The sequence below is a fragment of the Apium graveolens genome, chromosome 11 (genome assembly GCF_009905375.1).
Source record: "Apium graveolens cultivar Ventura chromosome 11, ASM990537v1, whole genome shotgun sequence".
NCBI lineage: Eukaryota > Viridiplantae > Streptophyta > Magnoliopsida > Apiales > Apiaceae > Apium > Apium graveolens.
The window spans coordinates 202,106,946-202,251,124 of NC_133657.1; the positions used below are offsets into that span (position 1 = coordinate 202,106,946).

Genomic DNA, 144,179 nt, shown 5'->3' on the forward strand with positions numbered 1-144,179 from the left:
CTGAAGTGAATCAGACTTTACTCTTTGCCTGATATTTAGCTTAATGCACACACTTACACTCTATATGAATGATAAAAATTACTGCGGTGATCAATGTTATTTTAGATGAACAGTCTTAGTGTCAGTTGCATAAATTCCGAGGACAAATTCTGATGGAAGTTATGATGATTAAGTTCTGAGGAAACCATATCAGTACTTGTGTGAAGAATTACAGGGATAAACATTCATTTTTCGAGTTAAGACGCCATATTCTGACTGATAATAATCAAGTTCTGATGCTTACGTGGCAGTATTTAATTATTTGATTTATTTTTGGTCTTACTTGAACGATTATATTTTATCAGAATATTGGATAATGTGAGAAAAAGGAGTAATAATCATTTGGTTAGTGGGAACAGCTTTTTTAAGAAAACTGAACGTGCAATGTAATCATGACTTATTTACCGTGCCCATTAACTTTTATATTAACTGCTGCATGTCTGACAGGTGTAACCGTCTGTTTCACTTCTCATTAACTGCTGTCACGTGGGGTGTCTAAGTAAAAGAGATAAAAGATTTTCAAATTTTTTACTTTCATTTTTATTCTAATCACCCTCTCTCTTTTCTTATTCTCTCTAACATTTTCTGACAGTTTCTTTACAGACATTTCATCAAACACCTTACAAGCAATTTTATTTCTCACTCATTTCTGATGGCACCCAAGGATTTAATTGTTAATGGAGCTAAGTTTGTACCAAATAACTATGCTGCAATCTTGAATAAGGCTGAAGCTCCATCAGATCTGCACTTTGTGCAAGATCTCTTAACACATAGTGAGATTGAGTATGCTCTGACCCAACCTCAAACTATTTCAAGCCAACAAGTGCTGACGTTCTGGCGCACTGGTCTTTTTGATAATGGTGGTGCTACGGGAACACCAAGTATTGTTTTCACGGCAAATGATATTGAGCATGTGGTTACTCCTGGAGCAGTACGTAAAGCTCTCCACTTACCTGAAGGTTGCACATTCTCAACAGTGGAGGATCCATTTTTACAACAGTTGATGGCAAGTTTGGGCTATGAGCAGAGTTTGGGAAAGCTGGGTCAATTAAAATGACCATACATCAGAAAGGAATGGAGTTTTTTCTTTGATTGTATCACAAAATCATTCGCCAATAAATGCTCCAACTTTGATGCTATTCCCATTATGAGTCAGCAAATCGGGTATGCCCTTATTCATCATACTCATTTTGATTTTGCAAGTGTTGTGCTAGGTTTTATAGGGGATAGGATGACAGAGGATAGGAATGTAGTATACTTTGCTAGATTCTGTCAGCTTCTATATTCTTTTTGTACTGTTGAACCCCAACCAACCAGTAATTTAATTCCACCCTTTAAGCTTGCAAAAAGGGTCTTCAATGATTTATTAAATGCTGACAATAAGAAACAAGTACTGCGACCCTTACAGATTCCTCAGTCTGGAAAACAAATCTTAGTAAATGCTGATCCATAAACATACATATCTGTTTACCCTGATGTCCAACCCACCAACACAACACAATAGCCACCAGAACATATTTCTCACAAACCTCAGTCATCTCAACCATAATCTTCAACACCTACAGTGAAGCCTTCCTCTTCTCGACCCAAGAGGTCACATGCTGTGTCTCAGACTCAACAGAAAAGAAGAAGGATCATTCTGAGAGATGAATCAGATGATGAGGTACATGTTCCAATATGAGAATATGTTGTTACAGAAGCTGAGAAGTTCTCTTCTCAGAAAGACACTGAAACTGGGAGTTCTAGGCTCCTCAAACGGTCTAGAAAGTTAAATTCTGATGATGCCACTCCCAAAGTCTCTACTTTAGCAAAGAGACTCAAAAAGCAAAGAGCCAGGAGGGCTATTAATGATTCACCTATCTCTGAGGAAGTTCTGGAAGCAGCAGCTAAGGAAGGGGATCAGGAATCTCTGATCTCAAGAGAACCTATCATAATTGAACTACTTCCAAGTTCTGAAATTGACATACATAACTTAGTTGTACCTGAGGTTTTGTACTTAAGAGCTCCACCAACTCAGATCACTCCACCAACAACACCAATTCCTGATGCTGATTTCAATCCAGAAATGCCTACTACACCTTCTCTGCATCTAGATACTGAAGATCAGATTTTAGGTGAGGATCAGAATATGAATGTTGATCAGAACTTTGCTGCAGATCAGAATTTAGAAGCTGATGTTGAAACTTCTATAGCCTCACATACTGTTATTCTATCAGAGGAGGCTGATACAGTAAGTTCTGATGCTGATAATGCTGCAACTACTCGTGAAGCTGCTGCTACTCTAGATGCTGATGCAGCTGGTCCATCTGGATATGCACCTCAACAAACACTTAATAAAGCTGATTTGATCAAGAAGTTTGTTAGAAAGGATGCCCCAGTGCCTTGGAGTGAAACTCCTAGAAGAATGGAGTGGACTAAGGAATGAAGCAAAGTTGATTTTGTTCCTACTTCAAACATACTTGCTGAGCACTTGAAAAAAGCTGATGAGATGCTAGTTAATGATGATTTCAAGGCACAGCTAAGAGTTACTGCACGAAGTACAAGGCACCTTCAAGGTCAACACTCTGTAACTCAGGCCAAGGTGGACAAAATTCAAGAATCCATAAATCAGCAAGATATGGTTGCCAAGCTGGACAAGAAAAGGTTTTTCAAACCTACCTTTGACAGAATTGAGTACATTGAGAAAACACTGGAGAAGCAACAAGATCAGATTTCCGAAATTCTGAAGAATCAAGCTTCTCAACAATCTCAACGCAATGAGATCCAATCCTCAGTGGAATTGCTTCTCTATCTTCTTTTACCTGCCGATGCCAAAAAGAGGGAGAAAGTGATTAAGTCCAAATGCAAAACTAGTCAAATACTGAAGGGTAAGGATGATGGCAATGATGACGAGGGAAACTGTGATAAGGGTGAAGGTCATGGTAAAGGCAAAGGTTCTTCATCAAGAATAGCTGGAACTTCTATACAGAGATCAAGCTCTGATGCAGATAGAAGAATAAGTTCTGGTAAACAAGTTCTGACAAAGCCTGATGTTCCTACACATGGTGAAAGTCAAAAGTTTATGCAGAAACTGAAGCTTAAGGGGAAGGAAACAACGGTTTATTATCAAGACCCTAAGTTACAGAAGCTGGATGAAGAAATTTCAAAGAGGTAATTTCTGAAAGAAAATCCAGGCATGGACTTTGAAAGTCTAAAGGAAGAAGAAGCCAGACTTAAAGCAGAAAATGTCAAGATCAAGTCTAAAGCTTCTACTGTTGAAAAGAAACTTCCAAAGCCTAAGGGTATTGTGATTAAGGAGAAAACAAATTTTGAGGCTATCAAAGCTAAATCACAAGTGGAGGTAGATCCAAGATCTAAGGGCAAAGAAAAAGTTGATGAACCTGTAAAGGTATACATACCAATCATGGATGAGGAAATAACTGATGAAGAAGATACTGATCTTACTCTGAAGAAAAAGAAAATTTATCAAACAACCTCTGACATGGCTCAAGTTGTTCAGAGTCAAGATATAGTAAGTTCTGATATTACAAAGAAGCAAGCAACCTCTGACATAACTCAAGTTGGCTTGATAACAGAAGATAAGAAGAAGGGTACATTAACCTCTGACAGTGCTCATGTTAAACCCATTGCAAGTCTACTACCAGGATTCACCAAAGCTAAACAGATTCAACCTTTGAAGACTACATCAAGTGGTTTTGAAGCAAGAGTTGTTCAAGGAAAGGAAGCAAGAGACAAATCAGGATTGGGTAGTTCTAAAGAGAAGATAATACACAACACTACTAATGATCCAACTTCCTTAAGTGAACCAGGTGTAAGAGCAAATCCTGAGAGATTGAATCGACTTGAATCTGTACAAATGGTTTACCATTCTGTTTTGAAAGAACATATCTTGTTATACTTTATGACAGATGGAAGGTTATATCATATCAGGCAGAATGCTATTCCACTGAAGTATTTTGAAGAACTGGAACATGTTCTATTCCTACTTCAAGTGAAAAACAGATTAACAAATGTTGCTGCAGGATATTTAAAGTCACAAATTCAAAGACAGAAAAGGCTTTACTCTGTAAAGTCTGACAGCCCATACTGTCCTAAGTACAGATCTCACAGTGGAGATATTGTTGAAATGAAGCCTAATACAGTCAAAATCATCACTATATTTTTTCTGGTATTAGGGGACTCGAATTCAATCTGGAGTCTGATAAACCATATATTATCAGATTGGATCAGGATATAAGGAAAGCTAAAATAAATGATCTCAGGGCTGCTATTTTTCAAACTGGTGAAGATACAGCTGAACTAAAAGATGCAAAAAGGAGGATGATAAATGAGCTTGAATATGCTGAGAGAAGTCTTTTAAGGAATTATCTTAGAACAACTCCTGATATCAAAGAGATCAGAAATTGAAGCCAAGTCAAAGATCTACAACTGCTTAAATTTTGAAGGATATACAGACTGAAGCTGGAATCAGACTTTAAGGATGGTAAAGTTACAAGGACTGTAAGTTGTAGTTATCTAGTCTAATTCTCATGCATTTGTACTTAATATTTTTGACATCATCAAATATCTGTTAAACTTGTATATTATGCTAATTTACAAGTTGGGGGAGATTGTTAGATATATTTGTGATTTCATGGCTAATATTATTTGTGTTTAGTTTTCAGATCTTACTTAAACAGAACAAATCAGTACTTAACTGGAAATTAGCACTTATACTGAAGTCATAACTTAAGTTATCAGAAGATATTTATCAGGAGATAATATCAAGACTTAAGGTGACTTTCAGATAAGGCAGGCGGCTGATTGAAAGGAAAGAAGATCGAGACAAAGACAGAAAGAAATATGCATGAAGAAGAATTCTATGAAGAATAGAATACTTGGAAGAGAAGATATCTGATTGATATATTTTAGGAAGCAGAATTATATTTAATATCAGTTAGAACTTATCTTGTAACTGTGTGTCTATGTAAACACAACATAGGGTTTACACTATATGTGTGTTATCTTAATCGAAGTTATTATTTTTTGTAACCCTAGCAGCTCTCATGATAATTTGTTCATCACTGAGAGAGAACAGTTCTTTGTAACAGAGTTTATTGTGTTGAATAAAATATGTGTTCTGTTACTTGAGTTCTTATATTCGATTTGATTGTAGTAAACACTGTATTCAACCCCTTTCTATAGTGTGTGAGACCTAACACTATATATTTAGTCTCCTCCATCATCTTATATTATTAGCAACCTTATTAAATCCATTCTATGTATATAATAGAAAATATATCTTAATTAATCATTTTAATCGAATGATAAATTTGAAACCATTTAATTGTGATTATCTCATAATGAAATTGGCGAGTTATTTGTTAAGTTGGTTCGATGAAGTAGCATTTGCTCTCTAAAATTTGAGATGTATGGGGTGTTCGCGGTGCGGTATGGTGCGATTTGGATCAAAACCACAAACCAAACTACGGGTGCAGTTTGTTCAAATTCTCAAACCGCAACCGTACCGCGTAAGTCTTAAACCGCGCAAACCACATCACGAAAATGCGGTGCGGTGCAATGCGGTTTAAGCAGTTTGAGCGGTTTAAACTATTTAAGAAAATAATAAATTTTAGTGCGAGAGATTTATAATTATTAATATATCAATAAATGAATTAATAAATAAGTTCAAAGTTGATAGTATTACTTCAAAATACAGTTTTAGTAAATCTGAATCATGAACTATAATTTGCATTTTTTTGGCATACATCAGATAAAATTTCAAATTATCTTAGTTATTGACAAAAAAACAATAAACAGTAGCATCCAACCATCAATTGTAAGATGCAACATTACTACATAATGCTTATTATATATATGTATTTATATTATAAAGGGATAATAATATTATAAATATTTATTTTATCATAAAGATACAATAATATTATACATATATATATTATAACAATAAGCGGTGCGGTGTGGTGCGGTTTGAACCACGAGAGAAAGTCCCAAACCGCAAAACGCACCGCACCGAGCGGTTTGACAAAAATACAAACCACGACCGCACCACGAAAAATTTAAAACACGCGGAGCGGTGCAGGGCGGGGCGGGCGGTTTGTGTGGTTTGTGCGGTTTGATGAACACCCCTGTGTATACCCGCGGGTGAATTGCTATTTGCTAGCAGCGTTATTGTGGAGTGTGGACACTTATTGTTTAGATTTACTTTTCACCGAAATATATTTGTTCTCGAGAAATAGTGCTCTTCAGGATATTTCCTGATCTTTTTAAACCTTAATTAAAAATTTATATATAATATCTATAATAAAAGAATATACTTTTATTATCTTTAAATTATATTATAATAAATAAAATTTAAATAAATAAATGGATTAATAATTAATAATTATAATATTAAGAGTATGGGAGAGGAAGACACCTCAACTTAAACCCGGACAAATATTATACGAGTAATGTTAGGTATCCCAAATCGGTTTATAAAACTTATTCCGAATGATGTATCGTGACATTTATCACATTTTAGATGCCGAGCACTTATAAATGCATGCGAGTTCATCTCATTATCAAGAATGTTATCAAATATTTTTTTTATATCATCAATTGGGAACGATTTTGAGGACCGTTTTGGAAAATATAGCATTTCTCATATTATATAGTCCCTCCGTTCTTAAAAAACTGACATTATATGAGATTTAAAAGTCAAGTATATTCAAATTTGATCACAAATAATACTTTACTGGTTTATAATCTTAGAAATATAAAAATTAAATATGATAGTAGATCAAATATACTTTCTAATAATATATTTTTTCAAAATTTTTATATTTAATAATATTTATTAATTGGTGGCGGAAGTTGATATGATTTAACTTTCAAATTTCAGAAAATGCTAGTTTTTAAGAAATATAGAGAATAGTATTTTATTCACTAACATCTTACTCCCGAGTTTTAAAAAGGGAAGAATGTAAATATAAGGTAAGTAAAGTACTTATATTTCCACTCGTAGCTGTGTTCCCGAGTTTTTAAAAGGAACGAAAATAAGTGGTAATGAATGAAAATTTGACACACTTTCACTCCAAAAATGAGATAAAATACTTTACTGCTTAATCACTTACTTCCTTCCCTTAAATCTACTCAGGAATAAGGTTTAAGAGCATCTCCAAGGGTAACATTTAAAACTGTTAGCTAAAATATGGTTAGCTAAAATTTTATTGAACATGTAAGCATATTTGCTCCGATGGCATTAGCTATAATTATTAGCTATATTCATAATATTACTCTTTTTATTAATTTTAAATATATAAATAATTTTTTTTATATATTTCTTTTTTTGAAAATGAGTTTAATTAATTATGTTTTTTATTAGTGGAAATAAAATAATATATTTAATAAAAAGATATTTATTATAATGTTATAACATTTTTATATTTATATCAAGATTTTAAAGTAAACATTATAAAATAGAAATAAGAAATTATCATGAACATTAATGACATATAAAATAAAATATATGACTAAAACATATATTAATATATTAGAATTTTTATAAATTTAGTTAACAATAAAATAACTTTATCACACTTAATATTACATAACATTTTTTTATAAATAAAAATACAAGCAGTACATCTTTACATATAATAATTATGAAGATATATCATATATACATCATTTTCATATTATAATATTATATATTTAAATATTAAACATGTTATAAAAAATGCAAATAATAAAATTTAGGCTAGATTAGGGTTAATATAGGGCAAAGATGACGTGGAGTATTATAGATGATGGGTGAACAATCAACAAATGTGGCGTGCTTATTTTTCGTTATCTAAATTTATACCTAACAGGTCTTCCCGTTGGAGTGTTTCATATTTTACATATTAGGTATAATAGGATGACACGTAGATATTATACCTAACAGGTGCAAAGCGTTGGAGATGCTTTAAGTCGGGCTTATTTACATAAACTTTTCTCCTCTTTAACGTAGGGGCAGAGTGTTCTGTTTCTCAGCTGGTCAATTTTGTCACGCTTACATTATTCTGTGACGCTTACATTTTATCATTCCAAGAAGAGGACTACATACATGTTAACCTTCCCGGGCCATTCTAAACGGATTATACTTTGATTTGGTTTTTGAGAGGGAGACACCCAACCTAAGAGCATCTTCAACCCATTACATTATTTTGGTGTAATTTTTACAGCAAAATGGTATAAAAACAACACTATTTTCAAATTCAACTTCAACCCACCAACACTAAATTTTACACAATTCATATACTATATAGATAATTTGTGACACCCTCATTCTCGGGGTTAGGAATGAGGACCCACAACACCAATAAACTAATATAATAACATCATAATATAATAAACCCCCAAAACTAACAAGATCCAAACATGATAAAGTATAAGACAAGATTACAACTACCAACCAGAATATTATCATTACAACCCATAATATAAATAAAACCAAATTATTCGATCCCGACTTGGAATCTACAGATAATCCAAAAGTATCTGATACAGCTAATACACTTCCCACCCTCGCTTGCTCGCACAACAGCTACCTGATATGGCATCTGAAATCCCACAACACGGTCTGAACCGCCAGGAACGCTCTTGCGAGCGGTGCGCCTAAGTCTGACCATCTTCTTGCTTAACTGTCATGGTTAGATCAAAGAAAATAAATGAGCAAAGACGCTCAACAAGTAACTATATAAGCAGTTCTAAATATCAACATAAATACATTATTTGAGGCATTCTATCTCAGAATAAAACTAAGTTAGGTGGCAGTATTCTATTAATGGCTAGGTAAAGGCATTGGAAAAGGTTCCCGGGCTTCCAAGATTCAAAGTTGAGAGAAAGCCGACAGTCATCACAATCAATAAGGGTTCTCAGGGAGTTTCTCATTTTAAAGGAAGCGATCATTCAAGTTTTGAGAATCAATAACAAGGTAAAGTGACAGGGTTCTCGATCACATTCCATAAAAAGAAGATACAATTCAATCTATTTTATTTTAAGTAAAAGAAGCAAACTGCTTTATCAAACATATACATTTCCTCTATTATAAAATATTAAGGAACCCTCGATTGGAATATCCTTCTTTTAAATCTAATATGGGTGATCAGCCCGTACTGACCTTCATCCGGTCATTAAGGTACCTATGGCATTATTTCAGCCTTATATTGGACTAGCCCCGCTAGCCTCTTATATGACTAGACTAGTCCCACTAGCCTCTTATGTCTCTATCCAATCTTTGAGAAATTCATTTGGAAAACCTTTGTGTTGGATTACAAGAAAGTTGATCTAAATTCAATTTTAACATTACCGATAAGTGAAATCTTTCGGACTCTTTCAAGTCAAAAATCATTCTTAAGTCCAATTTAAGAATTTGAAGGAAGTGAAAGATTTGAAAATAGCCTTGTGGTCACTCGATAGGCTCAGTAAGGTTCAAATCAAAGGACATGAGTTTTGAGGTCGAATCTAGGGTGATCTAGTGGATAGACGATAAAGCCTGAGAATTCGAGTCAGCTCAAAGTCAATCAGTAATAGTTGTAAAGCTCTGCAAGGCAAGTACCCCTGACCATACTCTTAAGGTTCAGTATATATGAATAGCTGTTGTTTTATGCTCATAATGGAACATAATGTTTTAAGTTAAATATCTTCTGTATTTAAAATATGTTTTGGGGAAAAGTAACTTCTAAAAGCACCTATCTCTAAACGTCATTAAAATGAAAAGAAGTTTTGGATAGTGTGCTGTGATAGAATGGTTTTAAAAAGAGATAGGTAATATTGATTTTGGAAAACTGGATAAAGAAAGTTTTGATAAACCTATGTCGTGGAAAGTTTTGATCCACCTATGTCGTGGAATGTCTTGATCCACCTATGTCGTGGAATTTGGAAAAAGGTGAAAAGTGAATTCAGTTAATCTATTAGAGATGAGTAGGCGTAAGAGGCTAATTCGGTTGGGCGCTCTGTTTAACCGATTAGTCCAGCGTGGGGGAAAGACCTAACTAGTTTTCCCAGTTCCGGAACACATTCTTTATTCTGGATGGCTGTTAGTCGCTGTCCGGTGAGGATAGACTGATCATCTATCTTCACCCGTTGAACGACCAATAGATTTGATTGATTCAATTTTAAAACTGTATAACAAATCAACTTGTTTGAAACAGATGATTTGGAAATGAAAATAACATGCTAAAACTGGACTCTGGTATTTATACACAGCACACGACTGATGTTATTGTTTATAGAGCATGCTAGTTTTGAATATCCAATTTATGAATGTTTACCCTGCTTTTGTAAACGAGCTATAATCTCTGTTCCTATCACTGTTTTATTATAAATTGCCTTACTTATTATTCATATAGTGGTACTGCTGAGCAATTGATTGCTCACCCTTGCAGAATGTTTTATATATATATTGCAGATGCCTAGGAGATTCTTCCGTGGTAGTCAGGACAGAGTTCCAGTTCCTTCCGTGTCAGGCTCCTCTGAGGTAGTTGTGTCAGACTAAAGATGGTCGGTTGAGTTACTGTTTTAAGATAATATTGTTCATATTGTTGGTAGTAAGTTGGTTTTGTAATCTTTGTAACCTAAGTCATACTTAAATCTGGAAAAAATCTTGGTAAAAGAGGTCGTGTTTATGTAATAATGTTGAGTTGGATTATATTGTGATGTTATTATTATTGATGACGTCAACTCCTGACCCTAGGGTTGAGGCCGTCACATTACTTGCCTCAAAAAGCTTTCTTGTTTAATGGAACCTGAGCTACTGCCACCTAAAATTTTCTTCCCTTTACTAGCCTGAATGCCCCTGCTATCGAAATTTACAATATAAAACAGAACCCTAATTAGATACTTGATCAATTTAACTTCTACCCCATTCGCAATAAACATTTATCTTATATACACATGTATAACACGTAGCACGTAATAAGATATACCCTTTTACTCTTTATATCACCGACTATCTCGATACTTTACACTTAGAAAATAACCACCGATTTATATAACTCAACCCCAAATCAAATCGGATCTATACCTTATACAAACCTATTTACTTACTTCTCGAGAACCGGGCATGACGTATTTGTAAATACGCTGTCCCTTTCTCAAAAATACCAATCAACAATCCAATCAATTTCCTATTACATAATATTTAACGTTGCTATTTTACACTATTACAAATCAATCAACCATTCATAATACGTATCATGCAAGTCAACTTTTACGATTTCCAAACTAACGACCTAACATATCGATTCAAATTATAACACTGGACTCGAATTTCAAGGACTCGAGTCTCATTTTCTTTAAAACCGAATATAAGTCTTAGTAATCAAATTCAAAAATCATATCTTATACATGCAAATCCATACTACAAATCACATAATCACGTATTTATACTCGATTATTTCAAAACTTGAATTCAACAACGATAATTCAACTATTTAAAATTCTGAAATTATTTGCTAAACAAAATACGGCTAATCACATATCAATTCTCCCAGCTATTCGAATTATAACATATCAACTCGAATTAAAACTTTGAATTTAAACACAAAATTCGAACCAAAACAAGAATTTGAAAATCATATAATTCGAACTCCATTTCAATAACATGCAACCATTCAAAATCTTTGATTTAAGGTTTTAGAGCTCAGACATAGCATCACGGCTCACCACCGACTTACCGGAGTTCATCGCCGGTGGCGGCAGTTGCTGGTGGTGCCCTCGAAATTGAGGGTTTCCCACAAAAAACCACCAATTTCTCAAGAACTAAACTCACATACTTTGTTTTCATAAAAATCAAAACCAAAAACTTCAAATTCGAAGTTAAATTTGAAGAGGTTTTTCGGGTTTTTGATTTTCATCAACACAGAACTGACATGCAAACCAAGAACATGACATTAAAAGCAAAACGAACTCAACCATGGTCTCGGATTTGAACTTGATCAAGAATTGAGAGAGAACGGAGAAGGAGAGATTACCGAGAGTTCGAGAGAGAGAAAAGAGAGAGTGAAGGCGAGGAGGAAGAGAGGGAAAAGGGAGGGGTGAGTGTACTTATATATACACTTAAGGGAAAAATGATAATTCCCAATTTCTATTTCTTTTCTTTTACGCAAATTTCTGAATTTACAAAGTAATAATATAAAAGTAGCTTTATAATTCATAAAAAATGATGCAACTCCAATTTTTAGAATAAATATCATGAAATTGTCTCTCTCTTCATATTTTTAAAATAATTTTTGAGCGAACAAATTAATTACTATGAATTTTACAAATAAATCCCAAAAACAGAAATAAACTTTGAGAAATCATTTTAAAATATGAAGACGTCAAATTAAATCCAACTTTCATTTTTGAAAAGTCTCCAAGTTTATTCTAAGGATCATAAAACAAATTTCACACATTGACCACATTTTAATAATTTTATAAAAATATATAAGGACCAATAAATCCTTATTTAAATCAAATAAATCCTTTTAAAAACTCGTAAATCACAGATTCACACTCGTCACCATCAAATAACATACATTCACATAATAATAGCCACCATAATTTGTATTTATACACCTTAACACATAATTCCTTTTTAATTACTTACTACGCGAGTAACAATTACACGATAAATCAAATAAAAAGATAACTTTTAAATTATACACTTAAATCACAGAAACACACAGAGTTCTTCACATTTATCATAACTTATTATAATTCTCAATTTCTATTATCTTAATCTTTCTCATTTGATCCATCCTTTGAATAACGGGTCCCGTTCTACTTAACGACTCGACAATCATAATTCAACCCTTTTAGTCGACTCATCAAACTGGAATGAGACTTTGCCTGTTCCTTATTACTATTTTACAGAAATTATACATAAACCAAAAATTCATTTATCCTTTTATATTATTCACATAAATCCACGTAACAGCACAAGAACTATACTCTATTCATATAAATATATCGCAAAAATCTCAGTCGTTACATTATTTTATTACTAAAGTACAAAAATAAAATTAAAAATAACAGAGTAGTGTGATATAAATAAAACAATTTTGTTTTATTAAAAGAGTATAAGGGCAACATGAGAATATATAAAAATTCTAAAAAAATTGTATGACAAATTTGATATACTCCCTTTGTTTTTTATTATATGACGTTTGACTTTTGTGCACACGCTTCTAAGTGTTTTGACTGCATAGTTAGAATAATAATTTTTAATTTTTTCTTTTTGGGAATAAAAATATATAACTAAAACTTTAATTTAAAAAAAGAAAATTTTAAAAATTTTTATTTTATCTATTTGGTCAGAGGACTGAGAATTGTGTGTGAAAAAGTCAAACGATATATAAAAGAAAACGAAGGGAGTAACTATTAGTGTGAATTTGTAGAGCTGAGTTGAAATGAAGTTTCCCACTGAAATGATATAAAAATGAATAGTAAGAGGATCTCCAACGGTAATATCTAAAATTGTTAGCTAAAACATGATTAGTTAAAATTTTATTGAACCTGTGAGCATTTTTACTCCAGTGGCATTAGCTATAACCATTAGATATATTCGTAATATTATTCTTTTTATTAATTTTAAATATATAAATAAAAAAGTTTAATTATTTCTTTTTTTGAAAAGGAGTTAATTAATTATATTTTATATTAGTGGAAGTAAATAATATATTTAATAAAAAGATATTTATTATATTATTATAACATTTTTATATTTATATCAATATTTTAAAGTAAACATTATAAAATAAAAATGAGTAATTATTATAAATATTACTTACATATAAAATAAAATATATGACTAGAACATATATTAATATAATAGAATTTTTATAAATTTAGTTAACAATAAATTATTTATCACACTTAATATTACATAACATTTTTTTTATAAATAAAAATATATCTATACATATAATAATTATGAAGATATATATATTATTTTTATATTATAATATTATATATTTAAATTTTAAACATATTATAAAAAATTATAAATAATAAAATTTAGAATAAAATTTAGGCTAAATGCAGAGCCTATGAGGTGGGTCGGAGATGGTCTAACCGGGCCCGATCCTCAATATTTCAATATATATTTCTCCCGGATTGATATTAAGTTATTATCCTAATAAAAAATTAGTCGAAAAATCTTGTAGACATGCCAAACAGGCTTGAAGTTTGAACCCCAGTAGCTAGGGTTTAATGAATTGAAGGAGATGGATGATTTGGCTGAAGATGTTATTAGTGAAATTCTTTCCAAGATTACAACTTAAAACTCTCCTCTGTATGAATAATCCTTATTCTAATGACTATCGCACACAATTTTCACAATTTCACGAATATAAGTGGAAAATTATCCACAATTTCGTTGCTATGGAATCTGTTGCACCGGCATGTGAACAGTTATTGTTGATGAAAGCTGTTGGATTGATATGCTCGATCACTATACAGAGTTATGCTCGTATTGTCGGATTAGTCATTTTATAGTTCAATGCTTTTATACATAAGCGTAATTTCAGTTATGCATAAATGTCATTGCAGGATAGGCATTACGATCATACGATGTATACGATTATACGAAACAGCATATCCATTAGAGTGTTATTGTTGTCGATAATTAGGTGTTAGTAGGAAAATCCTCAAGTTTGTTTAGACTTTCAGCCAGCTCGTTAGTCATTCGAATAAACTACAGAATATCCATTCCTGATAATGCAGTACAAGGGGACTTAACTAATATCCGATTTCTCAGTTTTAGCTTTAATGAAAGACCACACCTCTTCAATGAAAGACCATGCCTCTTCAATGAAAGACCATGTCTCACATATCCATCCACTTTTAAATATTAGTGTTTGACTTTAAATGATAGTTGATACAAACTGGTTTTGTTTATTCTATTCCCATATGTAGCAAGTGGATTCCAGATTAAGATTAGATAATGTGACTTTTTCGCCTATTCAAAGTGTTAGAAAGGTTGTTAGGTACCTGTAATTCATACAAATTGGTATTGTTTATCAGATATTCTTATGTCCTCCTCTTACATACCTGACCACAGGTAGCATGTGGATTTTAAATTAAGAAACAACTGTAGTAGACGGGTCTGGTTAAGTGCATCCCCGCTAGGCGCTCTGTTTGCTTAGACTTTCAGCGTTATTTATGATTTTACTCTACATCCAGCCTCTAGCCTCTTTATACAAAGATAATAAACATAAAAACAATAATAAAATCTTGATTTAAAAAAAAATGAAATTGAACACAGAGAAACATTGTTTTGTAGGAGTTATAATAAATTTGTGTCCTCATTTTGTTGTCTTATAACCCAACTGCATATCTCGTTATCTAAAATATAAATCAACATATGCATTGTTTTAGGGAATAGAGTAAAAGGTCCTAAAGATATGCTCCATACAACTATATATATATACAAAAACATTTTAAACAAAAAAGATCTGCAGTTGTTATGAGATGCTCGATCACTTTACAGAGTTCCAGGTATGCTCTCGTATTGTTGGACTAGTCATAAAATGAGAGTGAAATACATAGGCGTAATTTCAATTATGCATAAATGCCATAGCAGGATAGACATTATGATGTATCATACAATTATACCGAACTACATATCCATTAGATTGTTATTGATGTCGATAATTAGGTGTTAGTAGGAAAATCCTGAAGTTTGTTTAGACTTAACTATCTGTGTTTTCAGCCAGCTCCTTAGTCATTCGAAACAAAAAAACAAAAAACATGTGCAGACTGCTAAATTTGTGGAAGAAGTCTAAAATTATGAATTTAAATGATAGTTGTAGACTACTTAATTGAGGAGACTTTTGCAGTGTGTTAAATAATCAAGGAACTATATTATTAATCACTGTACAGTTGACTTCCTTTTAGCTTACATCATTGCTTATGACTTCCTACTGATCTAGAAGGTTTCCTAGCTAGCTTCGTTTTGGAAGTTAATGTTTTCTTTTGAAAAAATACGTCCACAGAACTCATTATAAGTTTAAAAATTTGTATATTTTTCAGTTTATAAATTATTGCAGACACCACATATTAGTTAAAGTCAATTTTATTTGTCAGAATTCCTAATTTACAGTTTCATCATGGTGATGTTATAATAGAAAGTAAGTTTATAGAGTTGGTTCGATTCATATACGGGTTAACAGATAGGCTGCTTTTGTTTATTCTGCAAGTTGATCAAAATGAATGCTACACATTTGACTTTTTAATCATTTTAAGGTGTTTAGATTTTTGATTTAAAATTTATATTAGCTAGCATATCAATTTAAATATAGCAACAGTTCCAATACAGCTTACAGTTTGTATGCTAGGTCATGATCCTCCACTAACGTACCGACCACATGTTCCATTTGGATTCTAGATTTGTAGTTCCGTCATATATGGGCTTGGTTAGTGTAATCCGAGCCAGGTGCTCTGTTTGTTTAGACTTTCAGGTTTCAGCAAGTGTTGTTTATGATTTTAATGTACATCAAGCCACTAATTAGTTGTTAGGAATTATAATAGCATGCGGATTTATATTAGAAATAGCAGGTCTAGTCAAGTGTGACCCATCTAGGCTCCATATTTGTTTAGAGTTCAGTGTTGTTTTTTCTCTGTAAAGAAAGAGAAGTCTCATTTTGCTAGCATCTGCAAATATTTTCTTCTATTATCCCCAGTGATTCAATCGGACATTAATAGATATACACACATATATAACTATGGATGAATTATATGCTTTATATGATGCTGCCATTTCCGGAGATGTTGATGCCATTGCTGATTTGGAGATGGCAGCTGATGAGCTGTACGAAGATGATAGAACTATCCTTCATATTGAATCCGAAAAAGGAAATGCAGAACGGGTGCGATTCATTTTGAGGGAGTTCGCAAACAAAAATCTTTTGGTCAAGCTGAATATGCTCGAACAAACTGCACTTCATTTGGCTGTACGTAAAGGACATACTGAAGTGGCCGAGGTCATCATTGGGGAAGCAAGACGACAACTGCCAGAAACTTCCTTGCAAGCTTTACTTAGGGAAGGTGATCTACATAATGACACCGCCTTACATTATGCTGTCATGGAAAAAAATGTAGCAATTGTTAAGCTATTAGTAGAGGCCGACCCTACTGATACTCATGCACAAAACGATGATGGTAAAACGCCAATGTACTTAGCTGTTGCATATGGGTTCGATGATATAGTAGAAATAATCTTTACAACTTGCACAGCTCCATCTTTGAACGGACCTAATGGTACTGCTCTGCGTATGAACAATCTCGACCAAGGTACGCATTAATTTTGACTTACTCTAAAAAAATATTTGTAAAACGTATATAGCATAACGTAGTTCTGTTTTTTATATGCTACATCCAATTTCGTTTTTGTTAAACTTTTCTTCGATTTAATTCGCTGATTGTTTCTCACAGTTCTCAGTTCACTGTTTATAAAATATAACATTATCCACAATTTAACACATTTTTATATATAGCTGAGAGCCCTGGTAGAGCACTCTATAAAATTATGGATAAAGATACTTTGTTTGCCGCTGCCATAGCTGGTGATGCTGATGTCATAGCTCACTTGGAAATGCAAGCTGATAGACTACTGACCCGAGATGATGAAACTATCCTTCATATCGAATCTCGAAATGGAAATACAAACTGGGTGCGATTCATTTTGAGGAATTTTTCAAACAAAAATCTTTTAACAAAGCTTACTCGACAAAAATATACTGCACTCCACTTTGCCATATATAGAGGACATACTGAAGTGGCTGAGGTCATCACTGAAGCAGCTAGACGACATTTGCCGGAAACTTCCTTTCAAGCTTTTCTTAGGCAAGCTGATGAAGATATGGACACCGCCTTACATGCAGCAGTCATGAAAGGGAGCATCGAAATTTTGAAGCTATTAGTTGAGTCTGACCCTACTCATAAACATGAACAAAACAGTAAAGGTAAAACACCAATCCATATAGCTGCGGAAAATGGGTATACAGATATAGTGAAGGTGCTCTGTACAACTTGTACAGCTCCATTAAATTTGGATGGTCCTGGTAGTAGTACTGCTTTGCATGCTGCTATTAAGAAGGACAACGACATCATTGAAGTAGTTGAGGCCCTTATTGATGCAGCTAGACGACATTTGCCGAAAGCTTCCTTTCAAGCTTTTCTTAGGCATGGTGATGAAGATATGGAAACCCCCTTACATTATGCAGTCACTGAAGGAAACGTAGCAATTGTTAAGCTGTTAGTAGAGGCGGACCCTACTGATCCACATATTCAAAATAATGATGGTAAAACACCAATGTACATAGCCGTGGAGAAAGGGTTGAAGGATATAGTAGAGATAATCTCTACAACTTGCACATCTCCATCTCTGGACGGACCTGATGGTAGCACTGCTCTGCATGCTGCCATTAAGGATGGCAACCATGACATTGATGTGGTTGAGATGCTTATTGATGCAGCTAGACGTTTGCCTTCAGATAATGATATTACTGAGTCCAATCCAGTGAGTTCTTTTCAAGCTTTCATTAGGCGAGTTGATGAAGATATGAACTCTGCCTTGCACATAGCAGCCATGCAAGGTAACTTGGATAAGGCTAAACTATTAGTAGAGGTCGATCGAACTTATCCAGGTATTCAAAACAACGAAGGTCAAACACCATTCTTCATAGCTGTGGAAAGAGGGCACGCCGATATAGTGAAGATGATGTGTATAACTTGCACTGCTCCATTTAGCTTGCGTGGTCCTGGTGGCTGGGTTACTGCTTTGCTTGCTGTTATTAAAAATCTTGACGAAGGTTAATATAGGGCATATATAGTTCTTTTTTATTCACTCTAATTCATTTTCTTTACTTAACTGTTCTTTACTAAGGTCAAAAAATGGTCCAAGATTTTAATTTGCTAAATATGTTGAATCCATGATTTAACATGTAAAATATTTTCTAGTAATATTTTAAAATATTAATATAATATTTTAAAATATTTTTTATACTAATATTTTATAGTAATAAATTTTTAATTTCTTAACAATAATATTGGAGTAATATTGTGATGTTTTATAAAAATTTAATATTAATACTTTTAATTCTCTTGCAGCCAAGAATGAAGTTAGAGATGTGATTAATTTGATCGTTGATCTCTTCAAGGGTTGGGTTATTTCAGAGAACGCGGACATAGAGTACCTAGAGAAAGCTCTTTTGGATGACTTATTTAGTGTAACTGACGAGTATAGACAAACTGTAGGCCACGCAGTGGAGAGAAATTACCTGGAACTGGTTGAATTGATATCAGACGTAACAAATCCCTACTATACTGATTTTGTTAGTCTGATACCTTTAATCTACAAAGCCAAGGATAAGGAGTACAAAAATATGCTCACGGTACTCACAGAATGGTATGAAGCTGCAGTTAAGAAGTGTGATCATGAGCGCTGGAGTACTTACTTCTATGCCTCTAATCATGAGTACATGAATCGAGTCAATCAAGACGATGTGATTTCTGCTATTAGAAGGCACCAAACAGGTACGAATCGTGTTTTTATTTTTAATTTAACTGGTTTACTAATTAAGACAATGTGATTTCTGCTATTATATTGGAATGGTATGAAAGATAACATATCTATCTATTATCTATACTATTATATAATAGACAAAACAATGAAAGTTTTGACACGGTACCTGTTTTTTGGTACACAGTAAATTTATCTAACTACCCTTGCATTCTTATAACCTACTTTACAAATTAAATAATTTTATCATTCAAATAAAAGATTTTTTGTAAACCTCAATTCATGAAACCTCAATCATCGTACATATAATCTTGGATACATACATCAATGGACGCAAGGAAGAAACACCTGTCGCAGCTCTTTATCGACCAAGAACGTGGTTAATTCGGGATTGTCTCCTTCAAAAGTTGATACCAATTTTTTAAGATAAAGTGATTTTATATCTAATTATCATCACTTACATGTAAATTTTTATACAACATATTTATAATAATTTGTTAAAGACAATTATAAGTGAAGGATGATTATAATTTGTAAAAATCTAAAAGTTAAGATGCGGTAAATTAACCAAGACAAATCTATTTGTCCATTCGACGCCATCGACATGGCGTTGATCATACTAAACTAATTTCTAGGTTGAAATTGATGGTATGAAGTTTATAAACATCTCAACCTTCTACTAGACTACTACCTTCCCTGGTTGGTTTTCGTGACATAAAGTTAATTCGAGAAATTACTGCAATAAAAGTTAGTTCCAGACTGTGCATATTGCATGATTTAATTTGAGTTAAATCAAACACTCAATTTTTTTAGAAGTAAATTTTCATTAAAATTAACTCAAACAATCACATCTTAACCTCACATGCATTAATTTGAATTAAACCAAACATTCAATTATTATTATAAGATTAATCTATATTATTTGCTTATACATGTATATATTTCGAAGTTTGGTCGCATGTAATTTAACCGCTTAATCTTAATCATTGGATTTTTAAAATCAAATTGATGATAAACGTTAGATTTAATGCTAACATTATTATATATATTAGTCCAAGGTTCGAATTTTACTAGCCTAAGTAATCTATCTATTTATACTACCCCCTGTCCAATTCAATTCTCAACATGTTTTTTTTCAACACTCGACACGCATTTTAAGGTGAATATAAAGTATATTTCCGTAATTTTTTCTTAATGTTTCTTTTTTTGTATTAAACTTTAAACATTGAATTTTTATTTAAAAGAAACAAATTAAATAAATATTTATGTAACTATACTTTATGGTAGTATTAAAGTGCGTGCCGAACTCTACGTTCCCCAACGTAGAGATCCTAATGGGACGAAGGGAGTATCTATCTATCTATACTATATACTATACTATATTATAACGAGGGAGGGGGAAGAAATACAAAGATCAAGAACAAAAATTCAAGAAGACTTAAATTCAAATAACAATTATTAAACAAAATTATAAGTGTACAAACTACTATATTCTGCAGTAGTTTAAACAACCACATACATTTATACAACAATACATATATCGCACTTAGTGATGGACAACATGGAACTCCGTTACTGACTCTATTGTTTCAGCTTAATGTCAAATATCTAAAAACTTGTTCAACACCAATGTCATCACGCCTTATATATACACAAACAAATATGTCTTCATCCACCGGGAAACAACATGAATAAAACTTCTCCAGAGTAAAACCGCATGGGAGAAAAACTCAGGGAGCAAAAAGAGTACCCTCGATATATTGTATACAAAACTAATCAATAGTTGTAAGAAATCTCTCGTATTACCAAAATTTGAGACTAAATTGTCTTGTATTTCGAGATCCCTCGCTAGATGTAAGTTCTAAAAAAAGGTACATTGAAAATTCTTCCAATCATCCTGAAAATAAGAACAAAAGAAATAAGGAGAATATATTAAAAATAATAAAGAAAATTATATTTGATAATAATTTATTTAAAAAAACGAATTACATATAATAAGACATTAAAACTAAAATAAAATCTAACCAAAAAAGGTCTTTAGTTAGACATAAAATTTCCTATAATAGGACACACTCAGTCATTAAAGACTCATAAATACCCAATAAATGGTCATAAGCCATCATATATGGCACTCCCGCATTGGCATAAATAAGTCACCTCACATCACACAACATCCTATGAACAAGAGCAATAACCATTATATAATCCAAGACATGTAAAAATAAGATAAAAAAAAACCTCGCCAATTAACAACTTATTAAACAAATTCAAAATCAAAATTCAAAAATTTATTATAATACCTAACCCAAATAGAGAAGATTGACTAAAATATGCTGATTAATACACTTAATTATTCTTTCCTAAAAAATAAAACTTCAACTAAAAGTGAATTGAAAGTACCGTGTTGTCGGTTTTACAACCTTAACGCAAGTACGTATCACAACAAGTAGTATAAAAATTCGTTCCCACGAAGACTATTAATAAGCTGCTAAATACCAGTTACTACTTTTCTTTTAATTCGAGTCTAATTAAAATCAAGCAAGTATTTACTAAATTATCACTAAATAATGAAATTAACACAAATATTGAATAATAAATTCCAAGAGAAAGAAAAGTTGAAAACTAGGCCTTTAACTTCATCTTATGTTCTTCTACAAGCTTCTTCTTTAACCTCTATCCCCGTGGTCTAATTTCCAGTCTAAGAAAATAATGTATTCACAAAGACCTTCTGAATCTCAAGTGACTCGAATTTATGCAGTAACCCCCATATTCCTATGTAGAATTTAAAAGCATAAACAACATTAAGTTTCGTCTTAATTGGATTCTTGGAGTGTTTAGGTATATTCCTATCCTAACCACAAATTAATATAAATATTAATCCTAAGATATATTTATTGGGTCTTAACTTAGGATTTCTCTTCCAAGTCCACCTAAATTACGAAATCAATCTCATGGGTGCTCAATCTTCGAGAAGCATTAAACACAAATCAACATAAAAAACTAATACAACCACAAAAACAGAGAGAAAAGAATAAAACTTATATATTAACAAAAGAATCCATTAAAGGCCTAGAGAGAAAATTAGTTCATCATCTCAAAGGAAACCAATACACAAGAGTATGTAAACATAATGAAAAAGTAAGAAAAAAAGATAATCTGTATTCGCAACAATCTCCTCTTCAACTTTTTCCCTCTTGAGCGTAGCCTCTCTTTTCTTCTCTGGGAACGTTATAACTAATAATAATATATGATCCCTATATGTATCTAATTAATGTTTTAAGAAAAATACGAATAAGTTTCCCAAACTGATTATGTTTCTTAAGTAAAATTCGTAGTTGACCTTTCTCCAGAAAGCCAGGGCCGCTCCAGATGGATATTGATCTTTGTACCACCTTCGAATGAAAGAGAATCTCGTTATATTCGCGTGGTCTATTGAATCATCCAATTTGGACTTATGGATCTCAAGATAGGCCCAAACAGTGTGCAGTCCAACAAATCCGAATTTTCTTCTAATGAATCTCCAAAATCATATATTTTATTCTCCGATCCTTCCAAGTTGGGGATTCCTTTCCTCATACAATAAAACATTAGAAGAAATCCAATTAAATGCAAAAAATAATAAATATGAGGAATAAAATTATATAAAATATATATAAATATATAATCTATCATACCGTTACAAAATAATCCATAAATGATGAAGTATAAGAATATTTTTTCAAAAAAATCATATACAAATAAGAAATTCTAATTACAAGCATAATATATTTGAAAACAACATTTTCAATTTTTTATTAAAAAACTTGGAACTTAACAACCTCTAATACATCTCATATAAGACATTTGATAAAATATTATATTTTGCAGGTGCTTCCGGGCTCGATTCTTATGCTCCAAAACTTGTAAAGTTTGCTGACAAGCTAGGGTGGACGTTACTCCACCATGCTGCATATAACGAATCCAATTCAATTATTACTACCATAATAGAAGATCAAAAACGAGTTGGACACCTATTTGAGTATCAGGATATGATATCTACGCCCTTTCATGTAGCAGCGGAAAAAGGATATACTTATACGGTGATACTTCTTATGCAATTATGGCCATCTTGGTCTTCTGCCTATACGGCAGTTGATAAAAAAGGACAAAATATATTACATTTAGCTGCATTGCAATATAAAAAAGAGATGATACAAGGCATTTTAAAATATTGTCCAGAAGAGCATAAGAAGAAGTTTGTGAACCAGCAGGATGAGAATGGCTTTACTCCTCTTCATCTCCTTATCAAGGGTGGTTGTTTCGTTGCAGAACTCATGAGGTATGAAGGACTTGATATAAAGGTTCAAAACAAAGAAAAATGGACTCCTCCTGAGCTGTTGTATATTGACCAGGAAATCATTGACGATCAGGTACGTTGAAAATTACATTAAACTATTTTTTCAAATTATATGAAGTTACTAAAGCTAGTTTCCTTCATCAGGCCTAGCTAATTTGACCAAAAAACTGACAAAAAAAAACTTATATGTTTAATTCTAGATTTATTTATCTACCGTATATTTCAGAGCGTCCATCAAAATAGGCTCTGTAGCATCATTCTACTCAAAATACCCCCCCTTAGAAAATCGAATTTAGAACCTTTAATTAATGTTGCTTATACAATGAGTAAGTGATAGGGTGATTACTTATCTTCAGTTTTCATTTCAGTTAACTTTGCCCTTGGCCTTTAGCATCTTGCACGTATTGTCAAAAATTTGATGATGGAATATAAAGGATTGAAAGTGTTATTCACAATTATATCATCTAGTAGATTAGACCAATGTATGCAAAAATAAAAATATTTATATTATACATGTCGAAATTAAGATAAGTAACATGTGCAACTCAATAAATTAAACATGGATTCGGCTTATATACATGAATAATATATATATTTTAAAATTAAGATAGTTGTTAAAATAACGTCCTTCCTTTATTTGTAGGTAAAAATCAAAATTGCCCTGAACCATATCCAACCTGATCATATGAGGGATGTTTTTTCATTTTCAGTGCTCTCGGTCACTAAACGAGAGAAAAAAAATGTGCTTTTTAATGAACAAGCTAAACAGATGATATATAAAAAGCACGCACGTATGAAAGAAAGTACTCATGCCACTGCTAATTGTTTTGAGGATGCCATTGCTGGAGATCCTATTTGCAAAGCTGCATTGTAGATGGAAGCAGATAGACTGGAGCAGGAAGAGGGAAAAACTATTCTCCACGTAGAATCAGTGAGAGGAGTTACAGAGCGTGTAGAATATTTTGTGAGGGAGTTCGCAAACAAAAACCTTTTGGTCAAGCTGGATACATTAAAACAAACTGCACTACACCTTGCAGCACATTATGGACACACTCAAGTTGTTGAGGTCCTCATTGATGCTGCACGACATTTGCCTTCTTCAGCTAATTCAGTTAGTTCTTTTCAGGATTTTATTAGGCAAGTTAATGGTCCAATGAGGAACACTGCCCTACACTTAGCAGTTCTTAACTGTAATGTGGCAATTGTTAAGCTCATAGTGGAGGCTGATCCTAGTGATAGCCATGTTAAAAACAATGAAGGTAAAACTCCAATCTATATAGCTGCGGAAAAAGGGTACAAAGATATAGTAAAGGAGATCTGTACGACTTGCACAGCACTGTCTCTGGATGGTCCTGGTGGTAGGACCACTGCTTTGCATGCTCTTATTCAGAATATCGGACCAGGTATGTTATACACGTGTATACTTTAAATTTTATAGCCTCTAATGAATAGTATATTATATGTCCCAAAATATTTTTATATTTTTTAGCACGCAATGTCTTTCATATTATTTATTAACTTTTTTCTGAATATAAAATTTAAATCTTAAATATTTTTTTTTAAAAAAGTTAATTAAATTATTAGTGAAATTATATTTTTTATACACCTTTATATTCATCTAAGAAAATTTGAGTAACTAATATTTGTATTTTGAGATGGAGGAAACCGTACTTACCAAGGATCTTCATTTCATCCATGGTCCTAATTAGGGCTCGTAAAAAGCTCAACCGGGCCTTTAATTTCAAGTTCGAAAATCGGCTTGTAAAAAGTTAGGTAGTCTCAAGTTCGGCTCGAAATCTCGAATTAATTTCACTAAATATTAACAAAAAACTCGAAATATGATCGGATCGGCTCGATTTCGGTTGAAGTTCGATTCGATAAAAAATAAAAAATATATTTATATCTATGATAAGGCTCGCGAACTGTACGAGCCGAGTAATTTGAAGCTCAAGCTCGACTTTAAAAATTCGAAAAGCTCGAGCTCGTCTCGATTATTTCCGAGCCAAATTCGAATTTTTTACGAGCTGAACTCAATCAGCTCACGAACAGTTTGGCTCGTTTACACCCCTAGTCCTAACTCCTAACCAATATCTGGAGTGTATAGATTTATTTATATACTCACATACAATAATTAATATGTTTTCTATTCAATAACATTAAATTTTAAAAAGAGTAGGAAAATATATTGAGTCAATATAAAACACATCCTTGTCTTCCAAATTTATTTTGTATTGATTGATCACGTGGTCGCTCTACTCTTTTATGTTTATTAAGGAAATTATCAAAATACCCATATTTTTCAACATATTTACAAAACTACGGTTAATGTTGCATATGAAGGTGTGTTCGAAGCTACATACGAGGTTACAAATATTACATAAGAGGTTGCTCGAAATTGCACACGAGGTTGTATTTGTTGCAGATCGTATTTTTGAAAATACTTTCTGCAGGTATTTTTGAAAAAATCCTTATATTAATTGATAGTAGACATCGACTTCCCTAGTATTCTAATGATTAAATATAATTATATTGATAGTAGGCATTGACTGAGTATAGCAGGATAATTGCCCCGACTGATATGATACTTATCATTTTCATTTTCATAGTAAACTTTGAAATATTTCTTGCCTCAATCTCGAAAGTGTTGGTATGACTACTGGATATGGCCTCCATTGCTGGCATGTTTGTTTTATCTGATGACTATTAACAATAAAACAAACAAAAGAAAAATTGCCGCTACTGGATGTTTAGATCTGCTACTTTCATCATGTTGTAGTAAATAATATTTTACATTGTATTATTCGTATTAAATTAAATTATTTAAATAAATTTAGGGGCCGTGCTTGGCACTGGAATCTAGTATTAGTAATTCTCTAATCTAATGACTGTACAATTTTAACTGGCATAAATTATATATATCAAAAGAAACTAGTGTTTTACTATATTTCTCCTTTACTTGCAGCTACTGAAGAAAATAGAAATGCAATCAGGATGATCATTAGTGCTTCTAAGCATTCCAGCAGTTTAAGTTTTAAAGCTTTATTTAGAAGACTTGATGAATCAGGACGAACTGTCCTAGAACTGGCAGTGGAGAAAAGCAACGTGCACGCGGTTGAGATAATATTGAGTCAAGATCCGGCCTATGAAAGTGGTCGTGGAAGTAAAAATCATCTCATGCATTTGATCTATAAAGCGATCGATGAAGAGCGTGGTATTAACATTGTCGAATTACTCTATGAAGCTTATGAAACTGGAGTGGACACTGTTCACAAAGGTGTGCTTGATTTGATTCTTGCTATTAAAGAAAGGAATAAAGGTATAAATTTACTCCCTCCATTTCATAAGCTTTTAAGCTTTCCTACATTTTTGAATGTAGGCTTAAATCATATAAGGAATTTATTTTTACTTTTTCAAAATAAAGATATATAAAAACTAGTAACACCTTATATAATATATATACATAACCTAGATATATATATATATGCTTTTATATTTATTAAATGAAACATCATTAATTTATTCTGTTGAACTTTAAACTAAATCATTAATTAACACAGACCTATATATATACATACACACACATATATATATATATATATATATATATATAGTAAAGTTCTATGGAGTCCACCTTTTAATTGGAGTCCTCGGAGTCCATCTATGTTCTGCAAATAAAATATCTTCTAAAACGTGTTATCTTGCAAAACATGTTTCACAAATATCATTATTTCAATAAAATCATGCAAATCTCTTATATTTACAAGTACAATATGTATGTTCTGCAACATGAACATTTATGTTCTGCAAACTAAGCATGTTTTGTAGAATAATATATTTTGCAACGTTCTACTTGTAAAATCTATGCAATCTGCAAGATTTTCAATAAAATTGTGATATTTGTAGAATATCATTCGAAAAATAATACGTTTTGCAACAATTTAAGCTATATTTTACTTGCAGAACATATATGGACTCCAATGACTCCAATTAAATAGGAGACTCCATACCCAGACAACGTGAGATACCGCTTGGTCACAAACATGTAGTTTTTGTGTTTGAGTAATGTAATTAAGCTGTCTCAAAATTTCCAAAAATGATTTTAAAATTACTTAACAGAGAAAAATTTAGATATAGTGTACTAATTAAAAAGTTCGGCTAACAGAGGGAGTTAACTAACTTCCCAACTATAAGATATGTTTGATTAATGTATTTTTAAAAATATTTCATGTTTTTATTATGTTTATGATATTTAAGTACCTATATGTCTTTTACATTCGTGTAAATCAAATTCAAGCTCAACATTTTGAGATTTGTTTAATTTCTTTATCTTTTTTTTTCAGATTTAGTGTTACATCTCTTGCGAAAAAAGAAAAATCTTGTAACTTTCGCCGATGATGAAGGATGGACACCACTTCATTACGCGGTAGATCACCAATTGGTTTCAGTATTTGATGTCATTATTAAAGCCCAGAACAATGAATTTGTGTATAGCCATTCAACGCCATTTCATGTAGCAGCCGAAAATGGACATAATTATACTATGACAGAACTAATGAAATTATGGCCAAATTCGTCTTCTGCCTACATAGCTACCAATAAAACTAAGCAAAATATACTACATTTGGCGGCTGCTCTAAACAATAAGAAGATGCTACAAGATATTTTAGAATATTGTCCACAAGTACATAAGATGCAGCTTTTGGAACAGAAAGACTGGGATGGCAATACACCTCTTCATCTACTTATCTCTAATGGATGTTACATTCCAGAGCTCATAAAACATAAAGGACTTGATCTAATGGCGAAGAACAACAAGAAATGGACTCCTCGAGATATGTTGTATTTAAGAGACGAAATTATTGCTGATCAGGTTCGTAAAAGAAATTAAGTTTTTGAATTAAATTACGACAACTTATCTTATTCATCTAACCCTGGTACTGTGAAAAGTATAAATTTTAAGTTAAATAGGTACTGTTTTGTTTTTAGTTTTTAAGACAGGTAGAGCCTAATTTAGAAACTTGATCTTGATAAATATGGTATCTGAGTACGTAGCGATTAGTATGTTAACTCTTTAGTCTTTAGCCTCAACAGGTGAGGCTGCGAGAGCATGTAAACTTGTAAATGCTGGGGTTTTAGTATATAGTAGTACATAGTTTCTATGCGTGTTTGGTTTTGGCTAATATTTAAAATTGAAGATAAATATTAATTAAATTTGTTGTATTTACTTACAGGTACGAATTAAGATTGCACTCGACCGTGTTCAGACTAATCATCCTTGGAAATTTTGGAAGGTTCAGAAATTTTGGGGGAAAGCCACAGAGAAGGAAACAGATATATTTGAAAGTATAGTGCTCCCGGATAGACGAGAAAGAAAAGATATGCTATTCAATGAAAGTAAAAATGAATTGATGGATAAAAAGAATGCAAAGATGAGAAAAGATCTTGAAAGGTACAAAGACAGGACCAACACCCAAATAGTAGTTGCTGCACTTATAACTGCAGTAACTTTCACGGTAGGATTTACTATGCCGGGTGGTCTCCATCAAAGTGGAGAAGTTGATGAAGGATTGGTGGTTCTTTCTAAAAAAACAGCTTTTAATGCATTTATGGTGACAGATGCTTTAGCTCTGCTACTGTCAACATCTTCACTGTTTTTCTACTTCCTTCAATCTATCTATGAAGATCCTCTCCAAGTGGCAAGACTTAATGCCGCATCAACTGGCCTCAACATTGTTTCTGTTACGGCAATGATGGTGACTTTTATTACAGGAACATATGTGATGTTATATCACTCACCAGCACTTGCAATCACGTTTGCATCATTGGTTCCCTCTTCTTTATTCTTGTCATTGTTCTGTTGATCAAGATAATATATGACCGCGGAGTGAAGAGGAATGAAGACTGAGTATGTAAGTCCATTGATTTCCAAGCATTTTATGTATAACAAGTTTCGATGGTGTATATTATACATGACTCTAAATGTAAAAGCAATGATGTTAAAGACAATGTTGTCACTGCCATGGGTTCACTTGTGTTTGTTTAATGTTCAAAGTGCGATGAATTGAACACCTTCATTACCTGTAGGCATTAATTCACCAAAAAATTCTTCTGGAAAGCAGTTAATTAATTTATGAACAAGATTATCCAACATTTAGAAAATTTTAAATCAGAATTCCTTGACATTTCAAAAAAGGTAAAAAAAATTAATGGTTCAATAAAAAAATTTGAAAAACAGGATCCGATATAGTGAAGATGATGTTTACAACTTGCACTGCTCCATTTAAGTTGTATAATCCTGGCGGCCGTGTGTCTCCTTTGCATGCTATCGTTAAGAATTTTGATGAAGGTATGGAGTATGAAAAGTATATAGGAATAATTCGTTTTGTTCATGCTAATTCATTTACTTTGCTTACATTTTCGACATTAATTAAATAATGTCATAATTCCTACCAGTAAGTGGTTCACTCTTCCTAAACATAACATGGTCAAAAGATTTTCATTTGCTATTTCTGTTGGATCCATAATTTAACATGTTAGAATAAATAATTGAATTAATTAATGTTCGTTTTTCTTCTTATATATACATTAATTTTTGACACTTGATTTTATAAACTGCCGAAAATCCAAGTAAAAAACCCAAAGAGAATTCTGAACCAGCTTCCACATAATTATATTAAACTATTACAAGCTAAAATTAATATATATCTATATATGATTGTGTTTTTGTTCTTTTGTCATAATTCAGAATCAATGTTCAAAACATCTTAACACTAATATCGGCCGAATAACTGTGATGCATTATAAAGAAAAAAATTATCATAATATTTTCACTTCTTTTGCAGCCAAAAACGAAGTTAGAGATGTGATTAAGATAATAATTACTATCTTAGAACTGGCCGTGGAGCGAAATTACGTGGAAGTGGTTGAATTGATATTAGATGTGCAGAATTCTACCTATGACTTGAATAGAAAAAATCTTCTTAGTCTCCTGCCTTTGATTTATAAAGCCAAGGATAACGAGTGCAAGTATAAAGTCACGGATAACGAACACAATATGGTTAAAATACTCAGTGACCGGTATGAAGCTCAAGATAAGTTTCTTGCAAAATATGAAGACAGTCTGATATCTGCAATTACAAGGCGCGAAGCAGGTACTGAACGTGTGTTTTTTGTTTAAATGTAATTGGTATATAACGTATGTTTATTATTAATAGTGCTAAATCAAAAATAATGAGATATATATATATATATATACTCCCTCCGTCCCTCCCAATTGTTATCGTTTATAAGATAGTGTCCGACACGCATTTTAAGATGAACAGAAAGTATAGTTTTATAATTTTTTTTGAAAAAATTATTTTTCTGAATAAAAGTTTAAACATTCTATTTTTATTCAAAAAACGAAATTTTTTTTAAAAAAGTTATAGAAATATACTCTATATTCATCTTAAAATGCGTGCCGGACACTCTCCCAGAAACGATAACAATTGGCTGAGACTGAGGGAGTATATATAATTAAAGGGTCAGATTAAGGCTCTGTTTGAGATTGCTGTTAAAAATTGCTGTGCTGTTAGAAAAAGTGCTGCTGGAAAAAGTGCTGTTGTAAAAATCAGATGACTGTTTGGTAATTTTTTTGATTCGTATATGTTTTGATGCAAAAAATTAAAAATAATGATGTTTTTGGTAAGGTTTGATGGTGAAATCAGCATCTGCTTCCCGCAATAGCTGAAAATCAGCTTTTTTCTAAAAGTATGGGGGACTTGCTTTATCTAACCGCAGCTTTTAACCCAAAAGCACTTTTACTGCTTTTCAACGAAAAGATGTTGTTGCTGTCTGTAACACTAATACCAAACACAGCCTAAATGGGTAACTAACTTGGGGATCATTTGTTTTCCTCTTAATTCTTCTTAACCATCTTATCTTAATAATCAAGTCGATTAAGATTGTTGGGATCGTACAGATTTTTTTCTTAATGATGCAAAAGCTTCTTAACCATTTAGCCTAACCTTCATCACTTAAGCTCTAAGGTGCACTGCTTATCTTCATTTCCTTACCTGACCATATAGCCTGATTGCATTTTTTAATTATTACATTATTTATGCACACAATTTTGCTATTGCAAAGAAAAGAAAATGATATATTACAAGAAATAATTAATATATATGCTTCCTAAAATTATATCTACAAAATTTTTTATATCGAATCTTATACAATGTTATGCAATAAGTTATTTTTTAATTTATATTTATTAATCCTTTGCAATTGTATTTTATATTTAGCATAATATGCTTTTATTGTTCTATGTATTAATACGTTGCATTTGTAAGCTTTTTTTTTAATTAGTATTTTTCAATTATCGCTAGACTGGAAAATTATTCGTATCGTGTAGTTTTGTGTTTTCTGTACTTGAATGCTAACCCAAAACCAACCCGTTTAGGATTCATGTACTTTCATTTCGTATACTTTCATTTCGTATTTTCGTGTAAAATTGAATATTAATATAAATAAAATTAAATAATTAAATAAATAAAAATATAATTTTTTTGGTGAAAATTTTACAAAATATATGAAATATATGTATTTAGATCACATGTATCCAATGTACTTCTGTTTTGAGTGTATCCCTTTTGTTAGACCAACTGCAAGTACTTATTTTCTTATTAATTGGTGGAATCCCAAAATTGGAAGACTTTGTTGTAGGCTAAGAACTTAGCGTTGTTTGACAATTTGATAACACACCAATTTGTAGAAAATAAATATGATACGATGTAATTTTTATATATAGTCATCTAAATTTTTTCAGATAACGTCTTCAACCTATTGGATGATCATGCATATAGTCTTGTGTCCTTTGTTGACAATTTAGGGTGGACAGCCCTTCATCATGCAGCATATTATGAATTTGATTCAATCATTTACGCCATAGTAGAAGCACAAAAAAAATCTGGACATCTATTTGTGTATCAGGATATGAAGGCAACGCCCTTTCATGTAGCGGCAGAGAAAGGATATACTTCTACAGTGATACTTCTAATGCAATTGTGGCCATCTTCGTCTTCAGCATATACCAATGTTGATAAAAATAGACAAAATATACTACATTTAGCGGCTTTGAAAAATAAAAAGGAGATGATTCATGGCATTTTAAAATATTGTCCAGAAATGTACAAGAAGGAGTTTGTGAACCAGCAAGATAATGATGGAAATACCCCTATTGATATATGGGTAAGATATCATTCTTAATATTATGTGTTTGATTGAGTAATGTGATGAATATGGTTCATTCAAAATACTTTTTGCTCATTAATTCAAAATATTAATTTAATTATTATATTTATATTTTTGGGTCATTAATTTAATTTTTTCTTGTAATGGTATAAAAAGAGATGAAAATAAGAAAAACAAAATTTATTGCACATACTCATATTTATTATACGTGATTTCAGAATATCTCTAACCAAAAGTGCTTTGTGTTTTGTACTTGTGTAAGATGATTCTTTGTATAATAATGGCCTACATAAAGCTAGTATAATACATTTACTATTAAAGAACAAAAATAAATATATTACACCCATTTAAGGATTTGATATTATGTTTAAAATTTTGTTTTTCCGCTTAAAAAGGGGTTAGTAAAATTAGTGATTTGTCAAACCTTAGAATACTGTTCGATAATATATTTGATATATACAGAATATAATTAAAAATTAAAGTAATTGGTGAGATTTTATGTTAAATTAGTGTAGAAATTTAAAAACAGTTTTTCTCAAAATATGGAAACGTGTTTTTTTTGAGGAAAAACTGCTTTCGAAATTTATCAAACAATTCTTTTACTTATTTTTTTTGAAAAAAACTTCAAGGGAGAAAGGTTTTTCTTTTGAAATTTACTAAACAGTTATTTACAAAAATAAGGCTGTGATTGAGAATTGTTTCTATTGAAATATATCAAACAATTTTTCTTCTACTTTTGTACTGTGATTGAGAAATGTTTATATTTAGAAAAAAATTATGAAACGACTTTTCATTGTTTTTAAGAAAAATCTCTATTTGTTGTCTGCCCAACACCACCAAATAGAGTGACATAGAGAACTATGTGCAACTCACACATAAAAATGTGGATTTGGTCACATATAGATGAAATTGTTAAATTATTATCGGTCATTTATTTTTAGGTACAAATCAAAATTGCACTTGATCATGTCCAACTTGATCATAAAAGGGATATCCTTTCAAGTTCAGTGCTCTCAAGTAAACGAGAGAGAAAAGATTTGATTTTTAGGAAACAGGCAAACGTGATGATACATGAAAAGCATGCAGGAATGAAAGGAGATACTCATGCCACTGCTAATTGTTTTTCCGATGCCATTGCGGGAGATCCTATTTCCAGAGCTGCATTGGAGATGGAAGCAGAGAGACTGGAGCAGGACGTAGAATCCATGAGAGGAAATGCAGAACGTGTAGAATATATTGTGAGGGAGTTTGCAGACAAAAACCTTTTGGTTAAGCTGGATATATCAAAACAAACTGCACTACACCTTGCAGCAGATAATGGACACACTCAAGTTGTTGAGGTCCTCATTGATGCAGCACAACATTTGCCTTCTTCTGCTAATTCAGTTAGTTCTTTTAAGGATTTTATTAGGCAAGCTAATGATCAAATAGGGAACACTGCCTTACACTTAGCAGTTCTTAATTGTAACATGGCAATTGTTAAGCTCTTAGTGGACGCCGATCCAAATGATAGTCATGTTCAAAACAATGAAGGCAAAACTCCAATCTACATAGCTGAGGAGAAAGGGTACAAAGATATAGTGAAGGTGATCTCTACGACTTGCACAGCTCTCTCTTTAACTGGTCCGGGTGGAAGGACGACTGTTTTGCATGCTCTTATTCAAAATATCAACCAAGGTATGTAGCTAGTATGTATTCATGTATGAATTAATATTATTAATACATGCATGTAATCTGGATGTTAAATATTCATATATAGGACATCTTGTTTACTATATTAATTGATATATATATATATATTAATTGATATATATATATATATATATATATTGCACTCCATAAAGAACAAGAACACTCCATCATAATACTTTATTTTTTATAACAAAATAATTTATTAAGATTAGAATCAGTTTTTTTAACAAGATTTAAGCTTGACATATTGAAATTAATGTGAAATCTCATCCAAAATTGAAATAAAATATCTCAGTTAATTTGTTAAAATTTGTAAAATTGTCCATTGTTCCTTATTGATTTTTAATATTATATGAGATTCAACATTAAATTTGATATGTTATGAAAGTTAAATATCGTGACTCTAATTTTAAGAAATAATTTTTTTTATGAAAAATAAAATATTATGATGGTATTATTTATTGTTCTTTATATATAGTCTTGTTTATAAAGTGTACATATATGTATATATATAGAGAGAGAGTTAAATTTTATGGAGTTTTTGGAGTTCATATATGTTTTGCAAGTAAAATATTAAAAAATAAATTATTTTACGAAATATGTTCTATTATCAATACTTTAATTAACATCGTGCAAATATAGTACATTTTACAAGTGGACTAACTATTTGTTTGCTAGAATTATATGTTTTGCAGTGTTTAACATATACTATAATCCGTGCGATGCATGAATTATTTTTAATACTCAAATAATTTTTAATAATTTATTTTATCTTAAAATTAATAATATATTAATATAGATTTTCAATAATTGAAAAATAAATTGAAGAACATAATAAGTTATAATAATATATGTTTTATGATAATTTGAGACTTGACTGAAAAAAAAATATAATATATAATATATTGTTCACGGGACTCAAACCTTGAACCTGTAGAAATTGTTAAAAATAAAGAATATAAAAGTTTAAATATAATACGCTGTTGACGGGATTCGAACCCTGAACTTACGAGAGCAGTTTAAATATTAATTTAATATTATTTTATTATTACATCCAACGGTTCTCATGTATCTGTCTGACAGTTGTTATTTACCGTAACAAACAACTATACCGAACAACCGACCAACTACCAAATAGATGGTGTTCTTCTTATAATAATATAGTATAGATAGATGAGTAATTTCGAAAGAAAACGTGACTAAGCTAGAGAAGGATAGACCCACGATCTTAACCATTAACTAGCTTACAGCCCGTGCTTTATTAATATTTATATATTTTCATTTCTATTTTATATAATTTTATTAAAATTTTATATAAGTATTAAAATACTAAATAATGATTATATAATTATAATTTTATTGTGTATAATTAAAATATATGAATGTATAACAATGCATTTACAAATAAAATTTTTTATATGACTTATGACAGAAGCGAGCGAGGTGATTAGGATGACCATTCATGCAGCCAAATGTTGGAGTAGTGCAGATTTTGAATCATTATTTTGTAGAACAGACGAGTTGGGAAACACTGTCTTACAATTTGCAGTGGAGAAAAATTGCATGGACGTTGTTAGACTGATACTACTAGAAGATCCCGCCTATCAACATGGTGGTGAAACTAAAAGAAATGATCTCATGCGTCTAATCTTCAAAGCCATCGATAACGGGTGTAGTGATGATATTGTTAAATTACTCTCTCAAACATATGAAGCTGGAATAATCAACCCTGATCACAAAGACGTACTTTCTTTGATTCTTGCTATCAAAAGGCGTGATGAAGGTATGTAATACATATGTATACTGATTACAAAATCTCATGACTCATGAGTATATTTATTTACTGACGAGCAGTTAAGCACATAAGCACATAATACAATATAAGTTCATCATGATATAATTACAATCACACATTTATACATGATTCGATACACAGTTAACTCTCCATACACAGGTACTGATGAAAATGGCCGAAATATACTACATTTGGCTGCAGCTGATAATAGAAAAGAGATGGTAAAAGGTATTTTGAAATACTGTCCAGAAAAGTACAAGGACTTGATTTTGAAACAACAAGATACCAGTGGCGATACACCTCTCCATCTACTTATCTCCCATGGTTGTTACATTCCGGAACTCATAAATCATAAAGGACTTGATACAATGGCAAAAAACAAAAAGAAATTTACTCCTCGGGACATGCTTTATTTTAAAAATGAAATTATTGCTGATCAGGTACATTATAATTTTCATATTTTCTTTTTCACTAATTTATGGAAACTAGTTTTTGGTCCTTTCTTGATAAAAAAATAACAGAGTATTACAAATTTAAAGCTTCCAGTTTTGCTTACTATGAGTACATAGGAAATGGTTAGCTCATTTTACCTTCCATTGCTGTTAACTTTGCACCTTGGCATGCTGCTCCGAGGCTCCGAGGAGGGGTTGTATTGCGTTTGACTTATTTCATATGCCTAAGTCTTATGACAGACATTATATAGAGAATCATATCTCTGAATTCAGATATTTATTAATTATTGGTTGTTCTTTGTTTGTAGGTGCAAATTAAAATTGCACTTGATGATGTCCAGGCTAATCAATCAGCCGCTTGGAAGCTTTGGGGTAAAAGCACAGAGAAGAAAACAGATACTAGGAGAAGTATAGTGCCCCCAAGTAAACGAAGGATAAAGGATGTGATATTTGATGAACACAAAAAATTGGTCATGGATGCAAAACATGAACAAATGAAAAAAGATCTAGAAAGGTATAAAATGAGGACAAACACCCAGATAATAGTTACTGCACTCATAACTACGGTAACTTTCACCGTAGGATTTACCATGCCGGGTGGTCTCCGTCAAAGTGGAGAAGTTGATGAAGGACAGGTAGTGCTCACCAAAAAGACAGTTTTTAATGCATTTATGGTATCTGATGCATTAGCTTTGCTACTATCAACATGTTCTTTGTTTCTCTATTTTCTTGAATCTATGTACGAAGATCCGCACCAAGTATCAAAACTCAAATGCTGCATCGGTTGGGCTCAATATTGTTTCCGTGGTGGCGATGATGCTGACTTTTATCACAGGGACATATTTGGTTTTATCCCATTCACCAGCCCTGGCCATTACTGTTTGCCTCATTGGCTCCTTCTTTTTTATTTTCGTCATTGTTCTGTTGATCAAGTTTGTACACGACCGTCGAGTAAAAAGGAATGAAGATTGAGTATGCCTGATGTTATATCCATCCGGGTTTTATTGAATTACCTGATTCTTGTTTGGAGAACGGGGGCATTTGCACATTAGCATGAATATCTTCTTTATGAATAAAGGTGTTTACTACATGGCTTTGTTTTTAACATTTTAATGCCTACTAAACCACAATGTTGCAACAAAAATATACACCAAAAGACTTACTTATCAGCTCTTTTGAGCTTTGAGTAACTAGTGATGGATCAAATGTATGCATGAGTACCATCATTTAGATTTATGTAATAGACTCTTCTTGAAAAAGCATTCGATCAATATCGAAGACTAGAATTTTTGCCCGCTACGCAAGGTTTATAATTGAGGATAATAAATAATTTAAATATTTTTTTTTGTGTCAAACATGGTAATAAAATGATCATGTATAAATCATTGTTACACTGCCACATTACTGCAGCATCTCTAGTTATCTGACTACTTGTTGGTGCAACTGATGTTTCAGGCAATCTCTCTGCTATTATTATAGAAGGTTTAATGGTTTCGGGAACTCCCTTGCTCTTTGAAGACTTCGATATTTCAGTAACTCCATTGCTCTCCGAGGACCTTGATGCGCACCACAAATCATCCTTCATTCTCCTTTCTGCAGCCATAGCAGCAACCTGAATTGGGTTAAGTGCTGATACATTCTGATCAGCTGGCCTAGGCAGGAGCTGTTCCCCATCATCACAATCTTTTGTCTTTTCCAGACCTGCAATTTCATTTGCACCTCACAAGGATTTCAGAAACTAAGCTGAAATCATTCAAAGGCACCACCAGGAGACACATATCGATATGTGTATGCCTTCAGACTTCATTGAATTTACCGAGTAAGATATCTTACTGTATTTTCTGGATGTGTATATTCTTTTTAGTTTACAGAATAAGTTTATCGGGATAAAAAGGATTAAAATATAAGTAATTTATAAAAAACCAAGATTCTGAAGGTGATTTAGGTAATGAAGGGGGTTAATGAGATTTTAAAGTGTCTACATTTGACTTACCTTGATTATTCACCTTTTCAGTTTCTTCATTCTTATCTAGGTCATCATTCAACATTAAGTATTGTGCTGATCTAGGCTCCTGCTCAATATTTTGTTCATGTTTCACCTACCATTGCTAGTTGCTTGAATTTTTAGATTAGATAAGTCAGGATGAGAAGGTTTATCTGCACTCAGTGACGCAAACCCTTATGGGCTTTAGTATTTTCTCTTGAGTAAAGGATTCAGGGGTAGAAAATGTTAAATATATGATCCTATTGGGGCCTTCCTCTAACACCTTAAGGTTTTAGATGAACTGGTTTCTCAACATGGTATTACTGATCTAAAACAAAAACACACACACATACCTGGATTTCCAGGAACGAACAAAACGTGTATTGCAGGATTTTTAGCATGAATTTCGATTAAATCCTCCTTACGCCTGACCAAAACAGAACATTCAGATTTAATTTACCCCAATTAAACAGTCAACAACTCAATGTAAAATATAGTGTGGGGATGATAGAACAGTAAAGATAATTATTCTCTCAACTTCTGACGAAATTATTTCCAAATTTGTGACTTCTCCGTTATATAGAGGATCTATATGCAGTGTTTTCTCAGCTAAAGCAGGGAATGGACCTAACCCTTGTTTATTTTTCCAATATACATCATTCCAAACTTGCTGCAAAATGTACAGGATCATTATCGTCATTGCAATCAAAACACAAAACACACCTATATGAGGAATGATTGTACAGTTACCTTCTCGTGATGAGTCTGAGGTAAAGGCCCGATATGAGCAGTTCAGTTCGAGATGCTTCTTTTATTTTCCTATTCACTCTCACCGAAAGCAGAGGTGCATCAAAATCAATTTTATTGTCGTCCATCAGGTCCTACGTTATGCTCGATCTGCTCTCAGTAATCAAAGTTTTCAGAGCTACAAAATCAAAGAGTTGAAAATGATGCGCACATAGAATCCAGATAACTACTCAACTTAGGATTAAAAATTCATCTTTCAGAGTTTTCATAAGAGTCAAAATCATAATGCAACTAGATTGCAAAGATTCAAAGCATCACGCAGGACCTAAAAATCCAAGCTTTTCTGGATTTTGGTTTCCAGAATCCTCAAAATCAAGGACTCTAAGCTTTCATGTATTTTGGTTTCCTGAATCCTTAAAATCTAAGTACCAAATATGCAAATCCGATAAGACATTTTGGCCATCGCACATTCTATTTTATACAATGTCGCACATTCTACTTTATATGCATGAATAATTGTACACGATATTCACATTTTGTGACTCCCTAAATCCAAAACAAAATAATTTATATAAATATGCATAACAATAACTAATGATTCTAAAAATCACATACTTGATCTTAGTATTCACATCTTCATTTATGTGAGATGCCGGCCTACAAACATTCTTATCTTGAAACTGTTCACCTGAAACACACTTTTTGTTGTCAAAGGTCCTCCCCGGAGGAAACACTGGACTAACAGAACGCTCTGGTGGAGACAAAGACTGGCTTGTGCTTCAATTTTTAGGTCTTCCGGGGATTTTTTTCCCAAATAAAAGGAACGGCAGCTGGTTTAGCCACCTCAGTCAACTCCCAATCTGATTTCTGAGAAGGAAGGGATAGCTTCCTAACAATTCGAGATGCTTCTTTTGTTTTCCTATTCACTCTCACTGAAGAAGATGAAATCAGTCAAGCTCATTAAAGAAGAAAGATTCATGGAGCTGACTGGGCTGAAAAAATGAAGTTAACCTCTGCCACAGTGCTCAAGTTAATGAAGAAACAAATGCTGATGTTAAACCAATCACAACATCTGATACTACTCATATTGTTGATTCTTCAAACCCAATTCAAGCTGAGACAATAAATCCTGATTCTGAAAACATAAACTCTGATAAGATAGAGCTCACTTTTGAAGAGAAGAGGAAGTTGCTGTGGGGAACTAAGAAACCTGCACCTAGAAGAGATTCCTCTGAAACATATGAAAGAAAATTTACAGTGGGAGTTCTCATGCTAGAAAACCTTGAATCACAAGTGGTCTGGGAAGGTTAGGTGTTGATCCATCTGTGGCTGATGCTTTGATTCTAAGGAAGCATGCAAATCTGACAGAAATTGGAGACAATGTGATGCTTGAAGACTTGTAGAAGATCTTATCAGTACAAATTGTTATTGATCTTGTTGGAGAGAAACTGATTTATTTTCTGGAGTCTGGGAGAAGGTCAAGGTTGACACAAGAGCAAATGAGAGATAAAACATGGCATGAATTGGAACTTGTTGCTATAATTCTTACGATAACTAATCTTGTAACTGCTAGATGATCTGCATTTTTGAAGGACTTGATACAGTTGAAGCAGAGAGGGATGCCGTACAACTCTAATTACATTTCAAAGTACATTGATCAAACTGAATATGCTGTTGATATGCCTATTGGAGGAGCTAAAGTACTAATGAGTCTAGGAAGGGAAGTCTTAACTTTTAATCCTGATGGAAAGAAGATTGGATTTCTGGAACTGGATGATCGATCAGTTGGAAATTCAAAGCTACATGACCTCAGGGTAGCGAATTAACAGATGAGTTAAAAGATATCAAACAGAGGATGCAATAGTATTTGGATGTTATGGAAGAAAATCTGTTAAGGAAGTTCCTTGAAGAAGCTGGAGATTGTGCTAGAGTTCAGATTTGAAGATAAAGTTTGATAATCACTGTTTGTAAGAATGTATATGTTTATTTGATTTCCGCATTTATAAAGTTTTTGACATCATCTATTAGAACTTGTACATAACAAGTTGAGGGAGATGGTTAGATATAATTGATGATATCAGGATATAAACTATCATGAGTTATTATCAGTATTTACTGAAGATGACGTCATCAGTACTAGTCTATCAGTATTTGATGATCAGTATTTGTCACATTAGTAGATATTAAAGAAGGAAAGGAATTGCATAATTCAAGGCAATGAAGGACTTTACTTACAGAAACAATCATACATGGATATGTATTAGGTTTTCTTATTGTAATAGAATAGGATTCCTTATTGACTGTGTAACTGTGCACTATATAAGCACAAATTAGGTTTACACTATATGTGTTACGAATTTATATATCTCTCAGATAACCTAGCAGCTCTCAAAGATAATTGTTCATCCTTTGAGAGAATATTTTTGTAATCAGTTTTTATCTGTTAATATAAAAACTGTTGGTTCTGTTAACTGTTATCGATTTTTTTCCATAAACTGTATTCACCCCCCTCTACAGTTGTATTACGGACCTAACATCGTTTCTGTTCTGTAGAAATGCTTTGTGCATTTCATTTATTTCTTCTCGTGGATTACCGGAGAAGAAATGCCTGGACTGTGTTTGCTTTGTGATCCGGACTTAGCAAACATAGATTATATAAGAGACCCTTATTGTTTAGTTTTTTTTGCTCATTTCATATCCTATGATCTACTTTGTTAATTGTAAGTTTTAAATTCTGTAAAATTACATTTGTACCGTGCATTTGGCTCATTCATATTATTTTCCTTTTCGCAGGTAATCAGGGGTAAGCAGGGGATTGTGACGAGTGTCACCTGTTTTAGCTGCAGTCTATGTAGTTAGTTTAAATAAATTAGAGAACTCATTAGCTTTGTTTTCAGAATTTCTAGTATTTTTATTTTGAGAACTTACACGTCAAAATTTATCAGGATTTTTAGATGTTTTCAGTTTTGATTTTTTTTATAATCTATGTTTTTCTTCGAGTTTTCGCTATTAGTTAATGGTCCGAAAATCCGGGTTGTTACATGTCGTGTGTCATGTAAATAGAAAGACAATAAAGTTTGATAGCACATATCCTTCAAGGATTATATATTGGTTTTGACATTTTTTATAATTCATTTAAGTTTAATTTATTTTGATGGTTTTGTAACTCTAATTCATACTAATGGTACATGTATGTACTGTAGTTAAGAATACGAATAATGGATTGGGATGATAAAGTGCTTGTTAATTTTATTTGATTTTCTTAAAAAAAAATAGCATATTCATTTTACCCCTGTCTCAGAATCACTGTACTTGTGAAGTAAATTGTTCTCAGCTACGCGGTCGAATTTAGCAACAAATTCGACCGTATGCGGCATACGGTCGAATTTAGCCTCATTCCTAAATTTAACCTCATCCGGTCGAATTTAGCCTTACCAAAAAAAATGGGGAGAATTTTACCGCCAGCCATTTTTTTCCACTCCTAAATTCAACCTATTTCGGCCGAATTTGATAATTTGAAATGGCGGGAAATTTCCCGCACTTTTAAAAAATTGGTTGCAAAAGTGCGGGTAATTTTAGTATAAATCAGTTGTATTTATCTATTATAACTGTATTTGGTCATATTTATTATTTTCAGATTTTTTTTAAAAATAAATTAATTGAGTAAGCTGGTAACTTTGTACAACAGCCGTTGGATCAAAATGAATACACAAAGATTTCATTAGAGCTATTTGCGAACCAAATTGTTCGTTAACCGAGCTGTTCGATAAACATATATTAAAATTTATATATTTTAGTGATATAATAAAAAATTTAGAAAAAAATTAACGTATTTGGTTTGCTGTTTTAACAGTCAATCAGTAGTTTGACCGGTACTTCTTACAAGTGTTTAGTCTCATACTCATGTTTTGATTTTTTAAAAAATGTATATAAATGATCCAACCTTACAAATGTAAATATATATATATATATATATATATTTTAGTGATATGAATAAAAAATTTAGAAAAAAATAAATATATTTGGTTTGATATCTTAATAGTCAATATGTAATTTGACTAGTATTTCTTACTAGTGTTTAGTCTCATATTGACATATCGATTTTTTTAAAAATGTTTATGAATGATTCAACCTTACAGATGTCAAGATCTATATATTTAAGTGATATGATAAAAAAATTAGAAAAAATAAATATATTTGGTTTGCTATTTTAATAGTCAAATAGTAATTTGACCAGTACTTCTTACTAGTATTAGTTTAATACTGATGTTTCGATTTTTTAAAGTGTTTATGAATGATCCAACTTTACAGATGCCAATATCTATATATTTTAGTGATATGATAAAAAATTTAGAAAAAAATAAATGTATTTGATTTTTTATTTTAACAGTAAACTAGTAGTTTGACAAGTATTTTGTGTTAGTCAAATACCTATGTTTCAATTTTTTAAAAAATATTTATGAATGATCCAACTTTACAGAATCCAATATCTATATATTTTAGTGATACGATAAAAATTTTAGAAAAAAAATGTATTTGATTTGCTATTTTAACAGTCAACAAGTAGTTTGACAATTATTTCTTACTAGTGTTAGTCTAATACCGATATTTCGATTTTCTTAAAAATATTTATGAATGATCCAACTTTAAAGATTTCAATATTTATATATTTAGTGATATGATAAAAATTTTAGAAAGAAATAAATGTATTTGATTTGCTATTTTAACAGTAAACTATTAGTTTGACCAGTATTTCATACTAGTTTTAGTATAATACCGATATTTCGATTTTTTAAAAAAATGTTTAAGAATGATCCAACTTTACAATGTCAAAATCTATATATTTTTAGTGATATGATAAAAAATTTAGAAAAAAACAAATATATTTGGTTTGCTATTTTAACAGTCAACAAGTAGTTTGACATGTATTTCTTACTAGTGTTAGTCTTTCGATTTTTTTTAAAAATGTTTATGAATGATTCAACTTTACAATGTTAATATCTATATATTTTAGTGATATGGTAAAAATTATAGTAAAATATAAATGTATTTGATATGCTATTTTAACAGTCAACTAGTAGTTTGGCCGATATTTCTTACTAGTGTTAGGCTAATACCGATGTTTCGATTTTTTAAAAAATATTTATGAATGATCTAACTTTACAGATGTCAATAACTATATATTTTGGTGATATGATAAAAATTTTAGTAAAAAATAAATATATTTAGTTTGCTATTTTAACGGTCAACTATTAGTTTGACCGATATTTCTTACTAGTGTTAGTCTAATACCAATGTTCCAATCACGAGAACTTCCCGGTCCTTGACGGTCTCCCCAGGGAAATCCAAGGTATATTGAAGTTGATACTGCCCTTGGAAGGATGCTAACCTTTCCCTTTTCCCTTTTTCCCGTCTGTTGAGATACTCGGGCTTTTTGCCCAAAGGTCCTCAGTCCGACAAGAATTTTAAAAAATGTTTATGAATGATCCAACTTTACAGATGTCAATATCCATATATTTTGGTGATATTATAAAAATTTTAGTAGAAAATAAATAAATTTAGTTTGATATTTTAACAGTCAACTAGTAATTTGACCGGTATTTCTTACTAGTGTTAGTCTAATACCGATGTTTCGAGTTTTTAAAAAATATTTATGAATGATATAAACTTGCAGATGTCAACGGCTAAAATTTTTAGTGATATTATAAAAAAATTAAAACATAAATATATTTAGTTTGCTATTTTAACACTCAACTAGTAGTATGACCAGTACTTCATACTAGTGTTAGTCTAATACCGATGTTTCGATTTTTTAAAAAATATTTATGAATGATCCAAATAAAGTATTTTAATAATATGATAAAAATTTTAGAAAAAAATGTATTTTAATAATTGGATCTCAATTATTTTAACAAATAAAGTATACTTAAACATAATTCTAAATTTCACCGCACATTCTTGTTAATGAAATTTATCATAAAATCGATCAAAATCACAATTTCAATTTTTTATTAAAATAATGAGTTGTTAAGATAAATTATAAATTATAATATTTTAAGAAAAAGTTTAACAAATTACAATATTTTTTATAGAAATTATCCGGATTTTAATTTTCATAACAGAAAATACGTAATATATGAACTGAATTTATAAATTGACACTCCTAAATTCAACTGAATGCGGTTGTATTTAGCCTGACCACGTCAGCGATCCACGTGCTTTAGATCGAACGTGCCAAACTTAAGCACTAAAAGATAATCCAACGGTTGGTATTATATTTTATAAAAAAACTATAAAACAATATATTTTTTTAAATTTTAAACCCCCTACCACCCCTACCACCCCCACCCCCTGTGACCCTGTCCAGTATCCACCCAACCCCCCCCCCCCCCTCTCCTCCGTTGCTCCCCTTCTCTCTCTCTCTCAAATGACCTAAACCCCTTCTAAACCCCACACTTCACACAACCCTCATTGAAAACTTTCTATACCGCTTTACTTCGCTGCACTCCCCTGCCCCTCTCCCGCAACTCATTTTTCAATTTTCCGATTCGGTACGTTTTGAAACTTATCAACTGCCATTTTGTATCTATCTATTCTTCTTCAACAAATCTTATTTCTCTCCAAAAAACACATAAATCTCGCTCTCTCTCTCTCTCTCTCCTATAGTTCTACAAAATTACCATATCATTCGTCTTTTACCTTTAAAAGATCTTCCCCACACTGATTATTCTCGAAAAATGATTTGGAGATGAGTTTGAATTCAGATTTGAGAGATTAGCCGAATTTCGGGCTTGTTGTGGAGCTGGGCGGCGTCGAAAAAGATGAGGAGAGAGAAGGAGCGAGGGTGGTGGGAGAGAATGCGGCGAAAGAGAGAGTCGGAGAGATTGATTGTGTAGGAGCCGGAGGTGGATCGGAGAGAATGGAGTTCAGAGAGAGGACCTGAGGAAGAGTGGGAGAGAGAGATGAGTAGAGAGATGAGAAGGCAATGAAGGAGGGGAGCGGAGATCGAATTTTACATATTTGCATTTTTTGAAGCTTACAGGAATCTGAGAATTTTCCGGAGAGATTTTTTTTAAAATCTGGTGCTCGTTAATTCGACGGCATTCGGTCGAATTTAGAACAATATTTTTAACCATATATGGTCGAATTTATAGTTTAGGCAGATTTTTCAAATTTTTCCGAAAATTCAATTTTTTTAACTCATTTTTCAAATTTTAGGTGAAAATCAAATTCGACCGCTTTTGGTCGAATTTAACCGCTCATATACTAAATACAACCGATTAACTAAATATGACTCGGGTGAATGCGACTGGTCCAAAAACCAAAACGGTCGAATTTAACTATATACAACCGATTTTTAACCGATCGTATTTACTCTTTTTCTTGTAGTGAAAGTAAATGGTTAGATGTCCTATTTTTTGTTTTTGTACTTACAAACTGGTTGTCAAAAGAACAGAAACAATTACACGCCTTCACTTAAATAATGAAAAAAAATTAGTGATAGATAAAAACTTTCCTAGTATGAAAAGGAAATAATACTTTAGAAATTTTAAGGTATTAAGAAGTTTTTTAGTCATTAACAAAAAAATTTGTACGATACAAACGATTTTAATCAACTGAATTATTAAGATAAGATGGTTAACAAGGATTAAGAGGGAAATAAATGAGGATCAAATCTATTATCTAATAATATTAACATCCCTCACTAGAAAGATCATTTATCCAGTTTTGAAGAGCGAATAACTATTTGTTTCATCTCTTTTTAGAGGCCTAACGTCCGTCCATTTTTTGAATTACTAGGCATTGATAGTACACATCTTTCAAATACTTGATTGGCATCTCGTCCCATTTTTTAGGCCACAGTATGGTTAGTGTGGTTCAAGACTGGAGCACTGATTTTCTACAAGACTGGACTTGCCCAAAGCATCATAACTATTTGGGCAACCCAAGTTATCTTGTTGGGTGCAGTTGATGGTTACATTGTTGACTACAAGAAAGTCAGGATATTTTTGACCAACTAAAAATGACCGCGGCTAAATTCTACCATATTTGGTCGAATTTAAGGGACACAGGTAAATTCAACCATTTACGGTCGAATTAAGGAGCAGTCATTTTTAATCGGTCGAATTTAGCAGCTAAATTCAACCAATTTTTTATTCGGTCGAATTTAGCAGCTAAATTCGACCGACTTTTTATTCGATCGAATTTAGCACTCGACCAAAAAAAGGGGAAACTTCCCACCAATAACTTGAATTTTAGAAAAATAAATTCGATCATTTGTGGTCGAATTTAGTAAATGATTTGGGCGGGAAAAAATAACAAATTTGCCGCTAAAGAAAATGCACCAAAAGTTTTTTACTAAATTCGACCAAAAATTATAGAATTTAGCTAAAAGTGACCGAAATCAGTTGAAAATTTCTAAATTTTTTAAAAAAATTGTTTTTGTTTTTTAAATGGTTAGTACATATCATGTAAAGAAAAAATTTAAATTAAAAGACACTTTCATTGTTTGAAAAATATTATTTATGAATATATATATATATGTACATATATATATATATAATATAAGTATGTTGAATTTCTATTTGTGTTATATTTGATAAAAATTAATAAAAATATTAATTAGTTAAAACAAATAAAAAAAAATAGATATATGCTTAAATATAAATTTACAAAACATGCTATCATGGTGATAAAAAAACTTCTAATTAAATAATTATGAAGAACAAGTTTTTATAATTAAACATGAAGTTTACGGTATGAATTAGGGTTATAATATTTATTTTTAATTTTTTTTAAGTGAATCAACCATACGAATGAGAAAATTGTCAAAAATAAAAAGTGTACATAAAAAATAATTTACTTATATATTAAACATTAGTAAGAAATACTGGTCAAACGATTAGTTTTTAAAATAACAAATTAAAAATATTTATTTTTTTTCTAAAAAATTTGTCATACCACTAAGTTCATGTATGTAACCGATTTAAGTTTATTTTTTATTTTTTTCATATTTGTTTATCATTTGGGTGAGTTAATTTTATCATATTTGATTTTCAATATGTTACTAAATGATAGAAATTGATGTATTTTAAAATCTATATTACATATTTATGTAATTTTAATATTAGTAAATAAAAAATTACTATTGTGTACCTTATTATTTTATGAAAACATTATGGAAAATCTAGTAAAAAATTTCCAGAAAAAATTTTGAGCAAAAAAATGCATTTTGGTGCAGTTTTTTTAAAAATCTGGCGCTTACTAAATTCTACCAAATTTGGTCGAATTTAGCATACATATTTCGACCAGATTTGGTCGAATTTAGCGTAGTAATTTCGACCAGATTTGGTCGAATTTAGTATTTGTGGGCGGGATTTTAGAATTTTTACGAAAATTTGAAATTATGTCAAAAAAATTTGGGGATGAGTTTTTGCAACCAATTTCGGTCGAATTTAGTTGGTCGAATTTATTCGATCGAATTCAGTACGGTCGAATTTAGCTAAATTCGATCGCACCCCTTATTTTCAACTAGCCTTTGTTTAACTGGTTGGTCGAAAATAGCTATTTTAGATCAAAATCGATCGAATTTAGCCAAATTTTTTATAGTGGTTGATGGGGGGCCGGTTGGGGAATCATTAACTCAATTTAATCTAGAGAAAACTGATCCTTTAGACGTTGCTGAAGACCCGGAGGCATCCGCAGAGCTCAAAGGGAGGAAGCTATTGTGACCCCGAAGGTCCATTATAGAGAACTTCTCCAACCACCGTGCAGAAAAATGTAAAATTTGCATTCGTTTCTTTCATCATTCCATTTTTATCAAAAAGTATACACTGTTTCTTACCATTCTATGCGAAATGCATCATCTCCTTTAACACCTGAAACTCTAATTCTTAATCCTTAGCAGCGGGCCTCCCTCATAGTCTAATCTTTTAGTTTAATTTATTCATATATTAGGACGGCGTCATAGTCTTTACCTTAGGCTGTGTTCCCGAATCTAGGGTAGAAAAGAAAAGAATAGAAAATAACCAATTTTTCTTTCTCTCCTAATCTTTCCAAAAGTGGGAAGAAGATTTTGGAGACAAAAATAAAGAAAACTTCTTCCCAAATCTGTAGCTTTCTTTTCCTTTCTTTCATTAAAGTTGTTCGGCAACAAGCTGAAGAAATATATTTTTTACATTTCTTTTCTTTTCTCTCTAAAAAAAGTTTCTGAAACACAGCGTTAGTAGTTTGTTAGAGTATGAACAAGTTATGAGTCTGCTATACAGTTTCAGGTTATTGTATTATTCTCCAACAGCTTTATAATCAAGAACATGAATAATATAGGGCGTGTTTGGTGCATAACTAATAAGTCACTTATGACTTATAAGCCCGTAACAGTTTATCGAGTGTTTGTCGACCCAATTTATAAGTTGAATTTATAACTTATAAGCTGTAAGTTAATGTTAGTAATGACGTACTTTTTCTCAACTTATTTTGATTTTTTACTGATTTATCGACCTCAATTTTAAAATATTTATTTTTAAATGTTAATTTAACTTAAAATTAATGAATTCAGATTATTATATTTAATAATTATTTATTTTAGTTCATTTAAGAAAAAAAATTCTGACTTATAAGTAAAACTATCCAAATACTTATTTAGCTTACAAGTATTCTTATTCATTATAAGTCGTAAGTTACTTATTTATGGTATTACAAGAAAATTCAAATGAAGAATTTGTAAACATTTTTTTTCCATTTGTTCGTTACGTACAAAATACAACACAAAAGACATTCGTATGGAGCTCTAATAATATAAACAAGATGTTCATATCGGCTACACTAATAAATATTTTAATATTTCAATTGGATAATCACGACGCAACAGAACAGACAGACAATAAGCCGCTCACCCTATTGATTTGCAAAAGGCATGACCCTAAAACATTACATTATTTTTTTTACTTGTTTTTTTTGCTAATTTTTTTTTCTTAATATAAAAATACATACATTATGTTATGAATTTTTTTTGTTTGTGTTTTATGATGAAATTATAAATACAAATACTGTGATAATGGTAGGTAGTACTTATTTTTCATTGTTTGTTTTTCATAATCTTTCAATACACCTCCATAAATGGAGAAAAAATGATAGGGTGTAGTTTGTTGCCTATTTCTCTTTAGTTTTCATTCTATCTGCTATATTTATTTTCGTAAAGTAAATCTCTTTTCAGAAATTCAAAACTTAATATCAAATTAAAGCGGAGATCATTGCTTGTTTTCCAATTCAACAATATTTTTTTTCAATAAAAGATTTTTCTTAATTTCAATATAATTTATTTTTGAAACCGTATTGTTAGATATATTTGATAATGTCATGGCTAATGTGATTTATGTTTAGTTTTCAGATCTTACTTAAACAGGATAAATCAGTACTTACTGGAAGTCAGGACTTAAGGATATCGGTACTTATATTATCAGGAGATAATTATCAGAAGATGGATATCAGAACTTAAGCACTGAAGAACGTTCAGATAAGGAAGGCAGCTGGTTAAAGGAAAGAAGATCGAGACAAACATAAGAAGAGATATGCATGAAGAAGGAATTCTATGAAGAATAGAATACTTGGAAGAAAAGATATCTGATTGATATATTTTAGGAAGCAGAATTATATATTCCATATCAATTAGCGATTATCTTGTAACTGTGTAGTATATAAACACAGACATAGGGTTTACACTATAAGTGTTATTACAATTGAGAAGATTATTCTTTGTAACCCTAGCAGCTCTCGTGATATTTGTTCATCACTGAGAGAGAACAGTTCCATACTGTAACAGAGTTTATTGTTTTAAATAAATTTTGTTTTCTGTTACTTGAGTTATTAAAGTTCGATTTGATTGTGCTATACACTGTATTCACCCCCCTCTACAGTGTGTGTGACCTAACAAGCGGTATCAGAGCCTATCTGTTAACACACAAACAGTTTAATATCCAAACACAATCATGTCTGAAGCAGAAACTCCAACTAAGCCCACCAAAGCTGAAGAACCTCCAAAGACACAAATTCAAAGCCGATATAAGACTATTAGAGTTCCCATATTGAGACCATCTGAATATGCCATATGGAAGGTGAGGATGACCATGTTTCTGGAAGCTACAGATTCAGAATATCTTGATAGAATCAAGGAAGGGCCTCACAAACAAACCAAGCTCGCTGTTGCAGTTGCAGGTGAAGCAGCAAAGTCTGTACCAAAGGAGAAGAGTGATTACACTGCTAAAGATATCGCATCAATTGCTAAGGATGCTAAGGTACGACACTTACTGCACAGTGCTATTGATAATGTAATGTCAAACAGGGTAATAAACTGCAAGAATGCAAAGGAGATATGGGATTCCTTGGAAACAAGATGTCAGGGAACAGATACAATTAAGAAGAACAGGAAGACAATACTCACTCAAGAGTATGAACACTTTGACTCAAAGGCTAATGAGTCATTGACTGATTTATATAATAGATTTGTCAAACTCTTGAATGATTTGTCACTGGTTAATAAGGAGTATGATCTTGAAGATTCAAACCTTAAATTCCTGTTAGCTCTTCCTGAATGCTGGGATTTGAAGGCAACAACAATAAGAGACAACTATAATCTTGATGAAACAACTCTTGATGAAATTTATGGAATGCTCAAGACTCATGAACTTGAGATGGAACAAAGAAGCAAGAGGAAAGGAGGAAAGTCAAGGACAGTTGCTCTTAAGGCTGAAGAAGAATCCCCCAAGGCAGCTACCTCAAGGAAAGATAAGGATAAAGCTCTCTTCACAAAGTCTGATACCGAGCCATCAAATTTTGAAAGTGATGATGATTCAGAATCTGAAAGCTTGCCTGAGACGGATGCTGATGAAGAGATGATGAAGCTGTGTGCTCTTATGGTGAAAGGAATCACAAAGATTGCATACAGGAAGTTCAGGAAGGGAAAGAAGTTTTCCAGGAAAGGCGCAAGTTCTGATAAGAAGAATTTCAGAAAATCTGAGGGAAGAGGAGGAAAGTCTGACGGAGGAGATTATACAAATGTCAAATGCTACAACTGTGGTGAGAAAAGCCACATATCTCCTGATTGCAAGAAAGTGAAGAGTGACGAAGGCAAGGCTCTTGTCACAAAGAAGAAAAGCTGGACAGACACCTCGGATTCTGAAAGTGAGGAGAATTATGCCTTCATGGCAAATGCTGATAAGGCAAGTGCTGAAAACAGTTCTGAAGCTGCTGAATTAAAGGTACCTCAAACTACTTATGCCTTTCATACTGATGATATTAATGAGTTGAGAAGATATCTTAAAACTATGTTCATTAGTTATAGAGATCAAACTTTAACATATGAAAGATTAACTTCTGAAAATCTTGCTTGCAAAAAGAGGAATGATTATTTAGAAAAAGAGTTAGTCATGTTCCATCAAACTCAGAAAGATAGAGATGATGCTTTCTATGTTAAGGATGAAGTGCTTAAAATGAATGAATCTCTAAAAGCTGAGTTAGAAAAGGAAAGAGAGATTATCAGGACTTGGACTAACTCTGGCAGAACAACTCAGAATTTGTTAAGTAGTGAAAACTGGAAAGAGGGCTTAGGTTATGGAGAGGATAAGAATGATAAAGGAACTGTAGATATTAAGCCTGTAGTTGTTAAACAAAAGCCAAAGTTAAAACCTGTTAAGTTTGTAGCTGTAAAGTCTGAAAATGAGAATTCAGAAGTTAAAAATGAATTAACTTCTGACAAACTAAAACAGGAAAAGACAACTGAAGTAAACGTAGGCTTAATGATAAAGAAGCAGCTTAAACATAAGCTGAAAGATGTTAAGAATGCAAATAAGGTAAAATCACCTAGGAAAAATAGGAATGGAAAGGGAGGTGTGAATAAAAGCAATAATTATAAGCCTGTTCCTGAGGCTCCTAGGAAAACGTGTCATAACTGTGGAAGTTCTAACCATCTGGCTTCTTTTTGCAGGAAGAATAAGAACATAAACTCCTTAACTTCAAAGTCAGGAGTTAAGAGTCAGTCTGTTAGATATAAGCCACAAAATCCTTGTTTTCATTATGGTAGTTTATGGCATTCCATTTATACTTGTAAGGAATATCATAGTTTGTACTATGATTATTATCAAATAAAACCTTCTTTAAAGAAAGTTACCATTGTTCCTTCTAGTGTAAGTTCTGATTTAAAGTCTAATAGTGTAAATTCTGATAAGAAAATTGTTAACATAAACTCTGATGCTAAATCCGCTGCAAATGTTAACAGACTTAATAAGGCCAAAGGATCCAAGCATGTCTGGGTCCTTAAAACTAATCATTAGTGGTCTTTATGATTGCAGGGTAACAAGAAAAATATCCTAGTTCTGGACAGTGGATGTTCAGGATATATGACTGGAAATAAAGCTCTGCTATCAGACTTTGTGGAGAAGGCTGGCCCAAGTGTTTCTTATGGAGATGGCAACATTGGAAAAACATTGGGATATGGTAATATCAATCTTGGGAATGTCATCATTAAAGAAGTAGCTCTGGTCTCAGGACTTAAACACAATCTGCTGAGTGTCAGTCAAATCTGTGACAGAGGTTATCATGTGGATTTCTTTGAAGAACACTGTGAAGTTGTAAGTAAATCTACAGGCAAAGTTGTTCTGAAAGGATACAGGCGTGGTAACATTTATGAAGCCAAGCTTTCAACAAGTACTGATGGTTCTGCAATCTGTCTGATGAGTAGAGCATCAATTGAAGAAAGCTGGAATTGGCACAAGAAACTCTCTCATTTAAATTTTAACAATATAAATGAACTAGTCAAGAAAGATCTTGTGAGAGGACTGCCAAAGTCAGTATTTGCTCCTGATGGCCTTTGTGATTCTTGTTAGAAGGCTAAACAAAGGAAATCCTCTTTCAAGAGCAAGACCGAATCATCAATTCTTGAGCCTTATCACCTTCTACATGTTGATCTATTTGGTCCAATAAATGTCATGTCTATTGCAAAGAAGAAATATGCTATGGTCATAGTGGATGAGTTCACCAGATACACATGGGTGTATTTCTTGCACACTAAAAGTGAAACTGCATCTATCTTGATTGATCATGTCAGGCAACTGGATAAATTGGTCAAATATTATGTGAAAATAATAAGGAGTGATAATGGTACTGAGTTCAAGAATTTGATAATGGAAGAGTTCTGCAAAAACCATGGAATCAAGCATGAATTTTCTGCTCCTGGAACTCCACAACAAAATGGAATTGTTGAAAGAAAGAATAGAACTCTCATTGAAGCTGCACATACAATGCTTGATGAAGCAAAACTTCCAACCTATTTCTGGGCTGAAGCTGTGCAGACTGCTTATTTTACTCAGAATGCAACACTAATTAACAAGCATGGAAAGATACCATATGAAATGGTGAAGAACAAGAAGCCAAATCTGAAGTATTTTCACGTATTTGGATGCAAGTGTTTTGTTCTTAAGACTCATCCTGAACAGCTATCCAAATTTGATTTAAAAGTTGATGAAGGAATCTTTGTTGGGTATCCACTTTCCACAAAAGCCTTCAGAGTCCATAACTTAAGAACAAGAGTGGTCATGGAATCTATCAATGTCTCTTTTGATGATAAGAAGATTAATGGACTTGAAGATTTTATTGATCATGATCAGCTGAGATTTGAAAATGAAGACTTAAATTCTGATACTGAAAATCTTCAAGTCCATTAATACTGCAAACTCTGATGGACTAATCTCTGATGTTATTGAAACTGTGGTGACTACGCCAAAGGAAGATGCACCTATGCAGGGGGAGCATACTCAAGATATTACCACATCTCAAGAAGCATCAGAACATACATCTGGCTCTTCAAGTTCTGATTCGTCAAGTTCTGATAAGCCAAGTTCTGATAGTTCTGAAAATCTAAATATGGAAGAATCCAACTCAGAGAGCATAGTTTCAGGGGGAGCATCAGAAAATGTTAATGAAGACAGCATGAATCATGGGGGAGCATCCAGTTCTAGAGAAAACCTTCCATCTGCAAGGAAGTGGACTAAATCACATACACCTGATTTGATAATTGGAAATCTTGATGCAGGTGTCAGAACTAGAACAACTACTTCAAGTGAATGTCTTTACAATTCTTTTCTTTCTCAGACTGAGCCAAAGAAAGTGGAAGAAGCTCTTCAAGATGCTGATTGGGTGCAAGCAATGCAGGAAGAGTTAAATGAATTTAAAAGAAACAAAGTCTGGACCCTAGTGCCAAGACCAAAGAACAGATCTGTTGTTGGTATAAAATGGGTATTCAGAAACAAAACTGATAGTGATGGCATAATTACAAGGAATAAGGCAAGGCTGGTTGCAAAAGGATATTCTCAACATGAGGGAATTGATTATGATGAAACATTTGCACCAGTTGCTAGATTGGAAGCCATAAGGATATTTTTGGCTTATGCTGCTCACAAAAAGTTTACTGTCTTTCAAATGGATGTGAAAAGTGCTTTTCTCAATGGAGAATTGGAGGAAGAAGTATATGTTGAACAACCTCCAGGCTTTGTAGATTCCAAATATCCAGATTATATCTACAGGCTTGATAAAGCACTTTATGGACTTAAGCAAGCTCCAAGAGCATGGTATGAGACTTTAGCTCAATTTCTTCTGGAAAGTGGATTTAACAGAGGAATTATAGACAAAACAATGTTCTACCTCAACCATGGAAAGGACTTACTTCTGGTTCAGATATATCTTGATGATATCATCTTTGGTTCTACAAATGACAGACTTTGCAAGAAGTTTGCCAAACTGATGCAGTCAAGGTATCAAATGAGTATGATGTGGGAACTTAGTTATTTTCTGGGCCTTCAAGTAAAGAAGAATGAAGAAGGCACTTTTATTTGTCAAACTAAGTACACCAGAAATTTGCTGAAGAAATTTGGAATGCAAGATTGTTCAAGTGCATCCACTCCCATGACCACTGCAACAAAACTGGACAAGGATACTGGTAAATCAGTAGATATTACTGATTACAGAGGTATGATTGGCTCTCTGCTCTATCTAACTGCTAGTAGACCTGATATCATGTATGCTACCTGTCTTTGTGCAAGATTTCAAGCAGATCTAAGAGAACCTCACTTAACAGCTGTGAAAAGGATTTTCAAATATCTTAAGGGAATAACTGATCTGGGATTGTGGTATCCCAGAGAATCAGATTTTAAACTAATATGTTACTCAGATGCAGATTTTGCAGGTTGCAAAATTGACAGGAAAAGCACAAGTGGAAGCTGCCAATTTCTTGGAGGCAGATTGGTTTCTTGGTTTAGCAAGAAACAAAAGTCAATTTCCACATCAACTGCAGATGCAGAGTACATTGCTGCAGGAAGCTGTTGTGCACAGATTCTTTGGATGAAGAATCAGTTACTGGATTATGGGTTAACATATTTTAAAATCCCTATTTACTGTGATAATCAAAGTGCTATTGCTATGACAGGTAATCCAGTTCAACACTCAATGACAAAGCACATCAGCATCAGGTACCACTTCATAAGGGAACATGTGGATGAAGGTACAGTGGAATTGCACTTTGTTCCAATAGATCAACAACTAGCAGATATCTTCACAAAACCACTGTGTGAAGCTACTTTTATAAGATTGGTAAATGAACTTGGAATGGTTTCAGGTTCTTTCTCTAAATCTGCTTAGTTTGTTCTGATGCATCAGACTTTATGATCAGTATTTACAGAAATTACTCTCTATGTGTATTATGTGCTTCATTGAAAATTACTTAAGTACTGATTGTTGTCTGCTGTGAATTTCTAAACTTTGATAATGATATGTCTGTTTATGTAACTATTCTATCCTATGAGGATACCTGTGCTAGATGCTGACCTAGTAGTCTTCAATATACTAGAAATCTCATGTTAGAAGTAATTATTTATGTGGAAATCCATTGACACAAGCAAATTCTGATATTGAGCTTAGTTAAGTTTACTCTGTCTATCTTATTACTAAGTCAAAAACTAGAATAATGCTTCTCATCTGTAAAGTTCTGGTGTTAGTAAATCTGCTGAATGTACTAAGTGCTGATAAACCTCACTTATCAAAAGAAAAAGGGAAAAGAAAAAGAAATAAAAATCAGGTACTCCTTTGAGGTCTAGAGTAAAAAGGTGGAAGGGACGACCCAAGTACATTGCTGGTATTAAGTAATATGCATCAGAAAAACAAAATATTTTCTTGGTGACTTTTCACACTCTATGATTACTGGAGAAATACTCTGATAATAGCATAAATTCTGATAAGCAGTCGTGACTCACTTACACTGAGAAGCCACTGTAAAATGGAATTTAAAAAGATGCACAAAATTAGCACAAAACAGTTGAGGTGGACTCAAGCATGAACTCATTCAATAGTAGGCTTCAGAATAATGACAATTTTTTGGTAAAGTTTTAGTTATGCCTTATTTCTAAGATGTACTGAAGTGAATCAGACTTTACTCTTTGTCTGATATTTAGCTTAATGCACACACTAAACACTCCATATGAATGATGAAAATTACTGTGGTGATCTATGTTATTTTAGATGAACAGTTTATGTGTCAGATTGCATAAATTCTGAGGACAGGTTCTGTTGAACGTTCTGATGATTAAGTTCTGAAGAATCGATATCAGAATTTGGGTGAAGAATTACGGAGATATGCATTCATTTTTTAAGTTAAGAAATCATGTTCTGATGACTGTTAAGTTCTGATATAAGTCTAAGTTCTGATATTAAATTCTGATCCTTTACTTGACTTATTTGTGGATAAAATCAAAAAAAAAACAGTCTCATTTTAAATCAGAATATGTTTGGGCGGAATATTAACAGTCAATATAATTAGGGATAGTGGTACACGTACATGCACAGTAATTTTTACTTGTTTCTTGTGCGCATTAAAAACCCTGTTTTACCTTTCCAATGACTGTTTTTCTTCTTCCAAGTCTAGGGAGATGAGGTAGAATTATTTCTACCTGTCAGCATTAAATTTCCTTGCGTCTCCTGGCATTCTCTTGCCTATATAAACCAACACTTCACATCAGCCTATACATCAATTCTTTTCTCACATACTCACTCTTCTTTCATTTATACCAACAAAACCATGGTCAACTACAATATGTTTTTGAACTATGAGACCTTCAACATGGAGCTGAGCTGTGAAGCATGGCAGCAGGAATGACACGTCACTGTCATTCCTGATGAGATTTGGGACTCGGTTCCCCAGGAGGTTCTCACCCACCTCCTGTTCTTTTACATGAACTACCATCGCCATCTGGAGCGATTGGAGGAAGAAAGGCTGGAAGCTCTCCGCCAGCAAGAGCGAACCATCAGACTCGCTATTCTGCTTCTTAAGCTAGGACAAAGGCTGTTGATGTTAGGTTTAGCAGCTTAGGACAATCTTGTAAAGTTATGATGTAATTTAAATTTCATGAATGTATTCTCTTAATATATTAATGAAATTTCTATTTTTTTTGCAAGTTCTTGTCTCTGAGATGTTTTGTAATGCATTGATAAATCCTGATAAATATTCATATTCTGATGACCATTTCTATTTTGGTTTAAATTAAGTCCTGATCTTGCAATATCAGTACTTATTTACTAGATTTAATTTTGGTCATTCTCATACTTGAATTTCTTCTCAGAATATTGGTGTTGCAGTGAAACATAATTGAATAAGTGGGAACAGTTTCAATTTTGAATTAAAACTGATTTACCTCGATTAATGGAATTACTGGGTAAGTGGAACGGTTTTTCCTTGAAAAACTGCAAGTGGGTAAGTAATGAATACTGTTTTCCCGTGCCCATTAACTATTCATTATTACTGTATGTCTGACAGGTATCCAACGATTATATTTTTTTAAGTATAAGTAAGAGAGAGAGAAAATTATACAATCTTTTATTTACTTTTACACTTTATCTCTCTTTCTTTGCTTCTACTCTCTATCATCTCCTGACGTTGGTTTTTCATACAGACAATTTATCAAACACCTAACAGGCACTTTTAAATCTCAATTATTCTCATGGCACCTAAGGATTTGATCATTGATGGAGCCAAATTTGTTCCAAATAACTATGCTGCAATTCTTGATAATGCTGAAGCTTTGTCTGAGTTGCATTTTGTGCAAGATCTTCTTGCACACAGTGAAATTGGGTATGCATTGACCCAGCCTTCAGTCTTTTCAAGCCAACAAGTTCTGACGTTTTGGCGGACTGGGCATTTTGACAATGGTGGTGCTAATGGTACTCCCAGCATTATTTTTGAAGTGGATGATACTGAATATGTGGTAACTCCTGGTACAATTCGCAAGGCCTTACATTTACCAGAAGGCTGTATTTTCTCAACACCGGAGGAATCAGCTCTACAAGAGTTAATGGCCAGTTTGGGGTATGAGCAGAGTTTGGCTAAGCTTGGACAGTTGAAACGGGCTCATATCAGAAAGGAATGGAGCTTCTTCTTCGACTGCATCACTAAAGCTTTCGGGAATAAGTGTTCCAACTTTGATGCCATTCCTATAATGAGTCAGCACATCGGGTATGCTATTATTAACCAAACTAATTTTGATTTTGTAAATGCTGTGATAGGTTTTATTGGGGATAGGATGACAGAAGATAGGAATGTGTCTACTTTGCTAGATTTTGTCAGCTTATATATAATTTCTGTTGTGCTGATGAACCCCAACCTACCACTGACTTAACTCCACCTTTCAAAATTGCAAAAGGAGCCTTTAATGACTTGGTACATGCTGATCTTAAGAAAAAGGTGGTTAGACCTTTACAGATTCCTCGGTCTGTAAAACAGATCTTGGTAAATGCTGATCCTCAAACCTATAGATCTGTTTATCCTGATGTACAACCCACCACCACATCCCAAACACCACAACAACCATCAGAACATACCACTCATACATCTATTCCTCAACCCTCTCTCAGAACATATCTCACACCTTCACAGACAGCTCAACCTTCATCCTCAGCACCTACTGTGAAGCCTTCATCTTCCAAGCCCAAGAGGACAAAGACTGTTCCTCAGACACCTCAGAAGAGAAGGAGGATTATTTTGAGAGATGAGTCTGATAGTGAGGAACAGGTTTCTTCATCAGAACCTGTTGTTAAAGAAGCTGAGAAAGTTTCTTCTCAGAAGGATTCTGGAATTGGCACTACAAGAAAAATGTTCATAGACATCGGTTTTTGACCGATGTCTATGCTGTTTGGCAACCGATGTTGATGTCGGTGATGTCTATTCTAGACATCGGCCATAACCCGATGTCTTTACTTGCTTAGACATCGGTTCTGGCAAACTGACTGATGTCCATGCATTGTTTTTTTACAAAATATGTTAGAAATAAATAATTTAATAAGTAAATTAAACCTATTACAACAGATTAAACATATAATGAGCTATGTTTTCTGCCACATAGACATCGAATATTTTCATTTAGGTGATGTAAAATCAAATATTAAACATCGATTTATTTAGTAAAAGGTGATGTCTATATTTACATATAGACATCAGTTTTATCCCAAACAAATTGATATCTTTGTCCAATTTACACCTGAACATGTCAGTATTTGACATCAGTTTTGTATCTAAAAACGATGTACACTAACTTTTTTGACATCAGTTTTTCTTCTTTTACATCAGTGATGTCTATTTTCCTTTTAGGAATAACATATAATACAAAATATACCACTGAATCAAATTTTAATTTGAAGCACAATTTAAACCCACAACAACCACTAAATCAAAATAATAAGTAGAAAATGAACTAAATAAACACTTATATTAACCAAAAATAATATTAAGTACCAAATTTTCTTACATAACTAACCAAAACAAAACTATAAAGAAATACTTGTACAAGTAAACCAATGAAACCACAATTTACTTGGTGAACCATCACAACTGCCCTCTCCATGTTGTATATCATTTGATTCAGGTTGTCCAAACGGCAAATATTGATACTTCACCTCAACATATTTGTTCGATTTTTTCTTGAATTTACCCTACTTAGGTTACAGGGCAGATGCCATATTCTAAAAACATTGTATATTGATTGAAACCTCCATGTACCTTCAATAAGAACCTGCAATCATGGAAAGTATGAATTATAAGTAAACTGAGAACTTGGTTTGTCAAGATTTTTGCAGCCAACCAGTTAATGTAAAACTTATGTTAATCCTTAATTAACAGATTGAGTCTATACCACTGATATGTAAGAGAAATTTGAGAGAACATCTGTAAGCTCGACAGTGCCAAGGTGGTATCCACTCCTTTACTCAACAAAATTGCTCTTCATCTTTAATTAGATCCTGAGTGTCATCTACAAATTGGCAAGTACAACCTGTTAAATTACCAACCTCCATTTTCAGAGGATTCTTGGTCCATGGATTATTAACTTCTTCTTCTATACAGCCTCTGAAAAATGGCGACTCATAGTCCACATGTTAACAAGTATGTGTAATAGTGTCTTTAGATATTATTACAACAACATTTTCAAATTTACCAGGGCTAATTCCTAAGAGACATGATTTCAGTAAAAAGCATACTATATCAAGGCAATTTGTATCGTGAAATATTAGCTAAAAGAGCTGCATTATATCCCTATATCTTTAATTTGGGTTAGCATAAAAATAGACTTGACTTTTTTTAAATTTCAGGATTATACAAGCTGAAAAACCTTCATTGGCAATACAAAAAAACTAAAAGAAAATGAAGATGAAAGTAAGTCAAATACAAAGGCATACCGTAACTTCATCATAATACAGGAGTTTCATCAATATAGTCCGCTGCAACAATATACCAGAGTAATTATTACACTAAATATGGAAATAAATCTGTGCATTGTAATCAGCAACACAGTAACTGGTATGCAAATATACCTCTTCTGGCTTCTTGTCCAGAGTTCTCACTAAACTCAGATACGACCTTAGATTCTCACTAAACTAGACCCTAACCCAATTGGAAAATTGAAGATAATGCAGGTCTAAAGAAATCAATAAATCAAATACTAACCTGATGTGTGTGTATGTATATTCATGTCCATGATTTATTTGGGCACCTTACATATGTATATCCATGTCTATCGTACAAACTGTACATAAAATTGATGCTTTACAAACATCTGAATGGAGCTATATTATACAAATGCTTCTTCTTGGCTGCTCTTATAGGAACATCTGTCAATAGATTGAAATAGATGATGGCAGTTAGCTATCTATGCTATAAACAAGATAGAATAACAATGAGTATATGTAGATTATTCACCTCCTCTTTCGTACAGTGAGTTGTAATGTATCTCACCGCAAAAGCTCGTCCATAACTTTGCAAACAATTATTTATATATAAGCAAAACGGATGCACGGATTTTAAATATAGCCATATCTCAAGTTCACGTCAACATTTATTCTATGCATGAAAAATATTTTCTTTTATATACTATAGATCTGACTTGAGATTACCAAAATAGTGTTGAAATTACCATATTGATGGTATTTAGCATGTAAATCAATAAACTAGGCATCTTAAGCATTTCATTTGACTGTTGCACTTTAAAATATGATAACCAGAACATAATATACTACGACACAGAGGCAGATTTGGTAAAGGAAGCAAGAATGTATAGTTGATATGCCTCAGGTTTGTGCACACAAATATTATAGCTTTAATTTATTTCCTATACTAAAATTTGTCAATCCTAAATATATGTAAAGAAAAAAGTATACCTGGATGTTGATTATAAATTTTTCCTCTTGAACAAATGCAAACCAGAAACGGGATCGTCTTCTGGTTTACCATCAACTTGACTACCATTGAAAAATGACAAGTGAAGATCTCCATCAACAGGACAAATTACCTCAATCTGTAGACAAATAACATTTACTTTGAATGGAATTTATTGTAGCAGGATAGATAAGAAGGTCTTGTCATTTTAAGGGGAAATTATACCCAACCAGCGAAGATTTTGGCATCTTTTTCCTCGATGCCAAGTTAACCAGGCATAGGCATTCTGTGACAACAAGTGTATTCTCTACAAAATTGAATTACATACATTCAGTCGTTAGTCGTCACAATTGTAACCAACATGAAAATTCATTAAGAACCAAAATATTTACCCTGCATCTGATTAAATTCCTAACTTAAGGCCCTTTTTGTGAACATAATCTGCTAGAGCTTTAATGCCAGAAAGAAATGTAGTTCTGTTAGCCACTAGATACCCCTGAAATTGAATCAACCTCGACATCAGTCTATTCTGAATTCTAAATTTCATTTAAACACATAAACATATACATAAATCAAATAAATTACAAGTAACATAGAATTCATAACATACAAACACATTCAAGACATAAATATTTAAATATGATAAATATTTAAATTCAAATCCATACCTAAATATTTGAATCCATAACTGAACAACAAATTCAAATGAATTAATAACTTAAAAATACTTAGAATTAATTGTAGTACATAGAAGTAAGTAGGGTTTTGATTTGAGAAAACCCCCAATTTTAAAAAATTAGGGTTTTGATTGAAGAAACCCCTCAATTTACAAAGTTTATCTCAATTAAGACTTAAAGACCACTTACATTCAACCTTACCATCCAAGTTTCTAACAAGATAATCTTGTCAAGTTTATCTTCTAACCAATATGGAGATGTAGAGTAAAGAGTGCAGAGTAGAGATGGAGATATGTGAGATGAATAAATGTGAGAGGTGGGAGGAGAGACAGAGGACAGAGGTGTAGAGAGAGTATACAGAGTGGAGATTCGATCGAGATAGACAGAGAGAGAGAGTTCGGTGAGGGGAGAGAGGTGATTGAGAGAGATTATTTTATTTTTTTAGTTATTAGCTGAAAGAAAAGAACAAAATGGGGGGAAACACATTTTCTGAGTCAGAGTGAAATTTTGGAATAGCGGGGAAAATTTTGACAAGGGGGGAAATATAGTGAAGTGGGCGCGAGTTAAAAATATTTAGGCAAATTTAGACATCAGTTTTATAATAACCGATATCGTGAAGCAACAAAGACATCAGATTAATGCGGGTGATGTTATTATATCTTTTAACATCAGTGGCATTTGTAACCGATGTCTAATGTATGATGTCTATTGAACTTTTTCTTGTAGTGTGGGGGATCTAAGCTTCTCCAAAAGGCTTAGAAAAATGACTTCTGATGAACCTCCCAAGGAATCCCCACCTTCAAAGAGATACAAGAAACAGAGAGCTAAAAGGCAGGTTTCAGATGATGAGGAAGCAGCAGCTAATGAAGGAGATCAGGAATCTCTGATCTCACAAGAACCAGAATCTGCTGAAGCCACTGCTTCTCCATTGACTCCAACTCAGGAAGCTGTTACAGAACAGGCCAACACACCATCTGTGTCTCCTGTACATAAGGCTGTATCTCCTGTTGATCCAGGCACAAGTGCTGATATTGATATTCAGAACCTGGTTGTGCCTGAGGTACTTTTCTTAGAAGCTCCAACATCAATTTATCCATCAACAACACCTGTTACTAATGCTACTCAAAGTCCAGAATTATCTATTACACCTTCTCTGCATCTAGATGTGGATGATCAGAATATAGGTGAGCATCAGGATATGGCTGTTGATCAGAACTTGGAACCAGATCATCACTTAGAGGATGATGCTGAAGCCTCAATTGCTTCTCATACTGTTGTTCTATCAGAAAATGCTGATTCTATTAGTTCTGATGCTTCCAATGCTGATACTACTGGTGCTGATGCTTCAAATGCTGATCCTACTGGTGATACTGCTATGAATGCAGATGCTGATGCAGCTGGTCCTTCAGGACATGCACCTCAACAAACTGTTTTTAAATCTGAACTAGTTAAGAAGTTTGTTACAAGAGAAGCACCAGTGCCTTGGAGTGAAACTCCTGCAGGACATGAGTGGACTAAGGAATGGAACTCAGTTACCTGTGTTCCATCTGCAAAGACTCTTGCCGAGCACTTGACAAAAGCTGATGAGATGTTAATTAATGATGATTTTAAAATACAGCTTCGTGTCACTTGACTTAAATCAGAAAAAGTCAAATCTAAATCTGAAGTTTGTGGTAAAAAGAAACTTCCAAAACTCAAAGACATTGTGATGAGAGAAAGGACAAATCCTGTAGCAACCAAAGCTAAATCACAACTGCAGATAGATCCAAGGTCCAAGGGCAAAGAGAAAGTTGGTGAACCTATCAAGGTTTATGTGCCTCTTGTGAATGAAGAAATTACTGATGAAGATGCTGATCTTGCTCTGACTTCAAGAAAAGTTTCCAAGACAACCTCTGACATGGCTCAAGTTGTTCAGAGTCAAGAGATAATTAGTTCTGATATCTCTAAGAAGCAAGTAACCTCTGACATAGCTCAAGTTAACTTGACATCAAAAGATAAATCAAAGGAAACCTCTGACATTGCTCATGTTAAACCTTCAAAGATACTCCTACCAGGATTCACTAAAGCCAAACAGACTCAACCTTTGAAGACTGCTGCAAGTGGTTTTGAAGCAAGAGTGGTTACTGGAAAGGAAGCAAGAGATAAAACTGGATTGGGAAGTGCTGATGAAAGAAGAATACATAACACAACCAATGATCCAACTTTCTTAAGTGAACCAGGTATTGGAGCAACTTTTGAGAGATTGAATCAACTAGAATCTGTACAAATGGTTTATCATACCTACTTGAAAGAACACATCTTGTTGTACTTCATGACAGATGGTAGGGTTTATCATATAAGGGAAAATGCCATTCCACTGAAGTATTTTGAAGAGCTGAAACATGTATTATTCTTACTTCAAGTGAATGACAAAATAACAGAAAGTGCTGCAAACTTTTTGAAGAGTCAAATTCAGAAACAGAAAAAGCTTTATTCTGTTAAGTCTGACAGCACATATCTTCCAAAGTACAGAGATCACAAGGGTGATATTGTTGAGATGAAGCCCAATTCTGCTAAGATTATAACTACCTTTCTAGGTTACAGGGCTGTGAAATTCAATCTTGAGTCTGACAAAGCATATTTGATCAGACTGGATCAGGACATAAGGAAAGCTAGAATTAATGATCTCAGGGCTGCAATCTTCCAAATTGGTGAAGATTCTGCATAACTTAAAGATGCTAAAAGGAGGATGATTGATGAACTCAGATATGCTGAGAGATGTTTGTCGAAGAACTATCTCAGAACAACTCCTGACATCAGAGAGATCAGAAGATGAAGCCAAGTCAAGATCTATAACTACTTAAATTCTGATATGAATACAGACTGAAGTTGTTATCAGAAGTTAAAGATTGGTAAAGCTTTAAGGACTGTAAGTTGTAGTTATCTAGTCAAATTCTCATGCATTTGTACTTAATGTTTTTGACATCATCAAATATCTGTTAAACTTGTATATTATGCTAATTTACAAGTTGGGGGAGATTGTTAGATATATTTGATAATGTTATGGCTACTGTGATTTATGTTTAGTTTTCAGATCTTACTTAAACAGGATAAATCAGTACTTACTGGAAGTCAGGACTTAAGGATATCAGTACTTATATTATCAGGAGATAATTATCAGAAGATGGATATCAGAACTTAAGTACTGAAGGACGTTCAGATAAGGAAGGCAGCTGGTTAAAGGAAAGAAGATCGAGACAAACATAAGAAGAGATATGCATGAAGAAGGAATTCTATGAAGAATAGAATACTTGGAAGAAAAGATATCTGATTGATATATTTTAGTAAGCAGAATTATATTCCATATCAATTAGCGATTATCATGTAACTGTGTAGTATATAAATACAGACATAGGGTTTACACTATAAGTGTTATCACAATTGAGGAGATTATTCTTTGTAACCCTAGCAGTTCTCGTGATATTTGTTCATCACTGAGAGAGACCAGTTCCATACTGTAAAAAAGTTTATTGTTTTAAATAAAGTTTGTTTTCTGTTACTTGAGTTATTAAAGTTCGATTTGATTGTGCTATACACTATATTCACCCTCTCTACAGTGTGTGTGACCTAACACGTATTTTAATTCAATTATTTAATTGTAATTTAAAATCGAACAGTATGACATTGAACTGAATAGATCGAGAAATTAAAATGTCAATTTTTTTCTAAATCGGACTAGACAAAGGTTATGTTATGAACCGGATCGAACCGAACCGTTCGATACGGCTTTGAATTTAAATAATCGTTTTTTTTCAAAATAGAATTTTTATTAAAAATATAATCTAAAATTATAAAAATCTAAAACACCATTAAAGTGATGTGATATGGGGAACTCTAAAAGTTTTTAAATTATATTTATAATTTTATTATATAATGTTTCTTAAAAGAACAGGAACCCATTTATTTCGGGACTGATCGAATAGCCCTAATCTGACGAGAGGGGCGGCTAACAATTTTGTCAGCTGGGAGCCACAAACATGTCATTGATTACTACCTTTTCCCTTTTGATTTTTGGGCACACACCTATAGTTAAAATATTAATTTTTAATTTTTTTTTTTGAATAAAAATATTTAACTAAAATTTTAATTCAGAAAAAATTGAAAATTATTATTTTAACGACATATAAAAAAAAAAGAGAACATGATTCTTAGATTACCTGCTCTGGACACTATGTGGGGCACAATTCCGGAATTAATAAATCCAACTAAAGTAAAGTGAATTCCAGAAGGTTGGCGTAACTTTATTTAAATTGGTCAAATTAGTGGTCGTTAGAGATGGTAGGGACATTTTTTAAAGGACTGCAGATTTCTAATATAATCAAAGAAGTTGGCTGTATTTTGAATGCAGTGACATAAAGATATGAAATTAGAGGAGTTGCATAAAGATCATCACAGTATCTAAAATATTTTAATTTAACAACCCACTAATTGTTGCTGGTCCCAAAAGCCGAGTATATTATTGAGGAAAATGAATCTTGGTTATACGAAAAGAGACTATGGGTGTGTTTGGTATTACTGTTACAAATAGTAACAACAGTTTTTTACTGAAAAATATTTAAAAAACTGTTTGTTAAAATTTAAAAGCTGTTTTTAGGAAAAGTGCTTTTGACCTAAAAGCTGTTTTTAGAGAAAGTAAGTCCCGCATGTTTCTATAAAAAGCTGTTTTCACCTGTTGATTTCACCATCAAACCTTACCAAAATCATCATTATTTTTAATTTTTTATATCAAAACATATACGTATCAAAAAAATTAACAAACAGTTATCTGATTTTTACAACAACACTTTTTTCAGCAGCACTTTTTCTAACAGCACAACAATTTTATACAACAATTCCAAGCAGAGTCTACACCTCATTCTCTCGTTTGGGATCGTTCAAGAGTGTCGTAAGACATGTTTTAAAAAATATTATAAAACTTATTTACTCAGCGGCTTTCTAAAATAATTTTTCGTCTTTGTTTTTTTTCTTTTTATATTTCTTATCTAATTTTTATCATTTAAAAATTATAAATAATAAATATAATAAATTAAAAAATTTGAAAAATTATTTTCTTTTTAAATATTTTTATTCCAATGAGCCGATCTATCATTATTCACAAGTTATCATAAAAATTATATTATGTATTAGTCAATAATTAACGTAATATTTTTTCTATTTAGTAATATAAAATTTTAGAAAATTACAAATAATAGATTAAAACAATTTGAGAGCCGCCACCTCATCGCCTAAGCATAGAATAATATAATGATGTAATGATTTTAAAAAATATTGAAAAAACTTATTTGTAAATACTTGCCTTTGTTGAATTTTATATGCTAAAAATTGAAAGAAAAATTTAAGAAAAATATAATATAGTAAGTTGATATTAGGAGAAAGAGGAGAAAACAATATTTTTAAAAAAAATTAATAAGAGTATCAGATGGTAAGTTGATTTAATCGGAAAGAAGAAATTTTAGTAGAATATTATGATGGTAAGTTGATTTCAAAAATTTGAATAAAAGATTTTGTAAAAAATTTAGGAGAATATTATGAACGGTGGTGGTCTATTTAGGTGTATAAGGTAATTGTAATTTTTGTTATAGAAAAGTAAAATATAGTAAGTTGTTTTAAGAAAAAAGAGGAAAATTGGTATTGAAAGTAAATTTACGAGAACATTAATATGGTAAGTTGATTTAAATTGAAAGTAGAAGTTTTAGAAGAATATTATGATGTTAAGTTGATTTCAAAAAATTTAATTAAAGATTTTGTAAAAATTTTAGAAAAATATTACGAACTATGATAATATAGTTAGGAGAATATAAGATAATTATAATTTTTGATATTTATTAATTCAAAAAATTGAGAAAATTAGAAAAATAGAATGAGACAATCTGAGATGCGCCACCTAAACGTCGGCGTCTTCTCATTTATATAAGTATATTGATATTGATATTATGTCAATATAATCCAAATTTAGTGATTCAAATTTATGACGAATTCAAACAACATTTTAATCCAAATTATCTTTTACATATTATGATACCCAAATATTGTATAAACTCTTTATTTTTAAATTTATTATTTAATCATTATAAACTGTTTATATTATATTAAAAAATGTATATTTATATTATTTAATCAAAATAAAATTTATCTTATTTAAATAATATTAAAAATTGTATTTTTTTAATATCAGCTATAAAATAATAAATTTTTGATTTTCAAATAGCAATATAAATTTTACATTTGATTTTCATTTTTATAATATCAATTTCAAAATTTTATTACTCTATTAAATTTATTTATATAATTAGACTAATTGTTAAAATTGTTTTTGTAGAATTATAAAATATTAGCATTAATAATATAAAATGAAAATCAAAACTGAAATTACTATTATCATTTAAAAATTTAAAACTTACAATTTTGTATCGAAATTCATTTTTTAACAATATTTAAAAGATATAAAATTAAATTTACTTAATATTTTTGCTAAATTTTCGATTTTACTCTTATGTAATTTAATGAAATTATGAAAAGGGTGCCTAACATCTCAATGTTTGGGGTGCAAATGTTGGGGTGCAAAGTGCAATTAACTATTTTAGTAACATGGTTCTAGAATAATGTTTGGCTCCTGTGATACTATTTCACAAATTCCAAAGTTTGAGAGAATGTATAAATAAAGTTAGTATAATTGAAATTTTAAAAATTTATGTTCAACATTATTATAGTATATTAATTAACATAAAACACAGTACAGTGCCAATTCTCCAGGATAAAGAATTTCTCCTTATATAAATAAACAATGTTGATTTTATTACTAGCTCCTGCAAATATTTCTTCTATTATCCCGAGTGATTCAATCGGACATTTATACAATCACCTCTAGGAGTCTTGTAGAAAGAAGTTATGGGTAAATTAGATGATTTGTATAATGCTGCTATTGCCGAAGATGCTGATGCCATTGCCAAATTGGAGATGGAAGCTGATATACTCAACGAAGATGGCGAAACTATTCTTCATATCGAATCTCGAAAGGGAAAAACAGACCGTGTGCGATTCATTTTGAGCAGGTTTGCAAACAAAAATCTTTTGATTAAGCCTACTGTTGTAAATGAACATACTGCACTTCACTATGCAATACAACGGCAACATATGGAAGTGGTTAAGGTCCTTATTGATGCAGCTAGACGTTTGCCTCGTTCTACTTCAGATAATGATAATACTGATGCTAATGGCAATCGAGTTACTTCTTTTCAAGCTTTCATTAGGCAGGTTGATAAAGATTTGAACTCTGCCTTGCATATAGCAGTCATTAATGGTAACTTGGCTGGGGCTAAACTATTAGTGGAGGTTGATCCAAGTAATCCAGGGATTCAAAACAACCAAGGAAAAACACCATTGTATATAGCTGCGGAAAATTGGGAGAACGATATAGTGAAGATGCTGTGTACAACTTCCACTGCTCCCTTGAACTTCGATGGTCCTGGTGGTCGTACCACTGCTTTACATGCTGTCATTAAAAGGCATGACGAAGGTATAATTCATCATAATTTCTTTTTTGTTCACTAATTAATGTCAGAATTCAACATATGATTGTGTTTTTTATTCTTGGGTGAATTGCAAAAGCATCGTCTGGTTGTTTCCATTTTCACTCCACCGTAAATATTTTTGATAATTGCACTTCAAACCCCAAACATGTTTTAGCGCGGCAAATCACAACCTTCCCTTAGTGCTTCGTCAAATAAGACCCTTAGCCGTTGAGGGTAAATTTGTCTTAAAAATAGGTTTTTTTGTAACATTCATCTTCTTCCTTCCTTCCAGCTATATAAACATGATAATATGCTTTATTTGAGGGCTAAAACTAAATTTATAAAAAACATGGCTGGCAAAACATAGGTGGGGTGTGGGGTGTGTAGTGCAAGGAACCAGTTACTCTAAAATCTTAAGGTAATTGCCTTTAGTGTCCACAATAAATTGTGAGAATGTTGGGGTGGTCTGGAATCGAACCTGCCTAAGCTCTGATACCATGTGCAGGAACGAATTACTCTAAAACCTTAAGGTGTTAGAATAAGGCCTCAATAGGATCATATATTTAACACATATGTCGGACAAATATTGTGATTTAAATAAGTATTTTTAATCGTAATATTTCATTTCTCTTGTAGCCAAAGTTACAGACGTGATTAAAATAATCATTGACGTAGTCAAGGCTACGGTCATTTTAAAGAACCACAACCCAGTCGAGCGCTATCTGTACCAAGAGTTTGATAAAATATTCTCTGCAACTGATGAGTACAGACAAACTGTGCTGGAACTGGCTGTAGAACGAAATTACGTGGCAGTAGCTGAGCTGATATTAGACGTAACAAATCCTATCAATGATCCGTGTGGCGAAGATTTTGTTAGCCTCATGCCTTTAATTTATAAAGCTATGGATAAGCAGTACGATGGTATGGTCAAAGTTCTAGTTGACATGTATGAAGCTGGAGCTGAGGCATCCTATATTAGGTTCTTTGATCCATTCTCATATGACGATCATGCCGCTTTGATTTCTGCTATTCGAACTGGACAAACAGGTAGGTGACAAGTTTTTTTTGTCGAACTACTTTAATAAATTGTCATGCATGTATTATTATTATCAGTTTTATTATTATACATGCACGGATGATTATCATTTTTTAAATAATTTTTTTGAATATTTATTCAACTAAATTTTAAGATGATATTTTTATTTCCTACATAAATTTTGTGTTTTATGTAAATAATATACTTCCAAAAAATTATACATCTAGTATTATATATTTAGTTATTATTATATTGTTATATTTGAGCTTGTTAATTTAATATAACATATGTGTCAAAAAAATTTATTTTTTTTTGTTGTGTGAATTTTTCATATTATAATTTTTTAAAGAAAATATCTTAATCATAATACATAATATGTTTACGTAGTTATTTTTCTTTTATTTATATGTATATTTTTTTTGTTAATCTTATGGAGTTTGATCAAAAATTGGATTGTCATATTATTTTAAATGTATTTTATTATATTTGTATTTCAATTTTGAATTGTTATAGTCTTTTGTTATAAATATATTTTTTTTTAGTTTTTATGTTTTATGCGAGTGTATTATAAATTTTTTAAAAAACAATACATAAATTTTCTTTGTTACCAAATGAAATAAATACATATACTATAAATGTGTTTCTTATTTTAGATGTTAAAAATTAAAATTATCTATTCAAAAATATTTTAAGACAAACTTGCCCATTTCAAAATTTTAACAAAATGATAGCACTTTAACCTTTTCGTTAATTGTTACTTATATTTTTTTATTAAAATAATTGTTGTTTGTATTCTATATATAATACTTAATTATTATTTTTTATCATTTAAGAATATGTAATCATAGTTTAGTTTTTTACTTAATTACCTATTTTGTTTTGATTAAACATTACAATGTAACAAGGAAACCATATTATCCTACCACCAACACCCCTTAGTCCTTACCCTATTTACATTATATAGGATATAATAATTATTATTAGTGTTAATGTTATTATTATTATTATTATTATTATTATTATTATTATTATTATTATTAAATGACCAAAATCGTTAAACCCTTTCACTTATTATATATATTAGCTTAAAACCGCGGTAGCCTCCATTAATATTTTATATTTTTAATTTTATTAAAATAACATGTAGTTGATGTGGTTTTGAATAAATTTTTAATCTTGAATGTAATTGATGGGATTCAAACCTAAATTTTTTTATTGTTTATGTTTTTAGTGCCTATGTAATGCATAGTTATTTTCTAATGTTATATAATTTTAAAATATATATTTAATTGGAATTTTGAAATCGTGAAATATGTTTATTCAAAACTTTTATATGATATTATTTGATATATATATATATCGTATTATTAATATTTTTATGCGTGTTTATGAATATATTTATTTATTAATTTAAACTAAAAGTTTTGACCCGAATATGAATCACAATTAATTTATTTTAATTTTATTTTATCTTTAGACCTATTTTACTAAACAAATTCAACTAATAATATCTAATTTGATTCTAATTTTTTTACATCTGGATCAATAGTATACTTTTGTTTAACTCAAATAAATAGTATATATTATTTTATTTTATCCCGAGACTATTATACCGATCGCGAATTAACAGTTCAATAATATAACTTTTATAGTCGAATTAATAGTATTCATTATTCCATTTTACCCCAAAATCTATTATGCCGACCAAATCAAATTATTATACTTAGTCTAACTTTAAATTTATTTTAGTTGACCAATTATAAAATTTTAATTTAGTCACGATGAGTATTGTATACTATTTTATCTTATTTATGGCCATTAAAACATGATTAAGGTTTTGAAAAAAAAGTAACATGAATAACATAAATATAAAATCAATCCCTATAATATGTGACGGACCGATTATCAAATTTTTAATATAATATTTATACGTACAATGCACGAATATTTTGTTTTTTTAATATATATTTATTAATTTGAAATAATTAAAAAAAGAATCAAATTTAAGTTCAAATATATAAAAAAATTATTGATTTTCGTTTGATTTTCTTTCAGCTTTATCTTGAGTTAAATACATCATATTTTGACAAAATTATAACACACACGAAGCTCACAAATAATGTTTAATTCAATGACGTGGTTTATAATTTTTTTCCCAATAAATATTATCAAGAAATTGAATAAAAAACAATTAAAAATTTTATATTGTTATTTTATTCAGTTTAGGCTGCCTACTTTTTTTTAGTTTAAATCATTGAAAAGGTAGGATATTGTATTCAATTTAGAATAACTTCTTATCGATGATTATAAAATATTTTTTTATTAACTTCTTATCGTTGATTATAAAATATTTTTTTTATTTTAGATCTAGCGGCTATGATCAGTTTATTTAAAAATGTAAAGTAGTTAATAAATATTGGCAGTAGATGAAACATAACTATCAAAAATTTAGATAAGATTCCTTTATGCATATGATATAATAACTATATAATGTGTTTTACTTGTAGAAAATAAAAAAGTGTAATTAGTTTATATACTAAATGATAAGCCTAATTAAGTAAAATAATGAAAATTATCTCAACAAATAAGAAAAATAATATATTGTTAAGTAAAGATGTTTAAGTAAGATCGTAAAATTTCAATTTATTATAATATATTATAGATTATTATTATTATTATTATTATTATAATTATTATTATTACTACACAAAATATAATCATATTTATATAAAATAAAATATGCAAACCATTGTTTTTCTACTAACAAATTACAATTTTATCATGCGATCAAATATAGAAGAAAATTAAGTTTGAACACGTGCATATGAAAAGTTTATTTACAGAAATACTAGCTTTTTTAAATATATATATATATATAATTTATAATTCTTACTCAGATTTCTCCCTTTTACGTTCATTCAAATTATTTAATATAAATGAAAATATATAAATATTTGCACAGGTAGTGAGTGTAAGTTTTTGTCTTAGACTGTTCATGATGTTAATGTTACGTGTTCTTTTGTCTCTTAGTTATCTCTGTTCTTTTATCAGAAATTGCACAAACCCTTAATTCTTTAAATTAATAATAAAATATTACTAAGTTATATTGTCTCTACTGTAAAGTAAACTTGATGATAATTTATAGTTTAGTTAATAACTTATTCTTTTACTAATTTTTCTTCAAAATATTAAATCAGTCACATTAAATTATGACAATTACTATTTTTAATACCAAAAATTATAAACAAATGTATAATGTGGGAATCTCTTCACATATATATTAAATTAGAATATGGATTTTAGGATAATTTTGAACATGTCATACAATACTAAAAAAGTTAATACATAATACCAAAATTTTAAAAATATATGCAATTGTAGAATTATATAAAATATAAAATAAAATAAATATTAAATAATAGACCTTTAACATTGATTGTGCATTTCATGACCGAGTTTGTCCAAAACATTTTTTTTCAGAGAATGTCTTCATGGAATTGGATAGTCATGCTCCCGGCCTTGTGACCTTTGTTGACAAGTTAGGGTGGACTGCTCTGCATCATGCAGCATATCATGGATTTGATTCAATAATTGATAGTATAATACAAGAGCAAAAAAGATATGGACATAAATTTATGTACCAAGATATGGTATCAGCGCCTTTTCATGTAGCAGCTGAAAGAGGATATACTTCTGGAGTGATCCACCTTATGCAAGTATGGCCATCTTTCTCTTCAGCTTATATCAATGTTGATAAAAATGGACAAAACATACTACATTTAGCGGCTTTACAAAGTAACAAGAAGATGATTGAAGGAATATTAATGTATTGTCCAGAAAAGTATAAGAAGGAGTTTGTAAACCAGCAAGATATGGATGGTAATACGCCACTTCATCTTCTTATCAAATGTGGTTGTTTCATTGGACAACTAATGAAATATGAAGGACTTGATATAGCAATTCAAAACAAAGAAAGATGGAATCCTCCGGATATGTTGTATTTTGAAGACCCAATTATTCACGACCAGGTATGTTGTTTTTTTTGTGTTTTACTAGCTAATATCTTATATTTTCATATTTATAAGCTAATGAGTTTTTTTTTCTAATACGATGTCATCTTAAAAAGTGATTATAAAAATAGAGTAATAATACAAATATAGGTTGGTATGATATAGGTTAGTGATCACATACAAACACATATTATAATATAAACGAGAAACCAGTGACCAATATATGTATATTTAATGAATATAAAATAATCCACTAATATATATATGACGGTGGACGCCACTCGTTTACTGATCACTATTATATAATTTAATGATTTTCAATAATTAATTGGTTATTGTTGTGTAATTTAGTGATGGCAACTAAATTGTTAATATATAATTTATTTTTATATTTAGTGTTTTTCAGTATGTAAAATAGTAATTTACAAATGTTGTATTTTTGTGAGGGGCTACTCTAATAAAAACCAATTTTAGAGTATAAACTAGAAACCAAATATTTTTTAAAATTATTTCGAAATATATCATATATGGTATGTAAATCGATCGTTGAGAGAGGGAGAAAAATACAGTGAAGTCGGATTAAAAAAAAAACTTACCGTTTGACGGGAAAAATCGAATTAAAAACGGAGGGGAAAAACTGAGATTGTATATAAGAGGGTGCAGATTAGTTGAGCCTAGTGTTTTTAGGGGACCAATAGATTAGATTCATCATGACTTAAATTAGTTTATAATTTGTATATTAATTTAGTTTGTATTTGATCTCAAATACAAACCAATTTATAATAAAAACAAAAAACAGTCAGGTACATCGGCCCCCTTCCCTCTGACCCCACTTCTCTCTCGATGACAGGTAAACAACATGATATACAAGCCGCTAACCATTTTTACCCAAGCAATGTACACTTAAAATACAAATTGTTAGCTGTTCGCGTTTTTCTAACCATTCTAAATATAAATTAATTTGTTTAAGTCAAAAAAGTATTATTTATAAAATTTAAGTATACAAATCACTTAATTATTAAAGATAAAATTATGATAAAGTAAATCATAAATCATGAAATCAATAAAATACCTTAAAATAAAAATCAGTAATATTAAATTATTAAATTCACTAATTAAATCATCCAGTAAACTGTTTTGATTAATAAAAATTCATTGATATTTAGTTATAAGCCTCCAAATCACTAATTTTTTTATACATATTACTAGTTAAAAATATTTGAAAATACCAAATTAAGTAGTACAAATTACTTCAACTCACTTGTCATGATAATTTTTTTGTTTATACAAACTATTAATATTGAAATCATTAAACCACTAAATATAAAATTTAATAATAATTCAAGACACGTGTCTTTAAAACTTCTATTAATTGTAAAGTAAAATTTCTTATAATTAAAGTATCACTAATATTGATTTAGAAATTATCAAATTAAATAATTAAAATCAAAAAATTAAATGAGAAATCACAAATTAAGATTATTCTAATCACCATATAATCACATTAAATAGTGAAATTATGAAATTATGAAATTAATTGGTAAAAATGATATTTGAAATAATATTTATTTGGCTAACTTATGAATAGTTTGACCTTTTTTTTATGACATATTGAATTTTATTGACATATATTTTTAGCTTATAGCATATGCAGGGTAATAAAATCATATGAAAGAAGATTCAAAGTCTCTTAATTTTATTCACTTGAAGCAAGTTCAATGCATAATTATATTTAATCTTATAACTATAATATAAGATTACAATCATAAAACTCAACTCTAATGTATAGCTATAGATAAATGCATAAATGTATACTTAGTCATATATATAGGATCAAAGATTGTTATAACTTTCCTTGTCACATCATCAAATAACAATAATAGAGTGTAAAAAGGTTCACTTAAAGTGAACGAGTTGAATAAAATATTAGCTAAATAATAAAATTTCTTGATTGTATAATAGAACTAGTATTGAAGTGCAAAAGCTATTTTAGCAGCAAAAACATTTTTTCATGTCAAATTATAGAAATGGTTGTAGTCATTTTTCATCGAGTATTGAACTTAGGGGTCATTTGACAGATCTGAATAAAATTTCTGAATCATTAAAATTTCTGAATAATTAAAAAATTCTGAATTGTGAATGAATAATATCATTTGTTACATAAAATGAATAAAATTTCTGAACAATCATAATTATATATTTTTACTTGTAAGTTAATTTATTATTTGAGATATTATTAATATAAAGCATAATACAAATCATTAATAATAGCTTTTTTTTAATTTAATGTAGGCTATAAACAATTAGTTTCTATAATAATTAATATTTAAATGTCAATATAACCGATAATGACACATTGAATATTATTGAAAAAAACTTCCTTTACAAACTTTATTAAAAAAATTAAAAAATAAACAAATAGAGTACACACTGAAGTAGTAACATCATTCATGTCAAATAAAAAAGCATGACAGAAGACCAGGGCAACGGTCTTAATGGTTGAGCTAGTGTTTTCCATCTTACCAATTAAGAAGTTTATCACCCATTAAGATTAAAAAAGGAAGAACCCAAACAATCTTAATGGCTAAGACATATATGTTAAGAAGGATTAAGAGAGATTAAGATGAAAACAAATGACCCCTTACTCTTATAACATATATTATGCATCCAATAGCTAATCATTTCAATTTGCAGCATCTGCCATGTTGCTGCCTCGTACACCAAAAATGTTATGAGACAAATTTATTAACAGTAGATTTATAACATATATATCATGAACAAAAGTTCATGAACTAACACACGACTGCCTAAGCAATTTTCAGAACAGTAAGCACTGGAATTCTAATTGTAATTTAGTAATAAAATCACAAATATATATTAAAAGAATCACTGAGATATATGATGAAAATCACTAACTTATAATATTAAAATTACTAAAAACCAACACTGATACACATGTGAATATACAATAATTACCACACTTCCTACTTCACCGATCTCGAATTTGATCTACCAATCTCGAATTTGATCTGTTTCGACCACCGTCGTCGTTATCACCTAAAACAAGTATCATCTTTGTTGGAAATCACCACCTCCAATCATTAATTCTAATTAATAAAATTTGCAAAAAAAATATCAAAACAATCCATTAGTCAATACTTTAAATTCACAGAGAACTACCACGATTAACGGCGTCCAGGTCGGAGTTCATGATACTCAACGTCGGCAACCCGTCATTAATCATAATTACCAGATATAGGGTGATGGATACAGAAATAAGTGTATGTATATGCGGTTATGGGTAAGTGGGTGGATGAGGATGAATGAAAGAGAAGGGTGGATGAGGATGTAGGAGAGAGACAGAGGGAGAAGGAGAGAGAGAGTCAATCGATAATGATGAAATTTCCGATACAAGAATAATCCACATCTGGGTCGGGAGAAGCTGGAGTATAAAAAATAGTAACAAAAGTAAATATATGTGTGTCTATGAATAGTTAGGATTCAGTGAGATTTAAAAAAAGAGAATAAATTGTATGAGTTTTTAGTTCTTATTTTAAAATTGGTTTGTATTTGATCATTTGCCTATATATATATATATATATATATATATATATATATATATATATATATATATATATATATATATATATATATATATATATATATATATATGAAAATGATTAAATTAAAACCAACCTTATTTTAAAAATTAAAAATTATTGGCAACCATTCATTATTCAATTTTAATTTAACCTCCACCACACAAATCTTATCAAAGCCCCCGTTCTCTCCTCAAATCGAGCATGTCACTCCCTCACGTATATGTACATGTACATGTACATGCATGTATTATTTTATCTATTTTTAATTTATTTTTTACCGTTAATTGATGAACTTTTTTTAAAATCCGACTTCACTATATTTTTCTCCATCTCTCAACAATCAATTTCCCTACCATATTTTTTATATTCTTGCGATAAATCGTTATTTATACTTATCGGAATCACTAAACCGAAATCATTATTATTTCAGAATTTTCTACGTTTTAGTGATTCCCGTAAGTATAAATATTAATTTATCACCGGAATATGATACATGGTATGCATACCGATCGTTGGAGGATATACAACCGTCATCACCCCTATAACTGCCATCACCTTCACGACTCCACCACTATAATCACTCTCTCACTGCCACCGCCATCGATGTTCGTTCCTCTCAATTCATCCCATATATTCTTCCATTCATGTTCACAAAACTTTTCCTTTTTTATAACCTTTCTCTTTTTCCCACATCTCTCTACACATGATAATAATTGTATTAATAATTAAAGTTTGTGATTTCTGTTTGATATTATGGTTGTTACACATGCACGGTGATGACGGTGAGATAGGCGATAGTGTTATAATGACTGTGTTAAATATGTAATAACTCTGTATCAATTTTAAGTGATTTTTATAATATAAATTAGTGATTTTTGTAGTACATATTAGTGGATTCCGTAAGATAAATTAGTAATTTTAGCATTTACCTGATATATCAGTAATTTTTTAATATAAAATCATGATTTTAATTGGTGAAAATTTTATGTAAATTGACGATCTCTGATAAAATTTTAGTGATTTTGCGTTTAATTATGATGAATCGGTGATAGAAGGAGTAGCTGATTAGTTTTGTATATATATGTTGTATGTATTATTCCATGACAACTGATAAAGAGTACCGAGCTACCAAAATAGAGGACGCTATGTGTTGAGCTTAATTTTATTGGGATGGGTCTTAGTTTCTAATTTTTATTTTAAGGTAATTTCTATTTGAATAACCCCTTATATATATATGTAGAGAGAGAGAGAGTCTTACTTAAATACAAACTAATTTAAAATACTAACTACACACCTCTGTAAATCATTATTTTACATACTGAAAATCACTAAATATAAAAAATATAAAAATAAATTATATATTAACAATTTAGTGGCGATCACTAAACTTCACAAAAATTACCAGTAAATTAATATGAATCACCAAATTACATAAATATGGTGTATTATTTTATATCACTAATTATACATATATCAAATATCAATCACTAATTTTTCACTTGTTTGTAGTTTGTATTCTAATTTTGGTTTATATTTGATCACTAGCCTATATATATATATATATATATATATATATGCAAGTTGTCAAATAGAATTCAACACTAAAAACTAGAAACACTTTTATTTAGTACTATCCACCCACCTCACTTTCAATTCATTATACTCAACCCCCGATTCATCATCCAAAACCCCACACTTCAACTTACCTCATTATCTCGCCCCTACCACCACAATCACCTCCACCACAACCATCACCCTCTCGTCGCCACTGTCACCGATGTCTATTTCCCTCTGTTTACCCCATCTTCCTCCTTTCATGTTCTCTAAATTTTTCTCTTTTTAATTGAACTATCTCTTTTCCGCACCTCTCTCTACCCATAGTAATCACTGTATTAGTAGCTAAAGTTAGTGATTTCAGTTTGATATTTTGGTTGTTGCACATTCACAATGATGAACTGATTCAAAGTGATGGTGGTGAGATAGACGGTAGTGTTATAATGGCTATGTTTAATATGTAATAACTCTGTATCAATTTTTTGTGATTTTTACAATATAAATTAGAAATTATTTGTAGTATATATTAGTAATTTTTATAAGATGAATTAGTGATTTCAGCGTTTACTCGGTATTTCAGTAATTTGTGTAATATAAAATAGTAATTTAAGTTTAATCTCAGAATAGTGGGGAAACAATGTGTGTAAATCAACGATTTATGATAACTTTTTAAAGATTTGATGTTGAATTACGATGAATTAGTGATAGAAGAATGGAGGAGTAGCTTATTCGTTTTGTGTGCATATGTTGTACATATTATGTCAAGAATACTAATAAGGGGGGTGCTGATTCTCTAACGAAAGGGAGGGCGCTGGGAGTTGCGTTAATTTTAATGGGTGAGCTTGTTTCGATTTGTACTCTCATATATATACACACACACAAACACATACACACACACACATATATATATATATATAGAGAGAGTCTTACTCTAGTGAGAACCTTTTTTTGGTGATATATGAGATCTTATCTCAACAACACAAATTTAAATCTATTTTTAATGTAGACCACTCATTTTAAATCTCATCATTATCTCCAACCATCAGCTCTTTCATCATCTTCTTTCTACTTACCACCCACCACCACCTTCAACCACCGGCAACCACCATTTCCGGCCACCACCACCTTCAGCGACCACCAGAAAATCACCATCGTCAAATATAAAATCACTACCGTCAAATAAAAAAATTACCACCGAAAAATCAAAAATCACCATATTCGACCACCTGCAAACATAAAATCACCACCGGAAAACAAAATTACTAGAACCAGCCACTACCTCCACCCACCAGATCTGGCCACCAACACCGTCCATGAACTTCGGTCACCAACATTATGACAAAAATTACCAGATCTAATTATAAAGCATCGTAATAGGATTATAACAACCTCATCACCACCACCAATACCACCACTACCAGCATCTACATGCCCCCAATTACATAATTACTCAATCTAAACCCTAATCAATGAATTTTTAATATATATCACCGATTTATACATAAAATCAATACTGAGGACTTGTTGTATTTGTTAGGAGATCAGAATTGAGCGAAAATCACAAAAATCTCCATCGTTTATATATTGAGCATATCGGAAAATTAAACAAAAATCAAGTAGATCTGAGGACGTGTCTCCGTTGTCAATGAGGTGCAGGCCGTGTATTGAGAGAGGGAGAGAGATCTTGTGATTTTCCAGCGATGCCAATTGCTGGGGGTCAATGGCGACATCGAGAAACGACGATGGGAGATACTGGTGGTGTGGTGGGTGAGTGAATGAGTAGGGGTCTAACAAAAAAAATAAAATTTAGAAATTTGGTTGTATGGTTGTGATTTAATTTAGGGATAAAATATGTGTGGCTGTGGCTGAAATTATATCTAAGCTCTCACAATAGTGGTGTTCTCATTTGAGCAACTCCATATATATATATATATGGAGAGAGAGGGTCAAAATCCGTGGAAACCATATTTTTATTGGAGATCACGAAGACCACTTATGTTGTGCAATTAAAATCTTGGATAAAAATATTGCAAAACGTATTATTTTGCAAATTATGTTCTACAAAGATCATTATTTTATTCAAAATTTTGAACATCATACATGTACTACTGCATGTAGAGTATTAGAAAATATTTTATTCTACGAAACATGTTTAGTTTGCAGAACATTTGTTCAAATTGCAGAAGATATACATTATACTTATTAAAATTCAATGATCTACAAAAATTTTAATATGAGTGATATTCGTAAATATACTTCAAAAAATAATATATTTCACAATATTTTAATTGAATAACATATGTGGTTTCCGAGGTCCACTAAAAATGTGATCTTGATATATATATATATATGTTAGAGATAAATATTAATTTATTAAGTGTCATTTATTTTCAGGTACAAATCAAAGTTGCACTTGATCACGTCCAACTTTACCATAAAGGAGATGTTTTTTCAAGTATAGTGCATTCTGGAAGACGAGAGAGAAAAGATGCGACTTTTAGGAAACAAGCAGAATTGATGATACATGAAAAGCATGCAGAAATGAAAGAAGCTACGCATGCCTTTGATTATTGTTTTGCCGATGCCATTGCTGGAGATGCTATTTCCAGAGCTGCATTGGCAATTGAAGCAGATATTCTAAACAAAGACGGAAGAACTATCCTTCACTTAGAGTCCATGAGAGGAGATACAAAACGTGTTGAATATATTGTGAGAGAGTTTGCAAACAAAAACCTTCTGGTCAAACTGGATACATTAAACCAAACCGCACTACACCTTGCAGCACATCATGGATACACTCAAGTTGTTGAGGTCCTCATTAATGCAGCAGCACTTTTGCCTTCTTCTTCAGCTAATTCAGTTAGCTCTTTTCATGCTTTTATTAGGCAAGCTAATCGTCGAATGGGGAACACTGCCTTACACTTGGCAACTCTTAATGATAACGTAGCAATTGTTAAGCTATTAGTGGAGGCGGATCCAAATGACAGCCATGTTAAGAACAATGAAGGGAGAACTCCAATTTACATAGCAGTAGAAAAAGGGTACAAAGATATAGTAAAGGAGATCTGTACCACTTGCACAGCTCTGTCTTTAGATGGTCCTGGTGGTAGTGCAACTGCTTTGCATGCTCTTATTCAGAATATCGGCCAAGGCCAAGGTATGTAGTATATATACTTTTGCACATATTTTTTTTATATTAATTACTAAATTTTGCTTCTCAATGACAAATTTTAACATAAAATCTTGTTCTAAAAACATTACTTGAAATTATACTTTTTTGTTTACACTTTAAAATTCATCTAAAATATCAAAGTAACTAATATTTATAGTTGAGACTCAGAAACATGCGTACATATGTAGGAATATGGGTCTTAACTTGGTCAGTGTCCAGTGTCCTAACGAACAGCTGAAGTGCATATATTGTTGATGCTATTTTCTGTTAATTCTTGTTAACGTTTATTTATAAAAATGAATTGAGAATAATAAAAGGGTTATGATCAGTGTTCTAAAACTCGGTCGATGAACCCATGAATCGATTGATTAATCGGAGTTCGGACGGATCCTGTCTCGATTAATCGAAATTTGGGTAAACACTAAAAAATCGGATTGGTAAAAAATCGGTCGATTCGGTCAAAAATCGTCGATTTGGTCAAAGGGGGAAAACTAATAAAAAATTATTTTCTTAAAAAAATTGAAATTCAAATTAATAGTTAATATTTAATAATAATATATTGACTTATATTGACTATCATATGTTCTTAAATCCTAATTTATAATAATTGAATAAGTTTCTTCAAATAAATTACTCTTATTTTTCCCAAAAAATTACTCGATTGATTCATTTATTTCACAATCTCCTGTAATTGATTTGCTATGTAACTAATTTTAGCATATCACAAATTCATATCTAATTCATATGTAGTAGATACTAACTTTCTAACTATTAAGTATAGAGCGAGTATTAATTATTATATATAAATTAACTATAAAAATTAAATGGATAAATCACTTAATATCAAATATGAAGTAATGATATATGATATTATTTTTGTAAATTTATGGAATCATAATGAAATGTTTATAGAATTATATATTATTATTTAATTAATTAATTAAATTTCTTCCGATTAATCAAAATTAACGATTATCCGATTAATCACCGAGATTATAAGATCTTTCCCTTAATATCACTGTTAATACTTCACTCAGCTACAGAAGAAAATGAACATGCAATCAGGATGATGATTAATGCTGCTAAACGTTCGAGGAGTCCAGGGAATAATGCACCACATTTAACTTTTCAAGCTCTATTTAGAACAACTGATGAATCGGGACGAACTGTCCTAGAACTGGCAGTGGAGAAAAGCAATGTGCACGCGGTTGATATAATTTTGAAACAAGATCCGGCGTATGAAAGTGGTCGTGGAAGTAAAAATCATCTCATGCAATTGATCTACAAGGCGATCGATGAAAAGCGTGGTGGGGAGATTGTCAAATTGCTCTCAGAAGCTTATGAAAATGGAATAGACACTGATCACAAAGGGGTGCTTGATTTGATTCTTGCTTTAAAAGGACGCGATAATGGTATGTATTCACTCTTTCGAAATGTAGGCTCTTCACCTTTCATACCCGTTTGAATCTCCTATCTATACTAATACTAAACTATAATAACCGAACATGGCTACAATTTGTAGTATTAGTGTTACAGCTCTTGCAAAGTAAGGAAAAGCTTGCAACTTTTGCCGACGATGAAGGATGGACACCACTTCATTATGCGGTAAAGGAGCAATTGGTTTCAGTATTTGAATTGATCATAAAAGCCCTGAACAATGAATTTGTGTACAGCCATTCAACACCGTTTCATGTAGCTGCCGAAAATGGATATAATTATACTATGATTGAACTGATGAAATTATGGCCAAAATCGTCTTCTGCCTACATAGATACCAATAAAACTGGTCGAAATGTACTGCATTTGGCTGCAGCTCGAAAAAATAAGAAGATGATACAGGAAATTCTAGTATGTTGTCCACGAGTACATAAGAAGCAGCTTTTGGAACAGAAAGACGAGGATGACAATACACCTCTGCACCTACTTATCTCTAATAAATGTTATGTTCCAGAGGTCATCAAACATAAAGGACTTGATCTTATGACAAAGAACAAAAAAAAATGGACTCCTCGAGATCTCTTGTATATAGAAGATGGGGTTACTGATGATCAGGTACGTAAAAAAAGTTTTCTATTTTGAATTAGCTTACGACAACTAACCTTATTGATATCTTATCCCTGTTAAAAAAAAGTTTTCTATTTTGAATTAGCTTACGACAACTAACCTTATTAATATCTTATCCCTGTTAAAAGTGGAAATTTTAATAATAGTTGGTACTGTTTTGTTTTAGTTTTTAAGACAGGTAGAACCTAATTTAGAAGCTTGATCTTGGTAAATATGGTGTTTCAGTACAGAGCAAATAGTAAGTTGGGCATTTAAAGTTGTCAATGCTGGGGATTTTAGGACATATAGTAGCTAGTATAGAATTTCTATTCATGTTTGGTTTTAGCTAATATAAAAGAAAGTCTTTTCTATTTATTTCTTAACATTGAAGATAAACATTGGTTAAATTTATAAACTTCACTTACAGGTACAAATTAAAGTTGCACTTGACCATGCCCAGACTATTCAGCATGGGAAGTTTTGGGAGGTCTGGAAATTTTGGCAGAAAGGCACAGGCACAGAGATGGATAGGGATATTTTTGAAAGTATAGTACTTCCAAATAGACGACAAACAAAAGACGATCTACTCCATAAACGTAGAAATGAAATGATGGACGACAGTAATGCAAAGATGAGAAAAAGAGTAGAAACGTACAAAGACAGGACCAACACCCAAATAGTAGTTGCTGCACTTATAACTACAGTTACTTTTACGGTAGGATTTACTATGCCGGGTGGTCTGCATCAGAGCGGAGAAGTTGATGAAGGATTGGTGGTACTTTCCAAAAGAACAGCTTTTAACGCTTTTATGGTAACAGATGCTTTAGCTCTGCTACTGTCGACATCTTCATTGTTTTTCTACTTCCTTCAATCTATCTATAAAGATCATCACCAAGTGGCAAGACTTAATGCTGCAGCAACTGGGCTTAACATTGTTTCTATTACGGCAATGATGGTGACTTTTATTACAGGAACGTATGTGGTGTTATACAACTCACCAGCCCTTGCTATTACGGTTTGCATCATCGCATCCCTCTTCTTTATTCTTGTCATTGTTCTGTTGATCAAGTTGGTATGTGACCGTGGAGTAAAGACGAATGCCGATTAAGTATGTATGTCAAATATTTCCAAGTCTTTATGTACAACAAGATTTCTACAAGTAAAAGGAATGACGTTAATCATAATGGGACGATGTAGCACCTATGGAGGGACCGTGTTATTGGTTTATAGTAAAAGACAATGTTGATACTGCCATGGGTTCACTTTTGTTTGTTTAAGGGTTAAATATCAAAGCGGTCAGCTCATATATCAATTTAATTATCAAAATTAACGGAGTATCATTTGGATCATTAAAGTAATAATAAATATCAAACAGATATCTCAAAATATATGCCCGAGAATTAAAATTTATTTTATGTAGTTCTAAACATTTTTTTAAATTTTATTACAACCAAAGGAAAAGTTATGAATTCATAGAATTTTAGATGATTTTTTTAGATTTTTAAAAATTTATCTACTAATTATTTTTATTTAAATAAAGAAAATGACTACAAAATTAAAAATAAATAGTAGATAAATTTTAAAAAATCTTATTATATTATAGAAAATACTATAATTCATACATTTTCATTTGGTTGTAATAGGATTCAAGAAAAAGATATAGAACTCCATTAAATAAATTTTAATTCTCGAGCACAAATTTTGAGGTGTATGTATGATATTTATTATGACTATAGTGATTCAAATGATACCCCATTAATTTTAATGATTAAACTGATATATGGCGTTTAGATGAGTGACCACTTTGATATTTAACTCGTTTGTTTAATGTCGGGGCTTGGAATGCCTTGATAAAAATGATTAGTTCTTTCCACAGAGATCCAAGGCAGCAGCCTCAGTGGATAACAACTTCTGAATGAAAATGTGAATTGTAGTTTCTTTTTCTAGTGAATAACGGTTGATTCAATGCCATTTCTTTAGTTTTTAAAGTGATGGCAATTTTAGTTATCTTTATGATGTATCCCAGGTTGGTAATTGTAGCTAACTTTAGTTTCAGAGTCTTAGACTCTAGAAAGTGCATTGGTTGATGTTGTTCTAATATATTTGGTTTTTTCCGTGTTAAATGGGAATGAATCTTAGCTGGAGCTCTAAGAATTTTAAAGAACTGCTGGACACCATTTGAAGTACCAACACTACTGGCTGACATGCAAGAGTTTTTTCTCAGGGACACAGGTTCAAGATCACTTGATTTATGTTCATCTTTTGATACTTAAATTGAGACCTTTGGAAAGACACAGAATTGAATGTACTTGGTACTTCCTCTTATTACATGACCCCTCTTCCTTTTCTCCTCAGGTATGTATGAGGATTAAAATTCTTAAAATTCTGAAAGCAGAGTACATTATCACAGATCTAAAAAGGATCTTAAGCAGACTTGCTAAACCAAAGGGGCTATAATCAACAACAAAAATATGATTGAAATTTACTGATCAAGCCTCTCATTGTTTAAGATGTGCATGCAAGTCACAGAAATCCCAAATCTGAAACCCCGACCAACCCATATGCACTCATTCAGGGCATCAATTCATCGAACCCATATGCACCCATTCAGGGTATCAATTCATCGATTCATCAGTTGAATCAACGGACATTGATTCTATTACTATTCACAATAAATTTAACTTTTTTTCTTAACTTTTAAACACCCATAAAATTCCATCAATTCATCAATTAATATCCAATAATCTTTATGTAATATTAATTATCTTACTTATTAATATATATTAAATATTATATATTTAAATTCAACTCTATTATTTAATGATTGCACAAATAATATCCTTTAGCATAATATAGATTGTTAATAATTTTCTTAATTTTAGATGTATATATATATGCATATATATTAGAGAATATGTAAGAAATATGAGTGTGTAAAATTTTGTGTGACAAATAAATAAAAAAATTGTTATTTATAAACAAAAAAATAACTCTAGGAACTTAAAATTATAATTTTAAAAATTATAAAATTTTAGCTTTAAGAATTATATTTTGCTTAGCAGAAGAATCAGGGCCGGTCCAGAGGACAAGTAATACAAGCCAAGCCATGGCATGGCATCCATCACGTAGGGGCAATTTTTTTAAAATTCTAATGAACACTGAAGATTGACTTGAAAATAATAAAAAAACTGAGTTTTCAAATTTGAAGTGGTCTAGGTTGTATTTTTGTTCTACTATTTTATAAAAATAATTGAATAAGTGTTATGTGATCTATTAGAAGGAAATGTTAACATATTTTAATTTTAAAGGCTTCATTAAAGATTTTGTTAGAAAAAAAGTTAGGATATTAAATTTTTAAGAGCAAGTCCAACAGCTCCCTTAAACATGCTCTTAAGTCCAAATATAAGAAATATGACATAAAATTACACTCCAACAGTGTCTTAGTGATTCCTTATATCACTTAGATACCTCGCTCATACCTTATCTTTATCTTTAAGGAACCACAAGTCATCCCTTATTTCATTTTTATCAATAGAAAATAGATTTCTCTTTTCTTTTTAGTTCTTTTCTCTCTCTTCCTTTCATATCTCATTCAAATTTATTATTATTATAATAATAAGGAATGAAAATAAGGATCATTGTTGGAGTTCAAATTCAAAATCATGTCTTAAATCACTAAGAGTTAATATTTTATAATATTTATAAGGAGTCTATTAAGACACTGTTGGATTTGCTCTAAGTGATGAGTAATCATTTATTTTGTTATATACTCAATTGAGTTCCTATGAGTTTCCTGATATTGTTATGTAATCATTTTTTCCATTTACTAGGTTTAGGATGTGGTGTTTGAGGAATGAGGATGAAATACTTCTTGATTTGGATGAGGAGGATGAGGATCTCTTTGATCTTTTTTAATCTGTGAGTCTGTGGCCAAGATGGTTGTTTAGCCTGGTTGAAAGTTGTTTACTTGTTTAGCTAGGTGGTTTTTGGTTGAATTTATTATTTAGGTAGATGAGAGAAATTGCTGCATCAAGGAGTTGTTTTTTTCCCTCTTTTTCTTGTATTGCAATGAACTCCTACAACTGCAGGTTTAATCTAACTAGCTTTATAAGCCGTGCGTTGTATGGGTCTTCATTAATATTTTTATATTATTTAAAATATAATAAATTTCTTTTTAAATCATTACTTTATTAGTATATCTTTAAATAATAATATAAATATATGTTGTTGATGGGATTCGAACCTGAATCTTGATAGTGTATTAATAATAATATAAATATTTGTTGTTGACGGAGTTCGAACCTAGACTTTAGTAGTGTATAAATAATAATATAAATATTTGTTATTAGCGGGGTTCGAACCTGGGAGCTTGAGTAGTGTGTATTCTTTTAGTATTTGAATCTAACGGTCATGATCACTTGATTAAAAAGATCCGACGGTTATAAATGGGGATAACCAAACTAACTGAAAAAAGAGATATCAAATTATACTTCATTCCGATTACTATAGTACATTATAGGTTCAACCAAGCTCCACCTTACCACCCTTTCCTTAAACAAGTTCTTTAAACCTTGTTCGATAATCAAACTTACGGATATGAACCAGGACGAATCAGCTAAGGCGCAAGACTATCAATACTCTCATCGCCGAGAAGAAGAGTGCCCACCTGAACTATATTAAAGTAAAGCTCTCTGAGTTGGCTATAAGTAATGTGATCCCATAGTCGCAGACAGAGGCCGCTACTCATTTAGAATAATCCATGCTTATTCCATCAGTGGGAGCCGACTCCTTTTCTTCGTTTGCCGATATCGTATAATACAGTATGTACTAAATAGCGAATATTAATTATTATGTAAAAATCAACTACAAAAAAAATGTAGAAATCACTTAAATATCAAATACGAACAAATGATATATGATAGTATTTTTGTAAATCTCATGAAATCATAATGAAATTTAAATAAAATTATATAATATTATTTATTTAATTAAATTGCTTTTCATTAATGCTCATATTAATTAATCTGATTAATCACCGAAAGATAGGTCCACCGAATAATGTCGATCCCAATTTTAGAACACGGACTATAAGCATAAAACAGCTAGGGAAAGACTCGAGCTTTTTATGTGTTTGGTTTTGTTAAACACAAACCTATAATTCATGTTTAGTTCAAATCCTTTTTTTTGCTAAGTAGTTCAAATCCTTTTTCAATAATGATTCATGTAGTATTATTACAAACCCATTTCATGTAGTTCGATTTTAGATTTATTAGATGATATGTATTTCTGAAATCTTTATGGAGAATGGTCGCAAAGAGATTGATCTTTTAAATAAAGTTTTTTTTGTATTTTATCAAACGATCCGCAAATATGGTCATCAATTTACGAGGTCTATATATGGATTTTCAGGCCGTAGTTTCGGTAGAAGTAATGTTCTTATTGATTTAAGAAATTGTATTTTATCGGAGTTAGTAATCAAATAAAAACTCTCATTTTTCGTATAAAATAAGTTACTCGATTCCACATCGGACAAAAAAATTTACTCGATTCCACCGATTATAATACTTTGCCGTTAATCTTTTTAAGAATTTTGTACAACATAATATATTTAGAATTTTTCGATAGCAAAAATTATGGGCTTCATAAGGTCTGGGCTATGGTGTAAATAATATATTTGGAATTTCTAATTGCAAAATTATGGGCTTTTATGAGGCTTGCTTCATGGATCGCTGCTGGCCCAAAACTCCAGAACACAAAAACTGCACTGAACGATATATGTTAGCCTGGGTTGGGTAATTCATAATTGGTCATACTAATTTGTCAATACTCATAACGACTTAATTCATTTTTTTAATTATATATTTGGACTAGAGCCTTGAATTGATTCGGATTATTTGATATCTCGGTCTATATCTGATTCGAAAATATGATACATGACTCATATTATTTTATATATGATTTAAATCTGGCAAAAATTAACGAAGGGCTTGATGAATTGATGTTCCATCAAAAGTTGATGGAATAACAGCATCAATAAAATTATGAATCAACGAAAACATACACGCGGTGCGCAAGCTATAATAATCATTATATTATTGCTTATCATTCGTAGGGTGATGCTTATTTAGGTTAAACCTTTATGTCAACAATCTAAATTTGTTAATCTAAGTTAGAAATCACTCTCTAGTGAGACAAAGTATACTATTTTGGTATAATTTGTTGATCTAAAGTTTCGTTTTTGATTTTTACTATAATAGTTATAAGAGCATTTTCAACCCATTATATTATTTTGCTATAATTTTTGTTTTGAAGTTCGATTTCAAGCCACCAATACTAAATTTCATTTTTGTACTGTATAAATTATTTTATTATTAAAGTATAAAAGCAAAGTTAGAAGTAATAAAGTGGTGAAATATAAATTTAACAATTTTTTTTAGTGAAGGAATACAAAGGCAATATGGAAATATACAAAAAATTTAAAAATTTAGTGTGACACCAAATTTGATATAAGTTAGGCGTAACGCCAAAATGATGTAATTTTTGAAATTAGGTTGAAAAGGAATTTTACACCAAAATTGTATAAAGATACGTATTTAGAGTTGGGTTGAAGATGATCGAATCAATGTTTAGTTAGTTTGATTCTGCAAATTATAACTGAAGCTTTAGTAGTGTTATGGATAAAAAAACTAAGGTTATTATTTGCTGTATTTATTACTAAGATTCGGGAGCTCAAGGCCTTTAATGGCTGCTCTCGTGTATCGTAGCTTAATTCTGCCTTTACGAGATGCCTACGTATCTCTGTGAATTAGAGAATCAAGCCAAAAAACGTAGTTCTGATTTGTGGGGTGAGGCCCCTTATATAGATGTTGGGAGTCCTTGAATTGGACTTGGTATAGGAGACCTGGTGGGCAAGTCTCATAATTAGAATAGACTTAGGAGTCCTAGGAAGTAGGAAGCTGATTCCTTATCCTTTTAGGTCCCCTTGAGGCTAATCTATAAGGATTTATATCCTTATCGGGACTCTTCTCAATAGCTGATTTTTCCCTTATTAATTAATTACGAAATTAATTAATAATCAGGGCTTTTGGGCCTTTTTTATTCCACCAGGCCTGATCTGGTCCATCAGGCTTAACCTTTCTGGTCTGAATATCATACATCTTCTTATTGGGCCTAGCAGCCCATTAATTATAAAATCAGGACTTATTTATCCCTATCATTTGCCCCACAATTTTTGGGAAACATTGATTAGGTTTCGCAGAAGTTAAATCTATTCGTTCCTTTACAGGGTTTCATTTTTGCGTAAAGTATGGAGCGACCTATACATTTACAATGAATCTTCCTTTTATTCAGGAATCATCTTAATTTCCAGGAATTTTTCCCTAATTTTCTGGAATTTTCCTTAATTTTCTGGATTTTTCCCTAATTTACTGGGATTTATCCTTAATTTCTGGATTTTTCCCTAATTTCTGGGATTTATCCTTTAATTTTTTGGATTTATTCCTTATTTCTGAAAATATTAACATTTTTCAGAAAATATTTAAGGAATTTCCTTATTTTTCTGGATTTTTTCCCTAATTTCTGGGATTTATCCTTTAATTTTCTGGATTTATTCCTTATTTCTGAAAATATTAACATTTTTCATAAAATATTTAAGGAATTTCCTTATTTTTCTGGATTTTTTCCCTAATTTCTGGGATTTATCCTTTAATTTTCTGGATTTATTCCTTATTTCTGAAAATATTAACATTTTTCAGAAATTATTTAAGGAATTTCCTTGGATTTTTTTCCCTAATTTCTAATTAAATGATCAGAAAAATAGAACTTTTGCTGCTCAATACATCCTAGGCGTTGTTGATCCACGCCTAGGAGACAGTTTCCTAACAACGTCTAGGAAACTTGCGTCCTGGGCGTTGTTGGAGGCTGATGCTTCCTGGGCGTTGTTGATCCACGCCTAGGAGACGGTTTCCTAACAACGTCTAGGAAACTTGCGTCCTGGGCGTTGTTGGAGGCTGATGCATTCATAGATCCTAGACGTCGTGCACCCACGCCTAGGAGACAGTTTTCTAACAACGTCTAGAAAATATGCGCCCTGGGCGTTGTTGGAGACAGATGCTTCCTGGGCGTTGTTGATCCACGCCTAGGAGCCACACTCCTCACAATGGCTAGGGACAATGCATCCTGGGCGTTGTTGAGGACAGATGCTTCCTGGGCGTTGTTGTACCACGCCTAGGAGCCACACTTCTAACAACGGCTAGGGACAATGCATCCTGGGCGTTGTTGAGGACAGATGCTTCCTGGGCGTTGTTGTACCACGCCTAGGAGCCACACTTCTAACAACGGCTTGGGATAATGTACCCTGGGCATTGTTGAGGCTGTTCGAGCCTTGATTCATTCAATGAACTTTGATTTTAAATCTTTTCAAAATTCAAATCTTATGGGCTTCCCGCCTTTTTCTTAGGCCCAGACCCGTTTGTGCATCTTTGAGCTCCTCTATATAAGAGGTGGAGTGTGAGTTCATTTCTCACACTTCACTTTCACAAAAATTTCTAAACTTCAACTCTGCAATTAGTCTCTCAAGAATCGCCACCTCCAAGCGATTTCCGGCTTTCTACTCCGCCGCTTTCTGGGCTTATTTTGAAGATTCCGTTTGAATCTTCATCTTCTTCACTTACTTTCAAGAGCTTCCTGGGTTTTTGTCTTCATCCATGGCGGATTCTGATTCATCTCACTCCCATGTCCCCCAAGCTGTTGCCCGTCCCTCTAGGGCCAGCCGAGGTAAAAAATCTCTTGTATATTCCTCAGTTATTTCTCTTAGGGATCTTTTAACCGAATTCGGGCAAGCCTTTCCTAACATGTTACACTTAGATGCATATAATTATCCTTCTAGATTTGGTCCAGATCAAGTAGGTACCATAGCCCGCCTTTTTGGCATTTCTCACCCTTATAGGGCCGAGGCTCCAGGCCCAAATGATAGGGCCTGCTACCCAAAACCTGGGGCCATTCGGGTCTATAAGGAAACCTTCTATGCTGGTTTTCACCTACCTCCTCATCCCTTTATTTTTCGCCTTTTGACTGAGGCCCGAGTCTGTCCGACCCAACTCACACCCAACTCTTGGCGTTTTATTCACTGTTATATGGCCCAATCTCGTAAACACGGTTTTGAGCCAAATGTTTGTGTCTTTCGTTATTTATTTAAATTTGTAAATGCTTCTGAGGACCAAGGATGGGTCAAAATAGTTCATAGATCCTTGGCTCGTTCCTGCTTTATTTCTGGCACCAATCCCGACTCGTATCCAACATGGAAGAGTGAGTGGTTTTATGTATTTCTGGATTCCGAGGAGGGTTGGGACCATTTTTTCAGGCCCAACTTCTCAAAAAGTATAGACGGGTCTTTAAGAGACCTAAAATTGGGGATAGATGAGGATGCGGCCATCAAGGCCATTACTGCTGATAACTTGCACCATTGCGCTCTCATCCTTTCAGAGGGTAATTTGCAAGGTTTAGGTCTAAGTGACCTTGGTCCCGAGGGTATTTCTTTCCCCTTTTTGTTCCATTTTCTCCATTCTCTATTTGTCCTTTTTCTTACGTGCTCGTATTTGCCTGCAGCTAGGGCCGCTTTGGACACGATCTTCAAGAAGCGGGAGGCCCGTGTCGCCAAGGGCTCTGCTGTTGAGACCCACCGCGACAAGCGGGTTAGGATTGGTGACGGCCCTTCAGTCACAGTTCAGGAGGCCATCCCTACCTTTTTATCCCAGAGGCCTCCTAGCCTTGATGAAGATACCTCTCCCTTTACCGTCACTTGGGGCCTTCAGAGGAGGGACACGGTAGTAGGGAGTTCCGAGGCTGCCGCCGTTTGGTCTCAGAGTGTGATCACGCCTCGTGACAGGGCTGAGATCGTAGAGTCTTCTGATGACCTACAGATTGAGCGTCTTGGTGCTCAGGCCGTGGCTTCTGTAAGTCTCTTCCTTTTTTAACTGTTTTTTTTTAATTACTTACTGTACTTTGATATGTTCGTGCAGATGAATACCTATCTCCAGGCTGCCCTTCACAATTTGAAGGATGTAAGGACCAGCCTAACTATTGCTGAGAGGGACAGGGATAGGTACCTCAAGGCTTCCGAGGCCAACTTCACTCGTTTCCGTGAGGTAGAAAAGGAGCTGGCGGATGAGAAGGAGAAAGTTCGTAAGCTGGAGCTGGATGCTCAAAGGGCCCGAGCTGAGGTGATAGCTGAGTATAAGGCATCTAAGGACTTTTAGGATGTCCTAAATGCTGAGTACGATGCTAACTTCCCGGAGACCTTTTCTAGCTGTTGGGAGCAGATAGTAGAGGAGATTGGGAAGAAGATTCCGGAGGTGACTCTCACTGCCTATCCAGTCCCTGATATTCCTGGGAAAGAGCCTCTTCTTGATGATATCCCTTTTTCTCCTATTCTTGCTTCTTCTGCTGAGGCCGCAGCTGTTTCTCCTCGAGGTACTGATCCTGTTCCAGTTCCTTCTTCTGCTGCCGATGAAGGAAACATCGATGATGACTTCTTCAAGGATCTTTGAGTATTTTGTTTTTCTTGTTTGGCCCATTGCGGCTTTCTATGTATTGACTTAATCATATTCAGAACTTATTACCCTTCGGGGCTTATATTTTATATGTTGCTTTTCTTGCCTCTTTCTGTTTTGACTTTACAATCTTAATATGCATTTGAATCTTAAACATCCTTGGATTGAAATAATTTCAAACTCTTTAATATGAAGTCTGGTTTTTCAAAACCTTATATAGCATGGGTTCGACCCTAACCAATAATAACTAGACAATGTAAATTCTACTGGAATATAAAATCCTACGCAAGCAAAGCTTCCAGGTGCTTTTAAACCTACTTGTCACAATGACAAGTGAGAATCGTACTTCGCCTATCTTACACGTAGTAAACCTTCAGGTTTTGTGCTTGCCAGGTCCTCGGGACTTCAAAACCATCCATAGTTTCCAGCTTGTAGGTTCCTCTACCCTGAACGCTCTTGACTCTGTACGGCCCTTCCCAATTTGGGGCTAGCTTTCCTTTCTGTCCGACACCAGAAGCCTCTATTTTTCTCAAGACTAGATCACCTTGTTTGAAAAACCTCTCTTTAACCTTTAGGTTGTAGTAGAACGAAGCCTTTTTCTGATACTCTACTATCTTTGCATGTGCCTTATCTCGCACTTCATCAATTAAGTCCAGCGCCAACCTTTGCCCTTCCTCATTTTCCCCAGCATTGAAAGCTTGAATTCTTAGAGAAAAATGTGATATCTCCACGGGAACCACTGCTTCTGCCCCATATGCCAACATGAAGGGAGTTGCTCCAGTCGTGACTCTACAGGTAGTCCTATAGGTCCATAGTATTGGAAGTATCTCATCCACCCAATTATTTCTTGACTTCTCGATCCTCTTCCGTAGTCCATCCAGGATTATCCGATTTGCTACCTCCGCTTGCCCATTGGCTTGCGGGTAAGCCACAGAGGTGAACCGTAACTCAATTTCATTTTCTTCACAATACTTCTTGAATTTCTCATTGTTGAATTGTGTTCCATTGTCAGTGACGAGGATACGGGGAATCCCATATCGGCACATAATGTTTTCCCACAGGAATTGTGCAACCTGCTTAGTTGTGATTTTGGCCAAGGGCTTGGCTTCAATCCACTTAGTAAAATAATCAATGGCTACAATCAGAAACTTCCTTTGTGCTGTGGCCATAGGGAAAGGCCCTAGAATATCCATCCCCCACATAGCAAAGGGGATTGGGGAGTTGATAGAGGTCAGCATCTCGGGGGGTTGTCTAACAACTGGTGCATGCTTCTGACAGCGATCACACTTCTTCACATATTCTTTGGCATCAGCCATCATTTCTGGCCAATAGAAGCCTAAACGGGTTATCTTATGAGCCAAGGCCCTGCCCCCCAGGTGTTGCCCACAAATACCTTCATGCACTTCCTCAAGAGCCAAGTGTGCCTCATCGGGCCTGAGACACCTTAAGTAAGGAACCATGAAAGATCTTTTATACAGAATCCCATCTATCAAAGAGTACCTTAGCGCTCGAATAGTTAACTTCCGTGCTTCAGTTGCATCACTTGGCAACCAACCGGTCTGAATGTGAGCCTTGATGGGATCAATCCATGACGTCCCCAGGCCTATGGGAGCCACAAGCTTAACATCTATGCTTCGTGTCTTCAATACACGGAAGTATACACTTCCTGAACTTTCTTCTATCTCAGATGAAGCAAACTTTGATAGCGCATCTGCCTTAGCATTTTCTTCCCTTGGAATGTGTTCAACATGGCATTCATTAAATTGAGTCATCACAGCCGTTACTAGGCGTACATACTTAGCCATCGTATCATCCCTTACCTCAAATTCTCCCTTTACCTGGGATATGATAAGCTTTGAGTCTCCACGGACCTTTAAGTTTTTGACTCTAAGTGTCCCAGCTAGACCAAGGCCAGCTATCAGGGCTTCATATTCTGCCTCATTATTTGTGGTTGGGAAGTCTAGCTTCATAGCATACTCAATTAAAAACCCATCAGGGCTTTGCAAAACCAACCCTGCTCCACTGGAGTTTGTTTTTGATGCTCCATCAAAATAGAGAACCCAATACTCTTTATCATCCTTCTCTTTGCTTTCATTATCGACTCCCTTGTCTTGCGGTATGGCATCTTCCTGCCCCCCGACTTCTTGGTTGGGTATGGTACATTCCACCACGAAGTCAGCTAGTGCCTGGGCTTTTATGGCCGTACGTGGCTTATACTTGAGATCGAACTCTCCCAACTCTATTGCCCACTTAATCAATCTCCCACTTGCCTTGGGACTGTGAATGATATTTCTCAGTGGCTGATTCGTTAGCACCTCAATCCGATGAGCCTGAAAGTAAGGACGCAGTTTTCTTGAAGCCATTACCAAGGCTAGAGCGAATTTCTCAATAGTTGAATAATTCAACTCAGCGCCATGCAAAATTTTGCTGACATAGTATAAGGGTTTCTGGACCTTCAGTTCCTCCTTAACCAACACCGCGCTCAAGGCGCTCTCTGAAACAGCCAAGTACAAGAATAAAACTTCATTCAGAACTGGCTTGGCCAACAACGGGGCCTGGCCCATATACTTCTTTAACTCTTCAAATGCCTTCTGATTTTCCTCACTCCATACAAAGCCTTTGATGCTCTTTAGTGACTTGAAAAATGACAAGCACTTGTCTCCTGACTTGGAGATGAATCGTCCTAGCGCAGCAACCCTTCCTGTAAGCTTCTGAACATCCTTGATGGTTTTTGGTGGTTCCATGTCCAGGATCGCCTTTATTTTATCGGGGTTAGCCTCAATTCCTCTTTTTGAGACCATCAATCCCAAGAATTTTCCAGATCCTACTCCGAAAGCACACTTCGTAGGATTCAACATCATCTTGTGGTACCTCAGGACCTCAAAAGCTTCCCTTAAATGGGCTATATGATCAGTCTTTACTAGACTCTTGACTAACATGTCATCAACATAAACTTCCATAGTCTTACCAATAAGATCCTTAAAAATTTTATTCACCAACCTTTGATAGGTGGCTCCTGCATTCTTGAGACCAAACGCCATAACAAGATAACAATAAACACCAAAGTCAGTGATAAATGATACCTTTGGAATGTCATCCTTATGCATTTTGATCTGGTTGTATCCGCTAAATCCATCCATGAAACTCAGCATCTCATGTCCAGCAGTGGCATCAATCAAAGTATCAATTCTAGGCAGCAGAAAACAGTCTTTGGGGCATGCATCATTCAAATCAGTGAAGTCTATACACATCCTCCACTTTCCATTAGCCTTCTTCACCATTACAGGGTTTGCTAACCACTCCGGAAATTGAATCTCCTCAATGAAACTAGCCTCTAAGAGCTTTTCTACTTCCTGTTTTATAGCCTCTTGTCTTTCCGGGGCAAAATTTCTTTTCTTTTGTTTCACTGTCTTCCGGCTTGGATCCACGTTTAGCTTGTGAGTAATTAACTCCGGGTCTATGCCTGGCATATCAGCTGCTGACCATGCAAACACATCACTATTTTCTTACAAAAATTTCACTAACTTCCCTCTAAGGGGCTCCTCTAATGTGGCTCCAATGAAAGTCATCCTCTCAGGATTCTTGGGGTCTAAAGGAACCGAAACCAATTCTTCTGCTAGCCTTCCTCTATCCTCATCATTTTCTCGAACATCCATATCTTCAATAGGAAGAACCTGCCCCCCGACTCCATCTGCCCTCAAAGAGGCCACATAACAGCTTCTAGCCATTTTTTGATCTCCTCTCTCTTCTCCAATCCCGTTTCGGGTGGGAAACTTCATAACTGAATGGTAGGAAGAGGGGACTGCCTTGAAGGCATGTATCCCTGTTCTCCCCATGATAGCATTATAAGTTGAACTAGCCTTTACCACCACGAAATCCAGCATCTGCGTTGCTTGCCTTGGCTCCGTACCTATGGTGGTTGGCAATTTGATTATCCCTTCCACAGGACATTCTACTCCAGCAAATCCATATATCGGTATGTCGGTTGGTGTCAACTGGGAGTCGTTATACCCCATCCTTAGAAAGGTGTCGTGGAGCAAGATATCCACAGAAGCACCATTATCCACAAGGACCCTCTTAACCGGGCTATTTCCTATTATCGGTGTTTTGACGAGCGGGTCGTCATGGGGAAACTTCACGCCCTCTAGGTCAGAATCATCAAAAGCCAATGTTACTTCTGTCCTGGCCCTCTTCGGGGCTTCGCCAACAATATGCATAACCTCCCTGGTGTATGCCTTTCTGGAATTTTTGGACAATCCAGCAGCAGTTGGACCTCCAAAGATCGTGTTTATCACAGGTCCTCGAGGGCGTCGTGGTCCTCCAAAAATTGCATTTATAACCGGCCCTCTAGGTTGGGGATTCCGCCCCTGATCGTCTTGGTCCCTCCTACGATCTTCAAAGTTCTTCCTTCCATTATTGTTTCTGTCCCCTCCATCTCCAGTATACTTGTTCAACTTCCCTTTTCGAATCAAAAACTCAATTTCATCTTTCAATTGCCTACACTCATCGGTGTCATGGCCAACATCCTTGTGAAACCTGCAATACTTGCTCTTATCTAACTTGGCGGGATCAACCTTCAAGGGCTTAGGCCAGCGAATATCTCTATCTTTCTCAATCTCCATCAAAATCTGACTTCTAGGAGGACTCAGTTTAGCATATTCAGTGAACTTTTGCCCAGGTCCTCCCTTCTTGGGGGTTGAATCAGGGTTTTGTTCGGTTCTAGGATATTTGTCCTTAGCGATATACTCCAGATCAGTTTTTCGCTTCTTGCCTCCAGTGGGCTCATTACTTACTACGGTCTTCCTCATGCTTTCTTCAACCTTGATATACTTCCCTGCCCTCTCTTGGAGTTGCAACATGTTTTCAGGGGGTCGTTTGGCCAAGGACATCTTGAAAAACTCATCCCTAGTTCCTTGTTGCAGTGCTATCATGGCTACCTTATCATCAAGGTCTGGGACTTTTAAAGCCTCCTTTGTAAAACGATTCAGGTAATCCCTCAAGGATTCCTTAGCTCCCTGCACAAGACTCATAAGAGATGCTGAACTTTTCTCATGGACTCTTCCACTGATGAATTGCTTAATAAAAGCCTGACTTAATTCTCTGAATGATCCAATAGAGTTTGGGGGCAAGCGACTGTACCATCTTTGAGCCATACCCGACAGGGTTTGAGGGAAGGCCCGACACTTTATAGCATCATTCACGGGTTGCAGCAGCAGTGCATTAGCAAATGTCCTAACATGATTAGCGGGGTCACCCATGCCATCATAGGCTTTGATAGTGGGCATCTTGAATTTTCTTGAAATATGGGCATTCATTATTTCTTCTGTGAAAGGTGGAGTTGGATCATCAGGATCTCCAAGGGGAAGGAGATTGCTTGGATCAGTTCTTGGGACAGCAGCCCTTCTTCTTACCGGACCATCCAGGTCTATGATAGGAGGAGGATTTCTCCCCCTAGGAGGTATGTGGGGTCTGGTGGCCTGGTGAGCCTCCAAATCATGCCTCAGCCTTTGGATTTCAGCCTCATGAGCCCTGATCCTTTCCTGCACTTCTTGGGGATTCGCCCCTGGGGTGCTTTGGGGGCGTTGCCTTCCATCGGCCATTGGCTCTTTTCCAGGACGCCTCCTTCTCGGGGCCACTTCATCATCCGAAGATTCGGAGTCTCTCTCAGTGTATGGACCAGAAAATTCCCGATCCTCAGGGATAGGACCCAAACCTCGTATATAGGGGGGCGACCGCCCTCGTGCTTCGCTTCGCCCAGCATATCCGCTTCCTCCAACCTCAGGGTGAAGGGGCATCTCATAAGGGGGGTTAGTAGTAACAATAGTTGAATATTCATACCCGACGGGTCGAGAATTCACAGGTATATGTATTTGTTGAACTTGAGGATTCGTACCTTGAATCGGGGGAGTTGTCCCTTGTAGCTGGGGTTGAGTTGCCCCTGTCTGGGCTTCCTCCTGAGTAGATGCATAAGTTGAATGGGGAGGAACCTCCACGGTTGATGAAATCACCTGGGTTGATGTTCCTTCCTCTAGAGCTCCAATTGTTCTCCGTGTTCTCGCCATGGTTGTTGTTGTGTTTCCCACAGACGGCGCCAAATATTATGGATAAAAAAACTAAGGTTATTATTTGTTGTATTTATTACTAAGATTCGGGAGCTCAAGGCCTTTAATGGCTGCTCTCGTGTATCGTAGCTTAATTCTGCCTTTACGAGATGCCTACGTATCTCTGTGAATTAGAGAATCAAGCCAAAAAACGTAGTTCTGATTTGTGGGGTGAGGCCCCTTATATAGATGTTGGGAGTCCTTGAATTGGACTTGGTATAGGAGACCTGGTGGGCAAGTCTCATAATTAGAATAGAGTTAGGAGTCCTAGGAAGTAGGAAGCTGATTCCTTATCCTTTTAGGTCCCCTTGAGGCTAATCTATAAGGATTTATATCCTTATCGGGACTCTTCTCAATAGCTGATTTTTCCCTTATTAATTAATTACGAAATTAATTAATAATCAGGGCTTTTGGGCCTTTTTTATTCCACCAGGCCTGATCTGGTCCATCAGGCTTAACCTTTCTGGTCTGAATATCATACATCTTCTTATTGGGCCTAGCAGCCCATTAATTATAAAATCAGGACTTATTTATCCCTATCAAGTAGAATCTATTAGGGAAGGTCTAACAGAATTATATAAAACTAGTCAATGTGCCCGCTAGGCTACGGCATGATAAAATATAATAAAATTTTATAGATAATAAATATAATAATTAAATGGTTTGTGAGGTATTCAATTAAATATATTAACTTTAAAAGCTTTAAAGTTGTTTTACATTAAAAATTTCCATAAGAAGTACTTTCTCTGTTTTTTAATATATGACGTTTGACTTTCTGGCACACATGTTGAGGAAGTTTGACTAGTTAAAATATTTTTTTTCGAAAAATTCTTTTTGTGAATAAAAGTTTTGAGCTCATATTTTTATTCAAAAAATGAATTTTTTAAAAATAATAATTCTAGCTATGTAGTCAACCCTCCTAAATATATGTGCTATATATTAAAAAACAGAGGGAGTATATCAATAAATGTCACTTAACTTATAGTCATTTCATCATTTATGTTCTTCTTTTACAAAACGATAGAATTTCATAAGGCACTCTTCATGATTGGCAAAGTGTTCAATATGTAAACTTATATCAAGGTGACGGGGATAGAAATGAAATACAACAAATTAGAAATGTTACAACTAATATGCAAACAAAAAATAATTTAGAACACAATATTTGGTCAAAGGTATATTGATACCTTCCAGATCTGCTACACCAATGCATATGTCTCTTCAACTGTTGGGTTGTTTTACAGCATGTTGAAAGGCTCTAATTTATCTTCTTCCTCCCATCTATTAACAAACTATGGAAGAGAATATGGTAGAAAATGAACTAAAAACATGGCCCTATTGAAATGCTAATATCAACATATTATAACATAATCTGGTTATGGATTTCTTGCAAGGAAAAATTATTTTATCAACATATAATCGGAATCAACGTGTAGCTAAATATATGGGTAATTAATCAAACACTTAGAGTGCATAAATTAAAACACAAAATTATATAAAATATTGAAAGGAACTCACCCAGCTCTGTTTAGTAGACTTACAGATGAAGAACAAATCTCCGTGACATAAATTACCCATTATTTGCCTACCTGAAACATCAAAAACATAGATTAATCAAATGAAGAGAGAGAATGAATGAGATAGTGAGTAAAGAAATAGAAAGAGAGAAGTAATTTTTAATCTCAAATTCTGTTGAAATATTCGATGAGATCAATTTCTATCATTTCCCAAAATAATCTGTTGACCTCCTAAAAATCAAGATCACAGATGTTAAGGCTGATCTCTAGGCTTGGCTAATTGACAACCATTCTTTCAATGTCTCATATTGTATTTCCTTGTTTAGCAAAATTGTGTAGGCTATTTATACCCTATACATTGTCTCTGGAATATTAAGAAGAAATAAAAGATTATCGATTCAATTCCTTATCATTCTTCTGATTATCATGGTGAACATGGTATCAGAGCTCAGGCTGGCAGAGGACTCAGGTTCGATCTCTGCCACCCCCAATATTTCTCACAATTTATGAGGGACACGAAAGGCAAAGTTATGCCCCAAAGATGGGCGCCCGTGATCCACTCTTCGACCCATAAATGGGCTTTCGAGTGAGGGGGAGTGTTAGAATAATATAAGATCCTGGAAAGGGCCATTCTCTAACACCTTGAGGTTTTAGAGTAACTGGTTCCTTAACATGGTATCAGAGCAGTGTTTGTGATCCAAAATCCAGTTATGCTCATCATCTACCAAAATCAAAAATCATGTCTGAAGAAAATACCAACAGCCTAGCCATCCAAATTGCCGACCTTCTTAAAAATGGAGTTCAAAATCAAACCCAGATCCAAAATACCAAACCAAATCAATTCGATAGCCTAAAAATTAATCTCAAACTTACAAGCCAAAACTATCCTCTATGGGCTCGGATGATACGAGTTGCCGTGGGGGGGGGGGGGGGGAAATCGAAAGCACTCCTAAACCATCTCACCCAGGAACCACCGAAATCCAGTGATGAAAAATATGAACAGTGGGAACAGGATAATCTGATTGTATTTTCATGGCTCATTCAAAACATTGAGCCGGCACTTGCTAGTAACTTAACAGAGTATCCAACAGCAAAAACGCTGTGGGATGCTCTCACAGTTACATATAGTAGTGGCAAGGATAAGCTTCAAACTTTCGATCTCCATGTCCGAGCAAATGAGTTGAAACAAAATGGCGTACCATTAGATGAATTCTGGATCGTGATGCAGGGCATCTGGGGAGAAATTGAACGAAGAGATCCTAACCCAATGAAATGCTCCACTGACATTGCTGCATACAATACAATCAGGTCAGAAAATAAATTGTTTCAATTCCTCAATGCTCTCGATCGAAAATATGATCTCATAAAAAGGGAAATACTCCGGTGGGATCCAATACCGACAGCCGAAGCCGCATATGCAGCGGTTCGTAAAGAAACAACCCATCAGAATATTCTTGGGGCTACACAACAAGGGGTAGCATCAGGAGTAAATTTGACAGGTGACTTTGATGGGGTAGGGCTCGTTTCGAAGGGCCGCCGGTCAGACCAGGAAATTTAATCTGTCATCACCCCGGATCGATAAAAGCAAGCTCAAATGTGATCATTGTGGTATGATGAAGCACACAAAAGAACAGTGCTTCAGACTTGTGGGGTATCCTGAGTGGTGGGTTGATGGTCAAAAAAAAGGCAGAGATGGTAAGGGAACCGCAGCCGTGGGCAGTCAAGAAACCACCAGTAGTGGTACTGGTAGTAATAACCATCAGAAAGGTACTGGAAGAGAAGGCAGAGGAGCGTGCTTTATGGCAGCAGTGGAAGAAGAAAAGGAGGAAGAAACTGTGACAGGTATAGGTTTTGGAAAAAATGACTCATGGATATTTGATTGTGGAGCCACTGATACAATGACCTATGAGATTTCCGACATGTGCTCAATGTCAAAACCCTGGAAATCTCGGATTCATACCGCAAATGGAGAAATTCTTCAAGTAAAAGGAGGAGGGACTATTCAAGTGTCGCAAGACATGAAATTATCAAACTGTCTTTATGTTCCCTCTTTATCTCATAAATTGTTATCGATTAGTCATGTTACAAAAGAACTAAACTGTGTAGTTCTAATGCATCCTACTTTTTGTATCTTACAGGACATCAGGACGGGGAAGATCATTGGGCGTGGTACTGAGCGCCAAGGGTTATACTATGTGGATGAAGTAGTGACTCAACAAGGAACTGTAATGCTAGCTCATGGATCTACGGATAGGGAGGCTTGGTTATGGCACCGAAGATTGGGACACCCATCCACTGGTTACTTACATCGTTTATTTCCTAAATTATTTTCTACAAATAAAGTCTTGAATTGTGAGACATGTGTTTTAGCCAAGAGTCATAGACATACTTTCAAATCGAATGATACTAAAGTTGATTTTCCTTTCTCATTAATTCATTCAGATGTGTGGGGTCCAGCAAAAGTTGGGGGAGGGGGACAAAATTTTTGTTATTTTTTGTTGTTTATTGACGATTGCACACGCATGACTTGGACTTATCTTTTGAAAAATTAGTCCGAAGTATTCACAAAATTCACAAATTTCTGTGCCATGGTTAAAACCCAATTTAAAAGTGACATACAAATTCTTAAATCTGACAATGGAGGAGAATTTGTAAATACCTCCATGAAAGAGTTTTGCAAAGAAAAGGGAATAATTCATCAAACCTCTTGTGCTCATACACCTGAACAAAACGGGGTATCCGAAAGGAAAAACCGTTTTCTTTTAGAAATAACTCGTGCCCTTATGATTGAATCCCAAGTTCCAAAATTTTTTTGGTCCGAAGCTCTCGTTACCGCAACTTATCTTGTAAGTCGTCTTCCAACAAGAGCTCTTGGTTTGAAAACCCCTCTCCAAGCTCTGTCCAAATTCCATAGACTTCCATCTACACTTACCCTTGAACCTCGTGTCTTTGGATGTTCAGTTTTTGTCCACATACCAAAAACAGAACGTTCCAAAATTGATCCATGTGCTGAAACATGTGTGTTTGTGGGCTATGGAATAAATCAACATGGTTATCGGTGTTACAGTCCGAACAAACATCATATGTTCACCACCATGAACTGTGACTTTCTTGAAACCGAATATTTTTACAATACCCAACACACTGGTCAGGGGGAAAAGGAGTACAATGACACATTGAGTTGGTTGAAATGGATGTCATCATCAGAAGAAATTAATCATATGTCACTACCACAATCCACAGACCCAGGAAACAGTACCACTAATGATGATCTTCCCAACCTATTGTCTAAGGTAAGTAATCCTCAAACTCAAGAGCATGTTGATTCTCCCACTCCTACTCTCTCTGAATTCTCTAGTTCAAACATTATTTGTGAAACACATGAAAATAGTGAATTTCCTGAATCTTCTAACAATAAAACAGAACAGCAGTCATCACAGGTTGAACAAGAGAATCAAACTGAAGTAGAACCAGTTAGATATGAACTCCCTCCAAGAACTAACAGAGGGGTACCTCCAAAAAGATACTCTCCTGAAAAGGAAGCTCGAAGATCTAGATATCCGATGGCAAACATAGCAAAAGGGAATATATCGCCAGAAGTCCAGAATTTTACAACCTCTCTATACTCTGAAGAAATTCCAACTTCCATCGAACAAGCTTTAGAGTCCAGAAAATGGAGAGAGGCAATGGAGACTGAAATGGATGCTTTGAACAAGAACCACACATGGGAAAAATGTATTCTTCCTCAAGGAAAAAAAATTATGGGATGTCGTTCGGTCTTTACTATAAAACACAAGCCGGATGGAACTATCGACAGATACAAAGCCCGGCTAGTGGCAAAGGGATATACTCAAACGTACGGGATTGACTATTCCGAGACGTTTTCTCCTGTAGCCAAGATTGACATAATCAGAGTTCTCTTCTCTATAGCTGCAAATAAGGGATGGCCTCTTCATCAATACGATGTAACAAACGCTTTCTTGCATGGAGAACTGAAGGAAGAAGTCTATATGGACCTCCCTCCGGGATTCGGTGGAAATTCTAATCCAAGATTAGTGTGTCGTTTGAAGAAATCCTTATATGGATTGAAACAGTCTCCTCGAGCATGGTTTGGCAGGTTTACTTTAGCCATGAAAAAATATGGCTTTAAACAGAGTAATTCAGATCATACTCTATTTCTCAAGCGGAGGGGAAAACTTGTAACCTGCTTAATTATTTATGTTGATGATATGATAATCACAGGAAATGATGAGGAAGAGATGAAGAAGTTAAGAACAAGTCTGTTTAAAGAATTCGAAATGAAAAATCTGGGGAGACTCAAATATTTCCTTGGAATTGAAGTCCTGAGATCCGAACAAGGAATTTTTATTTGCCAAAAGAAATATGTCCTTGACCTGCTTGCAGAAACAGGAATGATTGACTGCAAACCTGTGGATACTCCTATGATGGTGAACCAGAAACTCTATATGGAGGAAGAGGCGAAGTTGGTGGACAAGGAAAGGTATCAGCGAATAGTTGGGAAGCTAATCTACCTTTCACATACCCGTCCAGACATTGCTTATCCAGTAGGAGTTGTAAGTCAATTCATGCACCAACCTCAAGTTTCTCACATGGAAGCCATATTGAGAATTATTAGATACCTCAAAGGGACACCTGGGCATGAAGTTCTGTTCAAGGCAAATGGACACTTAGAAACCCAAGTGTATACTGATGCAGACTGGGCGGGAGACAAAGGAAAGAGGAGATCAACATCTGGTTATTTTACTCTTGTTGGTGGAAATCTTGTTACATGGAGAAGCAAGAAACAGAAAGTGGTAGCTCTCTCAAGTGCTGAAGCAGAATTTCGAGGAATAGCACGAGGTCTAGCAGAGGCATTGTGGATACGAAAGCTCCTGAAAGAAATTGGGTACCCTCCAACTCAAACCAGCAAAATCATGTATGATAACCAGGCGGCCATTCAAATTTCAGAAAATCCAGTTCAACATGATCGCACAAAGCATGTTGAGGTGGACAGACACTTCATCAAAGAAAAACTAAAAAACGGGATAATTGAGCTTCCATTTGTCCGATCAGAAGACCAGCTCGCAGATATATTAACAAAGGCGGTCAATGAGAAGATTTTTATGCACTGTCTTGGCAAGTTGAATATTGGAAACCCCATTATTCAACTTGAGGGGGAATGTTAAAATATTCGATGAGATCAATTTCTATCATTTCCCAAAATAATCTGTTGACCTCCTAAAAATCAAGATCACAGATGTTAAGGCTGATCTCTAGGCTTGGCTAATTGACAACCATTCTTTCAATGTCTCATATTGTATTTCCTTGTTTAGCAAAATTGTGTAGGCTATTTATACCCTATACATTATCTCTGGAATATTAAGAAGAAATAAAAGATTATCGATTCAATTCCTTATCATTCTTCTGATTATCATGGTGAACAAATTTAAAATTTAAAAAACTCCGGATAAATTTATGAGCTAGATAAAAGCTATAATACATCTATAGTACCAAAATATCAACTTTTGTTTGAAATTTAAATTATTGGGAAATGTGTATCGTACATGTATAGTTTGTATATGAAATGTGTTTGAATTTTTAATTCAGGGCTGAAATTTTGAATAGAAAATAATGCAACATGTGGGTTCTTTTTGTTCAAAAGTAAGAAGTAGTATTGTTTCTTACCTGTTTCAATGGCATTTTTAGTAATTAAGTCTGAACTCTTGGGATAATGGGTGTAAATGGCCATCATTTTTGTGGATTCATGATTTATTATATATATAGAATATAGATATATAGAATATAGAATATATAGATATAGATATATAGATATATAGATATAGAATATAGAATATATAGATATAGACATAAATATAGATTATAACTTGTCATTTCAGGTGTTCTAAAAGTCGGTGACAATGACAATTAATCGTATCACGGAGACATTGACTAAATGACTCGATTATGCTAAAATCAAGTTAAGAATCGGAAAAAATGGATTAATCGGTCAAAAATCTAATAATCGGTCAAAAATGGCCTAATGTAGAAAAATAATAAGATTTCAAAGAAGTAAAAATTTTTAAAAAAAATATCATTTTCGTGTACAAAATTATTTATTAAACAATTCAAAGGTTAGATTAGAAAATATAATTACTTTAATCTTGCTAAATATTTTAAATTTGTACGCAAAAATATATGACAATTATATATGTATAATTAAAATAATTTATAACAAAAAATTAGTGTTGTGATGTCAAGGTTTACTCTTGAAAATATCAAAAACGATTATATATAAAGATAATATTAAAATAATTTTGATTAATGAACTGATTAATTACCGCATTAATCCTTGAATTCCGTCTAAAAGCCTGATTTCCTCTTTTCTACACTGATCGTTTCATATTATATTAATAAAGTAAAAAATAATTAGATATTAAATTGTTCAATCAAGTAGAAATCAATTAGTATGTTCTTCGGAAATATCAATACCTTCCTTCCCGTTCAGATGTATACATTTGATTTGGATACGGAGATTAGAAAAAAATGGAATGTTATGAGAAAAAGTAAAAAAAAGTGAATAAAGTGGTAAGATCAATCAATATTTAATATATAAGTTGGTGTACCGAAAGAAAATAGCGGTTATAAGCGAGTATAGTTAAATTTTAAATTATAAAATTTTTACTATTTTTGATAAGTTTTGAAAGGTATATAATTAAATGAAACATCGCAAATTGAAATGTTTATAAAAATGAATGGGACAGAGGGAGTAACAAATATTAAACAACGAAGAAAAAATGACCAAAAGACTTCTTTTTAGATGTTCCTTTACCCAAAATACTTATTCTGAAATAAGGTGCCTTAAAAGCAAGTGCAGTGGACAAGCCCAAGTCCGTGTCATTTCCTCCTTTTTGAAGCCAAGCAAAACATGGGCTTGGTAAGTTAAGTGGCCAACTAGCTCTAATGCAAAGCCCAAGTCCAACTTTTAGTAGGTCCTATTTAATCAGTTTTATATAATTTTTAATTTGTAATATAATTAAGATATATATATATATATATATTTAAATGATGAGATTTAATTAATTATTATTTAAGTAGTTTTATATAATTTTTAATTTGTAATATAATTAAGATATATATATATATATATATATATAATCTTGATTTAATTAATAATAAAATAATTTAATAAGAAATGAAAAGATTAAAAAAAATAAAAATAAGATTGAAAATAAAAATTACTTTTTATTAAAATACATTACTTAATTAAAAAGAAAATATTACAAGAACCTGACAATTTAAAATTTTACATCTGAAACAAATTAATTATTATTATGGAACATTGTCATATGTTCAACCAGATCGGATTGTAGTTGACAAATTAACCACTATATATACATAAATGTTGGTTGAAGTACATGATTTGTAAAAAAATTAATAAAATAACAAAAAACTGCTGAAAATTGGTATAGTGGGTGGAGTCTCTGACTTGGGCCTGCCCAAGCTTTTCTTTCCTCTCTAACGCGTGTGCAGTTGCTCAGCTTGTCTCTCTCTCTCTTCCACCTGACGAGTTGGGCCACGGTGCACTTGCTCTAATTACCTAGCAGGATGATACGCCACTTGCAGTGTAGTATCAGGATGATACTCTTTTGTCAATAGAGTATCATGGTTGATAGTACTCTGTCAGTAGAGTATCAGTCCTGATACTCCTTTTCCAATAGAGTATCAAGCTTGATACTACACCGTCACTGGAATATTATTATCTTTTAAAAATTTAAATATTTATTTAATATTTTATTATTTAAACATGTACCATTTTTTAAAATTTTAAAATTTTATGATTTAGTAATTTCTCATCTGGGGTTTAGAAATATTTAAAAAATGGATAAAGGTAAAATTCAATAATTTTAAAATTTTAGAAATTTAGATAATACTCCACTGACAAATGAATATATGGGCCGATACTCCCCTTATAAAGGAGTATCAGGCATGATACTCCATTGGGAAATACTTCTATGTTAGTGGAGTATCAAATTATACTCCACTGAAAATGGAGTATCTGGTGGGTATTGTGGAGAGCTTATAATTATGATGGGTATTTTGGGCGATTGTTATTTAAAAATGGTTATTTAGGTTTTTCACCCAACAACGAATAAGTATAATTTTCTCTGAAACTATACACATTTCTTTTGCATATGGTTCAAAATTTTATTTCTTCATACCCATTTCTTAGACTCCTAAAGTATGAGTTTTGATATTCAAGGAGAAGGTGGGTACGAGGGAGAATTACGAGAAATCAATTTTATATCTAGTATTGCAATCCTATTGAAATAACTAAATATTAATGTTTAATAAAAAAAATAAACTTATGAACCAAAAATTTATAAAATTAATAATTAAAAAAATATTTTAAATTAATGAATTAAAAAATATTTAAAATCAAACATATTTCATTCCCGCAATCAACAAATGATATTTCAACAAATAATATTTCAACTCCATATCATCTTAATCCGGTTCATTATCTCAACCAAAACCACTATTCGAAGCATATAACCCTTAATATTAAGAAGATGGGTGAAATTTCAACTCCAACAGATCCTAGTGGTTTCTCAAATCATTAAAAATCTATTTTACCTTCTTTATCTTCTTTTACACTCTTAAAGTTATAGCTTATATATACCAAACCATCCACTTACTTTCTCTTTCTTGTCAATCTCTTTCCAAATATATTTTGATTATCATAATATTAATAAGGAGTTAATACAGTATATGGATTACTGTTAGATTTGAAATATAAATGATGTTTTAAATCACTAAGATTCATTATTTTATAATATTTATCGAGAACCAACTAAGATACTGTTGGATTTGCTCTAATACATAAAAGTTGGATTCTTAATTTTGATCAGTGTTCCAGAAATCGGCTGAAATCACGGTGCCGATATTATTCCCCCAAATCGCTACACTATACGTATAGTTGATATTAGTCAAACTTGATAGATGGACCAAAATGTCACTATTTCAGTAAAAAATTCCCAAATTGTCACTTTTCAGAATTATGGCTCAAAATGTCACTTTATATCGAGGTATCGTATAACGTTTTGAAAACAGGGCAAAACGGTACACGAAGTACCATTTTGCTACATTTTTTTATATTTTAATGGTAAAACGTTAGATCATCTAACGTTTTATGTTTTTTTTTCTTTTTTTTATTGGAGCTGTTTTTGTTGTATTATTTAGGGGTCCGGAAACATCACTTAATGTTACATTTTTTGATATTTCTTTTTAATTAATATTTTTAAAATTTAAGATTAGACCGAAATTTAACAATTTTTAACATTTAGGGTTCACCAATCCCCTTTTGGGTTTTAGAAATATTAAAAAAAATTAATAAATATTATACCGATTTAGGCTAGGAACCAAAAATGTAAATCTTAAATTAACAATTTTAAATTTAAAAGTGTAACTTAATTTTAATAATTTTTAACATTTTGAGGTTCACCAATCCCCTTTTGGGTTTTAGAAACAATTTAAATATATTTTTTATTATTTTAGAAATTAATAATTTTTTATTTGAGGTTAAAATAATTTTTATTAAAAAACTTATAGTATAAAGTTAGATAAAGTGGTACATGATGTATTGTTAGGAACCAAAACACAACTTTAAGTAACGTTTTGCCACTTTTAAAAAATAAAAAAAATCAATGATAACGTGCAACGAAGTTACGTTTTAGGTTTTAGAAAAAAATAAAAGCGTTACACGATTGTTCGTTACGAGGTGATATATAGGGTCTTAATTTTCAAAAATCACAATTTGGAACATTATTTACACCAAAGTGATAAATAAGGCTACCACCATCAAACTTCAGGTCAAAAATTAGGAAAGTCAGCATTGGGTCAACTACTATACATACGAAAAATCTCACAAACACAACGGGGTCTTCCGGTTTGATTGTTTATGCTGCGATTTAACAAAAAATTAGACAATGAAAGGTTTTATGTAAGAAATGCAATGAGGAGTAAAGAACTCATTGTAGGAAGAAGCTGTTTGATTAATAATTTTGACTTCCTGAATCATACAATGTTTTCTCAGAGACCTTTAATAGCCAGGAGTACTAGTGTTTTCACTACAGATTAAAAAAACATAACAACCTTATCCTACATTCTTATCCAGTAGCCATTAATTTGATAACAATAATAAAAGGAAAATGGAAAGTGAGCTGGTGGTTTGTCTTGCAGTAAAAGTGGTCCCTTCAATACTCCCCCTTAAGCTGGAGATGGAGGCATAGCAGAAGCTCCCAGCTTGTTTAGCAAATACTGATGTTGCGGTACTGAGAGGACTTTGGTAAAGATATCGGATACTTGCTCAGTTGTAGAAACATGAGACGTGTTGATGAGACCATCTTTAATCTGATCACAGACATAGTGGCAATCAATCTCCACGTGTTTAGTTCGTTCATGAAGAACGGGGTTGGTAGCGATAGCTAAAGCGGCTTGATTATCACATTTGAGCCGAGTTGGGGGTAATTGCTTGATGCCAAGGTCCTTCAAAAGGGCAGACAGCCAGGTTACTTCGCAAGTGGTGAGGGCCATTGCCCGGTATTCTGCCTCGGCTGAAGATCGTGCCACAACAGCTTGTTTCTTAGCTTTCCAAGATACAGGAGAGTGTCCTAAAAAGATACAATAACCAGTTATTGATTTGCGTGTGGTAGGACAGCTACCCCAATCTCTATCACAATAAGCCGTAAGCTGGGCAGCCTAGAAGAAGCAAGAAGGATTCCTTGAGAAGGGGAGCCTGCCAAGTAGCGAAGTAGGCGTTTGGCTGCTTGTAAATGAACAGTAGTAGGAGCATGCAGGTATTGGCTAAGTGTATGAACGGTGAAACATATATCAGGGCGGGTTATGGTAAGGTAAATTAGTTGACCCAACAGCCGTTGATAAGGCAAGGGATTTGGCAAAGGGTCACCGATAATAGGGGTCAGCTTTAGGTGTGAATCCATGTGAAGAGATAGTGACTTGCAGTTTAACAGGCCATGTTCAGTAAGGAGGTCAAGAGTATATTTCTTCTGTGATATGAAGAACCCAGATGAGGATCTGTCAACTTCAATCCCAAGAAAATAACGAATTGGTCCCAAATTCTTCATATTAAATTGAGTTGATAGCATTTGCTTAAGAAGAGTCATCTCGTCCAAAGAAGAGCCACACACCAAGAGATCATCAACGTATATCAGAACAACAAGGGTAGAAGATTGAGTTTGTTTGAGAAACAAACTATAATCAGAATTTGATTGTTTAAATCCAAGGGTGAGGAGTGTCAGTGACAACTTGGAGAACCATAGACGGGGGGCTTGTTTTAGCCCGTATAAATCTTTATTCAATTTGCAAACCAGATTGGGAGAAAGTTTAACCGGAGCAAAGTTGTTTAACTTGATTCTGCAACCAAGATGTGTGTACCCCGATGGCAATTTCATGTAGACATCTTCTGTGAGTTCTCCGTGCAAAAACGCATTGGACACATCCATTTGTAGAGTGTGCCAATCTTGTATAGCAGCAACAACCAACAATGTGCGAACCGTAGTCATTTTCGCAACTGGGGCAAAGGTCTCTGTATAATCCTCGCCATATTTTTGTCGACAACCCAATATCACTAATCTGGACTTGTAGCGTTCAATGCTACCATCGGGGTTGTACTTTTTTTTGAACAACCATTTACAACCAATGGCTATTTTTCCTGGTGGAAGCTCTGTAACTGTCCACATGTGATTATTCTCCAAGGCTGTAAGTTCAGCGTTCATTGCTGAGACCCAATGTGGCTGTTGAACGGCCTCTTTGAAGCTAATAGGATCAGTTGTAGAGACAAGAGTTGTTAAGAAACACTTAAATGTTGGTGTGACTTCAGTAATTGCCAAGTTTGTAATGGACTGAGAGTTCTTGGTAAGATAGTCGGAATGCCAAAGTGGAAGTTGACGATTTCTGGTGGATCTTCTTGGTTGAATTGGCGGGGATTGAGGTTGTATTGGAGTTTGAGATAAGGTGTAATCGACATCAACAGGGGAATTAGGTATTGAGTACTCTGAGACATATACCTCATCCGAAGTAAGTGCAGATGACATTGGCATTAGCAGAGGGGTGGGTTGCATATACTGATCTGCTGCTCCCGGCTGAAAAGGAAAGATCTCTTCATGAAACTTCACGTCCCTGGATATGAACTGCTCCTTAGAAATCAAGTTTAGAAGTCTATATCCTTTCTTGTTTGGTGGGTAACCCAAGAATACGCATGGAACTCCTCGTGCTTCAAATTTATCAGTTGGCACACTGGGGTTGGAAGCAAAAGCCAGGCAACCAAACACTCGCAAGTTTTCATACTCAGGTGCAAGTTTGTGAAGTGCTTCATACGGAGTTTTATTACCAAGAAGAGAAGTAGGCAGTCGATTGATCAAATGGACTGCCGTCATAAAGTAATCTCCCCACAGATTTAAAGGCATGTTGGACTGAAAATGCAGAGCTCGAGCTGTTTCCAAAATAAATCTGTGTTTCCTTTCAACACGTGCATTTTGTTGTGGTCTATAGGGGCACGAAGTCTGGTGTAAAATGCCATTATCTGTAAAAAATTGCTTGCACAAAGCAGTATCGAACTCGAGAGCATTGTCAGACCGGATAACCTTTATGGTTGTGTTGAAGTGATTATGAGCATAATTGAAGAAGGTCTTCAGAGTTTGTAATGCTTCAGACTTATGAGATAATAAATATATCCAAGTATATCGTGTGTGGTCATCAACAAGTGTTAGGAAATATCTGCAAGTACCTTTTGTGCATTCTTTATAGGGCCCCCATATGTCTATATGCACCAAGTCAAAGGATTGGAGGGCATGTGATTCACTGGTAGGGAAAGGAAGTTTTGTAACCCTAGCAAGTGGGCAAGTAACACAAACTGTAGATTTTTTGTTCAGAATGGGTAGATTGGCTATTTGTTTAATTTTTGGTATGGGTGCATGTCCCAGCCTAAAGTGCCAGAGATCAAGACCGTGACATGTGAGAGAGGATTATGACTGGACAGAATTGTTTAGGTGTATAGCAGAACTAGATGTGTTGGGTGAGGCAGGAACAACAAGACTAGCATGTGAGTGAGGATTATAATAATACAATCCATTTCTAGCATGTCCCAAGGCTATTACTTTATTCGAGGCAATATCAGAGATGCAACAATAATTAGGATAAAATTAAACTTGACAATTATTATCTTTGAGCAGTTTTTGAACAAATAAAAGGCTATGTTTAAATTTAGGTACACATAAAACACCAGTCAAGTGTAAGCCATTAGGAAATGATGCGGTACCTGTATGAGAGATCACAGCCTTATCACCATTAGGGAGACTAATTTGAGGAGAGTTTGGTGCCAAACAAACTTTGTCCAAATAGTGTAAATATGGAGTCATGTGGTCCGACGCACCTGAGTCGATTATCCACTCACGATTGGATCCAATAGTACTTTTGTAAGAGATCATGCCGGAGAAATGGCAATCCAATTCATCATCAGTATCAGGAGGCTTTGGATTATTCAATTGAAGTTGTGGAACAAGCTGAGCAAGCTGTTCAAGCTGCTGAGGTGTGAATAGCAGACCTGTTACACGTGACACTGGTGCAGGACATGTAGGAACATATATTTAACACTCCCCCTCACTCGAAAGCCCATTTATGGGTCGAAGAGTGGAACACCGACACCCATCTTTGGGGTATTAATTGCCTTTAGTGTCAAAAATAAATTGTGAGAATATTGGGGGTGGCTGGGAATCGAACCTTAGTTCTCCCGCTAGCCTAAGCTCTGATACCATGTTGAGTAACCAGCTCATCTAAAACCTTAAGATGTTAGAGGAAGGCCCCAATAGGATCATATATTTAACATGGAGAAATAGAGGGTTCAACATATCTTGATAGGATATTCTTGCAGGGGTTGCCATTTTAGAATTAGAATGACAAGATGAAAGAGAAAGTTTGTATCTTTTTTAAGATCTGAAGAATCAGAGAAAGTAGATCCAGAGGGTTAAAAAAATGAAAAATCTTGACGACAAAGTGAAAGGTTTAAGGATGAGCAAAGGTTTTAGTATAGATGATTGAGAGGATTGATGACAGGCAGAAAACTTAGCTCTGATACCATGTTGAATAACCAGCTCATCTAAAACCTTAAGGTGTTAGAGGAAGGGCCCCAATAGGATCATATATTTAACAAGAAATTGAGCAAGAAGAAGGGAAACACTACGGACAATGAACAATAAATTCCCAATTGAATAATATGAATATGAAGGAGAATGAGAGGGGAGGAATAGAAAGGGATGATGGAGGGGGAGGAGGAAAATCTATAAGTGTAACTAGTCTTTTTAATTAAAAAAGGCACATATAATAATTAACAATAATGTATCATAGGGGCAACTGGGGTAATGGTGTACTATTTGTAGGTAGTACATGTGAACTTGGGTAGTACAATTATTTTAACAATCACATGGACCATTTCTTGGCAACTGGGGTAATGGTGTACTATTTGTTTGCGTGATAGGAATTGAAAAATCTAGGAAAAGTCCTACTACTGAATACAAGATTCGTTCCCGATTAACTAGGTAATTCTTTTGATGATTTGTTGGATGATTCAACCGAACGGATTTTAAAATAAATCTATTTATTACTTGTGAAGGTAATTTATATATTTCAGTGAAGTTGTTAATTTGAGTAGGAGTACATGCTGATTTAAAATGAACAATTTTTTTTATAAAAAATATTATGAAAAATAGTTACATGATAATTAGCTGAAGTGGAAAAAGAATACACATTTTGATAATTAAATGTAGGAAAAAGAAAAAAAGAATTATTATACAAAATTTTAATTAAAATATGTATTAAAATATTGGCAAAAACTAATGTACCGGTCCGAATTCCGAAACTAAATGAAAATGCCAGGCGGCAAAACTACCGCTTACATATCATCTTTCCCCTGTTTTCAATATTTCGAATCTACCAAACTATAAATCCAATCTCTCCCATCTCTAGCTCTCTTTGTAACATTCGAGATTTTCGCGAAATATATTATATGTATAAATTCTTTATTATTTGGTTTTGTGTAATTTACGTGAATTAGTGAGTAAATATTTAAATATAAATTATTTCAGTTTGAGGAGTCAAATGTGACCAGATATATGGTAAATATATAACATCGAATCGACCCGTCAACTGAGACGGAACTCGTAAATATTGGAAATGGATTTCGTGTTGTTAAAGTAAAGAGGATATAAAGGAATATGTCAATGTGGAAGAGCATATAAATAATTCTATGTGCTATTGTGATGACTTAGAGTGTTCAAACTCGACTCGTTAGTTGAATTATTGTGTGATCGGTAATTAAAAAAAGAATGACAAAAACAAAGTATTAAATAAAAAAATTGGTGAATGTGAGATTTTCTTGATTTAGAGATGTGACTATGTGTTATTTGATTCATACACGAGTTATTTTGTAGTTAAGGTGTTTTTAAATATTTTTAATGATTTATTATGTGAAAAATAGGGTCAAATGGGACTTAAAAATTTCATAAAATCATCGGAGTACATTTAAATCTCGAAACTTGTTTTATTATCTCTAGAATAACTCTAGAATTCTTTTAAAATGATAGTTGGATTTATTATTGTGTCTAAGTATATTAAAATAAATTTTAAAATGATTATTTTTCTTACACGCGCTATCTTGCAAAATTAGTAGAAAATAAACTGTTCGCTCAAGAATTATTTGAAAATACTGGGAAATAGATATTTTCATGAACTTTCATCTAAAAATAAGTTTTTCATCTGAAATCCCTTTTTTTATTTGATATTTATTTTACAAACGAATTCTCAGCAATGTTTTAGATTAGAAAATGCAAAAGAATGAGATTTGGCTATTTTCAATTTCGCCCCTATCACGTTAAAAGCCCAGCAGATCCATTTACCATCCTTTTTCTCTACTAGACTCTCGAACTCTCTCTCACGCTTCTCTCTCCGGTAAAAACGTATCTCCTCTGTTTCTCCTTCGTTTTTTGGCCAAACTTCGATCCGAGACCGGATTATTGCTCCTTGCTCTCTCCTAAACACTATCCTGTTTGTGCATGTGAGTTTTGTTCGAAAATTTTGTACACCCATTTCTAATTTAATCAAAATTTTTGTAAGTTATACTTTTTTGATAATATGTATGCAAGTCTGGGTACATGATGTTAAGCTTTATTAAGGGACGAACCCGTGATTGGAACCCGGCGGAGACGATGATGCTTTTTTATTCCGAATTTAACTTGAATAATTCATTTTATATTAAAATTCGTAGTGCATGTATCAGTTTTAAATTTTTCAGATTTTCGAAATTTGGTTTCAACAATTTTGATTCGAGTTTTATGGTATAACTATTTGTGATGTGATATACTGTTATGAACTATGATGCATGCCACATTGTGCAATTTTCTAGATTCGGTAATTTCATTTTGTTTCAATTTTAAATATTTTAGTTAGTAAGAGTGGTTTTGATTCGTGTATTATAATGGTTGGTTCGTTGTGAATTTTTGTGCGATTTTTTGTGTTAGATAATGATGGATGATAGTGTGGAGATCATTAAATTAAAATATGACTTGATTTTTGTTGATTGATTGGCTAAATGGTTAGCGTAGTTACGAATAGGTCAGGCTGAATTTTTGGTAGAAATGTAATAAACCTGGTATAAGTTATAAATATTTGATCGTACAGATAAATGTAATGTTAAGTTGTAGATTATTTAGTCGAGTTGAGCTGTATGTGTAGGGTCGTAATTAATGAACTACATTGATACATTTTGGTATAAAGTTAGATTTGACTTGTGGATTGGTGTCGATTTACGATTATTGCAAAGCATATTTATTGGCAGTTGTGCTGCCAAAATTTATATATATCTACACGAGAATTGTAGTAATATACATGGTAAAGGAAAGTTAAATAGTATATGTGCTACGTGATAATCACAATATGATTATGTGCTTGTATGATTATATGATAGAAGGAGATTGATAAAGATACGAGTATAAGTTAATGAGAATGAGATTATGTATTACTTGATTATGTGCTATTCTGATTACGTGATCGAATTAGTTTGATAAGGTACAACTATAAGTAAGTATTAAATGATTATGTGTACGTAGATAATGTGGTTAAAATTTTATGTATGTACAAGTTGATGATCTGTTAAAGTGAAATGGGTATAGTAATTTAGACGTTCAGAGTCGAATGCTGAGTTTTGTATCAGATACTAAAGTAGTATATTTTATTTAGTGTAAATACGATACGTGAGTACGTAAAGTATAGAAAAGGAAATGGCGTTATAGAAATCTAACGAGGGTTAAGTTGGTCAAGCTTTCTAAAGTTCGAAAAACGAGGATGCTCACCCAACCCTAATTGACAGTTGTAATATCTTGGTCAAGAAGGAAAGTTTTTTAAGGCAAGTAACTCTTTCCTATCTTTTAAAGTGGTTTATGATTTCAAAATATTAAAGGAAATGATAGAGATGATATGATATTGTTCACCCTGATACTTGTGCTTTGATAATTCCTATGCTTCGTTGACATCCCCACGTTGATATTACTTATGCTTTGCTAGTACGCATACATACTCTGGAATTATATTTCTTGAACTATGTTCTCATGTTATATCCTTGTTTTAGACTTGAATCACTGAAATTTGTAATTAAGAATGATTTTTGACTTAAAAGAGTCCAAATAATTTCAAAGGACGGTAATTCTTGTAAAATGGAATATGAAATGAAATTATGAATAATTTTTCCAATATAAAGGTTTTCATTGAAATCCTAAAGATTGGAGGCATAAGTGGTGGTGTAATAACGATCTAGCCAAGTGTATGGAGCCCGAAGATAGCACGGAGCATTACATAAACTGGAGATTGCCCTGTATTTAAAAAGGCCAATATAGTGCCTTAGATACATTTATGACCAGATGGAGGTCAGTATGAGCTGATCACCCTATCATATTTGTAAGTTATACACTCCAATCCTATCTTATTGATTTTTAGAAAGTATGTTCGTGCGATATGCACTATTTTAATTGAACGCATTTGGAAATTTATTTTGAAAAGAAGGTAAAAGATTTTGAAAAGCATTTAGCGGAAAGAATTGGATCAGAGATGTTCAAACCAAGTTAACCATTCTTTTCAAACCCCCACTTGAACCCTGAACACCCTAAACCTGTGTCCAAATCTTGTGAGTTAGTTTATACTGCCAAGTTTATTAGTTGGAGATTGTGATCATAGTTACTTGCTGAGCCTTTTAGTTCATTCGTTTTGTGTTGATCTAACCTTGTCAAGAAGATGGCAAGTTTTAGGCGCTCGGCTCAGGTAAAATCTTTGTAAGAGCATCGGTTGAAATCTCTTAGATTTTCAGTTAAGGCTGGGTTATCTGGAAATTCCAAATCGGAATTTTAAATTTTAAATTTACAAATGTGGTAAAAATTTTATATTCTAGATTAGTGGTTGTATATTTTTTATACCTATTCCTGTGAAGATTATTGTAGCTTTTCGGGGTTATTATATTATTGCATTTTGTATATTTTATCATGTAAAAGGTGTTGTAGGTCCTAAAAATTAACCCCGAATTTGAGGGCGTCACAAGTTGGTATCAGAGCTACAGGATTAGGTCGCTGAAACAAGTTGGGGTAAAAAGGAACTATAGTTAAGAATATAAGTAAGCGAGAGTGTTCGACTCATATAGAGTTGAATTAAGAATATCGGAAATAATCTGGAAGGTTAAATTTATTTTATGGACTAGAGTTGTATTAGATTTAAGATAATCCTTTTATTTTGCCTTGTATATATATATATATATTGTATTATTTCAGTCTCCGAATTCGAGCGGCGACGATGATCCAGAACAAATTTTAACTGACCATTCACCTTTGGTATCAATACATGAGCCTGGAACTAGATCTGAAGAAGAAATTGTGTGGCAGCCTGTTAGGTCCAACCTTGAGTTACCGGTGACCCTAATCAGAGAATCTGAACAGATTCCTACAACCGTGGAGATTAGCGTAACAATAGGGGCAACTTCCGTAAGCATGGACAGAGTCAACCCTCCCACTATCATCTGAATGCCTCCAATTCCGTACTATATCTATTCAGATATGTCTTATGACTGGAATATGGTGACAGGGAAGCTACTGAATTAATGAGTTTGGTGGACCAGATACACTACAACAAAATAGGCCAATTACGACGGCGAACTTACGACGGAAAAAACTGCGCGCCCAACTTACGACGGAAAAAAGTAAAACGTCGTAGTTATTTGATTTTCGTTTCTGCAGCTAATCTGCACTAACAGTAATAGAAGATTGCTAGCATCTGAAGGTTCTTGAATTGACACTTATTTGTCATTTATTCTGCACTAGCTTAAAGTTCACTCGTGTATGGATATGTTGCTCGAGAGACCATCTAGAAAACATCCGACGTTTCCTCCGTCGTAAGTAACTAACATACGACATTATTTTTCGTCGTATGTTGATAACTTACGACGGAATATTTCGTCATAAATAGATTTATTATTTTATTGAGAATGTGGGCCCCCGCTTTCTAACTTCCGATGCAATTTCATTTTGTGACGAAAAATTGAACTTACTAGTCGACCAAAAATGACGAATTTTTTCCGTCGTAAATGCCTCAATTACGACGATTTCAGTTCAAAAAAACTGTCGTAAATGGCCTGATTTCTTGTAGTGATACCAATGGAAAATGCTCAACGCCTTTTTGTTAGAGAGGAAGAGTGGGTAAGGAGAATTGACCGTTTTGAGGTTATTGCTAAAAGATTCCTCCGTGAAGGAACTTTTGTCACTACTTCATGAGCCAGGGCTGGTAGATTAGCCTGTATGATAAGTTGGATGTGGAATGTGCTAAGGATTGCTCGTCAAAGGGACTATGGGTCAAGAGGACCAGTATTCTGATATAATGTTGGTGTCGTTCTTGTCCGAGTCGTTAAGCTTAGTGTGACACGGTCAGATGCTTGGTTTCTCCGATTGTGTTTAAATTTATTTAGTATTTAAACTAGTAGGTGGTAGTTGAACCAACCAGTTAGAAGTTAGCATTGGACAGGGGGGATATTTTCCAGCTGTCCCCTTGTTTAACCTTAGATATGTTGATGTACCTTATTTCATTCAGAACTTATGGTTGTAACCTAAACCCTTGAACAATCTACATGTGTATCTTTGCGTATTTACTATTACACCTTAAATATCGTCAGTGGCGGAGGGATTAAAGGGCTAGGGTAGGTTTGGGCCCTCCCTGAAATTGGGCCAATTTTTTTTTTAAGAAGCCCAGCCCAGTTGAAATTAGTGCCCTCCCTGACTAATACACACACATAAAGAAACATACGAATGGTGTATCAAACAAGAGAGAACAGGGAGCCGAGAGAGACGCAAAAATAGTGAAAAAATGGAGACTTGAATGAGAAATCGAAATCAAATCAACATAGACTCTTCTTTAATCCATTGGTGCTCTTCTCCCTCAACCTTTTTTCAGGTAATTCTTAATTTTGATCAATTTTTTTACCTAAATTTAGGATTATATACATAATTGATGTATATTTTGCGATGTTTAATTAAAATAGTTATATATTCATAATTTAAATTGTTGTGATTTGTGCTTTCATATTAGCAATCAGTTGGTTTACTGGGTGTTATTAATATTTTTGACAGTTATGAAGAGATATTATCAGTCTATGTCTCAGAATGAGATGCCTTCAGTTCAATCCGAAAATTTGAGTGAACCTAGTGTTCATAATCGTCAACAAAATCGTGATGAATCTAATGTTGATGAGTTACCGATTGATCCTGCAAAGAGAAAAAATATTTATGATTTGAATCCTAATGACAGAGAAAAGATCAGGAGGTTTTATTTGTAGAAGGGACCTTGTCAACCGAATATAAGCGTGAAAACTAAAGATGTGCTTCAAACATTTCAGAATATGAAATCTCGCAGGGGAGCGCTGTAAACAGGTAATTGTAATGAATTATGTTCTTCATGATTATTTTTTTTGCGCTTTTCTGCTTGTAGCTAGGGAAAAAAATTTGTATTTTATTTTGGCCCTCCCTCATAATTATTCCTGGCTCCGCCACTGAATAAATTGTATACCTGAATTGTTTACCTCATACCTTTGCAATAAAATCTCTTGAGCTCTTATCATGTGAGTGCCCCTATATGATGTGCAAATTATATAGTAATAAAGGCTGCATGTGCATAAAGGTTAAACATTTGGAAGGAGTATTTTATAAAATTTTAGTATAAAGGATGAATTGTTTTATTTAAACTGCCATGTTAGCCTATTACTATATAGATTGCTTGTCAAAAATAGTAAAATGGCAACCCTCCTATAAACCCAAAGGAAAAAACAAAAAAAATTGGAACCAAGACCAAGTCATCCAACTTCTATGACAAAAATCAGCTACATTTGCTCAGCAGCAACCCCTAACTTCAAGAATCGGTAGTTCTAGTCTAGTTATATTTCCCAAAGAGTGTGTAGAATAAAATATTTGTTTAAAGCGAGATGCAGTATACAAGTTTTTACATAAATAATAAAGTGAACTTTTGACGAGAATCTATAAAAGCAATTATAAAGATGAAGTTATTTCATGGCAGAAATTTACGGAGTCATTTTTAGACAAGTATTTACCAAGCTATATGCAAGATTAGTTGGAACATAGGTTTGTGGAAATTAAAACAGTAAATTGTGCCCATATCGGAATATAAGACAAAAATTTTGGAGTGAGTAAAATTGTACCCAAGTGAATAGATATTAATGCAAAGAGGGCAAAAAGGTCTCAAAAAGAACTTAAACTGTGGAATCAAAGTGAGTAGTCGTTTGAATTACGAATTTATATTATTGTTATTCAAAAGGCAATGATTGTGGATTAAGAAAGTGAAACAACAAAGAAGGGGGAATAGGGAAGAAAAAGAAAAAAAATATAGGATTCAGATAGATATTAAGATTAAGGAAGTCTTAAGCTAGAGGCAAAAGTGTTAATGGATTCTGGAGCTACTAAATCTTTTATATATGAGGATTTTATCGATAAATTGAAATGATCTACCCAACCTTTAGGACTCAATTTGGTTATCAAAGTGGATATTAGGATTATATATATATATATAGAGAGAGAGAGTAATATATTATATATATATAGGATTAAGTTCTATGGAGACCACTTTTTTTTGAGACCTTGGAGACCACTTATGTTCTGCAAGTTAAATATTGCATAAAAACATTGCAAAACATATTATTTTACGAATCATGCTCTACAAAGATCCTTATTTTATTCAAAATCTTGAATATCATATATGTACTGCATGTAAAACATTACAAAAATATTTTATTCTGCAAAACATGTTAAGTTTGCAGAATATTTGTTCAGCTTGTAGAACATACACATTATACTTATTAAACTTAAATGATCTTCAATAATTTTAATGTATTAGTGATACTCGTAAAACATACTTCATAAAATAATATATTTTATAGTGTTTTAATTGCAGAACATATGTGGTCTCCAAGGTTTCCGATGAAAACGTGGTCTCCATAGAACTTTCCTCTTTCTCTCTCTCCCTCTCTCTCTATATATATATATTGACATAAATTGTTCTAGTCACGACGTTGAGATAGGAGATTGTCCTTTGATCCCGAACTTATTACCTTTCAAATTAATCAATTTTGATATAATATCAAGATTGGGTTTGACTAGCAGATTATGATGCCGAAATTGAGTGCAAGAATAGGAAAGTGAAGTTGGAATCCAAGGATAATAAGGAGGTTATATTTCGAAGACATAAGAAAGAAAAGAAGTTTCTGACCCGGGTTAAAATAAAGGATTATTAAAACAATAATGCAAAGTTTATTTCGCTCACATGATAGATGTTGGAAAAAAACCACCCAAATTTGAAGATATTCCTGTCATTAATGAGTTTATTGACGTATTTCCTAATGAGTTACCTGGACTACCCCCGAATCGACAGATTGAACACACTATTGATTTGACACATAGAAAGGAACCAGTTTCAAAGCTCCATATAGTATGACACCAGTTGAGATGAAAGAATTAGCGATGCAATTGTAGGAATTTTTAGATAAAGGAGTTATTTGACCGAGCATATCGCTTTGGGGCACACCACCATTAATTGTTAAGAAGAAAGATGGAATTATGAGATCGTGTATAGAGTATCGCGAACACAATAAGTTGACCATTAAGGATAAGTGTCCTCTACCGCGAATTGACGATTTATTTGATCAATTGAAAGAAGCTATGTGTTTCTCTAAGATCGACTTGAGGTCTGGTTACCACCAACTAGGGCTGTCAAAAAAATTCGAGAAATTCGATATTCATCCGAAAAATCTGTATTCATATCCAAAATAAAGCGGATATTATCCGTATTCGAAATAAAACGGATATTATCCATATTCGAATTAGAGGATTGCAGATACGGATACGGATATAGGTATATTCGTATCCGATAATATCCGAATCCGAATAAATATATTATATTTAAATATTTATAAAATTTAAAATTTATTATATTAAATTTATAATGTGTGTGTATATATATAAATACCACACACATACACACATATATATATATGTTATATTTATACAGATTTTATATAATTATAAAAATATTATTGACATATATAAAAAATTATTTGAGTTCAACAATTTAAAAATAACAAATATGTTGAAAAGATAAATAAAAAATAATTTTTAAATAAATTAAAATAATATTAAATCGCTTTAATCTTACTTTAATTTTTAAAAATGAAATTTTAATTTTTACTCTATTTTTTGAATTTTTTTGAATTTTTAATATAAAAATAAAATTCTTACTAAAAATCAGATTCGGATCCGGATATTATCCGTATGCGGATAGTATCCGTCGGATCCGGATTCAGATATTATTCTTTTAATATTTCCGGATTCGGATACGGATACAGATACAAATTTTCGGATTCGGATCCGGATACGGATATAGGCAGAACCGTATCCGAATTAACTGTTTGACAGCCCTACCACCAACTGAAGACTAAGGCAAAAGATATACCCAAGATGGCTTTTCGTACGAGATATGGACATTATGAGTTCTTGGTAATGGCGTTTAGACTAATGAATGCACCTGCTGCTTTCATTGAACTCATGAATCGAGTTTCCAAGAAGTATTTGGATAAGTTCGTGATTGTGTTCATTGATGATATTTTGATCGATTCCAAATTAGAAGCGGAACGTGTGAAACATCTAACAATCGCTTTGGAAACTTTAAGAAAAGAGAAGTTATAGGCCAAAGTCTCGATGTGTGAATTTTAGTTAAAAGAAGTTCAGTTTCTTAGACATTTGGTTAATAGTGAAGACATTAAATTGGACCTCGCGAAGATCGAAACGGTGATGAATTGGGAAAGATCTATGATATTAACGAAGGTACGATTATTCCTAGAAATGACTAATTATTATTAAGATTTGTACAAAATTTCTTGAAGATAATGATACCATTAGAAAAATTGACAAAGAAGAATAAGAAATTCATATGGACAGATAAAAATGCAGAGAGTTTCGAAGATGTTAAGGAAAAGAATAGTTCTTGCCTGTCAAAGAGCAGAAATTTATTGCACAATCATCAGCACAAGCTGAATATGATGCAGCTGCAAAAACAACATCTCAAGCAATTTGATTAAGGAGGATTCTTGAAGATGTCGAAGAAAAACAACAAGAAGCTACTAGTCTATTCTGTGATAATAAATCAGTCATTTCTATAGCTAAAAATCCAGTGTGTCATAAGAGGACTAGGCACATCGCAATCAAATATCATTTTATTAGGGTTGCAGTTGAAGAAAGAGAAAAACAACTACAATATTTGCAAGACTCAAGAATAGCTTGCCGACATTTTACAAAAATTCTTCCTAAAGAAAAATTATGCTACTTAAGTGAACGCATTGGAGTTGTCAAACAAGTGCATTAAGGGGGAGTGTTGAAATTCATTCACTTTCATATTCATTTTCACATTCAAAGTATCTATTTATTATATGTTCATACAGAAATTCTTTGTATCAACTCTCTAAATGTTCTCTAGAATGTAAAGTAGAAACTATATAAAATATATTCTACATCATATGTAAAATAAGGTTTTAAATAGAAAAATCTAATTCCGAAATATAAAAAGTTCTTCCATTGACTTTTTCCTTAGAGCTTTGCCGTAGAAACTCATTTAGATCCTTGAGAAAGGGACACCCAAAAAGGAAAGTATAGAAAAATGAATGAGATAGAAATAATATGATTTTATTATAGATCAAGCCAATGTAAAAACGAGAAATGTTGATTATTTGCATACAGATGATCGTGTTGTTTACAATATTTAAATTTGACAATCCACTAATTAGTTGTTAGAAATTAGAATAACATTTTCTGGAAATTTTCAACATCAATTGGTATTACTTATTTTTATATTTCAAGGCGCCACATGGAGCATCTAGCTAGATGACGAGATGATCTGGTCCAGATCTATATTAGAAATGGCCGGTATGGTTAATTGTAATATACACCAATTCTCTGTATATGAAGATAAGCAAGGTTGACTTTCTAGCACCTTCAAATAATTTCTTCTATTAACCCCAGTGATTCAATCGGACATTCATACACACACACCTATATATTTACTAAAAGTCTTGTGAAATATAAGATATAATTATGGGTAATTTAGATGGTTTGTATGATGCTGCTATTGCCGGAGACGTTGATGCCATTGCTGCATTGGAGAAGGAAACTGGTAAGGAGGACCCTTATTATGGAACCATCCTTCATATTGAATCCTTAGAAGGAAATGAAGAACGGGTACGATTCATTTTGAGGGAGTTTGCAAACAAAAATCTTTTGACCAAGTTTACTCGTTCAGGAACAAGTGCACTTCACTGGGCTGTGTTTGGCAAACATACTGAAGTGGCCAAGGCCATCATTGAAGCAGCTAAAAAACAATTGCCAGAAACTTCCTTTCGAGTTTTTCTTAGGCTAGCCAATCAAGAAAAGAACACCGCCTTACATTATGCAGTCAGCAATGCAAACCTCGAAATTGTAGAGGTAATAGTAGAGAACGACCCTACTGGTAAATATTTACCAAACACAGATGGTAAAACACCAATCTACATAGCTGCCGAGATTGCGCATACGAATATAGTGAAGGTAATCTGCACAACATGCAAAACTGCTCCATTGAACTTGGATGGTCCTGGTGGTAGTACTGCTCTGCTCGCTGCTGTAAAGAATCACAACCAGGGCATTGAAGTGCTTCAAGTCCTTATTGATACAGCTAGAGGTGTGCCGCCTTCTTCTTCAGTTAGTTCTTTTCAATCTTTCCTTAGGCGAGGTGATGAAGATGAGAACACTGCCTTGCACTTAGCAGTCATGCAAGGTAAGTTGGATTCGGCTAAACTATTAGTAGAGTCCGATCCAAGTTATCCAGGTACCAAGAACAAGAAAGGTAAAACACCATTCTACATAGCTGCGGAAAAAGGGCATGCCGATATAGCGAAGATGATCTGTACAACTTGCACAGCTGCTCCATTTAATTACCTGGATGGTCCTGGTGGTAGACCAACAGCTTTGCATGCTGTTGTTAAAAATCTTGACGAAGGTATGTTCTATAAAATGTATATAAGCATAGTTCCTTTTTGTTCATGCTAATCCATTTTCTTTTCTAACGTTTTCTTCACTAATTATTAATGTCATAATTCCTCACAGCCTTAGTTCTGTTCTTAAATTGTCCAATATTTTAATTTGGGTAGATCCTAGATGAGTGGGATACAAAATTCAACAAGTGGAATAAATAATTGGATTTATAGATGTCCACTTTTTCTTTTGGACGTTACTTCTTTACTTGTTTAGAGACGTAAAGGTACATTTATGACGTGAGAAAAGAAAATTCTAAGATGATAATTACCATCTCAGATCAAGTTAATGCAGGATGCAAAATAATTGTAATTATTATTATAATTTAATATCAAAATAAAAAAATGAATTTCGGCGCTAAAATATCTTCAATGTTAATTGTATTTTAAATTCAAATAATTTTGAAATTAACCAATTAATTATATTTAAAATTTGCTGATATACATATAATTTATTGTTATTTAATTATATGACATTGATGCATAAATACTTTTTTGATTTCGAATTTAGAACCAAATAATCAATTATGAATATTTGCATACAAGTAGATAACCCCTAGTTCATCTTTTTAATGTTTTATTTAAAAAATGATATTTTCTATGGTATCACTGTACTACTACCAATATTAAGTAAAATGTAATAGAATTGATTTCGGACCGGAAAAAAATGTATATTTGAAAATTTTTGCAAAAAAATTATATGAAATCGATCTTTGAATCATGTAAATTGGAGTTAAAATGAGTGAGATATATTAAACTTCATATCAAACTTTGACTATTAATATTTCACTCATATTGACTCCATTTTAAATGATTTTTAAGAATCAATTTTATGTAATTTTTCACAAAAAATTTAAGTATACGGTTTATTTTCCTGTCGGAATTCAATTCTATTACATTTTACTTAATATTTTTAATTTGTTTTCTTATTTTCTATGTCTATTTTTCTCTTATTTTTTCCTAACATTTCTTAAGTCCAATAAATGAAATTTGATTCTCTCTAATTTGACCAATTTCTGTAAAGAGGCTCAATTATTTATATTATATTATTACAAACCCCTACTATTATGAGAACTGAGATCTAATTTCAGTCACACATATTTATTACTATATTAAATCTCAATCACACAAATTATATTATATTTTAAGTTTTATTTAAACCCACCATCACTACTAGTGCACTTTCTCTCTACCCATGGTATGTACTACTGCCGCCTCACCCCGTCGTCCACACCCCAAATCCGTCGAACTCCGCCGCCATTACTGTCACCGTTCTGATTGCAAAACTTAAAAACCAGCAACATATAAACACAACCAAACATGTACATACAACATATAAATACAAACTTGAAGGGCTAAAATGGAGTTGATAGACACGCCAATCGATGAGGAAGCGAAAAAAATGATGAGAGATATGCTCTCAAGATTTAATTTTAGTTTTGCAGAACAAAATCGGTCAAGAGTTTCAGAGAGTTGTGTAGTACGCCGCTGGTTTATTTCCACCGATAGTGTTGTTAGTTAGGTTGATTCAATTAAATATATTGTTTGATTGACTACAAAAATTAATTACCCACTGTTAGTAATTAAATCATGTGGTTTTTTGTCATGATTTTGGTTATCATAGCTGATAAATGAAGTTGGTGGTCGGAACTTGTAGGTAGAAGCAGCGGTGATTTTTTTGTTATGGTGGTGATTTTTTGTTTGCTGGTGACCGGATGTGGTGATTTTTATGTTTCCGGTGGTGATTTTATATTTTGACGGTGGTGATTTTATGTTTGACGGTGGTGATTTTCTGGAGGTTGCCGGAATTGGTGGTCGCCGGAAATGATGGTCGCAGGTGGTTGGAGGTGGTGGTGGGTTGATTTAAAAAGAAGATGAAGAAGGTGATGGTTGGAGAAGATGATGTTGAGATTTAAAATGAATGGTGTAGATTAAATGTATCTTTAAATTTGTGTGATATAAATTAGATCTCATATCTCATTTTAAAATAGGTACTCATTTGAGTAAGACCCTATATATATAAGTGTGATGCATTGCAAAGGAGTTTTAAGGAGGATATATACGTCATTTTCTTGCAGGCAAGAATGAAGTTAAAGATATGATTAAAATAATCATCGATGTATTCAAGACTATGTTTATTTCAAAGGACCCCACCGCAAGCAAGTACTCTATGTACAAAGAGTTTGATAAAATAATTTTTACAACTGATGAGTACGGACAAACTATCCTGGAGCTGGCTGTGGAGCTAAATTACGTGGGAGTAGTTGAAGTGATATTAGAAGTAATAAATCCTACCTATGATTCCCACGGTGAAGATTTTATTAGTCTAAAGTCTTTGATATATAAAGCTAAGGATAAGCATTACGATAGTATGATCAAAGTACTTGTTGGCATGTACGAAGCTGGAGCTGATGCATCATATTTTAGCTTTTTTGATCAATCCACTTATGACGACCATGACACTTTCATTTCTGCTATTGAAAGCCGCGACACAAGTAAGTAACAATTTTTTTAATTTTAATTTAATAAATTATGGTATATATATATTTTATTATTATTATTATTATTAAAGAAGCTAAATTAAATATAATGCTATATATGTTTGTTTTCATAATAACATAACAAATTATTGTTATATCATGGGATCTACATTAATTCTACAACGATTTTGAATTTACATTAATAACTATCTAATTAATGATGGTTTGAGCTTGAATAACATATGAAAATATAGCAGTTATATCATAAGGGAACATATATGTTCTACAAAAGGGAAGATCTATAATAGAATATAATAAACTTCTGAGCAGATTTACTAATAGCTGTATAATTAACTTGGATGGATAAGATTTGTTATTAATAAATATTGTCTCTATCGTAAATTAAATAGGTGATAATTTGTAATTTTGTAAGCATCTATACTTTTAATAATATTTTTTTGTCAAAATAATAACATCTTTCAAATAAGATTAATGATAACGATTATTTTTTATATACAAAGGTATAATGAATCACGTAAGAATGTAAATGAAACATTATACAATTTTAATCTCAAAGATATTAATAAATAAAAAACTCAATCACATAAATATCTTATTTTTAGTTAATTTACAAAATATTGTGTTATATATATAATTATATAATTATATATATAATAAGGAAAAAGAAATTTAGGATAATATGAATCGGTCACACAAACTAAGAAAAATAGTACTCCCTCCGTCCCTCCCAATTGTTATCGTTTGTGGGAGAGCATTCGACACACATTTTAAGACGAAAAGAAAGTATAGTTCTTTAACTTTTTTTAAAAAATTTATTTTTCTGAATAAAAGTTTAAACATTTTATTTTTATTCAGAAAAAGAATTTTTTTGAAAAAAGTTATATAACTATAGTTTATATTCATCTTAAAATGCTCTCCCAGAAGATAACAATTGGGAGGGACCACTACAAGAAAAACGGGTAAATACGACCGTCCAAAAACCGGTCGTATTTAGTTAAATACGACCGTTTTCGGTCGTATTTAACTAAATACGACCGGTTTTTGGTTCGGTCGCATTCGGTCGAGTCATATTTAATAACCGGTCGAATTTAGTATACGGAGCGGCTAAATTCGACCGCTTAAATTCGACCGAATGCGGTCGAATTTGTTTTTCACCAAAAAATTGAAAATCCCGCCCAAAAATTTGATTTTTTTGAAAAAAATTGAAAAGTCCGCCTAAAATATAAATTCGACCGTATATGATTGAAAATATTGTTCTAAATTCGACCGAATGCGGTCGAATTTACGAGCACCAGATTTAAAAAAAAAACTCGCCGGAAAATTCTCAGATTCCGGCAAGCTTCAAAAAATCCGGCAACCATTCCGATAACTCCGATATTGCCAAAAATGAGATTTTTTCAGTTCAATTTCACACAATAAATCATTTCCAAAATCTAAAACTAACATCACCAACAATACAATCCATTTTCCGATCAAAATGACAACTTTTCCGGCCAAACCCGAAATAATGTAAAATTCGACCAAATTCAACACTCAATATCACAAACCAAAGTCAATAACCTATACAATCAATTATCAATAATTGTATTAACATATAACCCAATCAAGAACACAACAAATGATTCAAAAATTATACCAAATCACAAATATCAAGTTTTCAATTCAAATTTTCACATATATACTCCTACAATTTTCCTAAATTCAAACCCACAATCAAAAATGATATAAAAACACAAAATTTTGAAGACCCATTTAATATTTTGTTCAAGAAAATAACGATAAAAGATGGGTGTTGGGGCGGATGTTTGTGCGAATAGAAAATAAAAAGAGGTGGTCGGAGAAAAAGGGGATTGGCCGAAAAAAAGAACGAATACTCATTTTATCTAATGCGACCTAATGCGAAAAAAAATGCTAAATTCGAAAAAAAATTCAACCTAATGTGAAAAAAAATGCTAAATTCGAAAAAAAATTCAACCTAATGTTTGTTGATTTCGAAAAAAAGAACGAATACTCATTTTCCTGGAAAGGCTAAATTCGACCTAATGCGGTTGAATTTAGGAGTACTGCTAAATTCAACCATACACCCATTTTTTTGGTAAGGCTAAATTCGACCGAATGCGGTTGAATATAGGAGTACGGCTAAATTCCACCGTATACGGTCACATTTGTTGCTAAATTCGACCGCATAAATACGACCGTAATTAAATACGACCGCATGCGGTTGAATTTAGCCGCACCCCTTAAATTCAACCGAAAGGGGTTGAATTTGACCCCGGTTGTATTTAATCGGTTGTATTTAGCCTTGTTTTCTTGTAGTGGACGGAGGGAGTATTATGAAACTAAACAGCGAAATTTTAAGACATTTAATTATAAAATGATGTAAAATATTTAAAATAATATTAAATTTTTTAAAATCTCAAAATTGACTGCTTACAAGCTAGTTTGTGTAACAATCATTAACAATTTTTCCAGAAAAAGTCTTCCTTGAACTGGATGGTAATGCCCACGCCCTTGTGACCTTTGTTGACAAGTTTGGGTGGACAGCTCTTCATCACGCAGCTTATCATGAATTTGATTTAATAGTTGAGCGTCTGATTGAAGAACAAGAAAGTTCTAAACATAAATTTGTGTATCAAGATATGGTATCAACACCCTTCCATATATCAGCTGAGAGAGGGTATACTACTACAGTCATACATCTTATGCAAAAGTGGCCATCCTTCTCTTCAGCATATATTGCCGTTGATAGAAATGCACAAAATATTTTACATCTAGCTGCTTTGCAAAATAATAAAGAGATGATACAAGGCATTTTAGAATACTGTCCAGATACACATAGAAAGCAGTTTATGAACCAACAAGACAAAGATGGTAATACGCCTCTTCATATCCTTATCAGAAATGGCTGCTTTATTCGACAAATCATGAGATACGAAGGACTTGATTTAAGCGTTCAGAACAAAGAAAAGTTCACTCCTCCCGATATGCTGTATTTTGAAATCAAAATTACTAACGAAGATCAGGTACGTTGTTTATCTTTTTATCTTTTTTGGAATATTCTAATAAAAAAATTTATGAAATTTGCAAGATTTTTATTAAAATAAAAAATATTTATAAAAAAATAATATATTTTACAATATTATATTGTCTGAAACTCCAAGACTTCAATGAAATGTGAGACCTCGTAATTTTTTAACTCATATATAAAGATATTTTCAAAAGTAATTAAATTTATGATATTATAAAATTTAAAATATAAATATTTTTTAAGACTGCTTCACCTTCTTCTTATGTTTACTTTTCTTTGTAATAAGAAATATCTATAATTAATATCTAAATTTATATATATATAAATGTTCTAACTATATATATAAAAACATTAACACGCGCTAGTGCAACTCAAAATATGTATTCCAGTTGAAATGATTGTTAAATTAGTACCCTTTGTTTATTTTCAGGTAAAAATCAAAGTCGCCCTTGATTATATCCAATTTGACAAAAAAATAGATTTTTTTTTAAAGTCAGAGCTCACACCTAGTGTTAGAGAGAAAAAAGACGTGAAGTTCAGAAAAGAAAAACAGCAAATGACAGATGGGAAGCTTGCACTAATGAAAGGAGATACTCATGCCATTGCTAAGTGTTTAGCCGATGCCATTGCTGGGGATCCTATTTCTAGAGCTGCATTGGAGATGGAAGCTGATAAACGGAACCAAGAGGGAGAAACTATCCTTCACGTTGAATCAAAGAAGGGAGTTCTTGAAAACGTGCGATTCATCACAAGTGCATTTGCAAACAAAAACCTTCTGGACATGCTGGATAATAAAAATCAAACTGCACTTTACCTTGCAGCAGATCGAGGACACACTCAAGTGGTTAAGGCTCTCCTTGATGCAGCCAGTTGTAATTGGCCTTCTACTTCAGCTCATAATCCAGTTGGTTCTTTTCAAGCTTTTATTAGGCACACCGGTCCAATGCAGAACACTGCCTTACACTTAGCAGTCCTGAAGCGTAACGTGGCTATTGTGAAGCTCATAGTGGAGGTGAATCCAAATGATAGCCATGTCAAAAACAATGAAGGGAAAACTCCAATCTACATAGCTGCAGAAAATGGTTACAAAGACATTATAGAGGAGATCTGTACGACCTGCACAGCTCTGTCTTTAGACGGTCCTCGTGGTAACATGACTGCTCTGCATGCTCTTATTCAAAAGACCTGCCAAGGTATGTAGTACTCATGTTTACATTAAGTTCTATATATAGCCTCTGAATATATATTTCATGTCCCAAAACATTAGTATTCTGTAATTTTTGGCACCTAATGTTTTACATATCTTTTTAATAAATTATTGTTTAGAATAAAAATTAAACGATTTATTCGACAATGATTAAAAAACAATATATGAATTATATTTTTTATACACCTTAAAATTTGTTTAAAAAAATTGAGTTACTAAAATTTGTATTTTGAATCCGAGAATATTGTATTGGATCCTGATATATGGTCCATGTGATCCTAGACCAACATTTGAAGTGTATATATACTTCAATAAACTGTCATCAGTTGTCCATATCTTTTATTAGTGAAATTCATATATAATACAAGTGAGGTCTATTTGGGTAATGAGCAAGTATCCAAGCACAATAAGAACTAAATCACTTGAGAACGCTTTTGAGGAACCGTTTTTGGGATTCTAGCATATTTCTCCTTGGTAATATCATCAATATTTTGACTTTACTTGCAGCTACGGAAGAAAATAGACATGCAATTTGGATGATGATCAATGCTGCTAAACATTCGAGCAGTGCAGAGAATGCACCACATTTAAGTTTTGAAGCTCTATTTACAAGAATTGATGAATTGGGACGAACTGTCCTAGAACTGGCAGTGGAAAAAAGCAATGTGCACGCGGTTGATATAATTTTGAAACAAGATCCGGCGTATGAAAGTGGTCGTGGAAGTAAAAATCATCTCATGCATTTGATCTATGAAGCGATAGATGACAAGCGTGGTATTGATATTGTGAAATTGCTCTCCGAAGCTTATGAAATTGGAATGGACACTGTTCACAAAGGGTGCTGGATTTGATTCTTGCTATTAAAGAACGGGACAGTGGTATGTTTTTTCCAACACATTTGAATCTGCTAAATAATACTCCTTCGATTCTACCCATTATTACTGACAAAGTGTTTGATATGCATTTTAAGATGAATATAAAGTATAGTTCTATAATTTTTTTGAAATTTTTTTTTTATGAATAAAAATAGAATGTTTAAACTTTTAGTCAAAAAAATAAAATTTTAAAAAAATAATGTACAACTATACAAATTCATATCGTACATTCTCTTAAAAACGATAACAATTGAGAGGGACCGAGCGAGTAATACGTAAAAATCATATACATAGGAAAGTTTTATGGAGATCACAATTTAATCAAATAACTCGGAGACCACCTATGCTTTACAGTCAAAATATTATGAAATATATTATTTTGTGTAATATGTTTTATGGATATCACCAATTTATTAAAATTGTTGAAAATCATTTAAATTTAATAGGTATGATGCGTATGTTCTACAATTTGAACGAGTGTTCTGCAAACTAAACATGTTTCATATAATAAAATATTTTGTAATGTTTTACATGCAGTATGTTCAAGATTTTAAATAAAATAATGATATATGTAGAATATAATTCGTAAAGTAATAGGTTTGGTAATATTTTTATACAAGATTTTAGTTGGACAACATAAATGGTCTCCAAAAACTTTACTATATGTTTATATATATATTGAATATAATATACTAGTAAAGAAGTTAGGCTTACCGAAGGAGTTAATTACTAACCTCAACATTTTGAGTTCTGTTTAATTTCTTTCAATTTTTAGTACTAGTGTTACAGCTCTTGCGAAGTAAGGAAAAGCTTGTAACTTTTGCCGACGATGAAGGATGGACACCACTTCATTATGCGGTAAAGGAGCAATTGGTTTCAGTATTGCAAGCCATCATAAAAGCCCCGAACAATGAATTTGTGTACAGCCATTCAACACCGTTTCACGTAGCTGCCAAATATGGATATGACTCTTGTATTACAGAACTAATGAAATCATGGCCGAAGTCGTCTACGGCCTACCTAGCTATCGATAAAACTGGTCAAAATGTACTCCATTTGGCGGCAGCTCGAAAAAATAGGAATATGATACAGGAAATTTTAGTAAGTTTTCCACAAGTACATATGAAAAAGCTTCTGGAACAGAAAGACCAGGATGGCAATACACCTCTCCACCTACTTATCTACAATGAATGTTGCGTTCCGGAGCTCATAAATTATAAAGGACTAGATCTAATGGCAAAGAACAACAAGAGATGGACTCCTCGAGATTTGTTGTATTTAGAAGATGGAATTAGTGATGAACAGGTTCGTAAAAAAATAGGTTTTCTATTTTAAATTAGCTTACAATAACTATAATCTTATTGATATCTCATCCCTGTTAAAAGTGGAAATTTTATTATAAGTAGGTACTATTTTGTTTTAGTTTTTAAGACAGGTAGAACCTAATTTAAAACTTTGAGAGAGTGAATCCTAAGTAAACTCTTTAGGCCTTACTCTCGAGTTTTTATTAGGGAAGGAAGTAAGTGATAGGGAGGTAAAGTACTTTCATCCCCAAAATGGGATGAAAGTTTTGGAGGTAAAATATGTAAAATTTACATTCATGACCACTTGCTTTCGTTCCCTTTAAAAACTCGGGAGCACGATTAGGAATGAAAGTGAAACTATTTTACTTACCTTGCACTTGTTTTCCACCATTTTTAAAGCTCGGGATCAAGGGGTTAGTCTCTACGGGCGAGGCCCCGAGGGCATTTAAAGTTGTCAATGCTGGGGCTTTAGTATATATAATATATAGTAGTATAGAATTTCTATTCATGTTTGGTTTTAGCTAATATAAAAGAAAGTCTTTTCTATTTATTTCATAAAATTGAAGACATTTGTTAAATTTGAAAACTTTACTTACAGGTACAAATTAAAGTTGCACTTGACCATGCCCAGACTAATCAGCATCGGAAGTTTTGGGAGGTCTGGAAATTTTGGCAGAAAGGCACAGGCACAGAGAAGGATAGGGATATTTTTGAAAGTATAGTACTTCCAAATAGACGACAAACAAAAGATGATCTACTCAATAAACGTAGAAATGAAACGATGGACGACAGTAATGCAAAGATGAGAAAAAGAGTAGAAACGTACAAAGACAGGACCAACACCCAAATAGTAGTTGCTGCACTTATAACTACAGTTACTTTTACGGTAGGATTTACTATGCCGGGTGGTCTGCATCAAAGCGGAGAAGTTGATGAGGATTGGTGGTACTTTCCAAAAGAACAGCTTTTAACGCTTTTATGGTAACAGATGCTTTAGCTCTGCTACTGTCGACATCTTCATTGTTTTTCTACTTCCTTCAATCTATCTATAAAGATCATCACCAAGTGGCAAGACTTAATGCTGCAGCAACTGGGCTTAACATTGTTTCTATTACGGAAATGATGGTGACTTTTATTACAGGAACGTATGTGGTGTTATACAACTCACCAGCCCTTGCAATTACGGTTTGCATCATCGCTTCCCTCTTCTTTATTCTTGTCATTGTTCTGTTGATCAGGTTGGTATGTGACCGTGGAGTAAAGACGAATGACTTTATGTATAACAAGATTTCTACGAGTAAAAGGAATGACGTTAATCAGAATGGGACGATGTAGCACCTATAGAGGGACTGTGTTATTGGTTTATAGTAAAAGACAATGTTGTCACTGCCATGGGTTCACTTTTGTTTGTTTAATGTCCAGGCTTGGAATGTCTTGATGAAAATGATTAGTTCTTTCCACAGAAATCCATGGCAGCCTTAGTGGATAACGACTTCTAAATTATTTATCCATAAGTATGCATGTGTGTGTGTGTTTTTTAAACTGATGACATTAAGATGATAGAACTTTATAAATGATTTAATTTAGCAACCCACTAATTGTCCCGTTGTCCACAAAAGGACGATGCAATTTTTTGAGATAATTCGAATAATTGGTTGAGATCTGGGAAGCGTGAGTGCGGTTGCATGTGCTGCAAGTAGGGATGGCAGCAGTACGGTTTGGTTCGGGTTTTGTGGTGTCTAAGTTGGAGCTTCTCTCACAGTGTTTTTGCAGCTGAAATGTTCTCTCTTTAACTGCTTACTTAAAGTTGATTTTCTTTTTCTAGTGAATAACGGTTGATTCAATGCCATTTCTTTAGTTTTTAAAGTGATGGCAATTTTAGTTATCTGTATGATGTATCCCAGGTTGGTAATTGTAGCTAACTTTAGTTTCAGAGTCTTAAGGGTCATTTTGGTATAACAGATTTGACTCATGTAACTCTTCATTGTGACAATCAATCTGCTTTACATATTGCTAACAATCCAGTTTTTCATGAAAGGACTAAGCATATCGAAATCGATTGCCACTTTACTCGTGACAAAGTTTTGGAAGGGCTCATTCAGCTAGCTTACTTACCTACTAATGCTCAGCTTGCAGACTTTCTTACAAAATCTTTACATTCACCTCAGTTCAATCTTTTACTTTCCAAGTTAGGCTTGATTGATTCATCCAATCCTAACTTGAGGGGGGGGTATTGGAGCTACTACAGCAGCTCCACACACTAGTTATGCTGAAGATCATGCACACCAGAATATACTTCCATATTACTCTCCCACTTGCCACCATATGACAGCTGTAAAAGTTAGTTAGACATAGTTGGTTATAAAAGGAGTGTTTACTCTTTTTTTTGTTAGTTAGTAAGCTTAATGGCTAAGATACAACCTGTAAAAATAAACTCTCTCAATTGTGATTTTCTCTAAGCTTAGCTCTTCTTCTTCTTCAGTGGTAATGTATAGAACATCTACTAGTTTTCATTAATAAAGTCTGTTACATAAAGTTCATGTTCATCTTATTCTTAGTTTGCTGATTGTTACTTGTTTCTAAAGAGCGTAAATGACAAAGTTTATCAGTTCACCCATGCAAATGTATATTCACAGCTAACAAATATTATATATTCCCGCAAAATATAATATTTTGCGGGAATCCGTTGCCCGTAAAATTAGAATCACATACAGTTGATGTAGAGTCGTGGTAGTAGAGAATAGCAGTGATTGATAGAACACATGGACACAGACTAAGAACTGACACATTGCCCGAATCTAGTTAGCTGTAATGGAAGTGAAAACGTAAAAGAAAGGAGGTAAAGCCAATTGATCAAAATGACAACAATTGAGTGATTCATTGTTGCTTTAGAGTAATGCACCTCAGAACATAGGAAAGCAAGAAGAATCTAAAAGCACAAACAAGAAGAATCTTTCATGATGAAAGTGATATTAACAAACAAAAGTTTGTTGCTCTGAAAACCTTGTCCACTCATTCCTTATAGCTTTATTTTGTACCTTTACACCACTGGAACTTTGTTTAACAATATGCTATAACATCTGCATAACAATTTATACAATTATTATGTTTGGTTTCTAAATACGTTTTTAAGTAAAAATTTTGAAGTGAAATTATGTTAAATTTACATTCATTATCACTTGTTTTTATTTT

General features: G+C 32.9%; 8 protein-coding genes and 1 long non-coding RNA gene across 11 annotated transcripts; 8 read left to right on the forward strand and 1 right to left on the reverse strand.

Moving 5' to 3' along the window:
* Positions 1-14,718: 14,718 nt before the first annotated feature.
* LOC141696779 (uncharacterized) lies at positions 14,719-24,780 on the forward strand. 2 transcript variants are annotated; one of them, XM_074500904.1, is made up of 5 exons: positions 14,719-17,340; positions 17,544-18,860; positions 19,159-19,584; positions 23,438-23,979; positions 24,550-24,780. In XM_074500904.1, the coding sequence occupies exons 1-5, from the start codon at positions 16,773-16,775 to the stop codon at positions 24,778-24,780; spliced, it is 3,084 nt and encodes a 1,027-aa protein (XP_074357005.1). In that variant the 5' UTR covers positions 14,719-16,772. The 2 variants fall into 2 exon arrangements, with proteins under 2 accessions (XP_074357005.1, XP_074357006.1); XM_074500905.1 differs by having other exon boundaries at positions 24,617-24,725.
* Positions 24,781-29,949, forward strand: LOC141696780 (uncharacterized). Its single transcript, XM_074500906.1, has 4 exons — positions 24,781-25,309; positions 26,869-27,222; positions 28,247-28,776; positions 29,138-29,949. The coding sequence occupies exons 1-4, from the start codon at positions 24,781-24,783 to the stop codon at positions 29,765-29,767; spliced, it is 2,043 nt and encodes a 680-aa protein (XP_074357007.1). The 3' UTR covers positions 29,768-29,949.
* Positions 29,950-30,150: 201 nt separating this feature from the next.
* Positions 30,151-38,146, forward strand: LOC141696520 (uncharacterized). The gene is made up of 7 exons (XM_074500649.1): positions 30,151-30,252; positions 30,749-31,057; positions 32,710-33,131; positions 34,076-34,811; positions 36,259-36,609; positions 36,763-37,061; positions 37,382-38,146. Exons 1-7 carry the CDS (start codon positions 30,159-30,161, stop codon positions 38,036-38,038), a joined length of 2,868 nt encoding a protein of 955 aa, XP_074356750.1. The 5' UTR covers positions 30,151-30,158; the 3' UTR covers positions 38,039-38,146.
* Positions 38,147-38,378: 232 nt separating this feature from the next.
* On the reverse strand, positions 38,379-41,261 carry LOC141698341 (uncharacterized). 2 transcript variants are annotated; one of them, XR_012565069.1, is made up of 3 exons: positions 40,493-41,261; positions 39,411-39,982; positions 38,379-38,774 (listed from the first exon to the last, which is right to left on the reverse strand). It is a non-coding gene; the product is annotated as an uncharacterized LOC141698341 (long non-coding RNA). The 2 variants fall into 2 exon arrangements; XR_012565070.1 differs by lacking the exon at positions 38,379-38,774 and having other exon boundaries at positions 38,799-39,982; positions 40,493-40,736; positions 40,974-41,261.
* Positions 41,262-71,114: 29,853 nt separating this feature from the next.
* Positions 71,115-85,135, forward strand: LOC141696521 (uncharacterized). The gene is made up of 4 exons (XM_074500651.1): positions 71,115-71,773; positions 72,405-72,815; positions 76,285-76,832; positions 84,365-85,135. Exons 1-4 carry the CDS (start codon positions 71,146-71,148, stop codon positions 85,133-85,135), a joined length of 2,358 nt encoding a protein of 785 aa, XP_074356752.1. The 5' UTR covers positions 71,115-71,145.
* A 1,048-nt stretch (positions 85,136-86,183) lies between these two features.
* LOC141697899 (uncharacterized) lies at positions 86,184-88,443 on the forward strand. Its single transcript, XM_074502455.1, has 3 exons — positions 86,184-86,554; positions 86,665-87,194; positions 87,613-88,443. Exons 1-3 carry the CDS (start codon positions 86,209-86,211, stop codon positions 88,291-88,293), a joined length of 1,557 nt encoding a protein of 518 aa, XP_074358556.1. The 5' UTR covers positions 86,184-86,208; the 3' UTR covers positions 88,294-88,443.
* A 17,811-nt stretch (positions 88,444-106,254) lies between these two features.
* LOC141696522 (uncharacterized) lies at positions 106,255-106,911 on the forward strand. Its single transcript, XM_074500652.1, has one exon. It carries the CDS (start codon positions 106,255-106,257, stop codon positions 106,909-106,911), a length of 657 nt encoding a protein of 218 aa, XP_074356753.1.
* Positions 106,912-131,098: 24,187 nt separating this feature from the next.
* Positions 131,099-142,853, forward strand: LOC141696523 (uncharacterized). Its single transcript, XM_074500653.1, has 7 exons — positions 131,099-132,038; positions 134,151-134,567; positions 137,046-137,596; positions 138,032-138,794; positions 139,316-139,686; positions 140,459-140,988; positions 141,586-142,853. The coding sequence occupies exons 1-5, from the start codon at positions 131,099-131,101 to the stop codon at positions 139,657-139,659; spliced, it is 3,015 nt and encodes a 1,004-aa protein (XP_074356754.1). The 3' UTR covers positions 139,660-139,686; positions 140,459-140,988; positions 141,586-142,853.
* Positions 140,135-141,972, forward strand: LOC141696524 (uncharacterized). Its single transcript, XM_074500654.1, has 3 exons — positions 140,135-140,138; positions 140,459-140,988; positions 141,586-141,972. Exons 1-3 carry the CDS (start codon positions 140,135-140,137, stop codon positions 141,970-141,972), a joined length of 921 nt encoding a protein of 306 aa, XP_074356755.1.
* Positions 142,854-144,179: the final 1,326 nt, after the last annotated feature.

Bases quoted from the DNA above. Each gene is read 5' to 3' on its own strand.
- LOC141696779 (XM_074500904.1), top strand. From the start codon at position 16,773: ATGGATGAATTATATGCTTTATATGATGCTGCCATTTCCGGAGATGTT. The intron at 18,861-19,158 runs GTTAATATAGGG...ATTCTCTTGCAG, and splicing joins TATTAAAAATCTTGACGAAG to CCAAGAATGAAGTTAGAGAT. The intron at 23,980-24,549 runs GTACGTTGAAAA...CTTTATTTGTAG, and splicing joins AGGAAATCATTGACGATCAG to GTAAAAATCAAAATTGCCCT.
- LOC141696780 (XM_074500906.1), top strand. From the start codon at position 24,781: ATGGAAGCAGATAGACTGGAGCAGGAAGAGGGAAAAACTATTCTCCAC. The intron at 27,223-28,246 runs GTATAAATTTAC...TTTTTTTTTCAG, and splicing joins TATTAAAGAAAGGAATAAAG to ATTTAGTGTTACATCTCTTG. The intron at 28,777-29,137 runs GTTCGTAAAAGA...ATTTACTTACAG, and splicing joins ACGAAATTATTGCTGATCAG to GTACGAATTAAGATTGCACT.
- LOC141696520 (XM_074500649.1), top strand. From the start codon at position 30,159: ATGATGTTTACAACTTGCACTGCTCCATTTAAGTTGTATAATCCTGGC. The intron at 30,253-30,748 runs GTATGGAGTATG...CTTCTTTTGCAG, and splicing joins CGTTAAGAATTTTGATGAAG to CCAAAAACGAAGTTAGAGAT. The intron at 36,610-36,762 runs GTATGTAATACA...TTCGATACACAG, and splicing joins TATCAAAAGGCGTGATGAAG to TTAACTCTCCATACACAGGT.
- LOC141696521 (XM_074500651.1), top strand. From the start codon at position 71,146: ATGGGTAAATTAGATGATTTGTATAATGCTGCTATTGCCGAAGATGCT. The intron at 71,774-72,404 runs GTATAATTCATC...TTTCTCTTGTAG, and splicing joins CATTAAAAGGCATGACGAAG to CCAAAGTTACAGACGTGATT. The intron at 76,833-84,364 runs GTATGTTGTTTT...ATTTATTTTCAG, and splicing joins ACCCAATTATTCACGACCAG to GTACAAATCAAAGTTGCACT.
- LOC141697899 (XM_074502455.1), top strand. From the start codon at position 86,209: ATGATGATTAATGCTGCTAAACGTTCGAGGAGTCCAGGGAATAATGCA. The intron at 86,555-86,664 runs GTATGTATTCAC...TACAATTTGTAG, and splicing joins TTTAAAAGGACGCGATAATG to TATTAGTGTTACAGCTCTTG. The intron at 87,195-87,612 runs GTACGTAAAAAA...CTTCACTTACAG, and splicing joins ATGGGGTTACTGATGATCAG to GTACAAATTAAAGTTGCACT.
- LOC141696522 (XM_074500652.1), top strand. From the start codon at position 106,255: ATGATACGAGTTGCCGTGGGGGGGGGGGGGGGGAAATCGAAAGCACTC.
- LOC141696523 (XM_074500653.1), top strand. From the start codon at position 131,099: ATGGGTAATTTAGATGGTTTGTATGATGCTGCTATTGCCGGAGACGTT. The intron at 134,568-137,045 runs GTAAGTAACAAT...CAATTTTTCCAG, and splicing joins TATTGAAAGCCGCGACACAA to AAAAAGTCTTCCTTGAACTG. The intron at 138,795-139,315 runs GTATGTAGTACT...CTTTACTTGCAG, and splicing joins TATTCAAAAGACCTGCCAAG to CTACGGAAGAAAATAGACAT.
- LOC141696524 (XM_074500654.1), top strand. The intron at 140,989-141,585 runs GTTCGTAAAAAA...CTTTACTTACAG, and splicing joins ATGGAATTAGTGATGAACAG to GTACAAATTAAAGTTGCACT.